General features: G+C 32.0%; 6 protein-coding genes and 1 long non-coding RNA gene across 9 annotated transcripts; 3 read left to right on the top strand and 4 right to left on the bottom strand.

Moving 5' to 3' along the window:
- Positions 1-56,205: 56,205 nt before the first annotated feature.
- Positions 56,206-68,333, bottom strand: LOC134714301 (uncharacterized). 2 transcript variants are annotated; one of them, XR_010106536.1, is made up of 3 exons: positions 68,243-68,333; positions 61,822-61,908; positions 56,206-56,610 (listed from the first exon to the last, which is right to left on the bottom strand). It is a non-coding gene; the product is annotated as an uncharacterized LOC134714301 (long non-coding RNA). The 2 variants fall into 2 exon arrangements; XR_010106537.1 differs by having other exon boundaries at positions 56,214-56,310.
- Positions 68,334-76,082: 7,749 nt separating this feature from the next.
- Positions 76,083-87,791, bottom strand: LOC134716299 (sorting nexin-24-like). The gene is made up of 6 exons (XM_063579196.1): positions 87,644-87,791; positions 84,806-84,895; positions 83,715-83,825; positions 82,065-82,144; positions 80,491-80,579; positions 76,083-78,787 (listed from the first exon to the last, which is right to left on the bottom strand). The coding sequence occupies exons 1-6, from the start codon at positions 87,701-87,703 to the stop codon at positions 78,708-78,710; spliced, it is 510 nt and encodes a 169-aa protein (XP_063435266.1). The 5' UTR covers positions 87,704-87,791; the 3' UTR covers positions 76,083-78,707.
- Positions 87,772-96,882, top strand: LOC134716298 (uncharacterized). Its single transcript, XM_063579195.1, has 2 exons — positions 87,772-88,051; positions 90,669-96,882. Exons 1-2 carry the CDS (start codon positions 87,901-87,903, stop codon positions 93,287-93,289), a joined length of 2,772 nt encoding a protein of 923 aa, XP_063435265.1. The 5' UTR covers positions 87,772-87,900; the 3' UTR covers positions 93,290-96,882.
- Positions 96,883-104,245: 7,363 nt separating this feature from the next.
- On the bottom strand, positions 104,246-108,548 carry LOC134716297 (uncharacterized). The gene is made up of 3 exons (XM_063579194.1): positions 108,447-108,548; positions 106,912-106,985; positions 104,246-104,775 (listed from the first exon to the last, which is right to left on the bottom strand). Exons 1-3 carry the CDS (start codon positions 108,460-108,462, stop codon positions 104,440-104,442), a joined length of 426 nt encoding a protein of 141 aa, XP_063435264.1. The 5' UTR covers positions 108,463-108,548; the 3' UTR covers positions 104,246-104,439.
- Positions 108,549-108,596: 48 nt separating this feature from the next.
- Positions 108,597-116,786, top strand: LOC134716296 (uncharacterized). Its single transcript, XM_063579193.1, has 2 exons — positions 108,597-108,845; positions 112,393-116,786. Exons 1-2 carry the CDS (start codon positions 108,710-108,712, stop codon positions 114,648-114,650), a joined length of 2,394 nt encoding a protein of 797 aa, XP_063435263.1. The 5' UTR covers positions 108,597-108,709; the 3' UTR covers positions 114,651-116,786.
- Positions 116,787-122,527: 5,741 nt separating this feature from the next.
- LOC134716295 (zinc finger protein 236-like) lies at positions 122,528-131,025 on the bottom strand. 2 transcript variants are annotated; one of them, XM_063579190.1, is made up of 4 exons: positions 130,970-131,025; positions 126,813-126,989; positions 125,992-126,159; positions 122,528-125,000 (listed from the first exon to the last, which is right to left on the bottom strand). In XM_063579190.1, exons 2-4 carry the CDS (start codon positions 126,976-126,978, stop codon positions 122,809-122,811), a joined length of 2,526 nt encoding a protein of 841 aa, XP_063435260.1. In that variant the 5' UTR covers positions 126,979-126,989; positions 130,970-131,025; the 3' UTR covers positions 122,528-122,808. The 2 variants fall into 2 exon arrangements, with proteins under 2 accessions (XP_063435260.1, XP_063435261.1); XM_063579191.1 differs by lacking the exon at positions 130,970-131,025 and adding an exon at positions 130,840-130,944.
- A 230-nt stretch (positions 131,026-131,255) lies between these two features.
- LOC134716294 (frataxin, mitochondrial-like) lies at positions 131,256-141,655 on the top strand. The gene is made up of 5 exons (XM_063579189.1): positions 131,256-131,369; positions 132,834-132,964; positions 135,809-135,941; positions 138,572-138,669; positions 141,385-141,655. The coding sequence occupies exons 1-5, from the start codon at positions 131,301-131,303 to the stop codon at positions 141,527-141,529; spliced, it is 576 nt and encodes a 191-aa protein (XP_063435259.1). The 5' UTR covers positions 131,256-131,300; the 3' UTR covers positions 141,530-141,655.
- The last annotated feature ends 2,524 nt before the right edge of the window (positions 141,656-144,179 follow it).

Genomic DNA, 144,179 nt, shown 5'->3' with positions numbered 1-144,179 from the left:
CATCTGAAGTCAGTATGCGAATATCATATTTGTTCTTTTGTAGTCGTGTGGATAAATTAGACTGTCAGTATTTTGTTTGAATTTGTTTATGTTTTGTTTTGTATGGGCCTTATTTCATTTAGTTTAAATAATTATGACGTCTGGCAAGGATATTTTAATTTTTTTCTGGGACACCTTCCTAGCATCGAAGATAAAAGTTAAAATAGCCTTTCCAGACGTCATAATTACTTGGACTAGGCCTTATTTTAGTATAATAGCTTGGTACAAGTTATGGTTTTGTTTTTTGTTAGGACCAATGGTCACTAATATTTACCTCATTTGGTCACTGGTTGATAGGCAAGTCTCATTGCAATCTGGCAGTAACATATTGTCTTACTTTAGTCAAAATAATTATGGCCGCTCTAATAAAATATATTTTGTGGGACACCCAGACAGTATTAATTAAAATACATATACATATAACCTTGCAAGACCTGGTTCCTTTACACATATCATATTTGGTATTATGTGCTACTGGAATAGGTATATATATTCTGCACCAAAAATCTTTCTGACTACTAGTTTGAAGTAAAAATTGAGAATTGAAATTAGGAATATTACAAAGAAACACCAACCCGACCATAGAACAGACAACAGCAGAAGGTCACCAATAGCCTTATAGGTCTTCAATACAGTGAGAATCCCCTGTAGCACCCAGAGGCATCCTTCAGCTGACCCTTAAACATATATATAATATGTATATACTGCAGTGTAGTTCAGTGATAACAAAAAGGCCTGTTTTCCGTCATTTTATTTATATGTTTTAAGTAAAGATTTTTAAAACTTGCTGGTTCAATTTTTTATTTACAGCTGTACTTGTCAAGTTTATCATACTAGTGCCTAGCAGTCATTGAAAAAGTCTTTTATTCAAATTCCAGCTTGAGAATATGTCAAAATATTGGAAAGCTATCAAAAATATAAATTAAATAAGGTCATTAAAGTTCCAATATAGGCTTTTATCGCACAGCGGGTAAACTACATGTATCACATTGTGATTGGTTTAAAGCCGCCACGTGGTGACCCCCTATGAGACCATAATGGGGGTTCATGGCACGTTAATGGTGACATCATCTATTAATGTTGTGTTTAATTGTTTATTTTTATCAAAACGCAGCAGAAAAAGTCTAGCATGCAATAAATTCATTATACAGTTAACTAAGGAACCCCTATGGATCCATAGATGGTGAATAAAATTCATAAGGGTTTCCCCCCCCCCCCTTTTTGAGGGAAAAAAAATTCTGTGCGAAATTGGTCTCTTGTGGACAGTTGTCTCATATGTAATCATACCACATTTTCTTATTTATATTATATGTGATATGGCCATGGGAGGGTTCATGATCCCGAAATTCGGGGCTTAAAAACACAAAATCCTGAGGTCCCGAATTTGAATAAAATAAAAATCCCAGATTCTGTAATTCGGAAAAAAGAAATCCTGCATCCCGGAGTCCTGGGTAAATCTGGAGCTTAAAAACACCTGATCCTGGAGTCCTGGTAAAGGTCCTATTCCCCCTTTTGGGTTTGTCTCGAGTTTGAAGGCCATACTGTGACATTTAGTTAAACTGTGAACTTCTCTTTGATTTTTTCCCGATAATATAAGCCCTCTTACTACGTACATAGTATGGTTTCAGCTCATTATTAAAGGTTGTATATTTACCTATAATTGATTAAATCAAGGTCATTTGGATTCTTTTGGATAGTTTTTCTCATTGGCAATTATACCAAATCTCCTGAATTTTATTTTGAATTATTTTCATAATATTATTACAAGCATGAAAAGTAAAGGTTGTTTCTGTACACACATGCATTGGATATCTGAAATTTTAGTGCCTTAGAGTTTTCATGAAGTGAAATTTCAAAAGAATTACAAAATTATAATATGCTGTGGATTCATCTCTTTTGTGGTTTCTTGCATTTGTAGTTTGTTTAAAGCTTGCGTGCTAGCCTAAGGAGGATTTGTATTTTATTGAACATTTTTTATTAGGTTGACCAATGAAATCTTTGAAATTGACTTCCAACACATACAAAACTGAATCAACATATTCAAGCATCACAGATCGATCAAATCATAAAATAAATATGTTAGATATATGTTTCAGTTTATTTTCAAAGCAAATTTATATATTAAAGTAAACTATAATGAAGATGATAGACAAAATCTTCTTTTTATTTACAAATTTATAATATATTCTGAAAAATAAAGCTCAACTTCTTATGGTGGTTCACTCTGCATTCAGAAGGTTACTTCCATAACCATCGAAGCTACCTTCCTTCCAGGCTTGTGACTGGCAAGATTTTAAATATCTTGGCTGCATTCCCCACCCACCACCACATTGCAAAATTCAGTCCAAGAGAATTTTTTTTTATACTTTTAACTTTTATCAAAATGGCTGTGTAAAAATTAGTTAAATTTTCTATTTACATGTATGTATTAAACTTTCCCATGTTTGAAGCCAACCTTTATTATTTTAGTCTGAAGAAACAATACTGATTTCAATTACAAAATGTACTTGTTATTTTTACGTTTTTTTAAACAAATTAAATGCAGTTTTTATGCTTGCCATCATTTGAAGAATAAGGTTACATGTAGACATTATTGATATTTTTTAAACATTGACCTATATTTGAATTAAGAAAGAATATGACTTACTCTCATATTTATCATTTACTCTATTTATAAAACTTTTTATATCCAGGAAGAGAAAAATATCAGTTTGAATTAATATTCAAAGTTCCTGATGGTGCTTGACTTGGACTGATGAAATATTGCAAAACAAAATATGGCATGAAATGAAGCATTGAGAATTTTTACACAGCAAGTAAACCCTTAAATGCCATTCACATCTTCTCTGAAACCACTGTTTTCATTACTTCTTCTTTGAAACCACTGTTTTTATTGCACCTTCAGGTTTGTTTGAAACACAAAGACTAAATAATTTGCAATTTAAAAAAAAATTATATAAGTCATTTATGCCAGTCATTCTGATTTTCTTGTTGGGCCTTATTTTTTTAATACCTTGTCCTGTGAATTATTTTATTATTTTTTCGATCGTTATTTATTAATATTTTAAATTTAACTCTTCAAAAGGAGAAATTTTTAATGCACACAAGAACTGTGTACAAAACATTAACATCTTTAAACTGAAATCCTAGATGAGAAGTTAAATCACTTGTCTTACATTATTGAGTCAAGTCATATTCATTAATTGTTGTCGAATCAAGAGAAAAGTCATATCCGGTAAACTATGTTGTCGTATCCCAGGGGTGTCTGCTGGTACTTAAAGTCTAATACACCATCCAGTCTGCTTATGCTTTCATCTAGCAAGTCTGTACAGGGGTCTCTGTCTAAATTCAAGATACATGGTTGATTAGGTGTTTCATGATCTTTGAGTCTCTTCCAAAATTTCCTTCTGAGCAAAGAATTTGAATAAGGGTATAGCGTAGAAAAACCCACACTGACCCAAAATACTTTCAGAATCCTATCAATAACCTAGCTTTTCCTATTATGGTATAGCGCGGAATCCCACACTGACCGATAGTATACTAGTCATATCTGATAGTTAAAGGAAGGACTCTTAAATTCAGATGTTGTCTTATAACTTCTTTAAAAATACTTGTCCTGTTACATAAATGTGTCCTATGGGTTGAATTGAGAATTTCTGCACCCCTGGGATTATTGAGTAAATCATTGTCATATCCTGACAGCGGTATCATCCTGATGTTATTGGAAGCTTGGTATAGGAATCTCTGGTTGTACTCATGGCGGTAACTTAAGTACAGGCAATGAGGCTGATGCTGTATTCACGGTTTTAAAAAAAGAATTTAGGAAAAAGCTTCCAACCATGCTTATTATTAAACCAAACTTGAATTAATATTCTCATTATACACCTAAAATATTTGAAAATTGTATTTGAATGAAACTATTTTGGAATCAAACATGTAAATGACTTCAGTTTCCTATTTTTTTCCACTTATAAGTCTCAATATTATATTCTTGATAGGTTGTTCTTCAGATTAACATATACCGGTATGCAGTCTTCTGGACTTAATTACAAAATATATTAATTTCAAAAAGTTAATACTAAAGATGAATACAGTATCAGCCATGTCTGTCTATTGAAGACTTCCCTCTCATAAATCCTTTCATATTAACCACAAGGTCTATTTAAAACTACTGGGGCAGGCTTTGAAAATGAATATACCGGTAGTTGCAACAAGGTTTAAGTAAATGCACCTATCGAAGGTCAGTTTGTGATTAAGGTTCACATAGAAGAGCAGCCATTAAAATTACCATTTGTTTTGTACAAGTCAGGCAATATATTTACTGGTTTGAATTGAATCTTGCTTCCTGGTATAGGTTTTGCTCATTGTTAAAGGCCCTCCCAAACAATAATCTACAATTATATTCTATTCTGTTTTTATGACTATACATACATGTATTATGAACAATAATTGTGTCATTTGCAATCCTATCACATTACCTTATTATTATCATGCTTATATTAATGGGAAATAACATTCTAGTCGATCTACCAAGAATAGTTGTGTCATTTGCAATTATATCACATTTCCTTATTCCTTGCCTCCTATTACATAATGTATAAATTTTCCTGCCCTTATCGTGATACATCATGTACATCTGCAGTAGAAATTATTCTGAGGATTCAACACACATATTTTAGTAGTTTGTTATAATTCCCTGTTTCAAAGTGTAACCAGGGTATGTTCTTAACAACCTGCCCCCGTCCCCTTATATATATGTTGCCTTTATGAAAATAGCCTTATGATCCAAGCCATTAAGGGTGCACATACAAAACATATCCAGTGCACCATTTAACATATTAAAGTACTAATTATATAATTGTATGATTGATCAATTCACTATTAAATGTGCATTGATGTAGTGGTTATCGAGTATGAATTAAAGCATAAAACATAAATATGTTCTAGTCCTAATATGCATGTGATATTTGCCACTTGCAGTTAAACAACTGCCAAGAGGCTAAAAAATATGGAATTTATCTGAACTTAAACACATTACAAGTATTTGCCCCTGTTCTAAGTCAGGAACCTGATGTTAAGTTGTAGTCGTTTGTTGATGTGGATTTTAAGTTTTTCTTGTTATTTTAAGACTGTTGGTTTTACAATTAAAATTAGTTTACAAATGTCAAATTTTTGGACCCTTCATAGCTTGCAGTTTGGTGTGAGCAAAGGCTCTGTGTTGAAGACATCACTGACCTATAAATACCTTAACAAATTGTGACTTGGATGAGAGAGTTGTCTCCTTGGCACTCAAACCACATAGATCTACTTATATCTATTAAAAATGCTATGATACATAACTTGCACCTACATTAGATGTTTTTAAGAAATAACAATAGTCAAATGCTATAAAGGTAGTATTTGATAAAGTAGAATTGAGAAAATTGTTTTTTCTTGAATTTCTTGTGCTTCATGGTGACCAATAGCTGCTTTAAACTACATGCATGTCCTTTTAGACAATTTGAGCTAAACTTTTCATTGGCAAATATACTACATCTCTTTATTTTATAACTTAAGTAGGTATGGCATTTAGTAAAATTATTTTATATGCAACATTTAAACATTTTAAGAATTATTATGTAGTGCACTGGACATTAAAAGTAGTACACTCCCCAGTGATCAAGCAGCTTTTGAGCAATCTCCTTGTCGGCTAACAGATTCTCCCTGTTCTCCTTTCCATCATCTTTTGCTGTTTTATCTTTCAGGGCAAAATACCTTTTGCTGACCTCGATCTGTAGCTTAGAGAAAGATTGATCAAAAGCTGATATGAAGGATTTATGACCGGGGTGTTTTAGCTTCAATTCCCTGTACTTAATGCAGTCATCCACATCTGAAGATGGGCCGAGTAGTTGGACAACCAGATCGAATGTTGTCTTCTTTCTACGTGGTGCTGAAGCATAAAAAGGTAAATACTATCATAGTAAAATTATACTGAATTTTTACGTACATCCCTTTTCACAAGTATTCTTTATTTATTTTTTTAATTTAGTTAAATTACAAAAATAGCTACATGAAAATGTATGTTTTATCCCTAAAATATGAGATGCTGCATACCTATCATTCTTATCATAATCTTTAATTAAGCACACAACTGGTAAAAATATTAATTATCGACATGCATTATATTAATCAGTGATTAATTTTTGTATTTATAGTTACAAATTTGATTAAGAAATAGCTCTTCAGAAATGGTATTTTACTTCTTATTTTGCTCTAATTAACTTATCATTAAAGTTTAGGTAATACTATTAATACTTTACTACTTACCAAATTCTTGGTTGGAAATTTCAGAGTCAAATAATTTCCTTTTGCATGATATTGGCTTCTTAGCTGAAATCAAAGGTTTTGTTTTGAAAAAGGTGTGATTAACAGCAATCTAACATTATAAAGCAATTATGAGCTTCAATATATGATTACAGCTAATTTCCTAAAGCATGCAGAGCAAGACTTAAGTTAGCTTGCTTGCTTTGTTTTTATATTGTAGAATCATTAGGATAACACCCAATTAAATTCAAATATTATATATACAGGTTAAACTTTGACTATATATATTGTTTAAAGATGTCAATCTTGTTTACAAAGCTTGTCTAAACAAATACAAACAAAGCAAGCAAGCCAACCAAAGTTTTGCTTTACATGCATTAGGAAATTAGCTGTAATATCTGATAAGTATTAGAAAATGATGATTGTGTAACCTACCTGGTATTTTTTTTAGGTTTGACCATCGGATTTTCATGAGCATCAGTGCTGTAAGGTTGTTCAACCCATCTCAAAACTGAAATTAAAACATATTTTATATATATGTCCTGTATATCTGAATGATGTGCAGTTATATAAATAGAAAGAAGTGTTATGATTGCCAATGAGATATCTCTACACTAGAGACCAAATCAACCCAGAAAAAAAAACTACAGGTTACTATACTTCATTCAACATAATTTGGTCAACAAATCTCGAAATGTTATTTTTTCTATGACAAAACAAAGTAGAAAAGTATTTGCATGCATGTAATATTGGTTTATTTATATATACATATAAAATTATATGTCATTAACAGCTGCTTATTGTTTATATATTTGTACAAGAATATAAAAAAAAATGTTTATTAAAGGCATCATGTAGGAACAATGTATGTATGTTAATGATGCAGGAATAAATCCATCATGTCCATCAATTAAAAAAAAAAAGTGCAGAAGAATTTTAGAAGTCTTTTTTGTATGCTATGCCAACACTGTTATTAGGTAGGCATGTTCCTGGTATGGGTGTCTGTATGAATCTGGGTTTTTTTTTGTGGTAAAATACAATTTTGTTCTAGGTTACTTAATGGTAACATCAATTTGAATCTCTACTTGATTTGAAGTATTTAATTACCTTTCATATGTGATTTGTACAAATGTTTAATGTTGTTGTTCTCAAGCAGTCTCCTCTCTGTTTCCTCTCTGGTCTCCTCTCTGGTCTCAAGTTCATTTTCTATGTCTGGAATTTGATCTGGATCTATGATAAATGTTCAGATGAAATAAATTTATGTAGATTACTGAAATAAAATTTATGCAGATTACATTACATAACATTTTCTGAAAGGAATGTTAACTAAAGTGTCAACAAAAAGGGCAAACTATGATTAGGATATTAACCTGTAGGCTGTACCTTTCTTACCTGAATAATTTCGGTATTTATAATCCTGTGTTTTTAATATGCTAAATGAACTTTATTGGTGATTGAATTTATATTCAATAAACAATCAATGAAGTTAACACACACCTTTTAAGAATATAAATATTATATTAATACATTATTTCCTTTGTAGTAATATACCTTGTTCTAAATTCTTTTCCGGCGAAGTTGATGGTTGATCCTCGTTGGCAGGTTCTATGGTGCCACTACTGCCTTGAAATTCTATGGAAAAAAGAAAAAAAAAATGCAGGTAAGGAATTACAATTTATGATGCTTAATCATTCTAAACAGAAACAGCTTTTCTGTCCAAAATTGATTTTGTTGATCTTGCTAAAGGCGATAGACATAATTATATATATATATGCTATACAATTGACATGAAAGACAGTACACAAATTGGTCAATAGATATAGGAAGATGTGGTGCGAGTGCCAATGAGACAACTCTCCATCCAAATACAAATAACAATTTTAAAAAGTAAATGATTACAGGTTAATGTATGGCCTTCAACACAGAGCCTTGGCTCACACTGAACAACAAGCTATAAAGGGCCCTAAAATTACTAGTGTTAAACCATTCAAACAGGAAAACCAACGATCAAGTTTATTTTTTCCAGATCATAATAAGAAGATAAAAAGACACATTTATAACTTATAATACAAAGAACTATTTTTGTGTTTGTTTTTCCAGATTCTGATTTCATAAAAATTGTCCGTAAAAAAAAACAATAAAAAGAATGATCACTGGGCTTATTTTCACGCTACATGGTGTTCAAAATTGACAGATTTTGTAAAGAGTATGCACGGAAAACCCAATTTTCTGCAATAAATCATAATCTACGCCATAGAATTTTGAAATAACCTATGAGAATATAACTTTAATAGTAGGCTTTTAGTTAAGAAAAAGAAAAAAATGTGGTCACCAGACCCGTTTTCTTGCTACTTAATAAAACAGGTAAATTCCTAAAACATTCCATGGTTAAAGTACCTTAATCTGAATTATCTGCCCTTGCATTTGAGTTGCCTCCCCTTATTTTGCAAAATTAGTAAAAAAAATAATTTAACAAAAGTTGACTGTTTTTTGTAAAATACAACCACAAATATGATACAACATGTCATTTTCTATATTGAAATAAAAGTACTTACACATGAATTACCAACTACTCTCAAAATTTGCACATTCTATTAAAGATATAGACCTTGTTTTCTGGTATTCCGAAATCAAAGATGGAAGAAGACACCCTATCTACCTTAAGATTAATCACTGATATTAGCATGATTGTTTTAGTATTGAGAAACATTTAAATCTATCATTTACCTTGTACAGGTATGTTGTGCTGGTAGTTGTCTGTTGACTCAGATGGCAAGTCTACAAAAAACATCAGTAGTTTCTGGTAAGTTTATACAGTATTAAGATGCAATTTTAAGGAATTAAATAATAACATCTAAAAAGAATTTTAAGTTATTTTTCACTTAACATTTATTACTTTAGGCATAACTTTCATAACTTGAAATATTGTCAAACAAGTAAGAATTAAAATGTATCAAATACCAGATTTTCACCAAAAAAATCATGAAATTATTATTCGAAAAAATACCTAGATTTCCAAATATATGTATGATGATGAATATATAATATAAGGTCTTTAAAACTTCTAGCAGCAAAATATTTGCAAATTCAAATTGAGAACATGCAAATCAATATTCTACATTGCTTTGTACACGATTGTTATACTGAGCTGGATTTTAAACATGCTTGTAAACAAGGAACACAATTAATTCCAAACATGAACAAGCACGTCTTTTCTTTATATCCTTAATCATAAAGTTATTTTTGATTGATTAGTAGAGATGCAGCCATAAAACAAAAGTTTATCAGTTAAGAAAGGTATATATAACAAAAATATTCGAATTTTTGCAAGAGTATTCAGTTATGTCTGGACCCGATTTATCAAAAAATATTATAATCTAAATTATGTTGTTGCTTGGGAAATTTTCATTGCATTTCTCATGAATAGTCTTGAAATATCATCAATAATATAATATTTTGGAGTTGACATTGGTTTAAACAGTTTATACATACCTGTCTCAGTTGGTGTTATATACACGACTTTGCCATCTTTGTCAAACGTCTTAATTCTTTGAAGTGGTAATGTGATGATGTTTCTTTTATAATTTTCTATAACCTTTTCCCAGATGTCTTTCAGTTGTTGATGTTCTTCTTTATAGGAGGATGACCGGAAGTGGTGCATATCTGGACCTTCGATGTGAAAAGGTTCATCATCAGGACCATCATGGAAGATCATGTTACCATCTTCCATATGCCACCAAACTCCTTCGCCAGGTAAGATGTAATCACTTATCCTCTCCAGATGGCTTTGTAATAAAATAGGTCTTGTATTAAGAATGATTGAAGGAATTAAAGTTCTGGGTTTGGCCTGAATTTGTTTCGCGAGCTTTTGAATGATAGATTCTTGAATGTAAATACTGTCCTGCTTGCTGGATTGTTGACAAGTGAATCGAAGAACTGCGTTGTCGCATACGGTTTTTGGTTGACGGTTACTGGTGTTTTCTGAAATTCTTCGTAGATCTCCAAAACATCTTTCTTCTTGTTCTGTTACGAGGGACCTTAAATTAAATATTCTTTGAACTTCTGCAAGATGGATGGATACACTGTGGAAATGACTACCAAAAAATTTCCTTGATGTCATTTTAGACGGGACTCCGACAACGTTTCTGCAATTTATCGCGAGAAGAAAGCTTTGATTATATAGCCTTAGTATCTGTTTTGGAGATCTGGTGTTGTACTTAGAATACGAAATGTTGGTTATTTCAAGAAGCGAGTCAATCATCTGTCTTATGCTTGGATCAGTCTGTTGTGAAGAAGCTAAAAAATGGGATAATTTTACTAAGTATAGCCGCGCATCGGATCCCTTTATTTGATTTTTATCTCCGATGGTGTGTTTTGAAAATTCCTCTAATTCTTTTTGAAGTTTTTTGTCGCTTATATGGGATGGTAATTCAGTTATAATGTTCTGTATAAAATTGGAAAGATCATGTAATGGTTCCATGCCAAATATTTCATAGTTGTTTAAGTTCAGATGATGGGTTGAAAGAGTAGGATTTGTTGTCATTAGAGCTGGTGGTCTGCAAATTCCATGAAGTAGGGCGGATAGATTTTCTTGTAGTTCAGGACGTAACATGTTGTGAATATCAATATCTCTGCTCTCTAGTTCTTCTATGAGGTCGTCTTTCTTTAAATTTTGGAATGGATTTAAATTTCCCTTTTTCAGTTCTTCGAAACATCGTGTGGATTTTATTAAACCGACTCGTTCATCTAGTGTAAGAGGTGAAATGCCATAACAAAGAACAAAATTTCCATGAGCATTCGCGTGAACTCCACATACACAGGGATAATTTCCACCTCTCTGCTGTCCGATTTCAAATTGTCTTGCAGGACCGTCGCCGCTGAATACACGCATCACATCAAAAATTTTAATATTACCATTGTCTGCTGTGATAGGTTCCGATAAAATTTGGAGGTCTTCAATTCTAACTGCAGTGTAACTGGATTGTTCTACGTCGCTGCTACCTGATTGGCCGAAAATATATAACTTTGGTTTTTCTACTATACCTTGAACATTAATTGGCTTACGGTCTTTATACTTCTCTTGGTACTCTATGTCAGTAAAATAGTTGGCAGGATCATATAGCCATGAGATGGTGAAACATACATAGGAATGGTTTAAGATGCAGCTGTGGTCGTGCCATAGTTTAATTTTTCTTGTTCTTTCAGTGAGTTTTAGATGTTCTATTTTATCTGAAAGAGTTCCTGCTGGTGGTTTTTGTCCGATCCTGATATAACGAGATGTAAGTTGGTCCATGGTTAAGCTGTCATATTCCTGGTCACTAAAATATCGTAATACTCCACTGCTTACCTGTTCCTGCAAAGCTATTCTTCTCAGTCTAACGAGGGGGAATTTTCTACCATGTATAACTGTTGTTTTCTGCTGCAATTTTCCATCTGTTATTGTAGTTGAAATGATGTCCTTTGGTGCTATTTCTTCCCCTAAATACAAGTCTCCGGAAGCTATCTTTACCTTTATATCTTTCTTCAAGTGGGATGACTGCCTTGGAGTAGGGAGGGAAATCTTTGTTCTGCTGACGATAACCACTTTTTTTGCCCTCCTTACCCTTCTAAAATATGCCCTTTGGTTTTTATAAACTTTTGATTTGAATTTGATGGTGTTAATTCCTTTGCTTCTAGCATATTCCTGTATAATTTGCCCCCCGTTTGCAGGAAATTTGTCGTTGCAGGTCATTTGATATTTACGGGCTAGAGCTGTCCAGTTGATCGTGTCCCCTTCATTTTTGGATTTAATCTCGGCTAAAAATTCTGTTCTGTCAAATCTGTAAGAGTCAAATTGTCCATGGTGGTTTTTGTGTTTCCTCTTACCAGTTTTCTCTTTCTCTAGACTCTTATTTACTCTCTGTTGGGCGTTGTCTTTGGTTTCAAAAAAATTGCCGAGGCGGATCCTGTCATGCTCACGGAAGGAAATTGATGAAGAAAGGAAATTGTTAACGTCATTTCCTCCGTCGGTGAAAGATTCATTGATTTTTTTCCTGCTTTCTTGCATAACTTTAATTTTTGTTGATTGCAATTCCTTTGGTGTTACTGGTGGGGACAGCATGATGGAATCTGAAATGGGTCTTGGAAATTTCATATCTAAACGTTGCTCTACTATGGGTTGGATGATGTTGACGATTGATTTTATTACTTTCATTCCCTTGGTAGTGGTATTGCTGTTTGGTGATGTTATCTTTAATATGTTTTCTGTCCCTTGTTCGTAAAGCTGGTGTGCATTTTCAAAATTAGGTGCTATGGATTTATGAAGAGTTGAAAAGTTGAAATGAACAGTTGAACAAGGTCTACAGTCGACTAGCTGGTGTTGAAGCCTTTCATTGGAGCTAAGTGAAAGCCAATTTTTAAGAGAAAAATGGCCAAGAAAAGAATGCTGCTGTCCAGATTTGTTAAGATTTTGCCAATATTTCTTGTCTGAGAGATATGATTGTAGTTTTGTGGTTTTGCTTCTAAATTGATCAAAATTCAAATACATTTTTGGGTACTTTTCCATAAAAATTGAATAGTTGTAGTATCTATCTTTCATGTTGATATTATTTGTCAGTCTCTCCTTCTTATTTTCTTTATCTTTTTGGGTATTCCACCAGTTTATTGTCTCTATATCTTTGGTGGATCTGCTGATGATCACTTTTGCAAAGTTACAGTAGTTCATCCTAAAATTAATTTAATTCATTTTGTAAGTATATATTTTAGGGGGAAGGTCTTGAAGGTTAAGGGTTAATATGCAATGTTAGATACATGTGATAGCTTATGGAATTTTTATGATAAAAGTACACAAGTTGTTATATATACTAATAAAAAAAATGGGAAGAAGCAAATATTGGCAACTGTTTGCCCTTCAACAATGAGAAAAACACATACCATATTGTGGGTGGGCTTTTAAAGGTCAAGAAAGTAATGTTTGTCTACCATACATATATATACACTGTTCAGTCCTATCTTTCTCATGAACTATGTATAAATCACTTAATGAAATTTGGTATATTTTTAATTCATATGAATAACATTGCTATACTGTGTGATTTGTTTAGATTCATCGGTTGGTAATTATCTGTGAATCAAGGCTTCTATTCAACTTGATGCTTTTAATAATTTCATTTGTTATTAATGTCATATATTTTTGTAATTTGTCAATGTATCCCTTTCTACATCATGACATCAATTGTATGAAAAAAAAATAATCAACGTGTGGTTCAATTTATTTCAGTTCTTCATTGGTTAAAATCCATTCTAATGCAATTAGTTTGTAACGATACTTTTATTTGACGTTGACAAATATTTTGAGGTGTTAGATTCCACGTTCTACCAGTCTGTAACTATGAAAGCCACCATTTTGAATTCCAATAATTTAATTTTTTGGGGTATGCAATTTCTCAACAAAAAAAATAAACAAGATAGTCACATTCTGAGCCTCAAAATATTCTCTTTGTCTATATTGAAACCACTCTGAAGCGTACTAAAAGTAAAAATACTTTAAGTATTCATGTTTGGTATCCAGAGTATACATATAAAGTCACATTGTTAAGATGCCAATGACGATGTGACAGTTTCAAGAACTTTTTCATTTATAGCATTTTTTAGCCAAATATTTTAGACTGCTATACTTTGTATATTATGTATTATACAGTATAGCTTGAGGTATTATGTTATTCACTCAATTCTGTAATTATTTTATTTCTAATTTCAGACTTTCTCTTAACCAGAGTGTAGTATTTATGTGTTGCAGCCAACAGAGAAAAGTAACAAAAGGACCAAAAACTACCACTACAACTGAATTGTTTAAATCCGACATCCAAGTTTGCATTTGATGTACATGAATATTGCTTTATAGCTTTGTGTTACTAATTTGGTAATACAATTTCAGCGAAATGGGAAATAATTTTGATACATGTAATACAATTTTAGTGAAATATAAAATGAATTTGGTATTAATACAATTTTAGTGAACTTGTGATATAAAAATATGAATAAAAAATTGTATCTCAAAGGTTGAATTTTTCACAATTGCTATAATATTATGTAATCAAATGACGGAGAAAAACAGTGTTTGTTTGTTTTCTTTAGAAAAATTAAGACCAAATTGAGGGACAGGTCCTGATATTGCAATCTCAGACTAAAGTTGTTTTGAAAAAAAAATAAGTTGTATGGCATTTATAAAAAAAAAAAAATGATATAAATGCCTATGAACATGATGAAACAACTTTTATGTCTGTTCTATGTTCGGTTCCGTGTCTCTTTGACACATTCACCATTTCCATTCTCAATTTTAAATTCATTTATATGACACAGAAATTAGCTACTTAAGGTATGGCCTTCAAAAATGAGAAAAAAACAAAACCGCATAGTCTGCTATGCGTAAAAAGCCAAGAAATGACAAATAATGCATGAAAAACAAATATGATGTACAGCAACAAAAGACAACTGCTAAAGTACAGGCTCCTGACTGAGAACAGTCACACAGAATTGGCAGGGTCAAACCTTCAACTCCCTTTATTTAAGGAATGACTGTTATTTATTTTTTTTGTCTATGAAGAAATAACATTAAAAAATGTGGTGCACACCAAATAACACGTGTAATTTAAAGTGTGAAATGTCATTTAGAAAAGGCAGAAAATAATATTAGTCATTTCCTATAATTTAATTTGTCATTCAATTTTTAACAAGAGTAAATCATGAAAAGACGTTGATGATGATCAGTCGCATGACATAACTATGTCTGCCAAATGGAAGTTTTTAAATACCTTGACTGGCTAAAAGGCCCTTGCATGGTCGGTAAATTATTTCTATGGGCTGATTAACAGAACGACATCAGCCAATCAGAAGACATGTTACATCCAAAATTAAATAATACAGAAATACAGTTGAAAATTTACGGCCACTTCTTTTTGGAGAAATCTTTTTTCAGAAGATACTATGTCATCCCGAGGGAAGAATAATAATTAATTGGTGTTTTTTATTTTTTAAATGCGAACAGAGTATTCTTCTAATTTATTATTTTTTCTGTGGGCGGTGGGGGTGTAAAATTAGTGTGGTCCTTGGTTGGGACATAGTATTTTCTGAAGCACCCCTTAATGGGAATTAAAAATCAAATCGTGTTTGTATTCTGTGATTCTGGAACAGGCACAACCCTGTTTTCCAAACAAAAATTTCCCGTGTTCTTATACCTGAATATTTTATGAACTATTCCACACTTTATACTGTAGAGTGGATTGTTAGTTGAAGATTTTTTTCATTTGAAAAATGCAGAACATTACCTTTCCGTTGGTGATGCAGGTAAACTTGATGTTCAGGAATATATGAAGGTATGGCTGGAATAAGGTAGGTGTTTCTCCACAAATGATGGAAAACTAAGTCAAATATAAATATTTTTGTGAAATTAAGTCGATCAATTAAACTTTAAACACTGAAATTTAAACAAAATATGCTGGTGGAAAATTTCAAGGTGTCCTCTTCAAAAATGAATCTGGAAATAATATTCTACTCTACAAGGGGGGGCCGAAGGTAGCAAGGGCCATATGTAGGAAAGTTTTAAAAGGGCAGTGAGAAATGAGGGACAATAGAATTTGTACATCTGAATATTCATTCTAAAATTTATCAACTTGATGCATCTTATATCACAAAATCGGGTATATTTTACAAAGTATTAAAAGATAGCACCCCTAAAAGCGTACTTGGACTTGACAAAAAAAATATCTGATCACAAAAATATTTATTTTTTCTATTCTGGCAGTAGTAAAAGTTTAATACATCAAATGAATAACTAAAATAATATATAAACAATAAAAATAAATACAAATAACACATTGTATTAAAGGCGCAAAACTGTCCATCAGTTCAAGTTTTCGCGGTATTTACACTTCTCCGGAAAATTGGATCTGTCCGCAAATGTTCAAGGTGTTCTCATACAACGTCATTCAAGCGATTGATAATGGCCCTGAAACGATACACAATAAAACTCGATTAATAATATTAAAAAGTCCAGCGTGTTCCCGGAGACAGAATGACTGGATTGTAACCATTCTGAAACGAGAAATGTCTCTTTTAACAGATAATTGCTATCCAAACACGTAAATATCTTGATATTAATGAAAACGAGTGGTGTAAACGGGACAAATCGTAAAAATATCCCTTTTTTCATCAGATTTACACCAGTTTTTACCTTTTGTCAGTATAGCTTAAACTTTGGATAGCATTTTTCAGAAAATATACATTCAGACGATTTCATTGATGCTTTATTTTATGTTGAAAGGTTCCAGCAACACGCTGGACTTTTGAGTTGAAAATGAAATAAACACCTTCAGTAGCTGCTCGGGTCACGTGACTACTTTCACTTTTGATATAAACAAACCGTGAAAAATTAAATTTAGATTCTAATGATTAACACTATTACTGCTGATAAGAAATTCTTTTCTGGCAATATTAAGTTAAAATTGTTTAAAATTAATATGTGTTTTAACGTATTTTTCTCGTAAAGTGCCTTAATATCACTGCGTACTAGATACTGTATCTGTAACAAAAACTATCAATTAATATCACCTTTAAATAGAGGATATTTGCTGTTTCAATTTTTCAGAATTTAATCTTTTAATTAGCATGTCAACATTACATTAAAAACTTAAGTTTGCTTTTTGCAGAGATCTGCTTTTAACATTTTGTCATTGTAGCCATAACTAATGGGTCTTTTCTAGACGAAACACACGTCTGGTGTCAGGTATCTATGATGAGTTTATTTACAAGTCCCATATTAACATGAAGCATCTTTTTGTCAAATTGTTCAGAAACAAACTAATTGTATTGCCTATCAAATATAAACATAAACTTAAGCAAACTGTAATGAACATACATGTGGCCAGTCCTATACTGATGGGTTTTCTTCATCTGTCGAGGAGGGCAACATATACTAGATGCTGTATCTGTAACAAAAACTATCAATTAATATCCCCTTTAAATAGAGGCTATGTGCTGTCTCAATTTTTCAGAATGTAATCTTTTAATTAGCATGTCAACATTACATTAAAAGCTTAAGTTTGCTTTTTGCAGAGATCTGCTTTTAACATTTTGTCATTGTAGCATAACTAATGGGTCTTTTCTAGACGAAACACACGTCTGGTGTCAGGTATCTATGATGAGTTTATTTACAAGTCCCATATTAACATGAAGCATCTTTTTGTCAAATTGTTCAGAAACAAACTAATTGTATTGCCTATCAAATATAAACATAAACATAAGCAAACTAATGAACATACATGTGGCCAGTCCTATACTGATGGGTTTTCTTCATCTGTCGAGGAGGGCAACATATACTAGATGCTGTATCTGTAACAAAAACTATCAATTAATATCACCTTTAAATAGAGGCTATTTGCTGTTTCAATTTTTCAGTATTTAATCTTTTAATTAGCATGTCAACATTACATTAAAAGCATAAGTTTGCTTTTTGCAGAGATCTGCTTTTAACATTTTGTCGTTGTAGCATAACTAGTGTGTCTTTTCTAGACGAAACACACGTCTGGCATCAGTATAAATTTTAAACCAGGTATCTATGATGAGTTTATTTACAAGTCCCATATTAACATGAAGCATCTTTTTGTCAAATTGTTCAGAAACAAACTTATTGTATTGCCTATCAAATATAAACATAAACTTAAGCAAACTGTAATGAACATACATGTGGCCAGTCCTATACTGATGGGTTTTCTTCATCTGTCGAGGAGGGCAACATATACTAGATACTGTATCTGTAACAAAAACTATCAATTAATATCACCTTTAAATAGAGGATATTTGCTGTTTCAATTTTTCAGAATTTAATCTTTTAATTAGCATGTCAACATTACATTAAAAGCTTAAGTTTGCTTTTTGCAGAGATCTGCTTTTAACATTTTGTCATTGTAGCCATAACTAATGGGTCTTTTCTAGACGAAACACACGTCTGGTGTCAGGTATCTATGATGAGTTTATTTACAAGTCCCATATTAACATGAAGCATCTTTTTGTCAAATTGTTCAGAAACAAACTAATTGTATTGCCTATCAAATATAAACATAAACATAAGCAAACTGTAATGAACATACATGTGGCCAGTCCTATACTGATGGGTTTTCTTCATCTGTCGAGGAGGGCAACATATACTAGATGCTGTATCTGTAACAAAAACTATTAATTAATATCACCTTTAAATAGAGGCTATTTGCTGTCTCAATTTTTCAGAATGTAATCTTTTAATTAGCATGTCAACATTACATTAAAAGCTTAAGTTTGCTTTTTGCAGAGATCTGCTTTTAACATTTTGTCATTGTAGCATAACTAATGGGTCTTTTCTAGACGAAACACACGTCTGGTGTCAGGTATCTATGATGAGTTTATTTACAAGTCCCATATTAACATGAAGCATCTTTTTGTCAAATTGTTCAGAAACAAACTAATTGTATTGCCTATCAAATATAAACATAAACATAAGCAAACTAATGAACATACATGTGGCCAGTCCTATACTGATGGATTTTCTTCATCTGTCGAGGAGGGCAACATATACTAGATGCTGTATCTGTAACAAAAACTATCAATTAATATCACCTTTAAATAGAGGCTATTTGCTGTTTCAATTTTTCAGTATTTAATCTTTTAATTAGCATGTCAACATTACATTAAAAGCATAAGTTTGCTTTTTGCAGAGATCTGCTTTTAACATTTTGTCGTTGTAGCATAACTAGTGTGTCTTTTCTAGACGAAACACACGTCTGGCATCAGTATAAATTTTAAACCAGGTATCTATGATGAGTTTATTTACAAGTCCCATATTAACATGAAGCATCTTTTTGTCAAATTGTTCAGAAACAAACTAATTGTATTGCCTATCAAATATAAACATAAACTTAAGCAAACTGTAATGAACATACATGTGGCCAGTCCTATACTGATGGGTTTTCTTCATCTGTCGAGGAGGGCAACATATATTAGATGCTGTATCTGTAACAAAAACTATCAATTAATATCACCTTTAAATAGAGGCTATGTGCTGTCTCAATTTTTCAGAATGTAATCTTTTAATTAGCATGTCAACATTACATTAAAAGCTTAAGTTTGCTTTTGCAGAGATCTGCTTTTAACATTTTGTCATTGTAGCATAACTAGTGTGTCTTTTCTAGACGAAACACACGTCTGGCATCAGTATAAATTTTAAACCAGGTATCTATGATGAGTTTATTTACAAGTCCCATATTAACATGAAGCATCTTTTTGTCAAATTGTTCAGAAACAAACTAATTGTATTGCCTATCAAATATAAACATAAACATAAGCAAACTGTAATGAACATACATGTGGCCAGTCCTATACTGATGGGTTTTCTTCATCTGTCGAGGAGGGCAACATATACTAGATGCTGTATCTGTAACAAAAACTATCAATTAATATCACCTTTAAATAGAGGCTATTTGCTGTTTCAATTTTTCAGTATTTAATCTTTTAATTAGCATGTCAACATTACATTAAAAGCTTAAGTTTGCTTTTTGTAGAGATCTGCTTTTACCATTTGGTCATTGTAGCATAACTAGTGTGTCTTTTCTAGACGAAACACACGTCTGGCATCAGTATAAATTTTAAACCAGGTATCTATGATGAGTTTATTTACAAGTCCCATATTAACATGAAGCATCTTTTTGTCAAATTGTTCAGAAACAAACTTATTGTATTGCCTATCAAATATAAACATAAACTTAAGCAAACTGTAATGAACATACATGTGGCCAGTCCTATACTGATGGGTTTTCTTCATCTGTCGAGGAGGGCAACATATACTAGATGCTGTATCTGTAACAAAAACTATCAATTAATATCACCTTTAAATAGAGGCTATGTGCTGCCTCAATTTTTCAGAATGTAATCTTTTAATTAGCATGTCAACATTACATTAAAAGCTTTAGTTTGCTTTTTGCAGAGATCTGCTTTTAACACTTTGTCATTTTTGTCAAATTGTTCAGAAACAAACTAATTGTATTGCCTATCAAATATAAACATAAACTTAAGCAAACTGTAATGAACATACATGTGGCCAGTCCTAAACTGATGGGTTTTCTTCATCTGTCGAGGAGGGCAACATATACTAGATGCTGTATCTGTAACAAAAACTATCAATTAATATCACCTTTAAATAGAGGCTATTTGCTGTTTCAATTTTTCAGAATTTAATCTTTTAATTAGCATGTCAACATTACATTAAAAGCTTAAGTTTGCTTTTTGCAGAGATCTGCTTTTAACATTTTGTCATTGTAGCATAACTAATGGGTCTTTTCTAGAAAAAAAACACACGTCTGGTGTCAGGTATCTATGATGAGTTTATTTACAAGTCCCATATTAACATGAAGCATCTTTTTGTCAAATTGTTCAGAAACAAACTAATTGTATTGCCTATCAAATATAAACATAAACATAAGCAAACTGTAATGAACATACATGTGGCCAGTCCTATACTGATGGGTTTTCTTCATCTGTCGAGGAGGGCAACAAATACTAGATGCTGTATCTGTAACAAAAACTATCAATTAATATCACCTTTAAATAGAGGCTATTTGCGGTTTCAATTTTTCAGAATTTAATCTTTTAATTAGCATGTCAACATTACATTGAAAGCTTAAGTTTGCTTTTTGCAGAGATCTGCTTTTAACATTTTGTCATTGTAGCATAACTAATGGGTCTTTTCTAGACGAAACACACGTCTGGTGTCAGGTATCTATGATGAGTTTATTTACAAGTCCCATATTAAGATGAAGCATCTTTTTGTCAAATTGTTCAGAAACAAACTAATTGTATTGCCTATCAAATATAAACATAAACATAAGCAAACTAATGAACATACATGTGGCCAGTCCTATACTGATGGGTTTTCTTCATCTGTCGAGGAGGGCAACATATACTAGATGCTGTATCTGTAACAAAAACTATCAATTAATATCACCTTTAAATAGAGGCTATTTGCTGTTTCAATTTTTCAGAATTTAATCTTTTAATTAGCATGTCAACATTACATTAAAAGCTTAAGTTTGCTTTTTGCAGAGATCTGCTTTTAACATTTTGTCATTGTAGCATAACTAATGGGTCTTTTCTAGACGAAACACACGTCTGGTGTCAGGTATCTATGATGAGTTTATTTACAAGTCCCATATTAACATGAAGCATCTTTTTGTCAAATTGTTCAGAAACAAACTAATTGTATTGCCTATCAAATATAAACATAAACTTAAGCAAACTAATGAACATACATGTGGCCAGTCCTATACTGATGGGTTTTCTTCATCTGTCGAGGAGGGCAACATATACTAGATGCTGTATCTGTAACAAAAACTATCAATTAATATCACCTTTAAATAGAGGCTATTTGCTGTTTCAATTTTTCAGTATTTAATCTTTTAATTAGCATGTCAACATTACATTAAAAGCATAAGTTTGCTTTTTGCAGAGATCTGCTTTTAACATTTTGTCGTTGTAGCATAACTAGTGTGTCTTTTCTAGACGAAACACACGTCTGGCATCAGTATAAATTTTAAACCAGGTATCTATGATGAGTTTATTTACAAGTCCCATATTAACATGAAGCATCTTTTTGTCAAATTGTTCAGAAACAAACTTATTGTATTGCCTATCAAATATAAACATAAACTTAAGCAAACTGTAATGAACATACATGTGGCCAGTCCTATACTGATGGGTTTTCTTCATCTGTCGAGGAGGGCAACATATACTAGATACTGTATCTGTAACAAAAACTATCAATTAATATCACCTTTAAATAGAGGATATTTGCTGTTTCAATTTTTCAGAATTTAATCTTTTAATTAGCATGTCAACATTACATTAAAAGCTTAAGTTTGCTTTTTGCAGAGATCTGCTTTTAACATTTTGTCATTGTAGCCATAACTAATGGGTCTTTTCTAGACGAAACACACGTCTGGTGTCAGGTATCTATGATGAGTTTATTTACAAGTCCCATATTAACATGAAGCATCTTTTTGTCAAATTGTTCAGAAACAAACTAATTGTATTGCCTATCAAATATAAACATAAACATAAGCAAACTGTAATGAACATACATGTGGCCAGTCCTATACTGATGGGTTTTCTTCATCTGTCGAGGAGGGCAACATATACTAGATGCTGTATCTGTAACAAAAACTATTAATTAATATCACCTTTAAATAGAGGCTATTTGCTGTCTCAATTTTTCAGAATGTAATCTTTTAATTAGCATGTCAACATTACATTAAAAGCTTAAGTTTGCTTTTTGCAGAGATCTGCTTTTAACATTTTGTCATTGTAGCATAACTAATGGGTCTTTTCTAGACGAAACACACGTCTGGTGTCAGGTATCTATGATGAGTTTATTTACAAGTCCCATATTAACATGAAGCATCTTTTTGTCAAATTGTTCAGAAACAAACTAATTGTATTGCCTATCAAATATAAACATAAACATAAGCAAACTAATGAACATACATGTGGCCAGTCCTATACTGATGGATTTTCTTCATCTGTCGAGGAGGGCAACATATACTAGATGCTGTATCTGTAACAAAAACTATCAATTAATATCACCTTTAAATAGAGGCTATTTGCTGTTTCAATTTTTCAGTATTTAATCTTTTAATTAGCATGTCAACATTACATTAAAAGCATAAGTTTGCTTTTTGCAGAGATCTGCTTTTAACATTTTGTCGTTGTAGCATAACTAGTGTGTCTTTTCTAGACGAAACACACGTCTGGCATCAGTATAAATTTTAAACCAGGTATCTATGATGAGTTTATTTACAAGTCCCATATTAACATGAAGCATCTTTTTGTCAAATTGTTCAGAAACAAACTAATTGTATTGCCTATCAAATATAAACATAAACTTAAGCAAACTGTAATGAACATACATGTGGCCAGTCCTATACTGATGGGTTTTCTTCATCTGTCGAGGAGGGCAACATATATTAGATGCTGTATCTGTAACAAAAACTATCAATTAATATCACCTTTAAATAGAGGCTATGTGCTGTCTCAATTTTTCAGAATGTAATCTTTTAATTAGCATGTCAACATTACATTAAAAGCTTAAGTTTGCTTTTTGCAGAGATCTGCTTTTAACATTTTGTCATTGTAGCATAACTAGTGTGTCTTTTCTAGACGAAACACACGTCTGGCATCAGTATAAATTTTAAACCAGGTATCTATGATGAGTTTATTTACAAGTCCCATATTAACATGAAGCATCTTTTTGTCAAATTGTTCAGAAACAAACTAATTGTATTGCCTATCAAATATAAACATAAACATAAGCAAACTGTAATGAACATACATGTGGCCAGTCCTATACTGATGGGTTTTCTTCATCTGTCGAGGAGGGCAACATATACTAGATGCTGTATCTGTAACAAAAACTATCAATTAATATCACCTTTAAATAGAGGCTATTTGCTGTTTCAATTTTTCAGTATTTAATCTTTTAATTAGCATGTCAACATTACATTAAAAGCTTAAGTTTGCTTTTTGTAGAGATCTGCTTTTACCATTTGGTCATTGTAGCATAACTAGTGTGTCTTTTCTAGACGAAACACACGTCTGGCATCAGTATAAATTTTAAACCAGGTATCTATGATGAGTTTATTTACAAGTCCCATATTAACATGAAGCATCTTTTTGTCAAATTGTTCAGAAACAAACTTATTGTATTGCCTATCAAATATAAACATAAACTTAAGCAAACTGTAATGAACATACATGTGGCCAGTCCTATACTGATGGGTTTTCTTCATCTGTCGAGGAGGGCAACATATACTAGATGCTGTATCTGTAACAAAAACTATCAATTAATATCACCTTTAAATAGAGGCTATGTGCTGCCTCAATTTTTCAGAATGTAATCTTTTAATTAGCATGTCAACATTACATTAAAAGCTTTAGTTTGCTTTTTGCAGAGATCTGCTTTTAACACTTTGTCATTTTTGTCAAATTGTTCAGAAACAAACTAATTGTATTGCCTATCAAATATAAACATAAACTTAAGCAAACTGTAATGAACATACATGTGGCCAGTCCTAAACTGATGGGTTTTCTTCATCTGTCGAGGAGGGCAACATATACTAGATGCTGTATCTGTAACAAAAACTATCAATTAATATCACCTTTAAATAGAGGCTATTTGCTGTCTCAATTTTTCAGAATTTAATCTTTTAATTAGCATGTCAACATTACATTAAAAGCTTAAGTTTGCTTTTTGCAGAGATCTGCTTTTAACATTTTGTCATTGTAGCATAACTAATGGGTCTTTTCTAGAAAAAAAACACACGTCTGGTGTCAGGTATCTATGATGAGTTTATTTACAAGTCCCATATTAACATGAAGCATCTTTTTGTCAAATTGTTCAGAAACAAACTAATTGTATTGCCTATCAAATATAAACATAAACTTAAGCAAACTAATGAACATACATGTGGCCAGTCCTATACTGATGGATTTTCTTCATCTGTCGAGGAGGGCAACATATACTAGATGCTGTATCTGTAACAAAAACTATCAATTAATATCACCTTTAAATAGAGGCTATTTGCTGTTTCAATTTTTCAGTATTTAATCTTTTAATTAGCATGTCAACATTACATTAAAAGCATAAGTTTGCTTTTTGCAGAGATCTGCTTTTAACATTTTGTCGTTGTAGCATAACTAGTGTGTCTTTTCTAGACGAAACACACGTCTGGCATCAGTATAAATTTTAAACCAGGTATCTATGATGAGTTTATTTACAAGTCCCATATTAACATGAAGCATCTTTTTGTCAAATTGTTCAGAAACAAACTAATTGTATTGCCTATCAAATATAAACATAAACTTAAGCAAACTGTAATGAACATACATGTGGCCAGTCCTATACTGATGGGTTTTCTTCATCTGTCGAGGAGGGCAACATATATTAGATGCTGTATCTGTAACAAAAACTATCAATTAATATCACCTTTAAATAGAGGCTATGTGCTGTCTCAATTTTTCAGAATGTAATCTTTTAATTAGCATGTCAACATTACATTAAAAGCTTAAGTTTGCTTTTTGCAGAGATCTGCTTTTAACATTTTGTCATTGTAGCATAACTAGTGTGTCTTTTCTAGACGAAACACACGTCTGGCATCAGTATAAATTTTAAACCAGGTATCTATGATGAGTTTATTTACAAGTCCCATATTAACATGAAGCATCTTTTTGTCAAATTGTTCAGAAACAAACTAATTGTATTGCCTATCAAATATAAACATAAACATAAGCAAACTGTAATGAACATACATGTGGCCAGTCCTATACTGATGGGTTTTCTTCATCTGTCGAGGAGGGCAACATATACTAGATGCTGTATCTGTAACAAAAACTATCAATTAATATCACCTTTAAATAGAGGCTATTTGCTGTTTCAATTTTTCAGTATTTAATCTTTTAATTAGCATGTCAACATTACATTAAAAGCTTAAGTTTGCTTTTTGTAGAGATCTGCTTTTACCATTTGGTCATTGTAGCATAACTAGTGTGTCTTTTCTAGACGAAACACACGTCTGGCATCAGTATAAATTTTAAACCAGGTATCTATGATGAGTTTATTTACAAGTCCCATATTAACATGAAGCATCTTTTTGTCAAATTGTTCAGAAACAAACTTATTGTATTGCCTATCAAATATAAACATAAACTTAAGCAAACTGTAATGAACATACATGTGGCCAGTCCTATACTGATGGGTTTTCTTCATCTGTCGAGGAGGGCAACATATACTAGATGCTGTATCTGTAACAAAAACTATCAATTAATATCACCTTTAAATAGAGGCTATGTGCTGCCTCAATTTTTCAGAATGTAATCTTTTAATTAGCATGTCAACATTACATTAAAAGCTTTAGTTTGCTTTTTGCAGAGATCTGCTTTTAACACTTTGTCATTTTTGTCAAATTGTTCAGAAACAAACTAATTGTATTGCCTATCAAATATAAACATAAACTTAAGCAAACTGTAATGAACATACATGTGGCCAGTCCTAAACTGATGGGTTTTCTTCATCTGTCGAGGAGGGCAACATATACTAGATGCTGTATCTGTAACAAAAACTATCAATTAATATCACCTTTAAATAGAGGCTATTTGCTGTTTCAATTTTTCAGAATTTAATCTTTTAATTAGCATGTCAACATTACATTAAAAGCTTAAGTTTGCTTTTTGCAGAGATCTGCTTTTAACATTTTGTCATTGTAGCATAACTAATGGGTCTTTTCTAGAAAAAAAACACACGTCTGGTGTCAGGTATCTATGATGAGTTTATTTACAAGTCCCATATTAACATGAAGCATCTTTTTGTCAAATTGTTCAGAAACAAACTAATTGTATTGCCTATCAAATATAAACATAAACATAAGCAAACTGTAATGAACATACATGTGGCCAGTCCTATACTGATGGGTTTTCTTCATCTGTCGAGGAGGGCAACAAATACTAGATGCTGTATCTGTAACAAAAACTATCAATTAATATCACCTTTAAATAGAGGCTATTTGCGGTTTCAATTTTTCAGAATTTAATCTTTTAATTAGCATGTCAACATTACATTGAAAGCTTAAGTTTGCTTTTTGCAGAGATCTGCTTTTAACATTTTGTCATTGTAGCATAACTAATGGGTCTTTTCTAGACGAAACACACGTCTGGTGTCAGGTATCTATGATGAGTTTATTTACAAGTCCCATATTAACATGAAGCATCTTTTTGTCAAATTGTTCAGAAACAAACTTATTGTATTGCCCATCAAATATAAACATAAACTTAAGCAAACTGTAATGAACATACATGTGGCCAGTCCTATACTGATGGGTTTTCTTCATCTGTCGAGGAGGGCAACATATACTAGATACTGTATCTGTAACAAAAACTATCAATTAATATCACCTTTAAATAGAGGCTATTTGCTGTTTCAATTTTTCAGTATTTAATCTTTTAATTAGCATGTCAACATTACATTAAAAGCTTAAGTTTGCTTTTTGCAGAGATCTGCTTTTAACATTTTGTCATTGTAGCATAACTAGTGTGTCTTTTCTAGACGAAACACACGTCTGGCATCAGTATAAATTTTAAACCAGGTATCTATGATGAGTTTATTTACAAGTCCCATATTAACATGAAGCATCTTTTTGTCAAATTGTTTAGAAACAAACTAATTGTATTGCCTATCAAATATAAACATAAACTTAAGCAAACTGTAATGAACATACATGTGGCCAGTCCTATACTGATGGGTTTTCTTCATCTGTCGAGGAGGGCAACATATACTAGATACTGTATCTGTAACAAAAACTATTAATTAATATCACCTTTAAATAGAGGCTATATGCTGTTTCAATTTTTCAGAATTTAATCTTTTAATTAGCATGTCAACATTACATTAAAAGCTTAAGTTTGCTTTTTGCAGAGATCTGCTTTTAACATTTTGTCATTGTAGCATAACTAATGGGTCTTTTCTAGAAAAAAAACACACGTCTGGTGTCAGGTATCTATGATGAGTTTATTTACAAGTCCCATATTAACATGAAGCATCTTTTTGTCAAATTGTTCAGAAACAAACTAATTGTATTGCCTATCAAATATAAACATAAACATAAGCAAACTGTAATGAACATACATGTGGCCAGTCCTATACTGATGGGTTTTCTTCATCTGTCGAGGAGGGCAACAAATACTAGATGCTGTATCTGTAACAAAAACTATCAATTAATATCACCTTTAAATAGAGGCTATTTGCGGTTTCAATTTTTCAGAATTTAATCTTTTAATTAGCATGTCAACATTACATTGAAAGCTTAAGTTTGCTTTTTGCAGAGATCTGCTTTTAACATTTTGTCATTGTAGCATAACTAATGGGTCTTTTCTAGACGAAACACACGTCTGGTGTCAGGTATCTATGATGAGTTTATATACAAGTCCCATATTAACACGAAGCATCTTTTTGTCAAATTGTTCAGAAACAAACTAATTGTATTGCCTATCAAATATAAACATAAACTTAAGCAAACTGTAATGAACATACATGTGGCCAGTCCTATACTGATGGGTTTTCTTCATCTGTCGAGGAGGGCAACATATACTAGATGCTGTATCTGTAACAAAAACTATCAATTAATATCACCTTTAAATAGAGGCTATTTGCTGTTTCAATTTTTCAGTATTTAATCTTTTAATTAGCATGTCAACATTACATTAAAAGCTTAAGTTTGCTTTTTGCAGAGATCTGCTTTTACCATTTGGTCATTGTAGCATAACTAGTGTGTCTTTTCTAGACGAAACACACGTCTGGCATCAGTATAAATTTTAAACCAGGTATCTATGATGAGTTTATTTACAAGTCCCATATTAACATGAAGCATCTTTTTGTCAAATTGTTCAGAAACAAACTTATTGTATTGCCTATCAAATATAAACATAAACTTAAGCAAACTGTAATGAACATACATGTGGCCAGTCCTATACTGATGGGTTTTCTTCATCTGTCGAGGAGGGCAACATATACTAGATGCTGTATCTGTAACAAAAACTATCAATTAATATCACCTTTAAATAGAGGCTATTTGCTGTTTCAATTTTTCAGAATTTAATCTTTTAATTAGCATGTCAACATTACATTAAAAGCTTTAGTTTGCTTTTTGCAGAGATCTGCTTTTAACATTTTGTCATTGTAGCATAACTAATGGGTCTTTTCTAGACGAAACACACGTCTGGTGTCAGGTATCTATGATGAGTTTATTTACAAGTCCCATATTAACATGAAGCATCTTTTTGTCAAATTGTTCAGAAACAAACTAATTGTATTGCCTATCAAATATAAACATAAACATAAGCAAACTAATGAACATACATGTGGCCAGTCCTATACTGATGGGTTTTCTTCATCTGTCGAGGAGGGCAACAAATACTAGATGCTGTATCTGTAACAAAAACTATCAATTAATATCACCTTTAAATAGAGGCTATTTGCGGTTTCAATTTTTCAGAATTTAATCTTTTAATTAGCATGTCAACATTACATTGAAAGCTTAAGTTTGCTTTTTGCAGAGATCTGCTTTTAACATTTTGTCATTGTAGCATAACTAATGGGTCTTTTCTAGACGAAACACACATCTGGTGTCAGGTATCTATGATGAGTTTATTTACAAGTCCCATATTAACATGAAGCATCTTTTTGTCAAATTGTTCAGAAACAAACTAATTGTATTGCCTATCAAATATAAACATAAACATAAGCAAACTAATGAACATACATGTGGCCAGTCCTATACTGATGGGTTTTCTTCATCTGTCGAGGAGGGCAACATATACTAGATGCTGTATCTGTAACAAAAACTATCAATTAATATCACCTTTAAATAGAGGCTATTTGCTGTTTCAATTTTTCAGAATTTAATCTTTTAATTAGCATGTCAACATTACATTAAAAGCTTAAGTTTGCTTTTTGCAGAGATCTGCTTTTAACATTTTGTCATTGTAGCATAACTAATGGGTCTTTTCTAGACGAAACACACGTCTGGTGTCAGGTATCTATGATGAGTTTATTTACAAGTCCCATATTAACATGAAGCATCTTTTTGTCAAATTGTTCATAAACAAACTAATTGTATTGCCTATCAAATATAAACATAAACTTAAGCAAACTGTAATGAACATACATGTGGCCAGTCCTATACTGATGGGTTTTCTTCATCTGTCGAGGAGGGCAACATATACTAGATGCTGTATCTGTAACAAAAACTATCAATTAATATCCCCTTTAAATAGAGGCTATTTGCTGTTTCAATTTTTCAGTATTTAATCTTTTAATTAGCATGTCAACATTACATTAAAAGCTTAAGTTTGCTTTTTGCAGAGATCTGCTTTTACCATTTGGTCATTGTAGCATAACTAGTGTGTCTTTTCTAGACGAAACACACGTCTGGCATCAGTATAAACTTAAAACCAGGTATCTATGATGAGTTTATTTACAAGTCCCATATTAACATGAAGCATCTTTTTGTCAAATTGTTCAGAAACAAACTTATTGTATTGCCTATCAAATATAAACATAAACTTAAGCAAACTGTAATGAACATACATGTGGCCAGTCCTATACTGATGGGTTTTCTTCATCTGTCGAGGAGGGCAACATATACTAGATGCTGTATCTGTAACAAAAACTATCAATTAATATCACCTTTAAATAGAGGCTATGTGCTGCCTCAATTTTTCAGAATGTAATCTTTTAATTAGCATGTCAACATTACATTAAAAGCTTTAGTTTGCTTTTTGCAGAGATCTGCTTTTAACATTTTGTCATTGTAGCATAACTAATGGGTCTTTTCTAGACGAAACACACGTCTGGTGTCAGGTATCTATGATGAGTTTATTTACAAGTCCCATATTAACATGAAGCATCTTTTTGTCAAATTGTTCAGAAACAAACTAATTGTATTGCCTATCAAATATAAACATAAACATAAGCAAACTAATGAACATACATGTGGCCAGTCCTATACTGATGGGTTTTCTTCATCTGTCGAGGAGGGCAACAAATACTAGATGCTGTATCTGTAACAAAAACTATCAATTAATATCACCTTTAAATAGAGGCTATTTGCGGTTTCATTTTTTCAGAATTTAATCTTTTAATTAGCATGTCAACATTACATTGAAAGCTTAAGTTTGCTTTTTGCAGAGATCTGCTTTTAACATTTTGTCATTGTAGCATAACTAATGGGTCTTTTCTAGACGAAACACACGTCTGGTGTCAGGTATCTATGATGAGTTTATTTACAAGTCCCATATTAACATGAAGCATCTTTTTGTCAAATTGTTCAGAAACAAACTAATTGTATTGCCTATCAAATATAAACATAAACATAAGCAAACTAATGAACATACATGTGGCCAGTCCTATACTGATGGGTTTTCTTCATCTGTCGAGGAGGGCAACATATACTAGATGCTGTATCTGTAACAAAAACTATCAATTAATATCACCTTTAAATAGAGGCTATTTGCTGTTTCAATTTTTCAGTATTTAATCTTTTAATTAGCATGTCAACATTACATTAAAAGCTTAAGTTTGCTTTTTGCAGAGATCTGCTTTTAACATTTTGTCATTGTAGCATAACTAATGGGTCTTTTCTAGAAAAAAAACACACGTCTGGTGTCAGGTATCTATGATGAGTTTATTTACAAGTCCCATATTAACATGAAGCATCTTTTTGTCAAATTGTTCAGAAACAAACGAATTGTATTGCCTATCAAATATAAACATAAACATAAGCAAACTAATGAACATACATGTGGCCAGTCCTATACTGATGGGTTTTCTTCATCTGTCCAGGAGGGCAACATATACTAGATGCTGTATCTGTAACAAAAACTATCAATTACTATCACCTTTAAATAGAGGCTATTTGCTGTTTCAATTTTTCAGTATTTAATCTTTTAATTAGCATGTTAACATTACATTAAAAGCTTAAGTTTGCTTTTTGCAGAGATCTGCTTTTAACATTTTGTCATTGTAGCATAACTAGTGTGTCTTTTCTAGACGAAACACACGTCTGGCATCAGTATAAATTTTAAACCAGGTATCTATGATGAGTTTATTTACAAGTCCCATATTAACATGAAGCATCTTTTTGTCAAATTGTTTAGAAACAAACTAATTGTATTGCCTATCAAATATAAACATAAACTTAAGCAAACTGTAATGAACATACATGTGGCCAGTCCTATACTGATGGGTTTTCTTCATCTGTCGAGGAGGGCAACATATACTAGATGCTGTATCTGTAACAAAAACTATCAATTAATATCACCTTTAAATAGAGGCTATTTGCTGTTTCAATTTTTCAGAATTTAATCTTTTAATTAGCATGTCAACATTACATTAAAAGCTTAAGTTTGCTTTTTGCAGAGATCTGCTTTTAACATTTTGTCATTGTAGCATAACTAATGGGTCTTTTCTAGACGAAACACACGTCTGGTGTCAGGTATCTATGATGAGTTTATTTACAAGTCCCATATTAACATGAAGCATCTTTTTGTCAAATTGTTCAGAAACAAACTAATTGTATTGCCTATCAAATATAAACATAAACATAAGCAAACTAATGAACATACATGTGGCCAGTCCTATACTGATGGGGTTTCTTCATCTGTCGAGGAGGGCAACATGTACTAGATGCTGTATCTGTAACAAAAACTATCAATTAATATCACCTTTAAATAGAGGCTATTTGCTGTTTCAATTTTTCAGAATTTAATCTTTTAATTAGCATGTCAACATTACATTAAAAGCTTAAGTTTGCTTTTTGCAGAGATCTGCTTTTAACATTTTGTCATTGTAGCATAACTAATGGGTCTTTTCTAGAAAAAAAACACACGTCTGGTGTCAGGTATCTATGATGAGTTTATTTACAAGTCCAATATTAACACGAAGCATCTTTTTGTCAAATTGTTCAGAAACAAACTTATTGTATTGCCTATCAAATATAAACATAAACTTAAGCAAACTGTAATGAACATACATGTGGCCAGTCCTATACTGATGGGTTTTCTTCATCTGTCCAGGAGGGCAACATATACTAGATGCTGTATCTGTAACAAAAACTATCAATTAATATCACCTTTAAATAGAGGCTATTTGCTGTTTCAATTTTTCAGTATTTAATCTTTTAATTAGCATGTCAACATTACATTAAAAGCTTAAGTTTGCTTTTTGCAGAGATCTGCTTTTACCATTTGGTCATTGTAGCATAACTAGTGTGTCTTTTCTAGACGAAACACACGTCTGGCATCAGTATAAATTTTAAACCAGGTATCTATGATGAGTTTATTTACAAGTCCCATATTAACACGAAGCATCTTTTTGTCAAATTGTTCAGAAACAAACTAATTGTATTGCCTATCAAATATAAACATAAACTTAAGCAAACTGTAATGAACATACATGTGGCCAGTCCTATACTGATGGGTTTTCTTCATCTGTCGAGGAGGGCAACATATACTAGATGCTGTATCTGTAACAAAAACTATCAATTAATATCACCTTTAAATAGAGGCTATTTGCTGTTTCAATTTTTCAGAATTTAATCTTTTAATTAGCATGTCAACATTACATTAAAAGCTTAAGTTTGCATTTTGCAGAGATCTGCTTTTAACATTTTGTCATTGTAGCATAACTAATGGGTCTTTTCTAGACGAAACACACGTCTGGCATCAGTATAAATTTTAAACCAGGTATCTATGATGAGTTTATTTACAAGTCCCATATTAACATGAAGCATCTTTTTGTCAAATTGTTCAGAAACAAACTTATTGTATTGCCCATCAAATATAAACATAAACTTAAGCAAACTGTAATGAACATACATGTGGCCAGTCCTATACTGATGGGTTTTCTTCATCTGTCGAGGAGGGCAACATATACTAGATACTGTATCTGTAACAAAAACTATCAATTAATATCACCTTTAAATAGAGGCTATTTGCTGTTTCAATTTTTCAGTATTTAATCTTTTAATTAGCATGTCAACATTACATTAAAAGCTTAAGTTTGCTTTTTGCAGAGATCTGCTTTTAACATTTTGTCATTGTAGCATAACTAGTGTGTCTTTTCTAGACGAAACACACGTCTGGCATCAGTATAAATTTTAAACCAGGTATCTATGATGAGTTTATTTACAAGTCCCATATTAACATGAAGCATCTTTTTGTCAAATTGTTTAGAAACAAACTAATTGTATTGCCTATCAAATATAAACATAAACTTAAGCAAACTGTAATGAACATACATGTGGCCAGTCCTATACTGATGGGTTTTCTTCATCTGTCGAGGAGGGCAACATATACTAGATACTGTATCTGTAACAAAAACTATCAATTAATATCACCTTTAAATAGAGGCTATTTGCTGTTTCAATTTTTCAGAATTTAATCTTTTAATTAGCATGTCAACATTACATTAAAAGCTTAAGTTTGCTTTTTGCAGAGATCTGCTTTTAACATTTTGTCATTGTAGCATAACTAATGGGTCTTTTCTAGAAAAAAAACACACGTCTGGTGTCAGGTATCTATGATGAGTTTATTTACAAGTCCCATATTAACATGAAGCATCTTTTTGTCAAATTGTTCAGAAACAAACTAATTGTATTGCCTATCAAATATAAACATAAACATAAGCAAACTAATGAACATACATGTGGCCAGTCCTATACTGATGGGTTTTCTTCATCTGTCGAGGAGGGCAACAAATACTAGATGCTGTATCTGTAACAAAAACTATCAATTAATATCACCTTTAAATAGAGGCTATTTGCGGTTTCAATTTTTCAGAATTTAATCTTTTAATTAGCATGTCAACATTACATTGAAAGCTTAAGTTTGCTTTTTGCAGAGATCTGCTTTTAACATTTTGTCATTGTAGCATAACTAATGGGTCTTTTCTAGACGAAACACACATCTGGTGTCAGGTATCTATGATGAGTTTATTTACAAGTCCCATATTAACATGAAGCATCTTTTTGTCAAATTGTTCAGAAACAAACTAATTGTATTGCCTATCAAATATAAACATAAACATAAGCAAACTAATGAACATACATGTGGCCAGTCCTATACTGATGGGTTTTCTTCATCTGTCGAGGAGGGCAACATATACTAGATGCTGTATCTGTAACAAAAACTATCAATTAATATCACCTTTAAATAGAGGCTATTTGCTGTTTCAATTTTTCAGAATTTAATCTTTTAATTAGCATGTCAACATTACATTAAAAGCTTAAGTTTGCTTTTTGCAGAGATCTGCTTTTAACATTTTGTCATTGTAGCATAACTAATGGGTCTTTTCTAGACGAAACACACGTCTGGTGTCAGGTATCTATGATGAGTTTATTTACAAGTCCCATATTAACATGAAGCATCTTTTTGTCAAATTGTTCATAAACAAACTAATTGTATTGCCTATCAAATATACACATAAACTTAAGCAAACTGTAATGAACATACATGTGGCCAGTCCTATACTGATGGGTTTTCTTCATCTGTCGAGGAGGGCAACATATACTAGATGCTGTATCTGTAACAAAAACTATCAATTAATATCCCCTTTAAATAGAGGCTATTTGCTGTTTCAATTTTTCAGTATTTAATCTTTTAATTAGCATGTCAACATTACATTAAAAGCTTAAGTTTGCTTTTTGCAGAGATCTGCTTTTACCATTTGGTCATTGTAGCATAACTAGTGTGTCTTTTCTAGACGAAACACACGTCTGGCATCAGTATAAACTTAAAACCAGGTATCTATGATGAGTTTATTTACAAGTCCCATATTAACATGAAGCATCTTTTTGTCAAATTGTTCAGAAACAAACTTATTGTATTGCCTATCAAATATAAACATAAACTTAAGCAAACTGTAATGAACATACATGTGGCCAGTCCTATACTGATGGGTTTTCTTCATCTGTCGAGGAGGGCAACATATACTAGATGCTGTATCTGTAACAAAAACTATCAATTAATATCACCTTTAAATAGAGGCTATGTGCTGCCTCAATTTTTCAGAATGTAATCTTTTAATTAGCATGTCAACATTACATTAAAAGCTTTAGTTTGCTTTTTGCAGAGATCTGCTTTTAACATTTTGTCATTGTAGCATAACTAATGGGTCTTTTCTAGACGAAACACACGTCTGGTGTCAGGTATCTATGATGAGTTTATTTACAAGTCCCATATTAACATGAAGCATCTTTTTGTCAAATTGTTCAGAAACAAACTAATTGTATTGCCTATCAAATATAAACATAAACATAAGCAAACTAATGAACATACATGTGGCCAGTCCTATACTGATGGGTTTTCTTCATCTGTCGAGGAGGGCAACAAATACTAGATGCTGTATCTGTAACAAAAACTATCAATTAATATCACCTTTAAATAGAGGCTATTTGCGGTTTCATTTTTTCAGAATTTAATCTTTTAATTAGCATGTCAACATTACATTGAAAGCTTAAGTTTGCTTTTTGCAGAGATCTGCTTTTAACATTTTGTCATTGTAGCATAACTAATGGGTCTTTTCTAGACGAAACACACGTCTGGTGTCAGGTATCTATGATGAGTTTATTTACAAGTCCCATATTAACATGAAGCATCTTTTTGTCAAATTGTTCAGAAACAAACTAATTGTATTGCCTATCAAATATAAACATAAACATAAGCAAACTAATGAACATACATGTGGCCAGTCCTATACTGATGGGTTTTCTTCATCTGTCGAGGAGGGCAACATATACTAGATGCTGTATCTGTAACAAAAACTATCAATTAATATCACCTTTAAATAGAGGCTATTTGCTGTTTCAATTTTTCAGTATTTAATCTTTTAATTAGCATGTCAACATTACATTAAAAGCTTAAGTTTGCTTTTTGCAGAGATCTGCTTTTAACATTTTGTCATTGTAGCATAACTAATGGGTCTTTTCTAGAAAAAAAACACACGTCTGGTGTCAGGTATCTATGATGAGTTTATTTACAAGTCCCATATTAACATGAAGCATCTTTTTGTCAAATTGTTCAGAAACAAACTAATTGTATTGCCTATCAAATATAAACATAAACATAAGCAAACTAATGAACATACATGTGGCCAGTCCTATACTGATGGGTTTTCTTCATCTGTCCAGGAGGGCAACATATACTAGATGCTGTATCTGTAACAAAAACTATCAATTACTATCACCTTTAAATAGAGGCTATTTGCTGTTTCAATTTTTCAGTATTTAATCTTTTAATTAGCATGTTAACATTACATTAAAAGCTTAAGTTTGCTTTTTGCAGAGATCTGCTTTTAACATTTTGTCATTGTAGCATAACTAGTGTGTCTTTTCTAGACGAAACACACGTCTGGCATCAGTATAAATTTTAAACCAGGTATCTATGATGAGTTTATTTACAAGTCCCATATTAACATGAAGCATCTTTTTGTCAAATTGTTTAGAAACAAACTAATTGTATTGCCTATCAAATATAAACATAAACTTAAGCAAACTGTAATGAACATACATGTGGCCAGTCCTATACTGATGGGTTTTCTTCATCTGTCGAGGAGGGCAACATATACTAGATGCTGTATCTGTAACAAAAACTATCAATTAATATCACCTTTAAATAGAGGCTATTTGCTGTTTCAATTTTTCAGAATTTAATCTTTTAATTAGCATGTCAACATTACATTAAAAGCTTAAGTTTGCTTTTTGCAGAGATCTGCTTTTAACATTTTGTCATTGTAGCATAACTAATGGGTCTTTTCTAGACGAAACACACGTCTGGTGTCAGGTATCTATGATGAGTTTATTTACAAGTCCCATATTAACATGAAGCATCTTTTTGTCAAATTGTTCAGAAACAAACTAATTGTATTGCCTATCAAATATAAACATAAACATAAGCAAACTAATGAACATACATGTGGCCAGTCCTATACTGATGGGGTTTCTTCATCTGTCGAGGAGGGCAACATGTACTAGATGCTGTATCTGTAACAAAAACTATCAATTAATATCACCTTTAAATAGAGGCTATTTGCTGTTTCAATTTTTCAGAATTTAATCTTTTAATTAGCATGTCAACATTACATTAAAAGCTTAAGTTTGCTTTTTGCAGAGATCTGCTTTTAACATTTTGTCATTGTAGCATAACTAATGGGTCTTTTCTAGAAAAAAAACACACGTCTGGTGTCAGGTATCTATGATGAGTTTATTTACAAGTCCAATATTAACACGAAGCATCTTTTTGTCAAATTGTTCAGAAACAAACTTATTGTATTGCCTATCAAATATAAACATAAACTTAAGCAAACTGTAATGAACATACATGTGGCCAGTCCTATACTGATGGGTTTTCTTCATCTGTCCAGGAGGGCAACATATACTAGATGCTGTATCTGTAACAAAAACTATCAATTAATATCACCTTTAAATAGAGGCTATTTGCTGTTTCAATTTTTCAGTATTTAATCTTTTAATTAGCATGTCAACATTACATTAAAAGCTTAAGTTTGCTTTTTGCAGAGATCTGCTTTTACCATTTGGTCATTGTAGCATAACTAGTGTGTCTTTTCTAGACGAAACACACGTCTGGCATCAGTATAAATTTTAAACCAGGTATCTATGATGAGTTTATTTACAAGTCCCATATTAACATGAACCATCTTTTTGTCAAATTGTTCAGAAACAAACTTATTGTATTGCCTATCAAATATAAACATAAACTTAAGCAAACTGTAATGAACATACATGTGGCCAGTCCTATACTGATGGGTTTTCTTCATCTGTCGAGGAGGGCAACATATACTAGATGCTGTATCTGTAACAAAAACTATCAATTAATATCACCTTTAAATAGAGGCTATGTGCTGCCTCAATTTTTCAGAATGTAATCTTTTAATTAGCATGTCAACATTACATTAAAAGCTTTAGTTTGCTTTTTGCAGAGATCTGCTTTTAACATTTTGTCATTGTAGCATAACTAATGGGTCTTTTCTAGACGAAACACACGTCTGGTGTCAGGTATCTATGATGAGTTTATTTACAAGTCCCATATTAACATGAAGCATCTTTTTGTCAAATTGTTCAGAAACAAACTAATTGTATTGCCTATCAAATATAAACATAAACATAAGCAAACTAATGAACATACATGTGGCCAGTCCTATACTGATGGGTTTTCTTCATCTGTCGAGGAGGGCAACAAATACTAGATGCTGTATCTGTAACAAAAACTATCAATTAATATCACCTTTAAATAGAGGCTATTTGCGGTTTCAATTTTTCAGAATTTAATCTTTTAATTAGCATGTCAACATTACATTGAAAGCTTAAGTTTGCTTTTTGCAGAGATCTGCTTTTAACATTTTGTCATTGTAGCATAACTAATGGGTCTTTTCTAGACGAAACACACGTCTGGCATCAGTATAAATTTTAAACCAGGTATCTATGATGAGTTTATTTACAAGTCCCATATTAACATGAAGCATCTTTTTGTCAAATTGTTCAGAAACAAACTTATTGTATTGCCCATCAAATATAAACATAAACTTAAGCAAACTGTAATGAACATACATGTGGCCAGTCCTATACTGATGGGTTTTCTTCATCTGTCGAGGAGGGCAACATATACTAGATACTGTATCTGTAACAAAAACTATCCATTAATATCACCTTTAAATAGAGGCTATTTGCTGTTTCAATTTTTCAGTATTTAATCTTTTAATTAGCATGTCAACATTACATTAAAAGCTTAAGTTTGCTTTTTGCAGAGATCTGCTTTTAACATTTTGTCATTGTAGCATAACTAGTGTGTCTTTTCTAGACGAAACACACGTCTGGCATCAGTATAAATTTTAAACCAGGTATCTATGATGAGTTTATTTACAAGTCCCATATTAACATGAAGCATCTTTTTGTCAAATTGTTTAGAAACAAACTAATTGTATTGCCTATCAAATATAAACATAAACTTAAGCAAACTGTAATGAACATACATGTGGCCAGTCCTATACTGATGGGTTTTCTTCATCTGTCGAGGAGGGCAACATATACTAGATACTGTATCTGTAACAAAAACTATCAATTAATATCACCTTTAAATAGAGGCTATTTGCTGTTTCAATTTTTCAGAATTTAATCTTTTAATTAGCATGTCAACATTACATTAAAAGCTTAAGTTTGCTTTTTGCAGAGATCTGCTTTTAACATTTTGTCATTGTAGCATAACTAATGGGTCTTTTCTAGAAAAAAAACACACGTCTGGTGTCAGGTATCTATGATGAGTTTATTTACAAGTCCCATATTAACATGAAGCATCTTTTTGTCAAATTGTTCAGAAACAAACTAATTGTATTGCCTATCAAATATAAACATAAACATAAGCAAACTGTAATGAACATACATGTGGCCAGTCCTATACTGATGGGTTTTCTTCATCTGTCGAGGAGGGCAACAAATACTAGATGCTGTATCTGTAACAAAAACTATCAATTAATATCACCTTTAAATAGAGGCTATTTGCGGTTTCAATTTTTCAGAATTTAATCTTTTAATTAGCATGTCAACATTACATTGAAAGCTTAAGTTTGCTTTTTGCAGAGATCTGCTTTTAACATTTTGTCATTGTAGCATAACTAATGGGTCTTTTCTAGACGAAACACACGTCTGGTGTCAGGTATCTATGATGAGTTTATATACAAGTCCCATATTAACACGAAGCATCTTTTTGTCAAATTGTTCAGAAACAAACTAATTGTATTGCCTATCAAATATAAACATAAACTTAAGCAAACTGTAATGAACATACATGTGGCCAGTCCTATACTGATGGGTTTTCTTCATCTGTCGAGGAGGGCAACATATACTAGATGCTGTATCTGTAACAAAAACTATCAATTAATATCACCTTTAAATAGAGGCTATTTGCTGTTTCAATTTTTCAGTATTTAATCTTTTAATTAGCATGTCAACATTACATTAAAAGCTTAAGTTTGCTTTTTGCAGAGATCTGCTTTTACCATTTGGTCATTGTAGCATAACTAGTGTGTCTTTTCTAGACGAAACACACGTCTGGCATCAGTATAAATTTTAAACCAGGTATCTATGATGAGTTTATTTACAAGTCCCATATTAACATGAAGCATCTTTTTGTCAAATTGTTCAGAAACAAACTTATTGTATTGCCTATCAAATATAAACATAAACTTAAGCAAACTGTAATGAACATACATGTGGCCAGTCCTATACTGATGGGTTTTCTTCATCTGTCGAGGAGGGCAACATATACTAGATGCTGTATCTGTAACAAAAACTATCAATTAATATCACCTTTAAATAGAGGCTATTTGCTGTTTCAATTTTTCAGAATTTAATCTTTTAATTAGCATGTCAACATTACATTAAAAGCTTTAGTTTGCTTTTTGCAGAGATCTGCTTTTAACATTTTGTCATTGTAGCATAACTAATGGGTCTTTTCTAGACGAAACACACGTCTGGTGTCAGGTATCTATGATGAGTTTATTTACAAGTCCCATATTAACATGAAGCATCTTTTTGTCAAATTGTTCAGAAACAAACTAATTGTATTGCCTATCAAATATAAACATAAACATAAGCAAACTAATGAACATACATGTGGCCAGTCCTATACTGATGGGTTTTCTTCATCTGTCGAGGAGGGCAACAAATACTAGATGCTGTATCTGTAACAAAAACTATCAATTAATATCACCTTTAAATAGAGGCTATTTGCGGTTTCAATTTTTCAGAATTTAATCTTTTAATTAGCATGTCAACATTACATTGAAAGCTTAAGTTTGCTTTTTGCAGAGATCTGCTTTTAACATTTTGTCATTGTAGCATAACTAATGGGTCTTTTCTAGACGAAACACACATCTGGTGTCAGGTATCTATGATGAGTTTATTTACAAGTCCCATATTAACATGAAGCATCTTTTTGTCAAATTGTTCAGAAACAAACTAATTGTATTGCCTATCAAATATAAACATAAACATAAGCAAACTAATGAACATACATGTGGCCAGTCCTATACTGATGGGTTTTCTTCATCTGTCGAGGAGGGCAACATATACTAGATGCTGTATCTGTAACAAAAACTATCAATCAATATCACCTTTAAATAGAGGCTATTTGCTGTTTCAATTTTTCAGAATTTAATCTTTTAATTAGCATGTCAACATTACATTAAAAGCTTAAGTTTGCTTTTTGCAGAGATCTGCTTTTAACATTTTGTCATTGTAGCATAACTAATGGGTCTTTTCTAGACGAAACACACGTCTGGTGTCAGGTATCTATGATGAGTTTATTTACAAGTCCCATATTAACATGAAGCATCTTTTTGTCAAATTGTTCATAAACAAACTAATTGTATTGCCTATCAAATATAAACATAAACTTAAGCAAACTGTAATGAACATACATGTGGCCAGTCCTATACTGATGGGTTTTCTTCATCTGTCGAGGAGGGCAACATATACTAGATGCTGTATCTGTAACAAAAACTATCAATTAATATCCCCTTTAAATAGAGGCTATTTGCTGTTTCAATTTTTCAGTATTTAATCTTTTAATTAGCATTTCAACATTACATTAAAAGCTTAAGTTTGCTTTTTGCAGAGATCTGCTTTTACCATTTGGTCATTGTAGCATAACTAGTGTGTCTTTTCTAGACGAAACACACGTCTGGCATCAGTATAAACTTAAAACCAGGTATCTATGATGAGTTTATTTACAAGTCCCATATTAACATGAAGCATCTTTTTGTCAAATTGTTCAGAAACAAACTTATTGTATTGCCTATCAAATATAAACATAAACTTAAGCAAACTGTAATGAACATACATGTGGCCAGTCCTATACTGATGGGTTTTCTTCATCTGTCGAGGAGGGCAACATATACTAGATGCTGTATCTGTAACAAAAACTATCAATTAATATCACCTTTAAATAGAGGCTATGTGCTGCCTCAATTTTTCAGAATGTAATCTTTTAATTAGCATGTCAACATTACATTAAAAGCTTTAGTTTGCTTTTTGCAGAGATCTGCTTTTAACATTTTGTCATTGTAGCATAACTAATGGGTCTTTTCTAGACGAAACACACGTCTGGTGTCAGGTATCTATGATGAGTTTATTTACAAGTCCCATATTAACATGAAGCATCTTTTTGTCAAATTGTTCAGAAACAAACTAATTGTATTGCCTATCAAATATAAACATAAACATAAGCAAACTAATGAACATACATGTGGCCAGTCCTATACTGATGGGTTTTCTTCATCTGTCGAGGAGGGCAACAAATACTAGATGCTGTATCTGTAACAAAAACTATCAATTAATATCACCTTTAAATAGAGGCTATTTGCGGTTTCAATTTTTCAGAATTTAATCTTTTAATTAGCATGTCAACATTACATTGAAAGCTTAAGTTTGCTTTTTGCAGAGATCTGCTTTTAACATTTTGTCATTGTAGCATAACTAATGGGTCTTTTCTAGACGAAACACACGTCTGGTGTCAGGTATCTATGATGAGTTTATTTACAAGTCCCATATTAACATGAAGCATCTTTTTGTCAAATTGTTCAGAAACAAACTAATTGTATTGCCTATCAAATATAAACATAAACTTAAGCAAACTGTAATGAACATACATGTGGCCAGTCCTATACTGATGGGTTTTCTTCATCTGTCGAGGAGGGCAACATATACTAGATGCTGTATCTGTAACAAAAACTATCAATTAATATCACCTTTAAATAGAGTCTATGTGCTGCCTCAATTTTTCAGAATGTAATCTTTTAATTAGCATGTCAACATTACATTAAAAGCTTTAGTTTGCTTTTTGCAGAGATCTGCTTTTAACATTTTGTCATTGTAGCATAACTAATGGGTCTTTTCTAGACGAAACACACGTCTGGTGTCAGGTATCTATGATGAGTTTATTTACAAGTCCCATATTAACATGAAGCATCTTTTTGTCAAATTGTTCAGAAACAAACTAATTGTATTGCCTATCAAATATAAACATAAACATAAGCAAACTAATGAACATACATGTGGCCAGTCCTATACTGATGGGTTTTCTTCATCTGTCGAGGAGGGCAACATATACTAGATGCTGTATCTGTAACAAAAACTATCAATTAATATCACCTTTAAATAGAGGCTATTTGCTGTTTCAATTTTTCAGAATTTAATCTTTTAATTAGCATGTCAACATTACATTAAAAGCTTAAGTTTGCTTTTTGCAGAGATCTGCTTTTAACATTTTGTCATTGTAGCATAACTAATGGGTCTTTTCTAGACGAAACACACGTCTGGTGTCAGGTATCTATGATGAGTTTATTTACAAGTCCCATATTAACATGAAGCATCTTTTTGTCAAATTGTTCAGAAACAAACTAATTGTATTGCCTATCAAATATAACATAAACTTAAGCAAACTAATGAACATACATGTGGCCAGTCCTATACTGATGGGTTTTCTTCATCTGTCGAGGAGGGCAACATATACTTGATGCTGTATCTGTAACAAAAACTATCAATTAATATCACCTTTAAATAGAGGCTATTTGCTGTTTCAATTTTTCAGTATTTAATCTTTTAATTAGCATGTCAACATTACATTAAAAGCTTAAGTTTGCTTTTTGCAGAGATCTGCTTTTAACATTTTGTCATTGTAGCATAACTAGTGTGTCTTTTCTAGACGAAACACACGTCTGGCATCAGTATAAATTTTAAACCAGGTATCTATGATGAGTTTATTTACAAGTCCCATATTAACACGAAGCATCTTTTTGTCAAATTGTTCAGAAACAAACTAATTGTATTGCCTATCAAATATAAACATAAACTTAAGCAAACTGTAATGAACATACATGTGGCCAGTCCTATACTGATGGGTTTTCTTCATCTGTCGAGGAGGGCAACATATACTAGATGCTGTATCTGTAACAAAAACTATCAATTAATATCACCTTTAAATAGAGGCTATTTGCTGTTTCAATTTTTCAGAATTTAATCTTTTAATTAGCATGTCAACATTACATTAAAAGCTTAAGTTTGCTTTTTGCAGAGATCTGCTTTTAACATTTTGTCATTGTAGCATAACTAATGGGTCTTTTCTAGACGAAACACACGTCTGGTGTCAGGTATCTATGATGAGTTTATTTACAAGTCCCATATTAACATGAAGCATCTTTTTGTCAAATTGTTCAGAAACAAACTTATTGTATTGCCTATCAAATATAAACATAAACTTAAGCAAACTGTAATGAACATACATGTGGCCAGTCCTATACTGATGGGTTTTCTTCATCTGTCGAGGAGTGCAACATATACTAGATGCTGTATCTGTAACAAAAACTATCAATTAATATCACCTTTAAATAGAGGCTATGTGCTGCCTCAATTTTTCAGAATGTAATCTTTTAATTAGCATGTCAACATTACATTAAAAGCTTTAGTTTGCTTTTTGCAGAGATCTGCTTTTAACATTTTGTCATTGTAGCATAACTAATGGGTCTTTTCTAGACGAAACACACGTCTGGTGTCAGGTATCTATGATGAGTTTATTTACAAGTCCCATATTAACATGAAGCATCTTTTTGTCAAATTGTTCAGAAACAAACTAATTGTATTGCCTATCAAATATAAACATAAACTTAAGCAAACTGTAATGAACATACATGTGGCCAGTCCTATACTGATGGGTTTTCTTCATCTGTCGAGGAGGGCAACATATACTAGATGCTGTATCTGTAACAAAAACTATCAATTAATATCACCTTTAAATAGAGGCTATGTGCTGCCTCAATTTTTCAGAATGTAATCTTTTAATTAGCATGTCAACATTACATTAAAAGCTTTAGTTTGCTTTTTGCAGAGATCTGCTTTTAACATTTTGTCATTGTAGCATAACTAATGGGTCTTTTCTAGACAAAACACACGTCTGGTGTCAGGTATCTATGATGAGTTTATTTACAAGTCCCATATTAACATGAAGCATCTTTTTGTCAAATTGTTCAGAAACAAACTAATTGTATTGCCTATCAAATATAAACATAAACATAAGCAAACTAATGAACATACATGTGGCCAGTCCTATACTGATGGGTTTTCTTCATCTGTCGAGGAGGGCAACAAATACTAGATGCTGTATCTGTAACAAAAACTATCAATTAATATCACCTTTAAATAGAGGCTATTTGCGGTTTCATTTTTTCAGAATTTAATCTTTTAATTAGCATGTCAACATTACATTGAAAGCTTAAGTTTGCTTTTTGCAGAGATCTGCTTTTAACATTTTGTCATTGTAGCATAACTAATGGGTCTTTTCTAGACGAAACACACGTCTGGTGTCAGGTATCTATGATGAGTTTATTTACAAGTCCCATATTAACATGAAGCATCTTTTTGTCAAATTGTTCAGAAACAAACTAATTGTATTGCCTATCAAATATAAACATAAACATAAGCAAACTAATGAACATACATGTGGCCAGTCCTATACTGATGGGTTTTCTTCATCTGTCGAGGAGGGCAACATATACTAGATGCTGTATCTGTAACAAAAACTATCAATTAATATCACCTTTAAATAGAGGCTATTTGCTGTTTCAATTTTTCAGTATTTAATCTTTTAATTAGCATGTCAACATTACATTAAAAGCTTAAGTTTGCTTTTTGCAGAGATCTGCTTTTAACATTTTGTCATTGTAGCATAACTAATGGGTCTTTTCTAGAAAAAAAACACACGTCTGGTGTCAGGTATCTATGATGAGTTTATTTACAAGTCCCATATTAACATGAAGCATCTTTTTGTCAAATTGTTCAGAAACAAACTAATTGTATTGCCTATCAAATATAAACATAAACATAAGCAAACTAATGAACATACATGTGGCCAGTCCTATACTGATGGGTTTTCTTCATCTGTCCAGGAGGGCAACATATACTAGATGCTGTATCTGTAACAAAAACTATCAATTACTATCACCTTTAAATAGAGGCTATTTGCTGTTTCAATTTTTCAGTATTTAATCTTTTAATTAGCATGTTAACATTACATTAAAAGCTTAAGTTTGCTTTTTGCAGAGATCTGCTTTTAACATTTTGTCATTGTAGCATAACTAGTGTGTCTTTTCTAGACGAAACACACGTCTGGCATCAGTATAAATTTTAAACCAGGTATCTATGATGAGTTTATTTACAAGTCCCATATTAACATGAAGCATCTTTTTGTCAAATTGTTTAGAAACAAACTAATTGTATTGCCTATCAAATATAAACATAAACTTAAGCAAACTGTAATGAACATACATGTGGCCAGTCCTATACTGATGGGTTTTCTTCATCTGTCGAGGAGGGCAACATATACTAGATGCTGTATCTGTAACAAAAACTATCAATTAATATCACCTTTAAATAGAGGCTATTTGCTGTTTCAATTTTTCAGAATTTAATCTTTTAATTAGCATGTCAACATTACATTAAAACCTTAAGTTTGCTTTTTGCAGAGATCTGCTTTTAACATTTTGTCATTGTAGCATAACTAATGGGTCTTTTCTAGAAAAAAAACACACGTCTGGTGTCAGGTATCTATGATGAGTTTATTTACAAGTCCAATATTAACACGAAGCATCTTTTTGTCAAATTGTTCAGAAACAAACTTATTGTATTGCCTATCAAATATAAACATAAACTTAAGCAAACTGTAATGAACATACATGTGGCCAGTCCTATACTGATGGGTTTTCTTCATCTGTCGAGGAGGGCAACATATACTAGATGCTGTATCTGTAACAAAAACTATCAATTAATATCACCTTTAAATAGAGGCTATTTGCTGTTTCAATTTTTCAGTATTTAATCTTTTAATTAGCATGTCAACATTACATTAAAAGCTTAAGTTTGCTTTTTGCAGAGATCTGCTTTTAACATTTTGTCATTGTAGCATAACTAGTGTCTTTTCTAGACGAAACACACGTCTGGCATCAGTATAAATTTTAAACCAGGTATCTATGATGAGTTTATTTACAAGTCCCATATTAACACGAAGCATCTTTTTGTCAAATTGTTCAGAAACAAACTAATTGTATTGCCTATCAAATATAAACATAAACTTAAGCAAAGTGTAATGAACATACATGTGGCCAGTCCTATACTGATGGGTTTTCTTCATCTGTCGAGGAGGGCAACATATACTAGATGCTGTATCTGTAACAAAAACTATCAATTGATATCACCTTTAAATAGAGGCTATTTGCTGTTTCAATTTTTCAGAATTTAATCTTTTAATTAGCATGTCAACATTACATTAAAAGCTTAAGTTTGCTTTTTGCAGAGATCTGCTTTTAACATTTTGTCATTGTAGCATAACTAATGGGTCTTTTCTAGACAAAACACACGTCTGGTGTCAGGTATCTATGATGAGTTTATTTACAAGTCCCATATTAACATGAAGCATCTTTTTGTCAAATTGTTCAGAAACAAACTAATTGTATTGCCTATCAAATATAAACATAAACTTAAGCAAACTGTAATGAACATACATGTGGCCAGTCCTATACTGATGGGTTTTCTTCATCTGTCGAGGAGGGCAACAAATACTAGATGCTGTATCTGTAACAAAAACTATCAATTAATATCACCTTTAAATAGAGGCTATTTGCTGTTTCAATTTTTCAGAATTTAATCTTTTAATTAGCATGTCAACATTACATTAAAAGCTTAAGTTTGCTTTTTGCAGGGATCTGCTTTTAACGTTTTGTCATTGTAGCATAAGTAATGGGTCTTTTCTAGATGAAACACACGTCTGGTGTCAGGTATCTATGATGAGTTTATTTACAAGTCCCATATTAACATGAAGCATCTTTTTGTCAAATTGTTCAGAAACAAACTAATTGTATTGCCTATTAAATATAAACATAAACATAAGCAAACTAATGAACATACATGTGGCCAGTCCTATACTGATGGGTTTTCTTCATCTGTCCAGGAGGGCAACATATACTAGATGCTGTATCTGTAACAAAAACTATCAATTAATATCACCTTTAAATAGAGGCTATTTGCTGTTTCAATTTTTCAGTATTTAATCTTTTAATTAGCATGTCAACATTACATTAAAAGCTTAAGTTTGCTTTTTGCAGAGATCTGCTTTTAACATTTTGTCATTGTAGCATAACTAGTGTGTCTTTTCTAGACGAAACACACGTCTGGCATCCGTATAAATTTTAAACCAGGTATCTATGATGAGTTTATTTACAAGTCCAATATTAACACGAAGCATCTTTTTGTCAAATTGTTCAGAAACAAACTAATTGTATTGCCTATCAAATATAAACATAAACTTAAGCAAACTGTAATGAACATACATGTGGCCAGTCCTATACTGATGGGTTTTCTTCATCTGTCGAGGAGGGCAACATATACTAGATGCTGTATCTGTAACAAAAACTATCAATTAATATCACCTTTAAATAGAGGCTATTTGCTGTTTCAATTTTTCAGAATTTAATCTTTTAATTAGCATGTCAACATTACATTAAAACCTTAAGTTTGCTTTTTGCAGAGATCTGCTTTTAACATTTTGTCATTGTAGCATAACTAATGGGTCTTTTCTAGACGAAACACACGTCTGGTGTCAGGTATCTATGATGAGTTTATTTACAAGTCCCATATTAACATGAAGCATCTTTTTGTCAAATTTTTCAGAAACAAACTAATTGTATTGCCTATCAAATATAAACATAAACATAAGCAAACTAATGAACATACATGTGGCCAGTCCTATACTGATGGGTTTTCTTCATCTGTTGAGGAGGGCAACATATACTAGATGCTGTATCTGTAACAAAAACTATCAATTAATATCACCTTTAAATAGAGGCTATTTGCTGTTTCAATTTTTCAGTATTTAATCTTTTAATTAGCATGTCAACATTACATTAAAAGCTTAAGTTTGCTTTTTGCAGAGATCTGCTTTTAACATTTTGTCATTGTAGCATAACTAGTGTCTTTTCTAGACGAAACACACGTCTGGCATCAGTATAAATTTTAAACCAGGTATCTATGATGAGTTTATTTACAAGTCCAATATTAACATGAAGCATCTTTTTGTCAAATTGTTCAGAAACAAACTAATTGTATTGCCTATCAAATATAAACATATACTTAAGCAAACTGTAATGAACATACATGTGGCCAGTCCTATACTGATGGGTTTTCTTCATCTGTCGAGGAGGGCAACATATACTAGATGCTGTATCTGTAACAAAAACTATCAATTGATATCACTTTTAAATAGAGGCTATTTGCTGTTTCAATTTTTCAGAATTTAATCTTTTAATTAGCATGTCAACATTACATTAAAAGCTTAAGTTTGCTTTTTGCAGAGATCTGCTTTTAACATTTTGTCATTGTAGCATAACTAATGGGTCTTTTCTAGACAAAACACACGTCTGGTGTCGGGTATCTATGATGAGTTTATTTACAAGTCCCATATTAACATGAAGCATCTTTTTGTCAAATTGTTCAGAAACAAACTAATTGTATTGCCTATCAAATATAAACATAAACTTAAGCAAACTGTAATGAACATACATGTGGCCAGTCCTATACTGATGGGTTTTCTTCATCTGTCGCGGAGGGCAACAAATACTAGATGCTGTATCTGTAACAAAAACTATCAATTAATATCACCTTAAAATAGAGGCTATTTGCTGTTTCAATTTTTCAGAATTTAATCTTTTAATTAGCATGTCAACATTACATTAAAAGCTTAAGTTTGCTTTTTGCAGGGATCTGCTTTTAACGTTTTGTCATTGTAGCATAAGTAATGGGTCTTTTCTAGATGAAACACACGTCTGGTGTCAGGTATCTATGATGAGTTTATTTACAAGTCCCATATTAACATGAAGCATCTTTTTGTCAAATTGTTCAGAAACAAACTAATTGTATTGCCTATCAAATATAAACATAAACATAAGCAAACTAATGAACATACATGTGGCCAGTCCTATACTGATGGGTTTTCTTCATCTGTCGAGGAGGGCAACATATACTAGATGCTGTATCTGTAACAAAAACTATCAATTAATATCACCTTTAAATAGAGGCTATTTGCTGTTTCAATTTTTCAGTATTTAATCTTTTAATTAGCATGTCAACATTACATTAAAAGCTTAAGTTTGCTTTTTGCAGAGATCTGCTTTTAACATTTTGTCATTGTAGCATAACTAGTGTGTCTTTTCTAGACGAAACGCACGTCTGGCATCAGTATAAATTTTAAACCAGGTATCTATGATGAGTTTATTTACAAGTCCAATATTAACATGAAGCATCTTTTTGTCAAATTGTTCAGAAACAAACTAATTGTATTGCCTATCAAATATAAACATAAACTTAAGCAAACTGTAATGAACATACATGTGGCCAGTCCTAAACTGATGGGTTTTCTTCATCTGTCGAGGAGGGCAACATATACTAGATGCTGTATCTGTAACAAAAACTATCAATTAATATCACCTTTAAATAGAGGCTATTTGCTGTTTCAATTTTTCAGAATTTAATCTTTTAATAAGCATGTCAACATTACATTAAAAGCTTAAGTTTGCTTTTTGCAGAGATCTGCTTTTAACATTTTGTCATTGTAGCATAACTAGTGTGTCTTTTCTAGACGAAACACACGTCTGGCATCAGTATAATTTTTAAACCAGGTATCTATGATGAGTTTATTTACAAGTCCAATATTAACACGAAGCATCTTTTTGTCAAATTGTTCAGAAACAAACTAATTGTATTGCCTATCAAATATAAACATAAACTTAAGCAAACTGTAATGAACATACATGTGGCCAGTCCTATACTGATGGGTTTTCTTCATCTGTCGAGGAGGGCAACATATACTAGATGCTGTATCTGTAACAAAAACTATCAATTAATATCACCTTTAAATAGGGGCTATTTGCTGTTTCAATTTTTCAGAATTTAATCTTTTAATTAGCATGTCAACATTACATTAAAAGCTTAAGTTTGCTTTTTGCAGAGATCTGCTTTTAACATTTTGTCATTGTAGCATAACTAATGGGTCTTTTCTAGAAAAAAAACACACGTCTGGTGTCAGGTATCTATGATGAGTTTATTTACAAGTCCCATATTAACATGAAGCATCTTTTTGTCAAATTGTTCAGAAACAAACTAATTGTATTGCCTATCAAATATAAACATAAACATAAGCAAACTAATGAACATACATGTGGCCAGTCCTATACTGATGGGTTTTCTTCATCTGTCGAGGAGGGCAACATATACTAGATGCTGTATCTGTAACAAAAACTATCAATTAATATCACCTTTAAATAGAGGCTATTTGCTGTTTCAATTTTTCAGTATTTAATCTTTTAATTAGCATGTCAACATTACATTAAAAGCTTAAGTTTGCTTTTTGCAGAGATCTGCTTTTAACATTTTGTCATTATAGCATAACTAGTGTCTTTTCTAGACGAAACACACGTCTGGCATCAGTATAAATTTTAAACCAGGTATCTATGATGAGTTTATTTACAAGTCCCATATTAACACGAAGCATCTTTTTGTCAAATTGTTCAGAAACAAACTAATTGTATTGCCTATCAAATATAAACATAAACTTAAGCAAACTGTAATGAACATACATGTGGCCAGTCCTATACTGATGGGTTTTCTTCATCTGTCGAGGAGGGCAACATATACTAGATGCTGTATCTGTAACAAAAACTATCAATTAATATCACCTTTAAATAGAGGCTATTTGCTGTTTCAATTTTTCAGAATTTAATCTTTTAATTAGCATGTCAACATTACATTAAAAGCTTAAGTTTGCTTTTTGCAGAGATCTGCTTTTAACATTTGGTCATTGTAGCATAACTAATGGGTCTTTTCTAGACAAAACACACGTCTGGTGTCAGGTATCTATGATGAGTTTATTTACAAGTCCCATATTAACATGAAGCATCTTTTTGTCAAATTGTTCAGAAACAAACTAATTGTATTGCCTATCAAATATAAACATAAACATAAGCAAACTAATGAACATACATGTGGCCAGTCCTATACTGATGAGTTTTCTTCATCTGTCGATGAGGGCAACATATACTAGATGCTGTATCTGTAACAAAAACTATCAATTAATATAACCTTTAAATAGAGGCTATTTGCTGTTTCAATTTTTCAGTATTTAATCTTTTAATTAGCATGTCAACATTACATTAAAAGCTTAAGTTTGCTTTTTGCAGAGATCTGCTTTTAACATTTTGTCATTGTAGCATAAATAATTAGTCTTTTCTAGACAAAACACACGTCTGGTGTCAGTTATCTATGATGAGTTTATTTACAAGTCCCATATTATTGCGAAGCCTATGATAGTTTTCCATAGATTCACCTGCAAGTTACCTGTCGATTTAAACTTTTGTGAGTTCTATTGTCCCATCTAACAAATACAACAGGTATTGTTCTCTGTGTAGTTTATTTGATGGGACCTTTACATTTCTTCCAAGAGAAATATATCACTCATTGATTAATTTACCTGACCAAAAAATTGAACTGTCAATGATGAAAAAATATGTATACCAATACTAAGTAAGGACCCACAAAACTGCATGTGGTGTTGTATTTATTCAATACCAATAACTCATTTTTAATGTGTTCAACATTAATACTGATTCAAAATTTAAAAGTTGATTTCTGATCAAATATTCAAAATTTTTGTGTGTTTGATAATTCATTGGAAAATACTGAAAAATGTGTCTGAAATAAACTTTTTATTATTAAACCAGATTTTATATTGAACAGATTGAAAATATATTAATGATATATTGAATAAATACAATATTGCATACAGTTTATGTGAGTTTATAGAAGTATTCCAATAAAAAAAGAAGATAATTTTTTGGTCAGGTAAATTAATCAGTGAGTGATAGATTTCTCTTGCATGAAATTTAAAGGTCCCAGTGAATAAACTACACAGAGAACAATACCTGTTGTATTTGTTAGATGGGACAATAGAACTCACAAAAGTTTAAATCGACAGGTAACTTGCAGGTGAATCTATGGAAAACTATCATAGGCTTCGCAATAACATGAAGCATCTTTTTGTCAAATTGTTCATGTGAAAAAAAACTAATTTTAATTGCCTATCAAATATAAACATAAACTTAAGCAAACTCTAATGAACATACATGTGGCCAGTCCTATACTGATGGGTCTTCATCTGTTGAGGAGGGAAACATATACTAGATGCTGTATCTGTAACAAAAACTATCAATTAATATCACCTTTAAATAGAGGCTATTTGCTGTTTCAATTTTTTCAGAATTTAATCTTTTAATTAGCATGTCAACATAACATTAAAATCTTAATAAGTTTGCTTTTTGCAGAAATCTGCTTTTAACATTTTGTCATTGTAGCATAACTAATGGGTCTTTTCTAGACGAAACACACATCTGGCGTCAGGTTTCTATGATGAGTTTATTTACAAGTCCCATATAAACATTGGGCATCTTTATGTCAAATTGTGCAGGAAAAAAACTAATTTGTTTGCCTATCAAATATAAACATAAACAAAAACTATCAATTTTTCAGATTTTAATCTTTTAATTAGCATGTCAACGTGAAATCAAAACCTTAAGTTTGCTCTTTGCAGAGATCTGCTTTTAACATTTTTGTATTGTACAGTATCAACACTTATGAGTCTTTTGTAGACGAAACGTGCATCTGACACAAGTATTTAATTTTAATCCTTGTATCAATGATGAGTTTATTTACAAGTCCTATTTTAACATGAAGCATCTTTTTGTCAAATTGTTCGGGAAATTAATTGTTTTGCCTATCAAATGGCAACGTTACATCAAAACCTAAAGTTTGCTCTTTGCAGAGATCTGCTTTTATCATTTTTGATTTGAGCTTCACTGAAGAGTCTTTTGTAGACGAAACTTGTGTCTGGCGAGAATTTTAAATTTTAATCAAGGTATCTACATAGATGCCAACCCCCTTTTGACACAATCAGTAACAAACTATCAAATTTTCCGTATTTACCAATACAAATTACTGACAAGTGGTTGCATAGTGATGTGCACGAAATTTGTCGTTTAACATGTTGTCTGTAGTATGTATTCCATTCATTTATTGTTCAGATGTTCTCGACTAGTAAATTTTCGTTTTGTCAAGGAGAAGTAGAGAAAGGGGGAAAGTTACTTCATAAATGCAAGTTTGCCTCTTCGGAAGTCAGTTAGTTACTCAACAATAGGTTGATAACTCCCGAGAAACCGGAAGCATTACATTGGCGTTTTCTAAATACCGGACCAGGACGGAAAAGTAATGATAAAAATCCGTGTTTTAAAAAATTGAACGGCGATGATTGGAAATCCGTAACTGTTCGACTTTGATCGTAATAGCGTAGTTTTTATCGCAAAATCGGAAAAACTACGCAAAAATCGTAATGGTTGGCATCTATGTATCTATCATGAGTTTATTTACAAGTCCCATTTAAACATGAAGCATTCACTGAATGCATCAATGATATATCAAAATCTTAAGTTTGCTCTCTGCTGAGATATGCTTTTAGATTTTAACATGAGGCATCTTTTTGTTAAACTGTTCAGATAAAACTGATTGTATTGCCTAACAAACATGAACATAGTTTTCAGATGAACTGTAATGAACAAATACATACTTGTTGACTCTTTCCATCTGCCATGAATCCATCGTCTTTGGTTGAGGAGGACAACATATATTAAAGAAAAGGATTTTTTTTAACAAAAGCTATAAATCAATATCAGCTTTAAAAAGACACTGTTGCAATTTTTCAATTTCTTTTTGATTTTTTAAATTTTGGAAAAAGAGCCAATTATGAAAATCTATTTTGGTGCATCAGTCATTATAGCCTTGCTATCAAATGTAAAGAAATTGGTAAATATCAAAATTAAATTGTCTATACCCTTTATTGAGCAAACTCATTTATACTCTGGAGAAACTATAAGTCTTGAGTCAAAGTCAATCCAATGTTATAATGCATGAACATTATTCAATGCTACAATGTATTATCAAAAACATGATTTCATCATAACACATCAATAAAGAGGTCAATAATGAATATGTTTTTTAAAGGAGCTAGTTTCAATGGTCCCTAGTCCCATTCAACTTGGATATTTTGTCTAAAGTCTTCAGTCTAGGTGCAGTGTTTGGGTCTTCAGTCCAGTTGTTTTCTAGTCCAGTTGTGTCTCCAGTCCAGGTGCAGTTTTTGTGCAATATATAGTATCTACAGAGTAGAAATGAGTAAAACTATTTTCAATCAAAATTTTCTTCACAAGTTAGTTAATTATATTTCATTTTAAGATATGGTAAATGACCTAGGATACTCTTAAAAGTTAGTGTGATTATAGGGAGGGATCCATGCTGTTACAATGTTTTGTTAAAGAAATGGTACCCAACATCATAACCAGTTTTTGAAAATGAAAAAGTTATCTTTTATTGATGTATTTTAAAGCATGGCTATAGTAAACGTTATTTTGAAAAAGTTTTTAATTTCTTTAATTGATGTTATCATTTCAAAGAAATGCTGAAAAAGAAAATGGTCATCATAATTTTGTACGAAGGAACAAGATTAAGAGAAGGCATACACATAAACTAGCTCATTGAAATAAATATCTTAAATACCTAAATAAATATAATTAAGAATAATTCTAACTAGTTTTTAAATGCTTTATAATAGACATCTACTTTAAAACAACATAATTAACCTAATTCTAATCTATCTAAGGCAATTTTGTAATTTTATGCAAAACCAAATCATGAAAATTGAAGTTGGCTGACTTTGAACTACCATTCAAATTTTAAACAAGAGTGCACATGCTGAAATGTCTTGCCATCTTTACTAATCATTGATATTATGTTGATAGTCCTAAGTATAAAGCTTTATTAAAAACTGTCACATAAACTAAACATTTACCAAGATAACTAAACAAAGACCAATGAACCATAAAAATGACGTCAAGGTCAGATGAACCATGCCAGGCAGACATGTACAGCTAACAATGCTTCCATACAACAAATAAAGTTGACCTATGACTTATAGTTTAAGAAAATAGACCAAAACACAAAAACTTAATAATGAGCAATGAACCGTGAAAATGAGGTCGAGGTCAAATAAAACCTGTGCAACAGACTTAAAAATCATAAAGATCATAAAATAATTCCATACACCAAAATATAGTTGACCTATGGCATATAGTATTAGATAATCAAAGAGCTGAAAGCTCTGAAGAAAAATGACGCCACTGTCTCTAATATTGGGATAGTTTTTATGCAAGTCTTGATTTTCACATACCGTAATTTGTTTAACAATGCAACATATCTCGTAATCATATAATTGATATTCGTATATGTGTGTGTGTGAAGTGAAGGTGCCAACTGGCTGGTTTTTTTTTTAAGACAAATGAATAGGTCAAGACTACCTGAATTGTACAAATAAATCCCGTGGAAAGGCTTCTATATTTCTCACTGGTACATAGGCTGAATCCGGGTCCAATCGCGCCCATTCACGTTTGCGCCAACTCATGTTCGCCCCCTTTCACTTTCACACCCTACATGTTCGCAACTAATCTTAATTGGTTTTGTGTTTAATAACTCTGTAAGCAAGTGTTTTCTTATAAGTATAATTGTTGTCATTGTCTCAAAATAAAGTGAGACAGCATTTTTTTTTTGTGTTGAATAAATCTTAATCATGTTTTGGATAGCGTATTGTTAAAGATAATAATAATCCTTTCTAAATAAAGTGGTATTTTGTCAACGTTTTATTTAGCGTTGAATAACTCTTAATCATGTTTTTGGTTAGTGTATTGCTATACTTTGTTTCATTGACCTCTTTCATAATGAAGTGAGATTCTGACTAATTTTTTTTCTGTGTGTTGAATAAATTTTATCATGTTTTGGTTATAATAGTGGATTGCTATATTTTGGTTCCTATATTTTATTGTTTCGTTGTTTCAGATCAAAGGGCTTAAAAACAATTATCTTATGTGTTTTTCCTTTAAAATCTTCAATGTTTTACTCATACCAAGCTATAAATACATTCAGTATTTACACCAAAGCAATTTAAAACAACAATCATGATTTTCCAATTATTCAACTTGAATTTGAATTAAAATTGGGCGCGAATGAGTAGAGTGCGAACGAACCTTGGGTGTGAACGTGCGAGGTGCGAAAGTGTATTGGGCGCAAACAGACCTGATACCACATAGTCTGAACCACCTTCTCCCACAAAATATGAAGTAAATTAAAAACAAATTGTTCAGAGAACAATTGAAGTCTTTCCACTAGAAAAGATCTATTTTTATATTGAAATATGAAAAATCAGTTTAAAATGTTAGTTCCTATGGCTTTATGACGTCCTATTAACCTATGACCTTGACCTCAATTTCAAGGTCACAAACCATGGACCTTGAATCAAAATATCCTAGGTCTTTAATATGTTTGGTTAATGAGTACTACCACTTGACGCGTAATTTTAAATGTAAGATGGACAAAAACTCCCTTTTATTGTATGCGCAGCCTTTCAACCAAAATATACAAGTAAGGACATGTCGCAACTAATAATTTATGAAAAATTATTTGTCAAAATGTCATACAGTATTTGAAAAGAAGTGAAAATAAGCCAAAATCAAAATTTATAATATGACCTTGACCTTTGACATTTTCATTTTTACTTTTTAGTACCAATGACCTCATGAAGACCTTAGGTCTCTATCAGTTATGGTTTACCAGTTGAAAATGCATATCGCTTGAATCAAATGAAAAAGGGGGAATAACTCTCATATGGAGTCCCCATAGAGCTATGGTTCAAACGGATATTCTTATCCTAAATATGTAACGAGCAATTTGGTAAAATAAAATCTTTTACGGTTACGAAGGAGAGGTGGCCACAAGAAAAACAGTGTTTGGGGAGATACTCTTACAACATAATGTATGTTGTTATAATTACATTTGATATATGTTTCATTATAATACTTTATTCTGATTGGCTAACTGCACATCACATGTTATTTCTCAAGCAATTGCATCACTCAATAAAACTTTTTATTCATGATAACACGTGGTCCCACAATAAAGTGCACAGATGAATTGAATAAAAAAGTTATAAAATTCGTGTTTTCATGATCCTAGCTAAAAAAAGTAATTATAAGTATTGAATATTTCTTTTTGTAACCTCATAGTGTTGCAAAAGCGTTGACCGTGTGCACATTTTTAGAATGAAGCGCTTACGCTTACGCGCTTCATACAAAAAGTACTTCGGTCAACGCTTTTACACCTCAATGAATTTACAAAAAAAAAGCATTCAATACTTAAATGCAGTTGTAAATTTTTAAAGCAAAAAGAGTTAATACTAACTTTCACTTTTTTTGGATGTTCATGTACATTTTGTATGTATTTATTTTTCTCAACTACATGAATTTTTTGGTGTATTTTTTATGATATATATGAGTAGTCCAAATAATTATTACGTCTGGCAAGGCTTCTTAAATTTTATTCTGGGACACCTTCCTATGACCACAAGGCTATGTTAATTTTTTTCTGGGACGCCTTCTTAGGAAGCCTTCCTACGAACGTCTTAGGAAGGCGTCCCAGAAAAAAATAAAATAGCCTTGTCAGACAGACGTCATTATTATTTGGACTAATACATGAGATATTGGATATTTTTATGCATTATTTAACCAGTTGAGTCTTTTACAGGATTGTTTGTTTAATGCTGTTTAAACATTACTGAAAAAAAAAACACCTTAAATTTGCTAATTATTTGGCATGAAAGTTTGATTTATTGAAAGGGACTCATAGTTTTCCATTTAATTTTAATAATTGTCTAATGGTTAAAACAATAGCTTCGTTGTTTACTTTTATACACAACAACATATTCACTTTGGTTTCGTTGTTAACCTAATATTCACTATGTACTTGGTAACAGTTATTAATTAATTGAATAGAAAATATTATAATAAATATTATTGGAAGCCGAATTGACGTCAAATAGGTGCCGATTTGACTAGATGCCAATTTAACCAGGGCAGGTGCCGACTTGACTTGTACGTTTCAATTCCTCTGCGATCGTTTGCGGTATTTTCTTGAGAAAACCTATTTTCCATCATCAAAGAGAAGAAGAAACTGCTTGAAATGATTCCCGAACGCTTCGTGATTGTTAAAATAAGTTTAATTCACTCAAAAAACAATTTTAAAACTTGCGATGTTTAAACAGGAAGTTTCAAAAGCACGTGTAAAAGAAGAAATTAACCGGTGAGAGTGGAAATCTGTACATAACATATATCACTATAGTACGACTTTTAAAGCAAAACAGTTTCATCCTTTTGTAAAACAGTCTTAAATATGCCTATCACATTAATGTTTGAAGGGTCTTAAGCTTATTCAAACCATATAAGTCGGTATGAAACACCAAAACGGAATGATAATAACCGATTACGTTTTGTAGTTTACAAAATTCTGGACTGGTTCCTGTCAAACTACAACACTTTGTTCGACTGTAGTGGAATACAAACAGAAACCAGTTAGTTTGTAAACTGGTTCCTGGCTGATTACTACACAATGCTCATGTATAATGATAACACAAGCACATTCCAGTTTGTATTGAAATTAGTAAATACGAAACCAAGCGCGGTAGGCAGAGAAATCAGGTCGGCAGTTATGGAACAATGACTGCGTCATTTTCCAAAAAAGACCAAAACTCAAAAACTTACACTTTGACCACTCAACCATGAAAAGAGGTCAAGGTCAGATGACATCTGTCCGCTAGACATGTACACCTTACAATCATTCCATACAATCAATATAGTAGATCTATTGCATAAAGTATGAGAAAAACATCCCAAAACACAACTTAACTATAACCACTGAACCATGAAAATGAGGTCAAGGTCAGATGACACCTGCCAGTTGGACAAGTTACACCTTAGTCATTCGATACACCGAATATACTAGCCCTATTGCTTATAGTATCTAAGATATGGACTCGACCACCAAAACTTAACCTTGTTCAATGATCCATGAAATGAGGTCAAGGTCAAGTGAAAACTGTCTGACAGGCATGAGGACCTTGCAAGGTATGCAAATACTAAATATAATTATCCTATTACTTATAATAAGAGAGAATTCAACATTACAAAAAATCTGATTTTTTTTTGAAGTGGTCACTGAACCATGAAAATGAGGTCAAGGACATTTGACATGTTACTGATGGAGACTTCATAACATGAGGCATCTATATACAAAGTTTGAAGCATCCAAGTCTTCCACCTCCTAAAATATAAAGCTTAAAAAAAGTGAGCTAACGCCACTGCCGCTGGATCACTATCCCTATGCGGAGCTTTCTGCAACAAAAGTTGCAGGCTCGACAAAAATACTGAAGGCTTTTTCTTCAGATAATACCATTATTTAAGTATCTTGTGATAATTGAAGTCATCTTTACTTTCTGAATTATAACCATGTTAGCTCACAGATATACCAAACAAAATAACTTCTCCGGATTAGGTCTAACTGATTATAGAATCTCAATTTAGCAAGCTCACATACCAATGTCCCCCAATTGCAGAACAGTAGCTTATGGCATAGTCTAATCTGTTTTTTATTGAAAACCCGAATTAAAGATTAGGGGTCAGCACAAGGAAAAGATAAATGACTAACTAATTGGTTAAACCCTACTTAGCGTTGGGTTTAAAATTAATACGATTTTTCTAAGTATTTATCATAAATAAAAAACAGACTATACCTAAGGGCAACCATAGCCTGGCTCTTCACAATCCATCTCAATTCCAAGTAAGGTGACTGCAGGTCAAGTTCATATTGTATTCAAGAACTAAAATGAGATGAACAACATAAGTCAAAGTAGTAAAACATGCAAGTTTAACTTATCTAATCCAATGACCTAATTCAGGATGAACGACATGACTTAACCGCTTACTGCATTTCAATGTAAACATGCATTTAGTGAAGGTTGCTCGACCTCCAAATTAGTTTTCTTGTTTGAATTGTTTTACATTGTCTTATCGGGGCCTTTTATAGCTGACTATGCGGTATGGGCTTTGCTCATTGTTGAAAGCCGTACGGTGACCTATACTTGTTAATGTTTGTGTCATTTTGGTCTTTTTGTGGGTAGTTGTCTCATTGGCAATCATACCACATCTTTTTTATAAGGTCTTATTCTCACATAAAAATTTCAAAACCTGCAGATTTATTATTTCCATAATTTTCATAACTGATATCACAGAGATATGTCTCACCTTTTTGTAATTTTGATTATGCAAATGTTGAAATCAAAGTAACAATTCTTTAACATCTTACACAAGTTATGCAAATATTCAAAGTCAATGAACTATGACGAAGTTATATTGCTAAACAATCTCCATGTAAATGAGATGTACCAATGCTAATACAACTGCATACCAAATACCATTTACTTTATTATTATAAGTGGTTCCCAAACCTAAATACAAACATTAACTTGTAAACTATGTAAAAAGTTTCAAAGTAAATTAACCATGAAGAGGGGGATGGAGCTAAATAATCTCCATGGAAACAATACTTCCAAATGCCAATACATTTGCATACAAAATATCATTGACTTAACATTATCAATTATCTTAAAGTGATCTAATCACAAACTAATACATGTAAAATAAGCAAAATTTTGAAGTCCTTAGACCATGACTGAGGGGACAGGGTCAAATAATCTACATTGAAATGAGATTAGCCAATGGCTTATACAAATGAATACCAATTGACATTGGCCTTCCACTAATGGTCCCCCTTGAACTGACTTAATCATAAACTAATACATCTTTAAATATAAAATGTAGAGAGTCTTATAACAACAACACATTAGGGACTGCTGCAGAAATTCATTGATAGACACCTTCATCAGGATAAAAACAATACATAAAATCATGTTGAAGTACAAAATTGGGTTGTTAAAATTCAAACATCACAAATTGTTACAATGGTAAGTAACGTTATTAAAATATGAATTTTTTGTGTTATTAAAATTTGCTGTAACAAAATGATAGAAATTATCATAAATTAAAGAACCTTTGTGAGCACGCTCACATACCCCTTCATATTGTCACTGGAGAAACAAAATCTCACTTCGCAAGTACAATGAACACAATCAAATGCTTACCTTCACACATTTATCCTAATTTGAATGGCAGCATGTTAATTATTATCTGAAAAGGTTTCGTGAAATTCTGTTGTGTGGTTTGAGAGGAGTTGCAATGACAAACTGTTGCAGTAGTACATTAAAGTAAATAAGTTCAAAGGGGCGTAACTCCTAGAAAAAAAATTGAATCGCAATTTCCCGTCGATATGCACAACTACATAGTATGTTCTTATTATCTGAAAAGGTTTCGTGAAATTCTGTGGTGTGGTTTGAGAGGAGTTGCGATGACAAACTGTTGCAGTAGAACATTAAAGTAAATAAGTTCAAAGGGGCGTAACTCCTAGAAAAAAAATTGAATCACAATTTCCCGTCAATATGCACAACTGCATAGTATGTCCTTATTATCTCTACATAGTATGTCCTTATTATCTGAAAAGGTTTCGTGAAATTCTGTTGTGTGGTTTGAGAGGAGTTGCGATGACAAACTGTTGCAGTAGTACATCAAAGTAAATAAGTTCAAAGGGTCGTTACTCCTAGAAAAAAAATTGAATCACAATATCCAGTTGATATGCACAACTACATAGTATGTCCTTATTATCTGAAAAGGTTTCGTGAAATTCTGTTGTGTGGTTTGAGAGGAGTTGCGATGACAATCTGTTGCAGTAGTACATTAAAGTAAATAAGTTCAAAGGGGCTTAACTCCTAGAAAAAAATTGAATTGCAATTTCCAGTCGATATGCACAACTACGTAGTATGTCCTTATTATCTCTACATTTTTATGTCCTTAATTATCTGAAAAGGTTTCGTGAAATTCTGGTGTGTGGTTTCAGAGGAGTTGCGATGACAAACTGTTGCAGTAGTACATTAAAGTAAATAAGTTCAAAGGGACGTAACTCCTAGAAAAAAAATTGAATCGCAATTTCCTGTTGATATGCACAACTGCATAGTATGTCCTTATTATCTGAAAAGGTTTCGTGAAATTCTGTGGTGTGGTTTGAGAGGAGTTGCGATGACAAACTGTTGCAGTTGTACATTAAAGTAAATAAGTTCAAAGGGGCGTTACTCCTAGAAAAAAAATTGAATCCCAATTTCCCGTCGATATGCACAACTACATAGTTCGTCCTTATTATCTGAAAAGGTTTTGTGAAATTCTGTTGTGTGGTTTGAGAGGAGTTGGGATGACAAGAAACAGGACTGACGGACGGACTGACAGGTCAAAAACATTATACCCGTTGCAACCCATTGCGTGGGGTATAATTAAGGAATCTCCCTCATGCAAAGCTCTGATTCCTTTCACAGATTTGGCTATACTTTTTGGACCTTTTGGATTAAAGCTCTTCATCTTTTATATAAGCTTTTGATTTCAAATATTTTTGCCCTGAGCATCACTGAAGAGACATGTATTGTTGAAATGTGCATCTGGTGCAAGAAAATTGGTACCAATTGTTTTATTAATAGGAAAGTACTGAAAGTGAAAGTTCATTGTAAGTATGTAAATAAACTATTAAAATAAATTAAAATAAAATAAAATGTTTTTGTTGTGAAAATGTTTGTTAAAAACAAAGTATCAATATCATTATAGTCTATGTTGAATTTTAACTGTGTTCGTTCATCAAACTATCGGGAATGGCCAGTAATCTGTAACTAGAGGCTCTAAAGAGCCTGTGTCACTCACCTTGATAAAGGGAAATAACTCCTAAAGGGGATTCATTTGAACATTTGAACATTTCAGGGCAGATAGATTTTTACCTAATAAACAATTTAACCCCCATGTCAGATTTGCTCTAAATGCTTTGGTTTTTGAGTTATAAGCCAAAAAACGCATTTTACCCCTATGTTCTATTTTTAGCCATGGTGGCCATCTTGGTTGGTTGACCGGGTCACCGGACACATTTTTTAAACTAGATACCCCAATGATGATTGTGGCCAAGTTTGGTAAAATTGGTAGTTTGGTCCTGGTTTAGTTCTGGTAGTTTCAGGAGAAGATTTTTGTAAAAGTTAACGACGACGGACAACGAACGCTAAGTGATGGGAAAAGCTCACTTGGCCCTTTGAGCCAGGAGAGCTAAAAATGGTTGTATCTCGAGGGTTTGTATTTGATCTTTAAATATATATAAATATAAATCTGAGTAAAAACTCTTACTTCAAAATACTGAATTATTTTGTCACATTTAAACATTCAGAAATGGTAACTCCATAATTATGGTATCATAACAATATTCATAGATTCGATAAGGCATAAACAGGGCTTAACTTAACTAACACAGGATCCAGGGGCTTTTAATAATCTAATTCAATTTGCCTGGGCAACAGAAAAACCTATTATTATATAAAAATTAAAATTAGTCCAGCAAGAGAAATCAACAAGTAATTGAGCCATGTGTAGTTTCATATTGAGGAATATGTCTAAAACAAATATCTCATTGTCAAACTAGAACTTCAAATATATGCAATTTCAAAAACTAAAGATACAGAGTGGCTTTATAAGGTTTAAAAACTAGAGGCTCTAAAGAGCCTGTCACTCGCCTTGGTCTATGTGACTATTCAACAAAGGACACAGATGGATTCATGACAAAATTGTGTTTTGGTGATGGTGATGTGTTTGTAGATCTTACTTTACTGAACATTTTTGCTGCTTACAATTATCTCTATCTATAATAATTGGCCCAGTAGTTGCAGAGGAAAATAATTACATTAGATGTATGTTTCATTATTAATACGTTATTCTGATTGGCTAACAGCACATCACATGTTATTCCGTAAACAGTTGCATGAGACAATAACATGTATCATGCATGATGACACAAGGTCCCACAATAAAGTGCACAGGTGAATTAAATAAAACTGGATACAAATCGTGTTTTCATGATCATAGCTAAAAAAATGTAATTATAAGTATTGAATGCTTCTTCTTGTAACTTTATAGGGTTGTAAAAGCGTTGACCTTGCGTACATTTTTAGAATGAAGCGCTTCCGCTCTTCATACAAAATGTACTTCGGTCAACGCTTTTACACCCTAATAAATTTACAAAAAGAAGCATTTAATTCTTAAATGTTAGTGAAAATTTACAAATTTTATGAAAGTAGACTATAAAGGGCAATAAATCCGTAGGGGGTCAATTGACCATTTCGGTCATGTTGACTTATTTGTAAATCTTACTTTTCTGAACATTATTGCTGTTTACAGTTTATCATTATCTATAATAATATTCAAGATAATAACCTAACACCGCAAAATTTCCTTAAAATTACCAATTCTGGGGCAGCAACCTAACAGGTTATCCGATTCATCTAAAAATTTCAGGGCAAATAGATCTTGACCTGATCAACAACTCTACTCTATGTCAGATTTGCTCTAAATGCTTTGGTTTTTGAGTTATAAGCCAACATTTTAACCCTATAATCTATGTTTTGCAATGGCAGCCATCTTGGTTGGTTGGCAGGATCACTGGACACATTTTTTAAACTAAATACACCAATAATGAAGTTTGGTTTAATTGGGCCCAGTAGTTTCAGAGGAGAAGATTTTTGTAAAAGATAACAAGATTAACGAAAAAAATGTTAAAAATTGACTATATAGGGCAATAACTCCTAAAGCGGTCAACTGACCATTTTGGTCATGTTGACTTATCCTAGTTTGCTGATCACTATTGCTGTTTGCAGTTTACCTCAATCCGTAATTTAATATTCAAGATAATAACCAAAGACAGCAAAATTTCCTTAAAATTACGAATTCAGACCTGTGCAGCAACCCAACAAAGGGTTGTTTGATTCATTTGAACATTTCAGGGCAGATAGATTTTTACCTAATAAACAATTTTACCCCAAACAGATTTGCTCTTAATGCTTTAGTTTTTGAGGTATAAGCCAAAAACTGCATTTTACACCTGTGTTCTATTTTTAGCCATGGCGTCCATCTTGGTTGGTTGGGTCACCAGACAAATTTTTTAAACTAGATACCCTAATTTTGATTGTGGCATTAAGTTTGATTTAATTTGGCCCAGTAGTTTCAGAGCAGAAGATTTTTGTAAAAGTTAATGACGGACAACAGACGCAGGACGACAACGGACAGACGCAGGACGCAAAGTGATGGGAAAAGTTCACTTAGCCCTTTCAGCCAGGTGAGCTAAAAAGAAGATGTGGTATGATTGCCAATGAGACAATACATATATCCACAAGAGTTCAAAATGACAGACATTAACAACTATAGGTCACTGTATGGCCTTCAACAATGAGAAAAGCCTATACCACTTAGTCAGCTATAAAATGCTCTGATACAATTATGTATAACAATGTAAACATGTTAGCAGGATCCCAACCCTCCCGGCCAACCTGGGACAGTCCTATAACAGTACAACATAAGAACGAACTATAAAAATCAGTTAAAAAGGCTCAACTCATCAGATGGACAAAAATACAAGTTGACGTGGCGGGGTTCTTGTACATCCATATAGTTCTATTTCCCAGTCACTGTTTTATGACTTTGTCAGCCATATCAAACTGACAATTTAGACAACAAAAATTACTATTTCATAGGATAAAACTCATTCAACTTAAATCAACACTCTTATAATTTATATAAAACAATTCTCTTTTCAATGACTCACACGTACGTGCTAGTCCAAATAATTATGACGTCTTGAAAGGCTATTATAAAATAAGAAAAAAAATATAATAGCCTTTCAAGACGTCATAATTATTTGGACTAACGTACGTGCATACTGACGGTCTACTCGAACAAGAAATCCACAGAATTCAGACAATTGTTTGGTTAAAACAGAGACTAGTATATACAATAAACATTATGCATATTGAATAATGACATTTTCTCGTCTTATCTTTATTCACAAATGTATTTTTTTATAAATGAAAACAAAAAGTTTTCGACAGTTACTCCTGAGAGTCACTCACCAAACTAGAATTAATTGACATTCCGATATTGTGTAATATTTAAAACTTGATATTTTATAATTATAATGGGTAACAATACTATGCCATATCTTATCTATAAATTTAAAGAAAGAATGAAACCTACCTTTTAGACGAAACTTTCAAAACAAATGCATGACCAGTCCTTCAGTTCAAAATGGATACGCCGGGAAGAGTTGAAAACTGTTACTTATAAATAGATAATCCCGCCAATAGTAGCCAACAAAAAAACAGAATGCACGTGGTGCCATGAACCGTGAAAAACGGGGGTTTCCCGAATATAATATCTTAATCATTTAATCCAATTAATTGGCAAAAATAATAAAGAAGAGAGAATATGAGGAGTGCTTAAATATAAACTAAATTGGAAATATGAGAAAATTAAATAATTGGAAAATTTGGGAAAATTAAAGCCGGAATTGGATAAAAGTATACATTTTGTACACTGGCGCTTGGGTGTATGATACATTTTTTCTTTCTATCTAAATATTAAACTTTGTATATCTATAATGCATATCTATCACGTCTTCTGTGCATGTCTCGCCTAATTTCGAGTGATTTAAACGACTTAGTGAAAATACCAAATTTTACTATCCATACAAGGGGGGGGGGGGGGCAGTGATACAACTTAAGGACGCATTCCTCTGACGGTTCAGTCTCTTTGAAATCTATTTCGTAATTTTTTTCATGTAATACAAGTGGAATTAAAATATCAATCAATAATTTATCATAGTTTTTATATCATTGACATTTAATTAAAAAAGAAACACGATAAATTGTATGAAATTTAGCCTTGTCATGGTTCGTGTGTCCAGCTTCAAAATGCAAGCCTAAATTGTTTGCACCAGAATTAGGCGCGGAGATAATTTGCATCAAAACGCTGCGGTGTATGCACATTCATTTTGGAGCTTAAAAACTATAGTTTTAATAAATTACTTTGAATCATTATTTATGTATGTTAACGTTTGTTTTTGTTTCACTTCTGTTTTTGTGATATTCCGTTGCTTTCCATATGTAGTTGATGTGTTTCCTTCGGTTTTGCTTTGTAACCCGGATTTGTTTTATCTTAATCGATTTATGATTTTTGAAAAGGTATACAACTGGTGCCTTTTTTTCATTAGCCCTACTGATTACCATTTACGGGTTGATACAGCTACTACAGAAATATTCTTTAATGGTAGATCATAGGTATATATTTCTTGAGATAGACTTTTCTTATACTTGAAGATTTGACTATACGACCTTCAACAATGAGCAAAGGCCATACTGCATAGTCAGCTACAAAAAGGACCCGAAATGACGAATGAAAAACAATTCAAACGAGAAAACTAACTGCCTAATTTATGTACAAAAAATAAACGAAAACAAATATGCAACACATCAACAAAAGACAACCACTGAATTACAGGCTTCTGACAGGCACACAAATATAGAATGAGGCGAAGTTATATGAACATGTCCCTTTTCAGGAGCCTGTATTTCAGTCGTCGCTAGTTGTGTTGTATATCATAGATATAAGAAGATGTGGTGTGAGTGCCAATGAGACAACTCTCCATCCAAATAACTATTTATAAAAGTAAACCATTATAGATCAATGTACGGCCTTCAACACGGAGCCTTGTCTCACACCGAACAACAAGCTATGTTGAAGGCCGTACAGTGACCTATAGTTGTTAATGTCTGTGTCATTTTGGTCTCATGTAGACAATTGTCTCATTGGCAATCATACCACATCTTTTTTTTTTTATAAGGGCCCCAAAATTACTAGTGTTAAACCATACAAACGGGAAAACAATCTAATTAAAAACCGATCTCTCATCGCTCCCGTTTTCTGATATGTCTCATCGCTCCCGTTTTTTATATGTCGCGGGGCTCCCGTTTTCTGATATGTCGCCCGTGACATATCAAAAACGGGAGCGATGAGAGATCGGTTTTTAATTAGATTGCTTAAAAACATACAAGACTAACAAACGCAAGATGCTCCTGAATTATAACAGACGCAAAATTGCAGCGGGGTTAAACTTTTTTTTTTTAAATATCAATCCCCCCTATATACCTCAAATCAACGTAGAATAACAAAATACATAGCAATATCCTTATTATTAAAAATAAGTGGACCCTCTTTTAGAAAAGTTGTTCGAAAGATATTGAATCCAAGTACCTCCCTTATAAGTTAAAAAGCAAAGTGTTTCTCTTTTCCTTTCGACAACAGCAAGATGACCCTTTGTCTGAGAGAAAGTCCTTCAATGGCGATACTCCTAACCTATCAACTGTTTCATTACATGTAATAAAAACAATTTGAATTGATGGAAATAAAGCCGGCTAAAAACTCAAAGACATGGTTACAGATTTTCGTTACACAATTTTTAACATAATGATAGTTTTCTCTTTTGAATTGTTTTTTTTGTCATTTCGTGACCTGTTATAGCTGACTATGTGGCGTGGGCTTTGCTCATTGTTGAAAGTCCTACTGTGACCTTAGTTGTTCATTTCTGTGTCATTTTGGTCTCTTGTGAAGAGTTGTCTCATTGGTAATCATACCACATCTTGTTTGACTGTAGATCACTCACTTGTTGACCAATAACGTGCTAGCCTTAAAAGTTTGCAAAAATAGCATAAACGACCTGTATAATCCAAAGATAAAGTCGAGCGCACTCTAAAAGGTGTAATTCAATAAGTGCTTTTTACAGCTTTTACATTAATTTTAGCAAGACAAATCTTTGTTTAGCTTGCTAGCTTTGCTTGTATCAATGTTTGCTCAAGCATGGCAATTAAGATAGGCGGGGCTTCAGCTTAATTGTATACATCATACTTAAATTTTATTGGACGTTACGTTTGAGGTTAAGGACACTAAATTTTAGGTATTTCATTTGACCATTATATTTCAGCTTCTAGTACTGTGATATTTTTATGTTATAAAGGCAACCTGTAGCTTTGCTATATAAAATGATAGAATCTGAAGCGAGATGATGTATCAAATATTCTTGCTTTGTACGTTTTCAAGACAAAATATTCATCTCAATCACACCCTAATATAAGAAGGTGCACTCGATTTTCTAATAAAAGGGATAATTAAGTAGGGGGGAAATGAATCACAAAATCAGAGTAGGTGTGTTCGAATAGCTATTTTGTTTTACTAAAAGTACTTGACGATAGTCTTTAAAGTTGGATGATGAAAATGCATATCTACGAAAAAACAATACACTTTTTGGCTTCCATTTCTACGCGATTGCGCTTTATATTTGACATCCTGTGATGTTATAAAATTTAGTGTCCATAACCTCAAACATAACGCCCAGTAAAATTAAGTATGATGTATAGAAGCTGAAGCCCCGCCTATCTTAATTGTCATGCTTGAGCAAACATTGATACAAACAAAGCAAGCAAGCCAAACAAAGATTTGTCTTGCTAGCATTAATGTAAAAGCTGTAATACTTTTTTTTTAATATCTTTAATTGATTTGTTAAAGGGGAACGGCAGCAGCATGTTTTTTATATAAAATTCCCATATGTTTAGCCAGATGTCTAGCAGGAAACATATATCACGTATTATATATCTCTGGTTTAGCATTGAACTATAAAAAGGACACATCATATTGATGACTGCTTACAGAGGCGGATCCAGCCATTTCTAAAAGGGGTTCCAACTATATGATCCATTCAAATGCATTGATCGTTAAAAAAGGGTGGATTTCCAACGAAAAGGTGTCCCATTATTCCAATTTTATCTACTACAATTACTCAAATATATGTCTTCGGTGGCATTGTAGACGTGTTTCCCATTTATGCCACACAATATCACATTGAAATCAACCCTTATGTCCTAAAGAAACCTAAGGAATATAGATCTATCAAGCTAAAATAAAAAAATAAAAATGTGTACTATAACTTCACCTTACAGAGTCTGTTGCAAATTTAATTCTGGCTTTTGAAGACAAATTTGGAAATGTACTACACAATTAGGATTATATTGATTTGAATTTACCATAGACATTATATAAGGGTATTGATGGGGGTTTATATAATTACGAATAATGGGCAAAAAATATAAAGTAAAGGGAAAAATTAACCCCAAAATAAAGAAAAAAGGATTATGATTTGCGAAGATATTTAGTAAAGAGAAAAACGGACAAAAGTATAAAGAATAAAGAAAATGGCCTATAAATTTAAGAAATTTACAGAATTGAAGGACCTCCCACACAGACCTTCTTGAAGGCCATATTTTGACCAATATTCGTTTACTTTTTATTAAGTGTGACTTTGATGGAGAGTGGCCCATAGTTGTCTCATGATTGGCATTCATATCACATCTGTTTATATCTAGTCAATTATGTATTTAGAAAATTCACCTGAATCAATGATTGATTAACTTATTGGCTCTTACCTAATGTCCAGTGGCAAATATTTCTATATATTTAATGCTAATAAATGGGTCTAAAAACTAAACCTTCGACATTGAAATGACACCAAGAATTGGTTGCCTCTTGTTGATTGGTATAAGAGAAACGTATCAGAGTACGAAATCCTGAAGTATTAGAAAAAGCCAATGTCAACCAAGACCTGGCAGATGAACAATATGCACCTCACAAATAGTTAATTGACCATATACAGTGGCGGATCTAGGACTTTTTACAAGGGGGAACTGACTCTCCTAAAAAGGGGGTCTCCTGTCATGCTTCAGTGAACCCCTTTCTGATCAACCAAATTTTTCCCACAAAAGGGAGAGGGGGGTTTCGGATCCGCCTATGATATATAGTTGTACTAAAACACACAATTTTATAAATATGCAAATAAGATGATCAGATCATTTTTTATATGTTTCCTATACTTTATTTTACAATCAGTATGAAATGCAAAGCTGACAGAAACACATCTGATGCCTAAAATTGAGGGGGAAAAATGCTTCACTGAGTGCAGCCTGATACAGCCACAGAGGTTGATCCCTGAACAATTAGGGCAAAGGAGAAGGTTCACGAAGGATTTCGTATTGCATCTTGTTAAAATATGAATCTTTAATTTGTTTATTTGCTGTATCCTTGCAGATCTTTCTAAAATTCAAGCATGTTTTTGAGTTATTAATAAACGTGTGAAACAAGCAATATTTGCATTTTTACTCAGTATTTATCCAATGCTCAAAATTCTCACAAAAGCAAGTTCATGAGTTATAGTCTCATGAAATTCTGTTACTTTTTTTCCGCAGATAAAGACAACAGGAAGTGTTCAAGGAGCAGTTGCATAAATAGAATCATGAAAGACACAATGATTTTTTTGTCCTAATTTTCACTTTTCTACAATTATCTCTAATAGAGCATGTGGTGAGATGTTAATTTAAAAACTTTCTACCATTTTTCTAAAACATGTCAGATTATTGCCATTGAGTCAATACGTTACTATAGAACCTGTGACAAGATTGATCATTATTAAACTTTCCACATGTGCCATCCAGAGGCGGATTTAGGGGGGCAGGGGGCCAGGCCCCCTTTTTGAGAAAAAAATTTGGTTGCTTGCATAGGGAATCACTGAAGCGTGACGGAAGTGGGCCCCCTCTTACGGCAGTCAGTGGGCCCCCACTTAAGAAAATTTCTGGATCCGCGTCTGCCATCACATGTGGCAAAATGGCCAGTGAGACAACTATCTAATATAGAATAAGATGGATATTTGCCAATGGGTCAACACTCTATTGTGGAACCTGCAGCAATATTGCTCTACCACAAGAAAGTGCACCATTAATTCATGGTCCCATTGCTTTCTATGTTAAATTCCTGCGTTTCAAGTAGGCACACCTCTTTTGTTTTAAGTTCAAATAAAGTGGCAATCATTGCATTTCAAAGCAACACTTTATGGTGTCTTGTACTAAAAAAAATAACTTACCTTTAATGGCATATAAGAAAGAACTGGTTCCCAGAAATTTGGATTTACCAAAACAGGTACTTCCAATCTGACAAACAGACAAAATGTACCCTTTTTTAAAAATTTGGTGCATTTTTTTTAATATTCAAAATCAAAAGTCCAAAAGTGTTCTACAATGATCACAAGTCCTTCAGCTTTCATTTGATACCAAAAATACCTAAATATTCTACATATTTTGAAAGTAACACTCATGCATAGGAACTATATTGTGTAAAATAGGTACTTCTTTCTGGTATGTGCTTTCTGGCAGGGGCTGAATTAGTGGCGTTACACCCCAACATGTGGCATAATTACCAGTGAGTCAACAATCTACTATAGATCCTGCAACAAGACTGCTTATTATTGAACTGCCTTTCATAACGTATGGAATAGACAACTATCTAACATAACATATGGCATGGTTGCCAATGTGACAAAAATCCACAAGAGACCAAATGACATAGAAATTAACAACTACAGACAGCCTATAGGTCAATGTTTGGCCTTCAACAATGGGTAATGTTCAACACTACCAAAGAACATGTTGCAAGATTGGTGACATAGTTCATCTTAAGGCACGCAACATATAAATAAGCATAACATTTAACTTATAGCTGTTTGACATCTATCAATATATATATAGTATAGACAGAGATCAATTTCATGGATTCACTAAATAAAATAACTAGGAGAAAAATTAACCAATAAAGAATATGGAATTCAAAGCAGAAATATATAATAGTTTTGCTAAAGGAAAGTCTTCTAGAGAATCTTTGATAAGCTGCAAAATGGCAAGTTTGCTTTTGGATTCATTGATGATTGAAGTGTTTAAAGACATTCACTGGCTTAACAGCCCTCGCATGGTCAGTCCTGTGCTCAAAGGCCTTTGGTGAGCATTCAAATATATTCTACAATCGGTCAGGAATAGGTGGCAGACGCCATTTTGATGGGCAGCCATCTTGGTTTTGGTGAGTAGTTTTTGGTAAGTTGTTTTGGTTTGGTTTATTCATTATTTTGTTGTTTTCTTGGATTCATTCAACTCTGTTACTAGTTTTCATAATTTGTATAAAATAACACAGACATGTCAGACATGAAATATTCAAAGTAAGATACCAAATGTGGAGGATGATGGAACCAAAATATTATAAATAATTTGTTGAGGCAAACTTAAATTTAAAGACAAAAGTAGAAATATTTATTGCATTAAAAAATCATTGACAACAGAATAAATTAACACATTCACATTAACACATTTAATGGTTTTATTAAATTACAGGTTGCACATGTAAGCAATAATCATGTAAGAAAGTATAAATATTTTGCATCCTATTTGTAAATCGTAAAACACAGGTTATTGTAGCAAGCATAAATTAAAAAACATTGGTCCTTTTGATTGCATGTGACACCTTTAAGGCACAACAATTACTGATATTTTCATACTTACAAATGATTCTAGAATAGACATAAAACATACAATGTTCTGTATTTATGTAAGAAATTAAAAAACATTTCAGAAGAATTATGTATGAAGTGTATTTTTTAAGAAATGACTCTTACAAAATAATACTAGTGCTAATAATAGTTTTAGTACCTGTATGTGCTATATTTATACTTTGATGGGCATTTTTTTTGTTCCTACCAAAAATACATTGAAGGCCTTGTTTGACCTAATTGTTCCATGAAATTAAGACTTTCAATTTGATATTTCTATTCTTGTTTTAACTTAAAGTTGGAAAATTCTAAAAAAAAACTATCACAGTAAATTTGGACATGATATAATTTTCAGTGACAATTTATAGATAGAGGTTGTGTTTCAAATGGTTTTGATATGTTGAAAATGCATAATTCATATGTTTTTGTCTTCATGAACAACTCACTGATGCAAATTTACATGGTTTTTGCATTCATGAGTATTCTAGAAATTTTACATCACATTTGCATAAATTTTAAAACAAAAAAAGCATTACAGATATGGAGTTTATGTTGATTGAATACAGTATAATATATAAAATGGTTTAAAAAAAACACATTGCTTCATCGAAACAAAGTTCCTGCAAAGCATATAGAAAGTTTGTAATTTGTTGAACATATGAACTTGTGGTTCACCTGTACCCACGAAAGCCACGAAAAATTTGTATGCAACCAATAATAATGAATCCACAGTATTGAAATCAAAAGATAATCTAATATAAGTCCACACATTATACTGCTGGCCCTCGTAATCGTTGTTCTTTTTGAGTAGTAGCTGTTATGTGTAAATATGAGAGTCTAGATGGGAGGGGTTATCATATTTATGTCCTTTTATTGATAAGCCGTTTTTTTCTGTATTCTTTATATCTTTTGCAAATTATTTTAATATATTCTTTGTATTCTTTATTTCATTGGCCCATTTTTATTCATTTTTTTTATTTAAACCCCATCCAGACTTTAAAATATGAGTATCTTTTGAAAATATGTGATTAACATTTTTGTTCTTTAACGTAATTTATTAAGACAAACACACAACATAAATGATATTGATATGCTTTGAACACAAAAAAGATGAATATTGGTCAGTAGTAGTTAGTTAAATACTACAATATCACAAATGAAAGCAATCCAATTATTGATACTAAAAGCATGCTAGTAATATAACAGGTACAACCTTTCAAATAAATAATACACTATAAATTGTCTCCCTTTAAATTTTCACATATTTTAGAGATAAATAAATAAACATTTTAACAGTATACATGGTAAACAGATTGAACTTGTTTTTACATTACTAAAGTAATAATTTACAAAAAATCCAATGCATATTTTTGAAGAGAACATAGATTATTCTCCATATGATATCATCAGATTAACAAAAAATAAAAATAAATATGGAATTCTGCTTATTTTTTATCATTTACTATTTGTTGAATGATCAGTATCTTTCAAAGGATTTATTTCATATGGGATTGATGTTTGATTGCCATTTAATAAACACATAAAAACAAATAAGAAAACAAGAAGTTGATGACTTTAAGTAAAAATATAAACATGATTTTAAACAGTATATTATTTGAAATAAATTATAACTGACTAGAACTACACTTAATTTATAAGGAATGCAAATAAAAGCATGAAATTGCATAGCTTTTGCATAAATATCCAAATGTGAATATTAAGAACAATATGATTTGCATGATTTTATTTATGTACCTGAGACATGTTAAGTGATGTACACTATTAAACATGAAAGGTATATGAAAATACACTTGTTTAGAACCATGGAATTCTCAAGCAAAGAGAATTGTGATGAGGCATAACGCCATACTTCCATTTGGCACATACTTTTTAACCATTTGATAATTATAAACTATTGACACACAGACATTTCTTGTCTTTTAAGTCATTTTGATCATACATATTAATTTGTATAGGTCAGACAATAAAATTTCTTTGTTCCATGTCTTTACTGAATTCTTAAATAAAAAATTAAGGACTCTATTTAATAAAAAAATAATAATTATTTAATGCATTTTGAATATCAATAACACAATGTTATAGTCCAAATTAACATCTTCATAACCCTTTCAGATTGTCTACAATAACTTGGTCTAAACATAGAACATCTACTCAAAAGTGATTCACTTAACACTATGGCTATGGCCATTTTTTGGAGTGTCTGATGTACTTGACTGATGGCCAAGCTTACTTGATAAATTTGCTTATATGATACAAATGCTTGAGTTAAACAAATATGGTTTTGTTATGAAGTCATGATAATACTTTTTTACTTGAATCCTTATTTTTTTCAGAGTTCTATTGTCATAAAATAATAAAAGCTGCACATCATAATGCAGTTAATATACATATAGCAAAAAATATGGCACATTGATACAATTTGCATTTAATAAGTATAACATTTATACCAATTTTACTTTTCATTTGATATCACAAATTTGCTTACATCGTTTGTTATGGGGTTTTTGTTCAATTTTGCATAACAATACTTATATATCTTTTTAATTTAAACATAGCTTAAATCTCTATCAAAAATCTAGAAATAAATACTATTTTCTTTATATGAAGATATGATTTTGAGAATCATACTTTAGATTTAAAATAAACACAAATCCTCAATGAGCCTGACTATCTTGAGATTGCATAAGTACTTTCAATCTTAGATTGATACAGACATCTGGATTTTACATAAAATTCCAGAATTTATATGGTTTATCCTCATCTTCTAACAAAAGTCATCTAGCAATGCACAAGATATTGATAATTGTCAGTGTAAGAGTACTGAGTACAAGATATCGATTGATACAATTCATAAATTGCCATTTTTTACACTAAAAAATAAATAATAATGTTTATGATGAATGATTATTAAGAAGTTTTTATCAGTAAAATGCATTGAATTAGTATTATTAAATTTAAATAATTGTAGCTTGCCTCTTAAAGCCTTATTACAAATGGGAGATAACTCTTGTAAACAAAGAACTATCATTATCAGATTGGAAGAGATAATTAATACAAAACTATAAAATTCATGGAATACAGAAAGTAATTTGATTTCAAGTTATTAAACTGAGACTTATCATGAGATCTTCGATTAAAAACAGACAATAATGGAATGATATTTGATAAATAACAATATCACAGCACCTTTTAAGTTTCGGAAGTGTAAAATGATATCTGTTAACTTGCTCATCATCCCAATAAATAATCATCTCTGTTAGTTGCATATAGACCCATATGAACACCTTGCACTATTATATCTGGTAAACTACCTACAATGAATACAAAATGATTTAGATCTAAAAGAACAACATTTCAATGTTCCGCATTGATGCACAATTTCATCAGTCCAAGGTCAATAACCAGAAATAATTTTTTGAGGGGTTCTTTAAATAGTCTTTAAAAATTAGGCAGCACTCTTCCATAACTTCACTGACATAACCGTTGATATAAATTTATATATTTCATAAAAATCGGATAATAATTGTCGGTGTAAGAGTATAACAAATTCATAAATTCAGAATATAAATCATTCATATCAATTTCAGAGCATTTCCATTGCAATTTTCCATATACACGTCAAATTTTTTTCCAAGGGGCATCACTCATGTAACTCCTTTAAAAATAGGTGTTTGACACAGATTTTTCAACTTGTCCAAGATATTGTAGAAATAAAATTTCAATGAAAATTTGATTACTTGATAAAAAAAATTTTTATGATACTGCACAACGAAAAAGATTCATAAAAACATTATAGAATTACTGCTTTAAATAATCCTTTGTATTTTTCTCTTATACTAAATTGAGTTCAACTTAATATATAAAGATTTGATAACTGTTGTTTTAAGAATCTTTATAATTTAAGCATTTAAGAATCACTACAGATAATTCTAATGAGGTTAATAATTCAGGGGAGATAATACTTGTTTTTTCCCTCTAAAGAATTGTTTTATATTTGGTCATCCAGTGGCCTTTAAAGCCAACTGTACAAAACAGGTATTGCAAAATTATGAAGGATGTATGGTGTCCTGTAATTGTTCACATCTTTGTCTTTAATGAATAGATATTTTATTGGCAATCATAACACATCTCATGTTTGTTTTCATATAGAATAAAAAAATATTTCAAAGCTATTTTATATTCCAAAATTCAATATGGAGTTGACATATCCAAGTAACTATAACTGTGGATTCATTTACCTTCGTGGGAATTAATTTCGCTGGATTGAGAAAAGGAGTAGGTTCAGTAAGACCCCTTTTTGGCCCCAAAATATAGCAGTTTTACAAAATTGTTAAAATTTATACTTTTAGTTATTTATTGGACAGTAGAATGCTTCTGCTACACAAATATGGGCTGTTTTTGACAATACGATGTACATTTATTGAGTATTAGCACCATTAAGTCATGCTAAATTACTGAAATCTTCACAATTCTAGCATTTTGGTTAAATTTTAGACGGTTTCCGTGTGAAACGAAAGTGGCCGCATTCGTGTTCATCCAAAATATTTAAATGTAAGTTGTATTTGATGATTATACATAACATATATAAAGGTTGAGGATGAACACGGATGCGTCCACTTTCATTTTTGACAAAAACCATCTTAAAAGTGACATTTTCCAGCATATTTGGTAGGTTTTGCACATTTGAGCTTGAATCGGAGCGTTTTTAATGAATAAATTAGATTAAATCTTTCACATAAATTAATAGAATCAAATAAAATAGACACTTGAGTGTTTAAAAAGTGGTCAACATCTTTCGTCAGATGAACCTGAAATTTGGGGCCAAAATCGGTCCTTACCCGACCTACTCCTTTGCATTTTCTTGGACATTTGATTTCACGGTTTTGCAAAGTCTGCATACAAGCTTTAAGAAAACTTGTTATTGATTAAACATTTAAATTCCTAGTTCAACAGTTACTGTACCAAATTTGGTATTCCACGAATATTAATGAATCCACAGTATTAGACCACTTACTTCTGTTATTCTCCTGTAAAAAGGCATCAGCTGTAAAACTTAATAAAGGATGATGGGAAGGTATGTTCTCAATGTTCTGTTCAAATGATCTACAAATATCATAAACAGGAATAAGATATAAAGAACAAAACAATTGGTTGGGAATTGATGGAGATACTTGACACATCAATAATATAGCAAGTATAAACAAGAATGTGTCCAAAGTACACGAATGCCCCACTCGCACTATCATTTTCCATGTTCAATGGACCATGAAATTGGATAAAAAATATAATAAGGCATTAAAATTAGAAAGATAACATCATAAGGAACATGTGTTTTAAGTTTCAAGTTGATTGGACTTCAACTTCATCAAAAACTACCTTGACCAAAAACTTTAACCTGAAACATGCACTTTCATTTTCTATGTTCAGTGGACCGTGAAATTGGGGTCAAAAGTTTAATTTGGTTAAAAAATTAGAAAGATCATATCATAAGGAACATGTGTACTAAGTTTCAAGTTGATTGGACTTCAACTTCATCAAAAACTACCTTGACCAAAAACTTAAACCTGAAGCGGGACAGACGGACGAATGGACGGACAAACAAACAGACAGACAAACGAACGGACGCACAGACCAGAAAACATAATGCCCCTCTATTATTGTAGGTGGGGCATAAAAAAACATATGGAGAATGTGTTCATAGGAAACAGATGATTTCCCTGCTTGCATATAACTTTAGAAAGGGACATAACTCTAGAAAGTTAAAAGTGATGCCACCAAAATTTGCACTTAATCTGTTTTTTGTGGTAATGAGCATTTTGTATGAGTTTCATAACAATTGGTAGAGGCAAAAGTAAGTCACAGAACAGACACGAAAAAAATCAACAATCTTTCCATTTGTAAAGGAGCATATTTCTAGAACATTAAAAGTATAGCCACCAAAAAGGACTTTATAGGGATGAAATAGTGTGGATTGACACAACAATACATTAAACATTTTTTTTTAAATTGTTTCAAAATTTCTATTTGGGAGCCTTCATGGGGGAAATCCCCTGAAAAAAGTGACAGTTGGCAGGTATGCAATGATTTAGAATTTATTTTGACTGAGAGTTGACCAGTTAAAAGGCTTTACAGTCAGAAGTTCTACCATAGATTTTTAAAAGTTAACTTTTTAATTGAATTTCAGATATTATTCACACTCTTAAAGTTATGTTGTGTTGTAATTAGAAACAACTCTAACAGACTCATGCTAAGTAATCTTTAAATCCAGAATAACTTCTATCACTTCATACACATAATAGGGTCATGTTGTTTTGTTTTTTAGAATCTAACAACATAGACAAAGAGCAAAACAAAATAAAGAATAGAGAAAACCCTCATGTGTTTCTTACTTACTCTTCATTTTGACAAAACCCTCATGTGTTTCTCACTTAATCTTCACTTTGACAAAACCCTCATGTGTTTCTTACTTACTCTTCACTTTGAAAAAACCCTCATGTGTTTCTTACTTACTCTTCACTTTGACAAAACCCTCATGTGTTTCTTACTTACTCTTCACTTTGACAAAACCCTCATGTGTTTCTTACTTACTCTTCACTTTGACAATCTGGTAATGATATCTCCAAAAAGTTTAACATCGACTTTGATAACCTGTCACCCTGCAAAACTCCCTGTAAGACAAAAATATTTTTTTCTAAGTTCTTAGAGAAGATTCTTGGCATTTATGTAATAACATAGAATCAAAATAAATGATAAACCTATCTTATAGTATATTTTCCAAATAAATAAATTTTTATAGGTCGTTCTTATGTTGTACTGTTATACCACTGTCCAAGGTTAGGGGGAGGGTTGGGATCCCACTAACATGTTTAGGTAGCAATAAACAGTTAGGAAAAAATATCAAAATGTGCCCTCATAAATTTTACCATCCCCTTTTCATTGCTGTCTTGCAATATCAAGCTTATTGTTTGTGTCATATATGTGCATATGTATGGAATCAGAATCTTCCATAGATTTTATATTCAGTATATAAAATGGTAAAATATAGTTTCTCTTGGGTGTGTCCATGGCAACAAACTACATTCATTTGCAATGAAATATTGCAAAAAGGGGGGAAAAGATGTCACATATTTCCCCAAAATTTGGCTCAAAGTAGAATTTCAATCGCCTGAAGTAATAACTTTTCTGAAGCTGTTTACATATATCTTTCAGTTAATCCAATGAAAATCATATGTCTTTCGTCTCATCCTTTTGTAAAATTGCGTCAAAAACTTCGTGTAGAAAAAAAGTGTTTGTAAACAATACATTAATTTCTGGACCAATGACGGCTGTAGCTATTAAATTCAAAGAGTCAAACAGAAAACAGCCCATAAAACATGTTAAAAATAATTTTGAGGTTCTTATAAACCATCTTTGAAGGCTAAATTAGTGCTCAGCTGTCTAAAAATTAATTTTATTACACAATAACTTTCATATTTGAAAAATCCACCGGGGCCAAAATGCGAAACTTAACTCCTTACTGTGTATTGCTACCTTAACCCCGCCACATTATTTATGTATGTACCTGTCCCAAGTCAGGAGCCTGTAATTCAGTGGTTGTTGTTTGTTAATGTGTTACATATTTGTTTTTCATTCATTTTTTATGTAAATAAGGCCGTTAGTTTTCTCGTTTGAATTGTTTTACATTGTCATATCTGGGCCTTTTATAGCTGACTATGCGGTATGGGTTTTGCTCATTGATGAAGGCCGTACGGTGACCTATAGTTGTTTATGTCTGTGTCATTTTGGTCTCTTGTGGACAGTTGTGTCATTGGCAATCATACCACATCTTCTTTTTTATAAATGATGTATAAAAAGTTTGTTTTTTTTGTAAATGGAGGTATCTTTTGTATTGAGCATAGTTAAAATAAATGAGTATTTCATATTTAAACTATATATTGCTCAGTCTTGAAATAAGTTTAATTTTGCATACAATGAATGAAGTAAAATGTACACCATTGATGTGAAATGTGGTTACTAAGCATGACTTCCAAAACTGTCATATATTCCAAACTTTTTAAAAATGTCTGGATATTGTCCGTTTGGGAAAGGCATGAAATGAACATCTACTTTTTGTTTTCAAGGCTTTGTTATTAAGGTATACTGTATAGTGTAATAGATTTTATATATTAAAAAATTAGGTTAAACACCTGTATGGTTAATTTTTTCATGGCTGTATTGAGTGAATATAAACAGTAATACCTGTACATAAGTTTGTAAACCAAGTCTCCTTTGTTCCAACACCTTAGAATTCCATTTCATGACCTTTTTAGGAGGAAACTCTGGTATTCTCATTCCTGGTATCTTTTTCACCTGAAATTAAATACAAATATATATATATACATTTCCTAATTTTGGGCTATTGGTGAGCTTTTATAATTTTATGATTTTTTTTAAGTATAGTATGAATTGTAATAAAAACTTTTAAACTTTGACAGTCTTAGAGATTCTAAATCTTCCTTACCAATATCTTAAAGTTATATGAGTCAGTCAATATTTTTCCAATGGTTACATATATGTTAATAAATTAGTTGTTTCATAATTTTTCATTTATTATATTGGGGCTGCCTGGGTCATGTCAGTCTAGATTTCAAGGTTGAACAATTTCAACATTAAACACTGCTTGAATCAATTAATATCTTTTATTATAAATGACAGTGTCTGCTATCAAACTCTGATGCACAATCAGTGATTTTGTTTTTGTTCTCAAATTGTGCCTGTGTTGTTTTTAGTTATCTCCCTTATGTCATTAAAATTGACTTCATAGTTCATAAATTGGTTTTTTTCTCTTCCTTTCTATAATTCTAATCCAAGTTTATAATCATGTTAAAGTCTAAACAAACACCTTATCTAGCTAGTCTAGTACAATTTGGGTAAAACATGTAAATTATTTACCATAACAAATTATTTCATGTCAATATCAGCCTAAAACTAAACTAGACAAGTGACTATGCGGTATGGGCTTTGCTTATTGTTGAAGGATGTACTGTGACCTATAGTTGTTAATTTCTGTGCCATTTTGATCTCTACTAAAGAGTTGTCTCAATGGCAATCATACCACATGTTCTTTTTTATACTGACTGGATGAGTTTCAAGGCTTTAACATGTTAACATGATTTTTGTTGCTTTTATTTCAATTCTGTGTTTTAAATGCCTTGAAGAAATCTATTCCATCAATTTTCAATCATCATAAGTACTTCTATTGCATGTTTGAAGACGGGTAATCTTAATTTGACCTCCTTCCTTAATTTGTGTCACACAATCTAGTGGATTACAAACTTATTCAATCATACCTGTTTATGCACTGCTTCAAATTCAGAATAACGCTTTTCAATATGTGTCATCTTTCCAGAACTGCAGTCCAATACTTCAAGACAGAAAACCTATACAGATAAAATTGATAAATAAGTACAATTAGATTTTAACGAGAGAAATTTATGTATTACTGAAAAATTATTACACCAGGGTTTTCGATATCACAAACTAGTCAAAACATTTACTAAATTTTATCATCGGTATAAAGACATCATACGTAAATATAGCTCAACATGCAGACTTTTTATACGTTCAGGTATTTCACATCCAATTTTTTATGGAAATATTCTTTATAAAGCACAAAGGTGTCAGTATTCACCTCAGAAACTTACAAAACCTTTAAATAGACTGATTAAGAAGGGATATAATTACGATACTGTTGTCAAGTCATTAAAGATTGCATATTTTGGCGTTAATATTGAGTCACTGATAAGGTCTTTGCGTCGGAACTAAAGACATTTATTCTAAAAACAGTTGTTGGCATGACACAGGTTATGTTCTTCTCGTATATGTTATGATGGCATGATACTAAACCCCTAACAGGAAGGATTGTGCCTGATGTTCATATGATGAAATCATAATCTTTCAGTCAGTTTAATTGAAGTCTAGAGCTGGCATGTCAGTTAACTGCTAGTAGTCTGTTGTTATTTATGTATTATTGTCATTTTGTTTATTTTCTTTGGTTACATCTTCTGACATCAGACTCAGACTTCTCTTGAACTGAATTTTAATGTGCGTATTGTTATGCGTTTATTTTTCTACATTGGTTAGAGGTATAGGGGAGGGTTGAGATTTCACAAACATGTTTAACCCCGCCGCATTTTTGCGCCTGTCCCAAGTCAGGAGCCTCTGGCCTTTGTTAGTCTTGTATTAATTTTAGTTTCTTGTGTACAATTTGGATATTAGTATGGCGTTCATTATCACTTAACTAGTATATATTTGTTTAGGGGCCAACTGAAGGACGCCTCTGGGTGCAGGAATTTCTCGCTACATTGAAGACCTGTTGGTGACCTTCTGCTGTCGGTTTTTTTATTTGGTCGGGTTGTTGTCTCTTTGACCCATTCCCCATTTCCATTCTCAATTTTACAATAACATTATCATAATACAAATATTCCAAGGAGACAGATTATTAATATCATCACTTGCTACTTATTTTTTTTATTCCTATTTGTCATTACTTGAATTTATATTAAGTAATTATAAGATGTTCTTAATACATAATAAAATATTACATTTGAAAGCTGTTATAACCATGATTACTGCTTTAACATTGTGTGTTTTTATCATATAACAGCCTTGCCTATTAAGGGATTAATTTACCAGACGTTGGTTCCCTGTTGTTAGTAATACAGACATATTGTTTTTACACTAAATGTTTCTGATATCTATATAATAAAGTTATCATCATTATCATGTATTTTTTACCTTAGACTTGCTGAATTTTGTGAATATAGTGAATGTGTTAAATATGAAACAAAATATACCAGATGCAATTATTGCATCTGGTATATTTTGTTTCATATTTATCCTTTATTAAATTCATGTTTGATTTTTGTTATGTATGTGAATTATTATTTCACTTGCACATGTACCAGTGTACCATGCTTACATGTGTTAATGACAGAATATTCAGAAAAAGACAATGAAACATGTCTGAAAGACAGCAACACAGTCTAACTAAAATCAGCCCCAACTTTTGATCTTCTAACAGTGCATGCCTTTTAGTCAGAAATGCACTGATAGACATGCATCTTTATTGAATATATCATTGTCTATCATATATATATAGTTGTAGGTTGTGATATTTACAGATATATATACAGTACACCCAGCACAAGTTGTTTTTAAAAAAAAGAATGAGTTATGTATACATGTACTTGTTGGCCTAATTGAATCATCTACAAATATTTGGCCTATCCATCTGCCTTCAAATAGTAATTTTTAGCTAATCGTGTTTCGTCAAGATCAATAGACCACGTTCGAGTTCATCCATCACTGGAAAAAACTTTTCAATTATGAGCGCCATAGTGACGTCATTTCCCAGATAGAAAAGGTCGCCTGTATCCCTGCACTATAACCATTCATCAAGCGTCTTAGTGATCGTCATTGTGCAGAATAAACTATTAATAATAGGTGTTTTGTAGGTACTTAATCACAATTCCCCAATGATATCAGTGCTAATTGTCAATTATGAGAATTCAATTTGCCACATAATTCGTACAATATAGATCTATACTTGTCCAACCACTCGCTGAACATTGGAACGGAATTGACGACGCACCTTAATGCATGAATGATGTTCACTAAAACCAAAGTTTTTGACGGAAATTCATCGAACTCAAATGATGTCTATTGATTTTTTTTAACGTCTCAAAGAATGTGAATGTTTATCATCATCCACCAAAATTACTGTTTACATCATTTGGCAAGACTTTTAACTGTTATTCATTGTGAAGGTACCCCCATTAATACCTTCTTCCATGCAATGACCGATGTAGGGGACTAGGGGTTGTAAGATATTACTAACGAAGACGACTAATGCACGGGTTATAAAATACCACTAACGAAGACAACAAAATCAGGATCAGGACTTCTATACATAAATCAGTTTAAATGCTATGACATACAAGGGACTTTCTTCACTTACTTTGTATAGAATGTCCCTGGTCATACATGAACATGATGTGTCATATTTTTCAATTATGGGCCAATCCCCTAAAAAAATGGCTAGTTTCAGTTTGCCTACTTGTTTAAGTTGTTATTTATAGAATATAAATGACATGAAATGATATAAATTGTAAGAGAAAGTTAAAGACCGTGTAAGTGTTCTGTCCATCTTCTACTTTTTTGTGATTGGGTATTGCAACTCGAATCATTTTGTGCAACTGCAAAACATACTGCAATCCACCCAGATAAATGACTGTTTTTAACGTGTCCGGACTTTACAATCGCCTTAAACCGGAAGTGCTTGTTTCTGAAACTTTCCAAAAAATATTTATCTAATCGTCCAAAAATGTAAATACAGGAAGGGAAATCCACCTTTTAAATGAACTTTTCAATTAAGAAGTAAATAATGGAAGTCCAGAATATGGCTAAGGCTGATTACAATATTGAAAGAGACGAAGTCACAATTCTGAGTAAACATAGCTTCTGTGGTACAGGAAAGAGGATTGTTGGTGCTATTTCAGTATTGTTTATACAGTCAGACAACAACTATTCTGCTGGTAAACAACAATATGATAACTTACAAACTTTCTTCTGAAAAGAACACAAAATTATATAGATATATATAAGAAGATGGGGTATTAGGGGGTCTCATTGGGGGTTTCTGATCCCGGATCCTGCTTACACTATGTAAGTAAGCAATTCTCATTTGTTTTGTCATTTTCCAGGTTCAGCTAGACCTCATTTCCCGTGTTCACAACACAATATGACTTTCCCGTGTCACTCTTACCAAAAATCGGCAATCCGGCGTCACGCTTAGACCCCAATGAGACAACTCTCCATCCAAGTAACAATTTATAAAACTATACTATTATAGGTCAAGGTATGCCCTTCAACACCGAGCTTTGGCTCACATCAAACAGCAAGCTATGAATGACCCCAAAAATTACATAGTGTAAAACCATTCAAACAGGAAAACCAGTTGACACTGCCACCAGTCTAATCTATAGAGTGGGATGCTCATTTTCGCCATATCTTTCCATGTTTTCTTCAGTTTATGTTCAGGTCTTTATGTTTTTGAAGTATACTGATATTTCTATATGAAGATAACTTCAAATGCAAAATATTCTTAGCTTGAAAACGTGTTTGTTTTGAGTAAAATCATCTGAAAAATTGGCTTAAAGGGTGTTTGAAATTTCCTAATTTTTTGTCAATGGGGGACACATATTCGCCGTTTTTACATATCTATTTAAAACCAAAAACTGAAGCTTTAAACAATATTTATCAAATAAATTTCATTATAGAGGAACAGCAGACATTTGAAAGGTGTAAAAAACTAAAATTTAGGGCAATCAGTCAAAGAATTACTAAGGAATGCTGCTTTGAAATCGTTTTTGTCATTCAGGAAATTGGCTGAAAATCGTTGTGCATTTTTCGGTCCTTTGCCGTAAGAGCCGAAATTTAGTCTCATTTTCTAAAATAATCATATTTGTTTTAAAAATATAATGTAACGGCATATTTCTTCCAATATAACCATCCTTCATTTGTCCTTTGAAGTTTTTACACCTCAAAATCATAAAACAGCAAAATTATGTCCACGGCGAAAATGAGCGCCCCACTCTACATTTTTGTATAAACACCAAAAAATTAGAAACACTTATGAACCACATAAACAGACGACAACCACTGAACATCATATTCCTGACTTAGGACAGGTGCAAACAATTTCAGCAAGATTAAACATTTTAATGGTACCAAACCTTCTCCCAATTCTGAAAAAAATAGTATAAAATCACAGCATACATGTAGTAAATAACAAAGGTAATAAAAAAAAGAAATGATAAAAGTAAAAGTATAAAACCACTGTGAAATGTTGAACAATTTTAGAAAAACATCAACTAGAATCCTTGTAAAAATGTAGTTTACACCCCGATTCCTATTGATGATTGAATTTGAGACCTGTTTATTTTTGCCCTGCAGATTTTTTAAGTTTAAGTCTTAAGTTTAATATATAGTGCCTAGAAAATCAACCTAATGATATGAGGGTAGATTTGATTCATATACAAATGTGTTTATATAAATCAACATAACATCAAAATTGCAAAATGAATAACAGAATTAAAATGTATATTATTTCTATGATTCAATCATTTTAATAAATGTAGGTTAGGGTTGTCATGGTAATCTTCTTGGAATATGTTGTATATAAATATGCATACATTTTAAGGGAGCAAATAAGATGGTAAATTATAACCTTATACTTTTGTAAAAAAAAAAATCTGTATTGTGTTATTGTATATATATATCATAAAATTGAGAATGGAAATGGGGAATGTGTCAAAGAGACAACAACCCGACCAAAATAAAAAAACACAACAGCAGAAGGTCACCAATGTATATGATATATAATATTGAAATAATGAATCAAATGAAGAGACAAAAACATATATAGTTTTATACATGTACAATTTAAAAACACTGTACCGTCTGGTTTGTCTTTTTCTAAAATTAACTGAAATAAATTCTTACAAACAATTTCTTTGTGATAATTAATATACGTTAGATTGTCTACTTTCGGACTTTTAAAACCTGTTAAATGTTTTTTTTCATTTCTGATTATTTGCTTGTCATGTATATGAATGGTAATCTTTACAGAATCATCATCTGATGTAATAAGAAGCAATTTACCATGTTTACTACTGAAAGAAATTTGATCAATTAAAATTGAAAATGAAAATGGGGAATGTGTCAAAGAGACAACAACCCGACCATAGAAAAAACAACAGCAGTAGGTCAGGAACAGGTCTTCAATGTAGGGAGAAATTCCCTCACCCAGAGGCGTCCTTCAGCTGGCACCTAAACAAATATATACTAGTTCAGTGATAATGAACACTATACTAATTTCCAAATTGTACACAAGAATCTTAAATTAAAATAATACAAGACTAAGTTACTAAAAAAGGCCAGAGACTCCTGACTTTGGACAGGCGCAAAAATGCGACAGGGTTAAACATATTTACTAGATCTCAACCCTCCCCTATACCTCTAGCCAATGTAGAAAAGTAAACACATAACAATACCCACATTAAAATTCAGTTCAAGTTTTAATTCGATTCTGAATCAATGTTTTATTTAAGTCTTATCCTTCATTCTTCAAGTTTTTATCTTTATTTTCAGTTGAAACCTATAACAGTGATGAAGCACCAGAAAACAAATTTCAACTTGAGATTCCTGCCTCCTTATCCATAATCAACCTACCTCATTTTAATGACTCTGTTTTACATAGATCTCACCTAACAGATAAATCCATCGGAAATATTGTCACAAAGAAGTTTATAAGCAATTTAAATTCTTCAGCTGAAGAAAAAGCTGAGGAAGAAAAACATAGTGACACTGAATCTGCATCAGACAAAAATTTAACAGATAAACAATGTGAAGATGTGTCTAGTGTTTCTGTGCTGTTACAGTCACAAAATCTAGATGAAAAAGAAAATGAAAAGACTAATAGGCATTTGGAGGAAAAAACAAACAGTCCTAAAACAGAATGTACAAAAGTTTTAATTGATGCATCAACAAACACTGATATACCAATTGAAAATGGTTTACCCCAAGAAGATAAAGATTTAAAGATGTCTGTTGATACATCAACAAATGAATCAATTGACGCATCAACAAACACTGATTTACCAGTTGAAAGTGCTTTACACCAGGAGGATAAAGAATTGAAAACATTTGTGGATGCAGCTACAAATGTATCACTTGATGTAGAAATGGACAGTGGTATACAAATGGAAAGTGCTTTACACCAGGAGGCTAAAGAATTAAAGACATTTGTGGATGCAGCTACAAATGTATCACTTGATGTAGAAATGGACAGTGGTATACCATTGAAACGGAAGAGGACAGCAAGCAGTGAATCAAAAGAAACCATTGATCTTAGTGAACCTGAAAGTGCCAGTATGTTTATTATAACTGAAAATAAATCTTCTAGTGAGGAAGATTCTGAGTCGCAGGATTCAGTTGAACTTGAAAAAACTAATTCTGATACCTTAAAAGATAAATCAAATACAGAATTATCTGAACAAAGAGAAACGGAAGTAACTCAAGTCTCCCCAATAAGTGAAGATGTAATTGCTGTTCACGAGACCAGCAGCATGGATACCAATTGTACAAGCAAAGATATTGACTTAGATAATGAAGAATTTAAGAACTCTACAAATGTGAGTGTTGTTGATTTATCCAATATTCCTGTGTCTTACGCTAACTTACCATCAGAGCAAGTGATTGGTAGTAATAATATTCCTGTGTCTTACGCTAACTTACCATCAGAACAAGTGATTGGTAGTAATAACGAACATGGGGAATCAGTTCATAGAGCTAGTGCTAATACTTTCAGCCCTGAAAATTTCACTGGAAAAACCAATGAAGTGCAAAGATTGCCTCAGTCATCAATTTTAGGAAACCAACGTCCCAAATTTATGAGATCGTCATCACTGTCAAAGGGATCAAACAGAGCTACGATTGAAAAATGTAAAATATGTAAGAGATCGGTTTCATCATTAGCTGACATGTTTCATCATAGTAAGATACACAATATTGGTATAAAATGTTGTGTATGTGGAATGAAGGCTTTCGACTGGGGTGTGATGAAACACCACTATACTTGGCATCTTCAGAGGAACGCGTTTAGATGTCCTCAGTGTCCAACTACATTTGGTAATAGAGAATTGCTTGCCGCACACATCAAAACACATAGTACAGCAAAAAGTTTGGTACATATGAAAAAACCCAAACTTCACCCTCCAGCTTCAAAATTTGTTCTTCCTAAGTCTGAACATAGCAATTTACCAAACCTAAGTGCAATAAATAGACAAGATTCAAAGCCAAACATCTCACCGTTCAGTAACAATAAAGGTGGAAGTTCTCATGGAAGACGGAAATTTACTCCTTTTAGACAGCAAACTCCAGAACATATCTTTCAGACTGATCAGAATCAAAGATGTTCACCAAGTAATCAGCTTGCTGGGTCACAAAGTGGTACAAACATGATAAATGTAAATCATATATTGAATTATTCTTGTGGTTGTTGTGAAGAGAAGTTTGTCAATGTTGAGAAATTAAAAAGACATGTGCTAATGTATCACTCTGAACAAACCATGTCTGATTCAAGTTATACACAAGACTCACAATCAAGTAGCTCTTTTAATATCAGCAGAGCATCTACCTCAAATATAAACTTTGCTAATAATGAAAATTCTTCATCGGCCATACCATATCCACCGGAAAATTCTGGAATGCTGCAAATTAAAGTAGAAGAGCCTGAAATAATTGACATAGAGCAACTAGGCAAGTTCACAGAAAACTTGGAAAATTCTAGATCTAATACAGGCTCGGATCACTTTACTCAATTCGATAATCAAACAGCAGAACAACTGCAACAAGAGGTAATGCAGTCCTTTATAGAGATATCTAACCTGGATCAGTCTCAAACACCGGGACGTCAAAGAAAATCTGCATGTCGTCTTGCAAATGTTGTACCAGTTTGCCGTATTTGTGGCATTTATTTGAATTCTTGGAATGAAATTTTGGAACATAGATTTGCTCACCCAGATGAAGTAGGTCAGCAGCTGGCATGTACAGTATGCTCATCTGTGCTAAGTACTCGAGACAGTCTTAAACGTCATGCTATAAACCATATGGGTATCCGACATCAATGCCAATTTTGTAATAATGAATATAGCAGAAAAGACAGTCTATTAAACCACATGAGAAGTGCTCATGGTTATTCTAATAATTGAAAATGAATGCTTTTACAAAATTTCAAATCATGTTTTATGCATGTACTTTATGTACTGGTCATTTATTTTTCATTTTTTAAGCAGAACCAAAAAATAGAAGAGGCCACTGCCCTTTATTCTCATTGCAATGTAATTTATTGTTAAATGTCAAGTTTGTGTGATATGTAATATCTTATTTAGCATGTTTAGTTGATTTAAGAGTGTACTAAAAAATAGAGATCCTTTTTCATCATGTTCATCATTATATTTTGTGTTGTCACATTTTTATCTATCCTAATTTTTTCTAGGTAACGGGTAGTAGGAGGGTATGTCATCCCAAATTCATGAAAAGAAACTCTGAATTCCAAAATTTGAGAAAAAAAGACCTTCTTTACTGTGTCTTGAAATAAGTAATTAATTCTACAGTCCCAATTCCTGTAAATCCTGATTCCCACACGAATGAAGGCCTAATCCTGACATTCTGGACCTCTTTTTCATGGTTTATTATGGTTAAGCACTTTGATCTTGATCAAACATTTTTTTTTAAATTTGATCCACCTTTGAAATTTCAAACTCCTACACCAATTAACAGATCTAATCTAACTTTCAAATGCATATGGCTGTTCGTTCACAGAAAATTATATTATATATAAACCCTTGGAGAACCTCCTCTTTTAATGGAATTTACTCTCATTTTTAGTGTTTCCCTGATTTAATGGCATCATGTCTTTCATTCATAATCTATTTGTTAACACTGGATAGAATATTGGAATTCCCATTAAAAAAAAAGGAATTTAATAACTCCAAAAATGATAGAATGACAGGCAATATATATATATTCAATAAAAGAGTCTTTAAATATTTATATTTCCATTGTTTTACACATAAACATGATAAAAGCTTGTCAGACAGTGTTTTTAGATTTTGTACTGTTATGTCACAATTACATTTATAATCAGTTGCATCCAAGTTTTTTTTGGACTTTTTTAACCTTGTAACATGAAAATGACATGTATATCTAAATTAAAAGGGTGCATATATGCATCTTGTATTTAGAGTTCAAAAGTATGCACTTACATCTTACAGTAACTTACAAAGTAATGAAAATCAAAAGATCTAGACTTTACTTAATTCATGAGTTTTAATATTTTATTAGCAGTTGACATATATGTACATTTTACTTTGAACATGTTGAACAGGCATGTTGCTTTTTTTATTTTTGATATTATTTTGAAGCTTTGATCTAAACTCAACTGCTCATATTTTGTATTTAAACAGCACTGTTAGCTTTATTTGTTTGTTTATTACATGTAACAGTCTGCGTATTTGAGTTTTAAAATGAACAAAATCATTAAAACAGGTTTGAATATTTAACAGGCTTTTAAAACTGTTACTAAAAAATAAAATAAATGATCAGATAATACCAAAATAAAATGTATGATCTAATTTGTATAAATACCAAACATGAAAATTAGTTTTAGAAATGATACATTGGTTAAAGTGTGTAGCCTCTGATTTTATGCGAGTGTTGTACAATTGAAAGGTTTAGCTAGCTACAAAACCAAGTTTCAATAATCCACCATTTTCTACATAAGGAAAAATGTATGTGTTTGAGCGTTTGCTTTTGCTACTTGATGAGCGACTTTTCCTTGCAACTCTGATCCATCTAAATGTTTTGGTAAAAATCAGCACAAATTCCACAGACTTTTTGGCAAGTTAAGTTTTTCAAAACCTTTTATTTGATATACAAGTATAGACTTTTGTGATTCCTCACAGTCAAGTTGTAATTTATTTAGTAGTTTAATTTTTGTAAAGCCTTAGCTTCTCTTTAACCATACAGAATTAAACGCTTTCACAAACCATTGTCAGATTCTATGGTGGAAGCTAGGTTAAGATTTTGTTGGTTATAACACCCTCTCCTTTATCTTTGGGATTTGTATTTTAAAAAAAAAAAAATTTAATAAAAAGCTCAAATTAGGCTGTAACCTTCCTTTTGTCCTTTTGTTTCAAGTGGAATCCCTTAATTAGTAACCCCCCCCCCCCCCCCCCAAATAAAAAAAGTTTGTACCCACATATTTTTGTATATCAAGATAGCTTCTTATTTCAAGGGTAGTTTATATAAGAAAATTCATATTTTGATCAGATGGACAGCAAAATTTTCTCATGTCGAATGATAATTGTGATTTTGTTTTTGCTGAACTATATTAATTAGGAAGATTTCAAGTTGTTTTATTAAAATGAAGTGCTGGCATTGCATTAAATGTTATAATCTGAATACAAACTTTTTTGTGTATCAATTCTATTCATATATTATTTATATATATGAGGTTGTTCTCTTATTTAAAATCTATTTATAATATAAAAGTTGTATATTTAGAATTAAGCATGTATTTATAGTGTGTGCAAGTTAGTTATTTATCTTCAGATGCAATGTAAACTTATGTTTAGAGTTGTGAACCCTATTCAATATTTCTAAGTTTTTGAAGATATTTTTTTGTATGGTTGTGTTTGCATCCTGTATAACATGTGTTTTTCCTTCCAGTCCATCAAAGGTAAAAATGGTATTAATTTCATATCTCAAAAACAAAACCCATAGGTCATTGTCCAGATTTCCAACTAAAATCACTGTCTTAATAAGAGTATTTGCAAAATGATGTTTTACATTTTGGTATTAAGCTCACTATTATGGTATATATTTTGCTCAGTTCAAGGTCGTATAATTAGTTTTTATGTCTTTTTACTTTGGCCTTTGGTGAATAGTTGTCTTATTAGCAACCATATCAATTTTTTTTATGCAATTTTTTGGACCCAAGTGAAGCTAAAGTTTTGTGAATAAGTCTTAAATTGACCTCCTTTTAAAAATGTACAGAGGCGGATTTAGGGGGGGGGGGCAGGGGGCCCGGCCCCCCCTTTTTTGGAAAAAATTTGGTTGCTTATATAGGGAATCACTGAAGTGTTACTGGAGCAGGCCCCCTCTTAGGTTAGTCACTAATCCCCCACTAATGAAAATTTCTGGATCCGCCACGTATGTAAGACTTGCTCTCTTGACTCTTCTAGATAATAGATATCTTCAAGGAAAGAAAGGTGTTTTATATTTTTATAGTCTTGTTTAATATGGTGTGGATAATTGCAGTAAAATGTAGATTCTGTACTTTTGCAACTTACTTGGATGGTTTTATCATTTTATATGATATCAATTTGTCAAACTGAATGAAAATTATTAGGATTCACATCTTTTCAGATTTGTAAAACAATTAAAATGCCCTATTAAGCTGGTGGAATTGTTGAGTTTAACATTATTAAAAAATAAGCTGAAAGGACTTTGGGAGCTACGATTTGTTTTTAAGGGGGGTCCTGGGACTAGGATGAAATTTGAAAAAAAAATGGCATGACAGGAGCTTTGAGTGTAAAAAAGGCAGGATGAGACACTTTGCCCCCCCCCCCCCCCAAAAAAAAGAAAGGCAGAATGACAATTTATGTAAAAAATAAAATTAATAAAAAAAAGACAGGAATGCATAGAGTGAAAAATTTAAAGGCAGGACAGCAGAGTAAACAGCTAAAAAAAAAAGGCAGAACAAAATTTTTCATCCTAGAACCCCCCCCCCCCCCCCCCCCCCCCACGCTCCCAAAAAAAAATCACATGGTAGCTCACTTGTGTGAATTTACTGTATTGAAAGAGATGATACACCAATATTTTGAAAAAAATAGGTTTTTTATCCAAAAAGAACTTGAGATCCGGGACTCTTTTGTATTTTGATTTCTATATGTATGGCATCCATCACATTATATTTTTTAAAGTATAAATGTTTAGAATAGTAAATTTCATTTGTAAATCATGTTTGTATGATGAAAGTAAGTTATCATTATATTTTATAGAATGAATCAAATCCATGAAGAAAGCTTTTACAATTGTAGAATCATAACTGCAGGTCAGAAGGTGCCAAATGTATCCTTTCTTGTTTTTTAAAGTATAAACATTATATGTACTATATGCTGTGTTTAGTTTAATGTTTCTGCCAAAATTTCCAGTAAGTTTGATTAAGCCTTGTTTCGCTAATCATTTGCAAAGATATAAGGAAAAATATCAACAAAAAGATGCAGACCAAGTGTTGTTACTTTGTTGCCGATCCATCATCCAAGATGGCCACCAGAGGTGGACTTATAGTTTAACATAGTACCCTATGGGAAATACATACACATGTCTTTTTTTAGAGTACCACTGATTGAAATGAAACAAAACCTAGCATGAATGTTCCTTATGAGATGATGACCAAGTGATGATACTTTGTTGCCAATCCTTCATCCAAGATGGCCGCCAGCAGGGGACTCTGTTTAACACAGTACCCCATGGGAAATACATACAAATGTCTTTTTTTATAGAACCACTGATTGGAATGAAACTAAAAAAAGGCATGAATGATCCTTATGAGTTGCTGACCTAGTGTTGTTACTTTGTAGCTGATCCATTATCCAAGATGGCCACCAGAGGGGGACTTAGTTTAACATGGGACCCTACGGGAAATACATACAAATGTCTCCTTTTAGAGAAGCACTGAATGGAATGAAATCAAACATGGCATGAATGTTCCTTATGAGGTGCTGACCAAGTGTTGTTACTTTGTAATCCTTCCATTATCCAAGATGGCCGCCAGCTGGGAACTTAGTTTAACAGAGGACCTATGGGAAAAACATACATGTCTTCTTTTAAAGAAGAAATTAAGTCTGAATGTAATGTAATCAAACATGGCATGAATGTTGCTTATGTGTTGCTGTTACTTTGTAGCCCTTCCACTTTCCAAGATGGCCACCAGCTGGGGACTTAGTTTAACATGGGACCTTATGGGAAAACAGAGGTGGATTTAAGGGGGCCCCAGCCCCCCCCCCCTTTTTTTGGGGAAAAATTTGATCCGAAATACATACAAATGTCTTCTTTAGGCAGCAACCATTTGATTTTCTGGAGGGGTTATGGATTTTTTTTTGGACAAACTTTTTTTTCACCTTTGGCGAAAAAAAAATCTATTTTTTTGGCAACAAGTCGAAAACATTTTTTTTCTTTCAGTTTTAGCATTACATTTAGTGGCAGCTAAGGGTGAAACAAACAATTTTTTTTTTCAGGGTCAAAAACAAATTATTTTTTTCTCCAAAAACTGGAAACAAACTTTTTTTTCCAAAAAAATCCATTGTTTCTTGAGAGCCTGTTGTAAGTATTACCTAGGACTGCTGTGGTGTTCCTATTAGGCCACTTATGGGTCTTCAACACAGTGAAAAAAATGACGCAATCGTAGGTGCACTTCTGATGTTCCTTAGTAAAATAATCTTATGTAGTTGATATAGACATGCCATTATAACTAACATTGAAATGACACAAAGATGTGACTTTAGTTCAACAGAGTTGTGACAGTTTGAAATAAGACGGATATGTGGCTACACAACTGCAAAAGGACACATGTTGTACTGTTTAAGACAAAAAGAACCAAATTGGCTGAAAAAACGAGATGTCATTATCAAATGATAGTGATAAGTTGGTTAAATTGAAAGAAACATTACAGTAATCCAAGCCAGACCATCAATTGTTCGTGTTAAAACAAAATAAAACAGTACTGAAGTTTGTCTTGCCCAAATATAAGCCATTACGTCTTTTTATACTGGAGTTGATGCATATTGTTTTATTCTTTTTTGCGACAAATCAGGCCATAACAAATGCATAAAAATTAAATATTTATATTTCTTTCATCATTTACGCTTAATGTTTAGCGGTCAAGTACAACCTTGGTAATTTCTTTATTTCTAAATAGTTTAACTGGATAAGTAATGATGTATGGTCATTTGTGCATGCATGAGGCTATTGTTGCATTGTTTAAGTGCTGTTTGATAAACGCCCAGCATCAATAGAAAATCGTCCATGATATCCAATCGTCACAACTCGACCAATTCCAGTGGATGACCTTTACTTTCACGAGATAATTTCTTCAATGTACTCTACGCTTTTGAAAACCTAAACTTGTCAAAGTTAAAGCTACGAAAAGTCAAGAGAGAATATTTTCCCGCCAAAATTTTAATAGCTAATATTTCGAAAACAAGCACGGTGACCTATATATTTTTTTTGCTCTTTGGATTCCTATATTAATTTCCTATCAATATAAACTAGTGTTTTGAAAAGTTAATTACTTTGAAACTGAGAAGCGAGCTCCATTAACTTTTGACGTCCTCCAAAATGACACTAAACTTTCTATAAAAAATTATTTACAACCAATGGTTCCAAAATTGTGCTAAAGATTTATATACAGGTGCAGGTTAAAAACATTTTCTACTAGTATCGATTGTCTGTGTTGCTAGCCACTACAGAGGAGCTTGGTGAGTTTGGTCTTGAATTCCTCACTGCTCTCGATCTCTAATACCGGTAGTTCATCTGGTAGTTTATTCCAATCTCTGATGGTCCTAGGGAAAAAAGCTGTATTTGTAGATATCTTTGTTTGGCCTGATTTGTACGTATCTTTTAGTGTTCGGTTGATGGAGTCTCGACGTTCTTCTTGGTTTTTATACGACCGCAAAATTTGAAAAAAAAATCGTCGTATATTGCTATCACGTTGGCGTCGTCGTCTGCGTCGTCGTCGTCGTCGTCGTCGTCGTCGTCGTCGTCCGAATACTTTTAGTTTTCGCACTCTAACTTTAGTAAAAGTGAATAGAAATCTATGAAATTTTAACACAAGGTTTATGACCACAAAAGAAAGGCTGGTATTGATTTTGGGAGTTTTTGGTCCCAACATTTTAGGAATAATGGGCCAAAAAGGGCCCAAATAAGCATTTTCTTGGCAATGGGTTTTGCACTATAACTGTAGTTTAAGTTAATAGAAATCTATGAAATTTTGACACAAGGTTTATGACCACAAAAGGAAGGTTGGTATTGATTTTGGGAGTTTAGGTCCCAACAGTTTAGGAATTAGGGGCCAAAAAGGGACCCATAAAAGCATTTTTCTTTGTTTTCGCACCATAACGTTAGTATAAGTAAGTAGAAATCTATGAAATTTAAACACAAGGTTTATGACCATAAAAGGCAGGTTGGTATTGATTTTCGGAGTTTTGGTCCCAACAGTTTAGGAATAAGGGGCCCAAAGGGTCCAACATTAAACTTTGTTTGATTTCATCAAAATTGAATAATTGGGGTTCTTTGATATGCGGAATCTAACTGTGTATGTAGATTCTTAACTTTTGGTCCCGTTTTCAAATTGGTCTACATTAAAGTCCAAAGGGTCCAAAATTAAACTTAGTTTGATTTTGACAAAAAATGAATCGGTTGGGTTCTTTGATATGCTGAATCTAAAAATGTACTTAGATTCTTGATTATTGGCCCAGTTTTCAAGTTGGTCCAAATCGGGGTCCAAAATTAAACTTTGTTTGATTTCATCAAAAATTGAATAAATGGGGTTCTTTGATATGCCAAATCTAAATGTGTATGTAGATTCTTCATTTTTGGTCTTGTTTTCAAATTGGTCTACATTAAAGTCTAAAGGGTCCAAAATTAAACTTAGTTTGATTTTAACAAAAATTGAAATCTTGGGGTTCTTTGATATGCTGAATCCAAACATGTACTTAGATTTTTTATTATGGGCCCAGTTTTCAAGTTGGTCCAAATTAGGATCTAAAATTATTATATTTAGTTTTGTGCAATAGCAAGTCTTTTCAATTGCACAGTATTGCGCAATGGCAAGAAATATCTAATTACACAATATTGTGAAATAGCTTTTTTTTTTTAATTAGAGTATCTTTCTTTGTCCAGAATCAACTTAAATCTTTGTTATATACAATATACAATGTAGTACGCCGCTAGATTAAAACTGACGAGGAAAGGTAACATATGCCCACCGAAAGCTCTTTTTTTGAGAGCCCAGGTGGTCGTGTGGTCTAGCGGGACGGCTGCAGTGCAGGCGATTTGGTGTCACGATATCACAGTAGCATGGGTTCGAATCCCGGCGAGGGAAGAACCAAAAATTTGCGAAAGCAAATTTACAGATGTAACATTGTTGGGTTGATGTTTAGACGAGTTGTATATACATTATGTACACAGCCATGTATCACCATCAGTGATGGCGATCCGATGGACACATCTGTTGTAGGGTTGTCACTGACTCAGACGTACTTATGAATATAATTATTTTCTGTGACTGTATCTTACATTAATTTGTAGGATCCTTTACTATAGATAATTAGCTGATCTGTAACAATAACATCTTCATGCCTTATATATCATGTACTGTAGTACGCCGCTAGATTAAAACTGACGAGGAAAGGTAACATATGCCCACCGAAAGCTCTTTTTTTGAGAGCCCAGGTGGTCGTGTGGTCTAGCGGGACGGCTGCAGTGCAGGCGATTTGGTGTCACGATATCACAGTAGCATGGGTTCGAATCCCGGCGAGGGAAGAACCAAAAATTTGCGAAAGCAAATTTACAGATCTAACATTGTTGGGTTGATGTTTAGACGAGTTCAATATACAATGTATATTCACTTTTAACTACCAACTGATAAATTAAAATAATCTTTACCATTCAGTGATAACAAGCAGTTTTTTTTTACATCTTAATATTATATGATGTATTTAAATGAGTAGTTATTGTTGCAAAATCCATTAGAAATTTTAATTGAGATTAGTTTTGGAATAAGGGAAAGGGGGATGTGATTAAAAAAATTGGGTTCAATTTTCTCATTTGAAATTTCATAAATAAAAAAAAAAATTCTTCAAACATTTTTTTGAGAGGATTAATATTCAACAGCATAGTGAATTGCTGTAAGAGAAAACATAAATTTTAAGTTCATTACTACACTAATTAGAACACATTCATTCTGTGTCAGAAACCTATGCTGTGTCAACTATTTAATCACAATCCAAATTTAGAGCTGAATCCAGCTTGAATGTTGTGTCCATACTTGCCCCAACCGTTCAGGGTTCAACCTCTGCGGTCGTATAAAGCTACGCCCTGCGGAGCATCTGGTATAATGTGCGTTGCAATAGGTGTAGCAACTCTTTCATGGATGGCTTTATGAAAGAGCGTTATACGTGCTATTTTTCTTCTTATTTCTAGTGGTGTTAGATTTAATTCTTCTAGAAGAGTTGTTACTGTTCCAGGCTCTCTTGAGTAATTGCTTTTGATAAAGCGTGCTGCACGGCGTTGGACCATCTCAATCTGATAAATATGTTTTTGTAGGTGAGTGTCCCATGCGCTGCAAGCGTATTCAAGGTGCGGTCGGACAAGGGCAAGATAGGCTTGTTTATACTTCGTATAAGATAGGTTTTTCAGTATGATAAGGATATAGATAGTAAAAGAGAGGCCATATGATATACCAACGGGACATTCAAAATCATTATATAAAAAGAAGATGTGGTATGATTGCCAATGAGACAACTATCCACAAAACGGTATAAAATGACATAGACATTAACAACTATAGGTCACCGTATGGCCTTCAACAATGAGCAAAGCCCATACCGCATAGTCAGCTATAAAAGGCCCCGATAAGAAAACGTAAAACAATTCAAACGAGAAAACTAACGGCCTTATTTATGTACAAAAAATAACGAAAAACAAATATGTAACACATAAACAAACGACAACCACTGAATTTACAGGCTCCTGACTTGGGACAGGCACATACATAAATAATGTGGCGGGGTTAAACATATTAGCGGGATCCCAACCCTCCCCCTAACCTGTGACAGTGGTATAACAGTACAACATAAGAACGAACTATAAAAATCATTAGTCGAAATTAAACTGACAACATCATGGCGGTTGGAAGGAAGACCAAAAGACAAACAATAGCATAGAAAACTATAGAGTAGACTGAGCCAAACACAAACCAAATCAAATCCGAGATTGATCCGAGGCTCAGATGCTCCCAGATTGTAATCAGATCCTGCTACCTATATGTGGCATCTTTCGTATTGCTCATGTAATACAAACCCAGCCTCATAATAAGTGTATTTCGGTTGGAAAGAAAAGGCGGGATTGTGGTTACGACGATTGGAAAATATTCGTCATCATCTGTGAAACATATCAAATATTCCATAACGGTCAACCAACTTGTGGCGGTGTCGGTTACATTTTCGGAAGAAGAGTCAACATGCACTTGGAACAGCAGCAACCCTTTATAAAGGAAATCGTGATATGATACGCTAGAATCAATAAGAGATATTTTCTCCCTATGCAGGCGCTGGAATAAAAAGTTCACAATTGTGCAACTGAAATCATGTCTTTTGACATAAAGTTTTGTTCTCAAGCTACCATCATTTATAAATTTCTTTGTCTAGATATAAGGGAGACTAGCTTAAATGTTTAAAAATAGTAGGCCATGAACAATAATAGCGTGGAAAAAAAAAATTATTCTAATTGCCCTATATGCTGGACATACCAATATAAAATGGAATTCATTCTCAACACATTGCATATTACAACACACACAAAGACGCATTTTTCTTGGTATATCAGAGAAGCGACCAACTTCAACATTAAGTTTCAATGTACCACTTCGTAGTTTTGAAAGAATGTTAATATTATTAATGTAGCTAAAAGTGATTCGCAAGACAAAAATCAAACTTTATACTTCTATACACACTTTTATAAAATTTCTCACAGTCACATATATCTGCTGACGATTTTTGTAAATATTGCGTGTCTTTATAACAAGGCTGAAGGTTAATGTAAGTATCTTCTTTTCGTTCTTCATTAGAAAAAATTTAGTCTGTGAAGTCAGCCTCATATGAATAAAGAATTAATTTTATGAAACAAAATGAAGCAGGACAAATTCTCTCAATTTATATCTTAGTTGATAATGGGGAATGTAAATTGTAGAAAAGAAAAATGATTTGATACTTTTGCAAGAGAATAGAGACTGCTTAGATTTGTATGTACTCATACGGAATACTCGTCTTCTTTTCTTTCCATACCAAGCTTGGAATAAATTGATTCAAAAGAAAAACAAATCATATTCACTTTTTTTAATCTTATTCTCATGTAACAAAATAGTATAGGTATAACAAACATTAACAATGTATAAAACTAGATATAAAATAAGATAAAATTTAACTTATCACAGATTCTCAATGTATTCATTGCACAACTTTTAAGTGCCAAAGTTCACGAACTGTGAACTATGCTGCAAAGAGTAAAAACTTTGTTAGAAGTCTTGACTTCCGTAGTATAGTTTGTAATAGAGGCTATTCTCGTTCATAGAAATAGAAGTATCGTGAGATATAATGGACATCCAGTCTGTAGACATCATTGAAGCATTATTTGAAACATTCAAGCTCGGACGAAATATATTATTGTATGGATATGGTACTCCATTTCTCTCTAAATATTCCCTCTTGTAATTCGAATTGACAGTTTGCAGTCGTCTCATATAGTATATGATACATGGTGTTGAGGCAGATTTTGATTTCAGGTAGTTGTACAGACGTGTTGCAGAAAGTCCTGGGTATATTTGACATGTCATTGGTCGAACTTCTTCACACTGAAAACCAAACAAGTGAATAAGTTAGCATAGTCAAAAATTAAAAAAAAAATGTTTCCTTTGTTCTGTTAATACAAAGAGACTGAAACAATTATTTGTGTTTTCATCATGTTTGCAATTTATTAACATACATTCCATGCAGTAGCCAACTGTACAGATTTGCATTGGGAAGAAGATAAAGAAGTAGGAGAAGAAGAGTTAATATCAAATATAGCTGGTTGGAATTACAATCTTAATAAGATTAAAAGAAGTATTTGATATTAAGGAAACAAAAAAGAATAAGAAGAAGAAGGCAAACAACGGGTTCCCCATCACAAGTGATAATCTGGTGATAAATCCCATTTGGTTATGCCATAATCATTGCGGGAGAGGACAAAACAACGGGAATATTGGAACGACAATTGGAACATGTCCGTTGTTATCTGTGACAGGATGTGATTCAGATTGCATAGCTTGCTGTTCGGTGTCGCTGTGAGCCATTGCTTCATGTTGAAGGCCGTACATTGACCTATAATTACATTAGATGTATATTTCATTATAATACGTAATTCTAATTGGCTAACTGCACATCACGTGTTATTCCTTAAGCAATTGCATTACTCGATATAACTTATTATTCATGATAACACGAGGTTCCACAATAAAGTGCACAGGTAAATTAAATAAAAAGACGATAACATTCGTGTTTTCATGATCCTATCTAAAAAATGTAATTATAAGTATTGAATGCTTCTTTTTGTAACTTCATAGGGTTGTAAAATCGTAGACCGTGCGCAAATTTTTAGAATGAAGCATATAAAATGTACTTCGGTCAACGCTTTTACACCCCAATGAAGTTATAAAAGAAGCATTCAATTCTTAAATAATGGTTTATTTTTATAAATTGTTACTTGGATGGAGAGTTGTCTCATTGGCACTCATGTTACATCTTCCTTTATCTATTCAAAGGGCACACAGAACTTTCGGCAAATTGATTCCAACTTAAGGTAGAGTCGATGTCTTTTTCTTAGTATTCGTTTTGGTTGTGTTCAAAAATACTTTTCTGGTTTGAAAATATGTTACAAAGATGAATTCAATGAAAACATCATTATCTCATTGAATTTTGATAAATTCTATCGTTAAATGTTTCATCAATAAGGAAAATTTAAGTTTCCCTTAATAACCAATACAAAATAACTAATTATTCCTTAATTTCATTTAAATTTTTAAAACAACGGGGGAAAAAGGTCCGTGATGTCTTTTTTACATTGAAATTTGGAAGAACAATTAACCAGCAGTTTTTTACCAAAATGTTAAAAAAATCTAGCATGGTTCACTGATAGGCTTTTTTGTGAGCAGTAACCGTCTACATTAGTAAATTGCGAGTCCTGCAACATCGTATACTAACTTGGAAATATATATTACAAATGTACGTGTAAATTCACTTGTTACTGGAATGTTCCTACATAGGGACTACATAGAAATGGAAAGTTCAAGATTAACAAAAAATAAAATCAGACGTCGTTAAAAAGATTTTCGGTAAATGATATTTCCACAGATCCGTAAGTTAATATAATACAACACAATACAATATTTTTTTATTTTCCAAATTAAAGGGCCCAGTGTTTTTTAAAGAAACATAAAATAATAGTTCAAATTTTAAGTAAGTTAAGATATGAAGCAGATAATAGTAGTATTGTATATTTTGAATACAAGATATTGAGAAAAAAAAGTGAAAAAATGAGTACCACTTACTCATTCGAACATATGGCATGGTCACTTTGAAAAGTCCCTCAGAGATTTCGAAATATGTTAAACTGTAAGAGCATATATATAATGTTGGAGAAACGTGGAAATATGAAGCATAAATACTAGTTATAATATATTCATAGCAACTAACATTATACAATCATCAGCTGCAAAAGATATAGTTTTAAGTAAATTGAGAATAAGAGAAGATAAGCAAGAAAATTATGTATTTAAAAGGTTTGACTGAGGTCTTGAAAGACATGGACTAGAAATAAGCAAAATTTAAGATCCCCTTCTCGTTTTCCCGCTTATCCAATATAGAGTCTGAATGAAAATCAATTCATATTTCCTTTTATTCACATGTTATTGGTATAAAGTCTAAGCACGCCTCAATGTATATAGTAATACCTGATCAGACTCATCTCGTGTGTGGAATTTGATATACTCATTGTCGCTTCCAGACTTAGTGGTATCGTCTTTACCTGAAACAAATTACAACAGTTTAAAAAAGATCTCGAGGTTAAAAAAAAAACAACCCCAAAAAACCCACAATATTTTATATCCAATTGTTTTTAGGGCTAAAAATGCGAACAAATCATTTTCACTTTAGTGGCATTTGATGTCTAGTGGAGAGTTGTCTCATTGTCAATCGCGCAATATCTTGCAATCGTACAATATCTTCTTATTTTCTTTAAAAAAAAAGGCTTCTACAATACTTCTCTCAGTGTGAAGCTGGAAACATGCGTAGCGTGTTTAGGCTTATATATATACCTAGACTGATATACTTGTAGCTTCGTTTCAACATGCAGAGGGGTACAACAAATAGGAAATTTGACGCTCACTTACTGTCATAATTATTAGCATACAAAAATAAATAACTGAAGTTGAATTTAAATATGAAAGAATCTTAAACATTTTGATATTCTAACTTATTTCTAAACTGAAATGTTTAATGTCATGACTTTGAAGCCTTTGAAATTAACATCGAAGGATAACCATAACCAAATTTTAATTTGTATCAGAAATGAAATGCATAACACCACTTCTGAAAGGAGATTGTTTTTGTTTTGAACAAACCTTTTAAATTTCTGTACACAAATTTAAGACAAAAGAGATGGGTTTTCTTATAGAGCATTGATGACTTTTTCCTTTCTCAGCTGTGTGTCAACCAACTCGTTCGGTGTGGCCTTGTCTGTAGTGATTATTTATTTGTTTACAAAGGAATTGAATCCCCCGTTTCTATCAACTGGCATCAACTTTGTTCGGAAAATATTTGTAACATACCAGAACTTTTGAGATTGCACGCCGGTAAATAAAATCGATAAAAGACAAGTGAGACCAGCAGTGACCAATAAACAAATAATCAGAGTAACAAAATATGACACAATATTATAATCTAAAAAAAAACCAACTTAATGTTACAGAAGGAATTTTTAACTTAATTAATATCATGACTTTGACAAATTCTAACTGAATAAAGAATTCAAATCCTAGACTATAGACTTCCTTAAATCATAAACATCTAAAACAGGATGAACATCATATAAATTAAAATTCTTTATTCCTAATCACAGGGTACTTTCGTGCATTATAAATTTGACACGATCATCCACACTTTCATGCCCCTCTCTCTCAATCATTTGTGTCATAAAAACATACACTCCAGAATAAAGAGAGATAACTCTCACTGTTATTGTACTGAGTGTTCTAAGATCTACGTAAAATGATAAGAAAAAAGAAAAAAGAAAACGGCAGTGCAAAATAAATATACAGTGATTGAAGCAAGCAACTCCCGTCATAAACTTCCCGAAATCAAAATGTCGTCCTCTCAAAATGGAAGAGGAGAAAAAACTTAACTTGACATTCCGACGGTCAATCCACTGAAAACCACACTTCTTTTTTGTTGTTGATATAAATTGCTAAACATTCAAATGAACACTCACCAAATATACAGGACATTTTCGAACTTCGTTTTTATGTGGATTACAACCAGAAACTACTATGACGTCATGTTATACGCAATTTTTATTTGACGTCATCTCAAGTTTTACGTTTGAGTACATTGCTCTTAAACATGTATTTTTCGTCTTTAGTTGGATCTTAACCGGAAGCAGTATTGTTTGGGATTACAGTTGTCTCCCTTGGAAAGTCCAAGAAGGAAGTTTTAGAAACTTTTCAATGTTTCTTCACTGCATTCTACTTAATAATGGTTATCCAGAACATTGCACATACAGAATATGACAATAATAATCAAGAATTGACTGTTTTAAGTCGTCATTCTTTTGACAAACATGGACTCAAAATAGTTGGGGCTGTTTCAGTTATTTTCGTTCAACCACTTGGTAAGAAATTATGTGAATAGCTCTTCCTTGACTGTGACATACAAAACAATCAGTTCCCCTTTCTAATTCGTAAAATTTTTGTATTTCTGAAAAACACACACAATTTTATATGAAAAGGATGACTCGCATAATTTCATTACAAGGCCAAAACTGGCAAAAGAAAAGTATTCCTGCGTGTTTATTTATCGTAGTCTGGTTTTATGAATTTATGTTTTCAACAGTCTTACGTTTTCGACCTTATTCTACATTCACTACCTGTATGCTGTGAATGCTCCTGTAATGTTATTTTCGGTTGCTATACTTAGTAACAATAGCAAATGATACCATACACATGCCACATGTGGTGAAGATTTTCTAAATAAAGTTATTATTCAAATGTTATTATTAAGTATTTACAGTTCTTTATTTTGATATCTCATTTTTGTACCATTTTTCTAATACCAGTTTAACTTTCCAAAAGAATTGATTTAAAATAAAAATAAAAAATCTAAAAATATGGCAGAGCCAGAGGTCTTTTTGCATGCAAGGTTAATTTCAAAGTCAATAAGGCCAGTGTTTCCGCTGGCGGTCGCATTTTGGCAATTTGCGGAAAAAATAATAATTGTGGCGATAAAAATTCATCTTTTGCAAAAGAATTTGGCAAAAGAAATATATATAACGATTTATTTTTCTCCATCTTGAATATTTTCTTTTTTTTGGAGTTTCTCACACTTTACCCGTTCAGACAATACTCGGAATTCACCTTGACTTCAATAAGATTTGGACAGAAAATCAATTCTCAGATTGATTAAACATACATGTATACCATGTATACTGTAAACAAATAAATCTGAGACATAATCATTAGTCTACATGTACTTCTCCCACAGTCTTCAAAGAATCGCTCGAACTTATATATCACTTGGTGGAGCTTATATTTATATATGCATGTATTTCTTGATTAAGAGTTGTGGTATATGATTGTCAATTTGACAACTATTCAACAGCATGAACAAAGTCCAAATACACATGTACTTCATGGATTCATTTATTTTCGTGGGCATACATGTACATGTACAAGTATCAATTGCAATTTTCATGGATATTTGATTTTGAGGAATTTTAAAGTCTTTATACCGGTACATCATTTTACATGTACACAAATGTATATATGTATTTGTATACAAGCCTATAGAATATACATGATATATGACTTTGATTGAACATTGATATTTGTAGTTCATCTATAGAGCAAATTCAATGAAATTTGATCCCTCAAATTATAGCTAATGCACAGTATTGTGGATTTAAAGAATTATAAAAATGTATATGACTGTACAGCTTCATCGTATCATATTGTCATCTGTAAACATTCACCATACCGACTCAAGCAAGAAAATCAATCTCGTTGAGATGATCAACAATAATCTATAAGTATAATAGTCCCAGGAAGTTTGAAAAAAGAATTATCATGTAGGATGTGAAGTTAATAGACCACTTTCGAGTTCATCCGTCACCGGAAAAAACTCGTCAATTATACGCGCCTTTATCATCGTCATTTGTGCGTTTAGGGGCGTCATCACTTCCTTCCAATGTTGAGCGAGTGGTTGGAAAACTATAATTCTATATTGTACGAATTATTCGGCAAATTGAATTCTCAAAATTGACAATCAACACTGCTGTCATTAGGGAAATGTCAGTAAGTACCTACAGAGCAACCATTATTTCTAGTTTATCCTGCACAAAGACGATCACTAAGACGCTTGATGAACGTAAATAGTGCAGGGATACAGGCGAGCCCCTCTGTCTGGTAAATGACGTCATAAAGGCGTGTATAATTGACGAGTTTTTGCCGGTGACGGATGAACTCAAAAGTGGTCTATTCATACTTTGTTTTCAAATATCAAAATAAAGGGCTGTGCAGCATATTTTCATATCATATACCTAGAACTTTTAAGAGTTTTAACTTACACTAGTATTCTGTACTAGGTACGGATGTACAGGTACCGTGTATGCATACCTTGACCTTAAGATTTTTCTGTAAGAGCTATCTTTGTCCTGGTAAAATATGTCCAGGCAGACATACATTTCTACATTACTAGTAGTAGTAGAAAAGTCTGTAGAGTGTTTAAATTTTCGTGTGTGCCTGTGTTTCCAATAAAAATGTTACAAGACTTGAAACTAAATCATTTAAATTGCCACATATTTAACATTGCATTTTTATAAATGATCTCTATGGGTAAACTTGACAATTTTAAGGCCAAATGTTCTCCACTAAAAAGTGACTTTACAGACCTTTGAATTGGTTCATGCCAGATATAAATAATATATCAATGCTGGTCGAAGGCATCATTAACATAATCATTAATATGATCTACAGATTACCAACATCCCTACATACATGTAGGATACAATGTCCATTTACAAAATATGTTGTACACACTTTTTTTCTGAATGAACCCTGCTCTTCAAGTGTAAAGACACAGAGTAAAGTTTGTCATATTATCAGTCAGGGGTGCTACTTAAACAAGTGATTTCATTATCACCTATTTCAGTGATTTTATTAATTCACTTATCACCTATTTAAGTGATTTTGGTGTTTCCTTTGATCTTCAAATGCTAATTTCATTGATTTTCCATATTTTCACAAACTTTTCTATAATTTTCCCACATAAATCAATTATCCCTTTTTCTATGGATATTAACTTCACCAGTGCGCTTGAGCAGTAAGTTAGTGCGCTAAAGCTTTGAAAAGTACCCTTGAGAATTGTTCTGTAATCAAATATTCATTAACTACTCTGACTATCAGACAAAGGTCAACAATATTAGGTAACCTGATTGGTTTTCTTCAGAGTTAGAATGATATACTTCAAGATTATGTCCTGATCTACAAATTATTCCAGAAAATGCATATTTTAAATAAATTGTAAAAACTGACAGGCTTATCAAGCAAAAGACAATTTCTAGATGTACATTGTTGTTTTTTCAATGGAATTCTAGTCTTTTTACCAATAAAAAAATCAAGCTTGTTAGAAAAATATCAAGAAAAAGTTATAAACACTTATTGAAGTGATCTTCTCAAATTACTTGTTTCAGTGATTTTAAAACGTCTGTGTCTATTTATAGATTTTTAAAAAATATTTCAATGTCAAAATCACTTGAAGAAGTGATTCTGAAATCACTTGTTTAAGTACCACCCCTGACTGATTATGATTTAAAGCTTTCAACATCAATTTCAAACAAATGGTTTGAAACTCTAAATGCAAGTGTTCATGTCAAACACTCACATGATACCAAATGGACTTAACCTTTTACAGGAAAGATAAAACCCAGGATTCTGGTAAAAAAGTTCTGAGCAGGAAATACAAACATAAGATTTTAAGTAGGATTGAAAAAATAAAATAAAATCTTGCTGGTAAATACAAATAAAAGATTTTTAGGCAGACCAAATTTATAGGGTCTGTTGGTAAAGGGAAAACAAACAATATTTAAGTTAAGCCTTATCAGATGCATCAGATTTCAAACTTGTGTATTAAAAACTTTCAAATATGAATCATTTTCATTGCAGATGGAAAGAATGAACAGTTCCAGTGGCAGAATGAAGATAAAGTGTCATCATCACTTTCCGTCATCACTTTGCCAGGATCTTTTACACAGACAGTTGATGGCAACAAGCAAAGAAACCTTGACCTTGATAATCCAAAAGGAATCAATCATAATGAATATAGATCAGACTTTGTATCTAAGGAAGGACTTCGTCATGAAAACAAAATCCCTGCAAGTTCATCAGGAAGTATTGGTGATGAATTTACAAACACTCATAATGTTAGTATTATTGATTTCTCCAAACAAAGACTTGAACCTTCATTGCATTCAACACCATTTTCAGAGAATTCTGTTAACCAAAATCAAAACAATTTCAAATCACAAACTAATATGGTGCCTAGTATTTCCCCAAAGAGACCTTTAAATCAATTAACCTCAGCTGCAGTTAGAAGTGTCCTTAACCCAAATGTATTAACCAGTATTCCCAAACCTGTTCCTATGTTGTCTCCAGTTCTTCAAGATAATACCCAGATTCCAAGAAAAATTCCTAAAACTGTTCAAATGATTGCAGGTGAACAGACATTGAATGCTGTAGAGGGTCAACATGTTCAGAGACATAGTTCTCCTAATATACCAAAAGTTGTTGACGCACCGCATGAGAGAAGGATGTTAAAGATGAAACCAAAGTTTATGAGAATTAAATCCCTGGTTGTCACTAGAGATAAGAAACAAGATGTTTATTGCAAACTTTGTCAACAGAAGTTGGATTCTTGCAATGATATTATGGTACATTCAGACCAACATAATCTACATCTTGCCTGTTGTGTTTGTGAGGCAAAATTTGGATCCTATTGCAACATGAGGCGTCATTGTATAGGCCATGTTCAGAGTATACTTTATAAGTGTTCTCTATGTCACTGTGCCTATAAACGGAAAGACAATCTAAATACTCACATAAAGAAACATTACACAAGTGGTGTTAGTAGTTGGAGGTGTCAAGTTAGAAATTCTTATCATCGTTCAATGTCACAATTATCCAAAACAAATACTGTTGCTAAGCCTAAAGTACCAAAACCACACATTCTGAATTCATCAAGAATGCAAACTCACACTGCATCAATAGCATCTTCTACTTCTTTATCTTCAGATCAATTTCCTTATCAGTTAAATACACCAGAGAAAAGTGGCTTTGAAGTCAGAAATACTCCGGATCCAGATTGTTCATTGTTAAACCTTTCAGAAAATCATATCGATTTAACCTCTGATGATGATCTTGTAGAAGTCGAAAATGTTCTAGCAGACAAGCTATCCTCTGGACTGGGAACTTCTGATCAAACCAATCCAGTGTTTACAACAGAACCATATACCCACACAGAGATAGAGGAAATGGAAAGTAATGCAAGTGAATTGACTACAGAAAACCAGTCTAACAAACCTAGCTCTAGCTCTTCCGATGCAGAAAATCTTCAAGAAAAGGGAATCGTGGAACCTCCTAAACAAATAATGAACTATACTTGTAGCTCATGTAGTTTGCACTTTGAACAAATCGACCATCTGAAGCGTCACATTGTGTCTTTTCATTCAGAAGAACTTAATCCTCGTAATGACACACAAAATAAGGGAGATAATTCAGTTATACTGGAATCTGACATAAAAACGGAAACTCACGATACCAGTCAAGACTCACAGATCATAGATATTGGAAAACTAGGGGAGTTTTCACACAATTTAGCAAAACAGTTAGTTGAAAATGTTCAGGACAATATCATGCATGTTGAACATTTAAATATAGGTCATTATACTACCAATGAAAATAGTCCAAAAAATTCTCAGAAGAACTCAATATATCATCCAAACTTGGGCAGTTACTCTGCAAATGAAAATAGTCCAAAAAGTTCACATAACAGTGCAATCAATCATTCTGAAGGCAATGCACAGATGAATAATAGACCAATGAAAAAGGGCCGATCAGGCACTAGTTTAGGTTCTGTGACACCAATATGTAGGGTGTGTGGCTTCATGTTTAATGACATACAGACAGCAGTCGACCACAAAATGAATCATCCTGCAGAGATACCGAGTATGTTTGGTTGTACAATATGTAACACAGACCTTAGTTCACGAGAATGTTTACGTAGGCACATTAGAAGTCACATGGGAGAAGAGCATCGTTGTTCCTATTGTCATTCTAAATATAGTCGACTGGATAATCTATACACTCATATGAAAAACGCTCATGGATGGGTAAAAAACAAATATGGCCAATTTGGAAATGGTTGATATTGTGCAAAATGATGTTTGTGATAATTATAGATTGCAGGATGCTTTATCATTATCTTATTGTTGATGTACACTGATTTAATTACAACATTTTTATAGATAGCTAGCTCATGATCAACTGGTCTGAACTGTCAGTGTAAGCAGTTGTGAACTTTTATATTTATCTTTTTTATTATCCCTACTGAAATAACAAATCAATTTAATTTAAAATAAAAGTGATAAAAATTTCAATATATACATGAAAGATAATATAGAGGAAACATGATAAGAGAAAGAATTTTCATCAGATTCCTAATTCCTGTTGATGCATTTTACATTTGTTAAGAAGGATTAATTGAAGTCTCCATTTAAAAAAAATGCCTATGCTCTAGTGTTGGTCCTAGTAGAACCAATAAGTACAAAATGAAGATCAATCTCGATCTTACCATACTTATTATTGACCTTCTTTGAATCTATATATTGGTCAATCAGTAGATATCAGGATATTAATAGAAGTTTTTATAAAAAGTCCTCACTTACTTTGATATAATGAAAAAATAAAACTTTCAGAATACTTTTTAAAGTTCCTTTGAAAAAAAATCTTTACACAATTTACAATAATGATATACTTAACAATACTTTTAATATAAACTTTTTTGCTCTATATGCTAATTTTTATGGTATTATTTTTTACACCAAAAGTTTTTAGATTTGAAAAGAACAATTCTTATACATTTAATAAGGCAGTTACTTTTTTAATACAAGTGTCCTTGAAGACTTTTTTTATCATATCTTTTGTTGATCAATTGAATGATTTAAAAAAAAATGCAGTTTCATTTGCATATATTTGTCAATAATACTGACAATGTTGGATGTAATTTTAATTTTAAAGCCAATTTATCTATTAAAATAAAACTTTGACAGCAGCAATGTTACAATGTAAATGTTTTATTACAATCAAATCTGCTAACTGATGAAAGATGTACATGTTTTGTAATTTTGAGAAATTAATATTTTTTTAACAAGAGTTACTTCCCATTGTATGGTAAATCTCGTTTCACTAGAATATGTTGTAAGGGTGACACAGTTGTCTCCCATGTGAGAAATATAAATATCCATAGTCTTCTGTAAAAAAGATTTTTTTATCATCTGAAAAATCTGCAGTTTTCATATGTATGGGGAGAATGAATATAGCAAGAAATGGAATAAAAGGGGAATGATGATTGATCAAAACATTTCATCAAAATTATTTAAATTGTATAAGGTTTCAAAAAAATCAAGACATTATTCTGTTTTGAAAATAGTTTAAGTTTAAATGCATATAGTATAGGGAAAAAACTCAAAAAGTAGACAAGCTACAGGAATACCCTGTAGTTAAAATATGAGAGTCAAATGCAAGCATTTTTCAATTTTATTGTTATTAGTTACAGTTACAAAATTAAGTTATTGTTTTTGTGGTTACTTTTGCATTTATAATGTGAAATTGTGTGCCTTTCACATAGAAATGAATGAATTGATGTCAAAATTTGTGCAAGATTTAATAGTTACAAAAACGATGAATACACTTTGCCTTTACAAAATAGATGAATGCAAATGAAATTAAAATAAAACAGAAAACCAAATCATATTAAAGTTTTGATATAACAAACAATTGTCAAATATATTTAACTGAGGACAAAAAGGTTAAAAAACATTTCTAAAATTACGGGAATAAAACTTTGTTCAAAATTTCAAAATCAGTGTTTTCTTTTAGATACTAGTATAAGATTGATTTACTATAGCTACAAATTCAGACTCCAATTCTACCATACATGTACAAATGTATTCTTACCTTACATTATTTTTGGAAAAAAAAGTTTTTAAATATATTGAGGTATAAATGTATGTGATGATTTAGCTTTTATATGTGTGTGCTATTGCACTTTTTTATGCATTGTTTTTCATAAATATTCATATATAAATGCTTGATGCATAATGATATCTAGAATATGTGTTGTTTTAAGTTAATTATATTTATGAATTATAGTCTAAATATAGTGGAAGTCTAAAAGTTCTACTTACAACATTTGAAGTACTTAGTATTGAGTAAGGTTAATGCTTACCAGTATGTAAAAAACTTAAACTTATTCAGGTTTATATTGAGGAATAAAAATTTAAATACATGTACCAGTATAAATGTTTTCAATGTTAATATTGATGTGAAGGAAATGTGAAAATCAGGTCAGGCCATCATGAGAGACACAACAACCTATACTAAAAGTCACCTGGTTGAATAATGCAAGCTTAGAGGTACATAAAAAAGAGAATTTGTTTTCCAAGTTGGAGTATATATATATATTGGTTTAATATAGACACCAAATAATGCTGGTCATTACCGGTATATATTGGTTTAGTATAGACACCAAATAATGCTGGTCATTACCGGTAACTGGCTTTTAAAAATCAACAATTTGAGGAAAGAGGAACCGCATATCAATATTTTGTTTTAAAGAAGAGGCAAAAAAAATCACGGATAAAATACTCAAAGAAAAAAAAGAAAACAAGACTTCTGCATGAAAGCTATGTATGAGTATTACACTTTTAAATATTGAAATACCGGTAGTGTATTCAGGTGACAGGCCACTGAAAAAAGAACAGATGCTTAATTTAATACATAGACAACACAGAAATGTAGGTAAAAAACTGAATCACAAAAAACAAGTTCAAGTAACCACTATTGTGTTTTTGCATCTGTGACAAAAGATAGAAGACCTGAATATAATTACCTTGTATGCAGATGCCTTAAGTTACAGAGCTAGGTCAGACATGACCATAGTCCTTGACCTCATTTTCTTGGTTCTAGGACTGCATGAAAAAATGTAGTTATAATCACTTATTATAAGTAACAGGATAGCTATACAAGCATTTGGTATATGCGATCCTTGCATGGTCCACATGTCTGTCAGTCAAGGTTCACATGCCCTTGACCTCTTTTCATGAATCAGTGATAATAATCAAGTTTAAATTTTTTGTTTCAAGTGTGTATCTTCACACTATAAGCAAGTCAACTATATTTTGTGTATAGAATGATTGTTATGTGTGTGGGTTGCCATGTAATCTGACCTTGACTTTTCATGGTTCATTGGTTAATGTTAATGTTTTTTTGGATGTGCACTCAGTGTTTTATTCCAGTTTGGTCTTTTTTTCTCAAATACTATAGCAATAGTTCTACCTTTTGTACTTTATTTGGTATATGGAATTATTGTCAGGTGCACATATCTGTTTGGTAGGATTCATCTAACCTTAACCTTCTTTTCATGGTTCATAGTCAATGTTAAGTTTTATTTTTTGGGGGTCTATTTAGCAGGTACTGTATTATATATAGTATATAGAATTATTGTAAAGTGTCCTTGTCTGACAGAGTTCATCAGACCTTGACCTCATTTTCCTGGTTTATTAGTCATTGTTGAGTTTTGTGAGTATATAATGGTTCACAGATACTATATGCAAATTGTCAACTATATTTGGTGTATGGAATGATTGCAAGGTATACATGATGTCTGGCAGGATTCATCTGACCATGACTTAATTTTTTATAGTTTACTGATTAATATTTAATTTGATACACCTGTCTTAGATCTGCATTACATTTCAGTGTTTGCACTCTTCTTTAAAAACATGTAATACTAGCCCATTTTGGTAATATAGATAAGATGTTGGCCATTGGTATCTGTACCTAATACCTATAGTTGCAAATTTTGAATTAAATTGACAGAACAGTCCAGAAAAAACAAGAACAAATGTTTTTATGCCCTAATGGCAAAATGTGGGGAGGCTTACTGTTTACCCAGTCAGTCCGTCTGTACAGGTACATGCTGTGTAAAGAACTTTAATAACTTGCAAGGTTTTAGTACATATATTATACTAAAGGTGTAGATATTTTCAGGATCTTGATTTTCTTTAAATTTTCCACATATAATAGGGAGCTGGAACTTGGTAATTTTTTTATGAACTTTATGCATGTGGGGTACAAGGTATGTTTGGATAACCCCTTTAGTTTTCATAGGAAGAACTTTCGTATTTTGTATGGTGTTATTCAATAATCAGAAGTTGAATCTACCGGTACTGTTAATTTTCCTCAAATGACAGGATCTTAAACTTTGTTGTTTTAGGTTAAGTTACATGTATGCATGCAGGGCATATATTTTGTCAAGACTGAACTCCTCCTAGCAGAAATTTTAAAAGCTACTATATCTATACTATTAAACAAGAAGACCTCATTTTGGGTGTCGCTTCTCTTCTTTCCACAATTAATTGATTAACATGCCTCTGTGTCCTATAGGTTCAGTGCATAGTGTCATTTGTCATCTATTCATATGATTATTCAGATTGAGTTATTTTTGGAGAAAAACGAGAAAAAAGTCCTCCGGATATTGTCCCGTCATTGGACGAAATTTAAGTCAGATAAGACTTCCGGTTTGCGTTTTTCTGTATACTTTGAATATACATATTACAAAGAACAAAGTGTATTTTTAGAATTCTATCTGCTATTTTTTCAAGTTTACTATCCACGGCAGTCCAGAGTTTATTAAATAGAGAGGGTCTGTATACTATATCAATGACCACTATGGCCCGATGAGTAAACTTAGAATTGAAAGTAAATACACCATATTTATATAGTAATGAATGTTCATAATATACAGATAAGTGCTAAAAATATTCATGTGAACTTTTGATACCTTTCTGAAATTCTCCAGTCATTAAATCTTTTACAAAATTCATTAATTACAAAAAAAGAAGATGTGGTATGATTGCCATGTTGAGACAAGTCACAGAGTTTATTAAATAGAGAGGGTCTGTATACTATATCAATGACCACTATGGCCCGATTAGTAAACTTAGAATTGAAAGTAAACACACCATATTTATATAGTAATGAATGTTCATAATATACAGATAAGCGCTAAAAAATATTCATGTGAACTTTTGATACCTTTTCTGAAATTCTCCAGTCATTAAATCTTTTACAAAATTCATTGATTACAAAAAAAGAAGATGTGGTATGATTGCCATGTTGAGACAACTCTCCACAAGAGACCAATATGACACAGATATTAACAATTAAAGGTTCCCGAACAACCTTAAACAACGAGCAAATCCCATACCGCATACTCAGCTTTAAAAGTCACCGAACTGACAATGTAAAACAATTCAAACCAGAAAACTAGCGGCCTTATTTATATACAAAAAATGAACTAAAACAAATATGTAACACATAAACAAACAACAACCACTGAATTACAGGCTCCTAACTTGAATGTTCATAACATACTAAATGTATGTTCATATTAAATTGATAGAAAACCAAAAAATGGGAAAATTGGAATTAAGGAGGAGGGATAAAAAATAAAAGCATTTTCCTGTCGCCAATAACATATGACTTATGATACTTTTGCTGAAATTCTCCAGTCATTCAATATTTTACAAAATTCTTCCAACAACACTTGACATACTTAAAACTATGCTCTGAATGCCCGCGATTTCGCGGGTGTGTTCTAGTATATTTTATGCAAGAAGATGTTAGCACAAATATAAAGGATTTGCATGTTTTCTTAATTATGCATTTTCTTTTGTACATAATTCTTGTTTGAATTTGTTTTTCATTTATCATGTCATGCCCTTTATAGATTACTTTTCGGTATGGATTTTTCTCATTGTAATAGACCTATGTTTGATAACTTCTACATCATGCAGTCTGTGGTGGTAAGTTGTCTCATTGACAATCATACTACATGACCTTATTTTTGCAAAATTTTACCAGAAATTTGAACATAAGCTATTGAAACTATCTACCATGAATGCACCACATACAAGTATATCATAAACCTTTCATGATATTATTGGTGAGGGGGGTTGGAGGGGTCCTAATCCTGAAATCCTGGACTTAAAAACATGAAATCCTGAGGTCCTTAATTTAAAGAAATTTAAATCCTGACATCCTGAAATTAGAAAAAAGAATTCCCAGATCCTGAGAGTATAAATCCCGAAATCCCAAGCTTATAAACACCTAAACCGAGTTCCAATTAAGGTCCATTTCCTCATTAGTTGCAAAAAAGACAGAAAAAAGAAAAAAGGAAATACAAATAACAACATATTTAATCTATATATATATAACAATACTAAATATAATTGTAAAAGTTCACAACATAAATATGAGAAATATACAAAAAAGATTATGGAATGTTTACAAATATAAATAACAAATGGAATCATTACAAAAAATCATCATGGAAAATCAAAGAAAAACATGGAAACATGTAAAATAATAAAAATACAATGGATTTTTTAAGATTTGTTGACCAAATAAATGAATCTATATATCACAAAATAATCTGCAGTGACTTTCATTTAATAAGTATGCAATACAATATTACTTTCATCAATCAAAGTACATATATAGGGAATATCAGATTCATTGACAATTGCTTGAAATCTTCCCTTTTTTTTTTAGACTTTCATAACTCTTTTTAGAGTGGCTCTTGTTTTATATATGCAAAATTGTAATATTAGTTAAATGTTTTTTGTAGTCCCCAAAATACTAAATAGTTGATATCTAATTGATTTTGCGACTTTTGATTTAGATTTTTTTCATAAAACATTTTGTGACAAATTTCTATTCTACACAGTGCTACTGGAAGCGAAACATGAAAGTCAAACAATAATAAGAATAAGTTTTGGAACTAAGTGTACCTTCACTTGACATGGCTTTGTTCCCTTACAATAATTTTAAGCAAAATAATTCTGACCTTCAATGGTCAAGGTCAAACTAATAAAGCTGACACAAACATATTTTCCACAAAATATCTGTTAAGAAGATTTGTCACCCACTTTACCAAAATCTTTGCACACAAACATTTATATATATATCAATTCATGTAAATCTATCCTTAACTGAACATATATTAATAGGTTTTTCCTCAAACTTCAATTAACACCACAAAAGGTCACAATATTGTTAAAGTTTAAAACAAAGAAGCTTAAATACATATATGTTTACCCACATCTTCTTATATTCATATCAAAAGAAAAGAAACACTGAATTGGTTGTGTGTGACCTATAGTATATGTAACCTATTTTCATAATTTCATATTCCTTAATTTTTGTCTGACATAATTTAAAATTTTTCAAGAAAAATTCTACAAAAGTCTGAAGAAGAAATTCATGTTAAATGCTATGTTTAATTAAAATATTTTTTTTTATATTCAAAAGAATAAAGATAAGCGGATTCATTGAAGTCAAACAACCTTTTAATCTCACAATCATTCTATCCTTTAGCTCTGAGATCATCAGTTTTTCCTTGTCCCCATTCCATTTACACACAAAAGTCATGTGACAGTCTTAAAAATGGATACAGTGTATCAATACAATGCATGAACACATAAACTAATAGGTGATGTCACCTTAAAGTAGGTTTTGAACAGAATGAGTGGCTCACACTATAAGAATGTGGTCCAAATTTTAAAGCATAAATATACCCAAATCATTCCATTTGCCATGTTTGCTAAATTCCGCTGTATAAATAACTAGGTGTATGCATAATAAAATGACAAATGATATCACTTTTTCAACATACAAACTGAAACAATAATTATCTTGGAATTCTCTTTTTTGTAGTTTATAATTTTTCTAATGAGCAATTTTGAGACTTATGAAAATAGAATAAGGGACACAACTCTAAATAAAATAAATCAAAAGTCTGTTTGTGTCAGAGAAACTTTCTTATAACATTCTAAGCTTCAAAGTAACTCAGTTTATATTTAACTTTACTTACTCAGGTTTCAACAAAACGTTTTTATTGAACAACTTGAGTAAACCCCTAGTACCCTAGTTGCAACCCTCACCAAGCCAGGGCCTAGTTGCAACCCTCACCAAGCCAGTGCCTAGTTGCAACCCTCACCAAGCCAGGGCTAAAGTCGAGAAACTCTTGAATGACGTCAAACCATTGAGAATATCTTATTTTTTATGCTTGGTCAGAGTTGTTCCGAATATCAACTCTAGTGTTTTTTAAAACGTAATAATCTATCAACTCGATTGTACACTTTCAAGTGAACTCTGCCTTAGTATCCTTACTATTGCAAACATATTTTTTTATTTAGAGTTGTCTCCCATGTCTATGGTTAATTCCCTCAACATACAAATCTAAACTGTATCATTAAGATTTCTTTGGTCAGGATGTGTATTCTTTATATGTCTTGTCAGATTATCTTTTCTTGTAAACTTAGATTTACAATACTGACATGAAAACATGACACCAAAATGCAACTGGCAATGGCGGTAAAGAGAGTCATACCCGCTGAGCTTTGTAAAGCAGACGACACATGTAGCTGGATCTATCTGACCAGGATGTTGTTGTGTTCCATGTTGGACAACTTGCGCCCCTGAGTCAAGATACATACCACATAATCGACATACAGTCAATTCACTATGTAGGGCAATCCTACGTTTCTTTGGTTTACTTTCTCTCTCTTTTTGCTTTGGCCTTTGAACAACATGATTGTGTTTGTTCTGAATACTCCCTGCAGGTTCATATAAATGTTTAGCAAATAAAGCATCTGTATCTGGCAAGATTAAAGCACTTGGCTGAGTCTGACTTTGGTATATCTCAGTACTGCAATTCCCAGTTTCTGGTTTAATTTCATTTTCTTCTTTCTCAGAACTGTCATATAGGGACTGACACTTGATCCAGCTTTCTAAATCTATTTCAGATTCCTGTTTGATTTGTGGATTCAACAGTAGTTCAGTATTTGATGACACCTGAACTTCAGATTGTTTATTTGAAGTTTCACTGTCATTTTTCATACTTTCAATAGCAAAAACATTAGAATTTAAAAATTCATCCACTTGTTGTCCTTCAAATGTTTGATTTTCTTGAATCACTATTTCAGGGCAGGCATTATAGTCACTTATACCTTCTTCTTTTGTATTCAAAGATTTACCCTGGTGATCTGTGTCATCAAAGTCATCAAGCTGGTCTTTAGAATCATCTTCAGATGATAATTGGTCATTAGCTATATCTTCCCCGTGGCTTCTTACTATATGAGCTTTCATCTCAGCGAGGGAATGGAAACCAATATTACATGCACTACACATGTAATTCACACCAGCATTTTTCTCAAAATTATCCTCTTCTAAGTCAATTTCTAAAATTTCAGCATTTGAAGGCTCAGCAATTTTAGGTTGTTCAGATATATGTGTTCCAATGGGTTCTTTTATATGTTTACTGGTCAATATGGATCTTAACACAGGCAATTTCTTCTTGCAATGAAGATTATCCACAATGGAGTTTAACTTAGAAGTTTTATCAATAAACTTTGTTGCTGTGGCAACACCTGAAACTTTTGTAGGTTGTTCAAATGTTGGAAATACAGGTGAAAAGTTAGATGGGTTATTATCTTCAAATACATCAGAAATTTCTTCTTGTTCAGTTAAATCTTTAGAACTGCTTTGAACCTTTTCTTCCAAATTTTGTGTATCTACTGGTTTCCAATCAGTAGTCTTGTGGGTAACGTTGAAGTGACGCTTTAAATTATCTTTCCGTGTAAAACAAGCATAGCAACATGGACATGGAAAACTGCGTTTCTGCATATGAGCAATGCTATGTCTGATAAAACTCCCTCTAGTGGTGAAAAACCTGTTACAAACAGGACATACACTGGATTTACCATGAACAGTATTATGGTTTATAAGTTCCTTGTATGTACCAAGCCGTACATTGCATGTCAAACACCTAGGAATATTTTTAGAATTTTGATGACTTCTTTGTTGGTTTCTAACCTTTGACACAAAATCATGTACTTTGTGTGGTGGTTCATAAATTTTCTCTGGAACTTTCTGCTCTAAAGACTTATTGTGTTGTTCTATAGCATATTCAGCCTCTAATTCTGACAAAAAACCTTGTGCAGGCACACCCTCCATTGCTGACTTGTTGGAATCTTGAACATCATAATCATTAACAGTACTTGGCAATGTTGAATCAAAACCATTATTTACAGGAGCTAACAAACTACTAAACTGATCGCTCCTAGAATCTTTCTCATTTACAGATGTATCTATTCGTGGTTCAAGTCTTATATATTTTTCAGTCTGATTTTTGTTTTCATGATGATTTTTTTGTGACAAATTTGAGATATGATTTGTATGATGTTTATCTGAAGATTCTGAAAATTTCAGATTTGTAAACTGGTAAGAGTAAGGGCTGGCAGTTGCTTCATTCGCAGAGCCAAAACCTTGTAGAGATGATCTTGATAATCCAGATGATATTTTGGGAACAGCAGCTGTCTCGGAATTGGTTCTCTGGTATGGTATACCAGATGATGAAGTATCCTGTATATCTGTACAGAAAAAAAAAGAAATTAAAGTTAACAATTAACATATATATATATGTAGAACTCTGAACCGTGATGGTCCTCCAAACCGTGATGGATACCTTGAGTTGCAATGGTTTGATGCTGAAGTGCGATGGTGGCATTGTGACCCTATCTACGCGCAAGTGTGATGGTGATAACGATGAAGTGCGATGGTATTCACAAACTACATTTTCAAAGCTTTTCATGTCTATGTATATGACAATTAATATGTTAGAAGCAGTTTTACGGGTTTTTAAGTTTATCAAGGGCTTGTTAACTTTTAAATTAGAAACTATATACGAGAACCTGCAATTTGATGAATAGGGGAAAGTAAACCTTCTGCAGCAAACTTTTTTTCTTTGGAAATCGTCAAACGGTTCCTTTTAACTTATGATGAGGCGTAACATTCTCTTACTACATACAAGTTCGCATACACACACTCTGTATACTTATATTATGGTAATCCAGGAACTCTTGAGAGGAACCAAGTAAAGATAAAATGTTAATGCAGAATTATGTTCACATCCAGGAAATCAAATGGACAATCTTTAGTATGTAACTGTTATTTAAAATGTCCTTCTCATAACAATTGCACATCTGAAGATTTTAAACAAGACATCGTGCATCAAATAGACCATTGCATATCAGTGAACAGACCATGGCACCTCCGAGTCCTACATATATACATAAATGAGGCCATAAATCACAGAAGCTCGTTCAACTGCTCAATCTGTACAATAGAATCTAAATATATACACTGCTATTCTTTTTCTTGCTTATAGGTATTGTAATTAATCAAAACAGGCTGTTTGGTGACAAATAATGGATTTTACTTTAGTCATATAAATTTTTGAGGAATGTTTTCTCATTGGCAATAATACAAAATCACCTTATTTTTATACATACAAGAAGATGCTTGCAAAATTTTGGTACAATAGGGCAAGTGTTGAAACTAAGAGTGTTTTTATTAACTTACCAGAAGAAATACTTGGCTTTAAATGTCCTCCAAATACAGATGGCATAGGAACAAGAGACAGTGAAGCTGGTATTGTAAACTTAGGATTATTTGACGATCCCGGTTCATCGTCTATACCACTTAAATCAATAACAGAGCCGCCAGCTCTTGTAAACTGTGGTATAACACCTACAAAAAGGCAAACAAAATATTCTCATTCCAGTTAAATCTATAACAGAGCCGCCAGTTCTTGTAAACTGGGGTATTACACCTACAAAAAGACAAACAAAATATTCTCATGTGAGTTAAATCTATAACAGAGCCGCCAGCTCTTGTAAACTGTGGTATAACACCTACAAAAAGGCAAACAAAATATTCTTATGTGAGTTAAATCTATAACAGAGCCGCCAGCTCTAGTAAACTGTGGTATTACACCTACAAAAAGGCAAACAAAATATTCTCATGTGAGTTAAATCTATAACAGAGCCGCCAGCTCTTGTAAACTGTGGTATTACACCTACAAAAGGCAAACAAAATATTCTCATGTGAGTTAAATCTATAACAGAGCCGCCAGCTCTTGTAAACTGTGGTATTACACCTACAAAAAGACAAACAAAATATTTTCATTTGAATTTTTTTTTATCTTTGTAGATAAAAATAATGCACTGTTCCAGTTTGATGTTTTTGTTTCTGTTCAAAGATCAGATTTTATGACTGAATTTTTTTATCATTTAGTAAGCTAACTAAACCCTGTTCTGGTTGGAACATATTTGACATGATATCTTCTTGTCACTGTGTGTATAAGCACATTTGTGCACGTTTCCCCATGGCAAAATACTAACCTGCTAAGGTTGGTTCTACGGTATCTCCATCTTGGATCAACAATATAGACACAACACCAACAATCTTTGGAATCTTTTTGTTTATTGTAAAAGGATGCCTGCTGTGTAATATCAGTTCTCCATCTTCTGTATTAAACACTGCTTCTGTAGAGTTCCAAACCACCATTGTAATAATGTCTGAAATAGAAAAATTAACTTTTGAATTTATGTACATACATGACATATATATATCTATATTCTCATAAACCAAAATCCATGGTACAGAGATAATATAAGCATTAATAATATAAAATATAGTCAAAATTAATACAAATGTATGATCTCCAACTAGTAAAAAAAGAAATTCCAGCTTATATAAAAACACATTACCGGAATGTACAAAATGTATGTATACACTATGAGATAAAAGATATTAAACAATGTTTCTCCTATAACTAAGAGTCCAGCTGTTTATTAATCAGTCTAACAAATTTGCACAAATTACATGGTTCAGCATACTGATGTCGAGACTGATGTTTTCTAGTATTCATCAAATCATGAAATTTTAATATGTTTAGTCTATTTAGATAATAAGGTCATTGAAGGTTTCAAAACATTTTCTCTTTCATAATTAAATTTCAAACATTTAAAAATATAGTGAAATTCATCCCCAATGTCTCATGAATTACAATATCAATTTTCTCTAAGTAAATGTTTCTTCCTTCCAGTTTCAATATGTAGTTAGTTATAAATATGACTGAGTATCCTGAATCTACAAAAAGTTATAATACTTTTATCATCTAAGATCTTAAAATTGTTTTCCCTAATTGTTTTCCCTTTTAGCATTATCTTTGAAAAGACTATAATTAATAGCTTTTGGCAATTATATTAAGATACATGTAGATAGAGTGCCAACTTTGTTTAAATAGACCACTTTCGAGTTCATCCGTCACCGGAAAAAACTCGTCAATTATACGCGCCTTTATCATCGTCATTTGTGCGTTTAGGGGCGTCGTCACTTTCTTCCAATGTTGAGCGAGTGGTTGGAAAACTATAATTCTATATTGTACGAATTATTCGGCAAATTGAATTCTCAAAATTGACAATCAACACTGCTGTCATTAGGGAAATGTCAGTAAGTACCTACAGAGCAACCATTATTTCTAGTTTATCCTGCACAAAGACGATCACTAAGACGCTTGATGAACGTAAATAGTGCAGGGATACAGGCGAGCCCCTCTGTCTGGTAAATGACGTCATAAAGGCGTATATAATTGACGAGTTTTTGCCGGTGACGGATGAACTCGAAAGTGGTCTATTGGTCTACAACACTAACTTTTACATTTTGATATACATGTAACCATGTTCATGAATAACAAACAAAGTACTGTGCATTCCAAACATATGACAATCCACAACTATCTAAAATAGGTTTTATATAATATTAGCCATGGAATACTTATTTTTATCCAATACTTTTTATATGCATATATAAAATAACAGGAATTTTTTCTTGCTTTCCTAAACATAAGTTCGACCAGTAATTTAAAATCCGCAATTTGAAATCAATTTCCACTATAGGATACATGAATCTTTCAAGTTCTTCAGGCCATAAATCATGAAATTTGGCATTAATTTCTTTACATTTAACAACATTTTACAGAATTTAAGGCAAATGTAAGGTGGACCCTTTCAATAAGAGAATTATAGCCAACTCCCTAAACTTCATTTCCATACATAAGAATTAACTTGAAATTTTTATCAAAAAGATGGAGTAGGCATCCTGGCATTCTACATGATGTACAAATTGAACCAAAGTTAGATTAGATTATCTAATTTTGACACTTGTCGTAATAACAAATCAGGCCAATAAACATATGTTATTTAAGTTTTCACACACAAGTCACTAAATACATTTAATTGAATTACCTTAAATATAATCAGTTGGCTTTGCAGAACATTATTGCTGTTTACAGTTTATCTCTATCTATAATAATATTCATGATAATAACCAAAAACAGCAAAATTTCCTTAAAATTACTAATTCAGGGGCAGCAACCTAACAAAGGAATGTATGATTCATCTGAAAATTTCAGGGGAGATAGATCTGACCTGATAAACAATTTTAGCCCATATCATATTTGCTCTAGATGCTTAGGTTTTTTTAGTTATAAGCCAAAAACTGCATTTTACCCCTATGTTCTATTTTTAGCTGTGGCGGCCATCTTAGTTTGTTGGCTAAGTTACCAGACACATTTTTTAAACTAGATACCCCAATGATGATTGTGGCTAAGTTTGGTTAAATTTGGCCCAGTAGTTTCAGAGGAGAAGATTTTTGTAAAAGTTAACGCAGGACGATGACGGACAACGACGGACGCCAAGTGATGGGAAAAGCTCACTTGGCCCTTCGGGCCAGGTGAGCTAAAAATAATTTGAGTAGACAAACAAGTTTTTTAATAATAATTTCTGATAGCTATAAACTAGGGGAAAAAAACTTTTTGTCAGCCATGTCAAAAAATTCTGGTGAATTTTGTCAGTTTACCTTTTTCTTTGAGATAAACATGCTAATTTATTATAATAATTGTTAAATAAAATATTTATAAGACCATAACAATCAAAACCAAGGAGTTTTTATATAAACAAAGACTCACAAAACCAAAGAACATTTATATCAACAGTTATAAATCTCACTGATTCCATAATTCCATGAACGAATATTGTAGAATAAAATGAGACATTAACGCTTTTTGTCTATCAAAAAAAGAATATTGACAACTGAAAAAACCTTCCGGACTAAATTGCTGTCATGGTCTACTTTTTATCATGTTTATGCTCAAAACTATTGTTTTTAATTTTAATATGAGTATAGTACATGTATCTCAAAGGTCCAAATATATAACAAAATCACCAAATAAATAATATTTTGATCATTTATATGATATCTCATCTGGACAAAATCTGGTCAATTGCTTGTCAATAGTGTAACACAAGTTATAGGATATGATTCAAAAATTTCTGAATCATCAGTTTTGCATTTTGTAAAGTAATTTGATTGTTCTGTGGTATATTTTAGTTATTTGATTGTTCTGTGGTATATTTTATTAATTTGATTGTTCTGTGGTATATTTTAGTAATTTGATTGTTCTGTGCACATGGTATATTTCAGGAATATGTTTATGATTTTGGTACGATATATATCATGTATATGTTTGTATGTTTTGTATTGTTTTGGTATCAATCCTGTAATTTTGGATTTCAAACCAATAAAAATTACTTACTTACTTACTTACTTCCCCCATTACAGTAGAAAAATCCATATAAAAAAAAATCCCAAAAAAATCAGGAAAAATTTCCATTTTTTTGGTCACTTTTTTCAATTCCCACATTTGTGTAGAACACAGAAATCTACTTCCTTCTTCCTATCTAGTTGTCATAAAAATTTGAGTAGTCTAGTAAAATATAGGAACTCAAGGAACATAATTTAATACAATATGTATCAATTTCATTTTTAATAATTCTTTTTTTTTTATATGAATAAATGGTACCTGATGATCGCATTTCTTTGTTTACATTGAACATGATGTCATAACTTAACTAATGTCACGCATAAAATCCCTAACAATAGAACCAAAATCAGAAACGCTAAGGTATTTCCGTTTCTTTTTTTAACAGATTATGAAATAGTATAATTCATACAGACTTCTTCCCCTTTCATAGTCCAAATAATTATGACGTCTTGAAAGGCTATTATAATTTTTTTCTTTGACATTATAATTTTTTTCTTTGACGCCTTACATCAACAGTAAGGCGTCAAAGAAAAAAATTATAATAGCCTTTCAAGACGTCATAATTATTTGGACTACCCCTTTCACAGACATGACAGGTACATGTACCTCATATTAAGACCAAATCTCTGACTCGGTAAAATAAACCCTTTCACTTTTACTTATCAAAAAAAATTAGAATATGTGTCAATCTATGGAAAATACAGGGGAGTACATATGAGTTGGGTATTTTTTTGTACAAATAATTTTATGATTTAATTTACCAGTTTACAAATGACTGAAAATGATGTCTGAAATCCTACATTATTTCGGGTTGGATGGGACAGGATATTAATTTGTGTCACTAGGAATTGTATTAATGACTGTAATAGTGATCTTGACAATAAATATTACCAGTATACAACTGTTGACTATGTCCTGTTTGTCAACATTGTCACCTGAACTGTTTACCGGAAGTAATAATTTTTTTTTTTGGGAGACTTAATTGTAATAGTCTTGATAATTCAACAAATTATTTCGTTAACAGTGATAAATCCAAAATGAAGAAAATTTAGGTTTAATATACAATATAATTTGTTTTAAACGTAAATCTATTTTGTTTACAGATTAAATTTATTATAAATTGTGTATTGATGTATCTGTAAAATAAAATCTATCCTTTGTTCAAAGATAAAGCAGACATCAACTTCCGGTTAGCAGGTGCTTGCAGATTTGTATACAAATAATGTCAAAGCTGTTGAAACTAGGGGTTTTAAAGTATTTTAAACCTCCCAGTGTTTTAAAAACTAATATAGTATGTTTATCAATTAATGTCTTTGAAAAAATACAGCTATCAAAATCGTAAATAGTGAATATACTGATAATATTTGGTGAAATCAAGGATTAGAATATTTTGCATACTCTACATGGATCTACATGTAGTTTAACTCTCTCTATATATATGTGAATGTGTGAGAGGATATGAATGCATTTTACCGTCAGTCGTCAAACAGATAATTTGGGGTAGACCCACCTTTACGCTAGCGTCCAATTGATTAAAATTATATATTTTTATTTGTTAAAAATTATATGCTTTATTATATTGACATACACCTTATCGCTATTATCCTACTCCCCCGGCCGGCCGGGCCGCTTGACCTTTTGATGCATACAACAATCACTTTTCCATTGTGGCGTCAGATGTTTTGTTTTATGACGTCAACATTTTACGGGAACCTGTGTGAAATCCAGTAATGGTGGACAAATAGCGATAAGGTGTATTCATCAGAGGTCTCAAATAATAATAATCTTACTGTTTAATATATTGGAAAAAAATTAACTTGATTCCTCCAAATTAGTTTATTTTTTTATCGTCTAAAAAAAAGTGTACATATTACAAAGTATTATCGTCTAGCACCAACATGACCAACAATTACCGTATTGTCATTTGGTAAGAATTGTTAAACCATTCAACTTTGTTACCATTGTACAGTAACATGAGTAAATAAAGACAAGATTGTATAGAGGTTTATGGTTCTGATTGATGACAAGATGAGCAAAATTTTTATTTTTTTTCAATGGAAGTCAAATTATAATAAAAGAACCAGCACTTTAAAAGTTCAACAAGTATTGCCCACTGACCCAGAGGAAATTTAATATTCAATGATTTAAAGGTGGGATTTCTCCTAGAATTTATGTAGGGAAATAGGTGATATTAAAGGAAGGAAATGAGATACATTTTTTCTCTATATAAATGTATAATGTATAATATATCAGTGATCTAACTTTGCCTGTGGATAGTAATCTTGAGATTGATAGAAAATAGCAAATACAAGTAGAAAAAAAATATGTTTATTTAGTGCAGTGAAATTAACAGAAAACAAAAAAAAGTAACGGATTTATGAAAAAAGGGGGAGAGCTAAAAAAAAATAATTGTCCTGTCCCCAAGTACCTACGTATACATGTATGATTAAAATTATCAGTAGTCATTCCTTTACATGTATATAACACATTTTAAATTTAAAAGTTTAATTGTATACATCAGAGACATAAAATATAAGATTCCAGTAGACATAATTTTAACTGCTGACAGAAGCAAGCAAATGGTTGATGCATTAGAACCTTGAGAGTATACAAAGCAATATGGCAGTTTCAATACATCTATAGCAAAAATGTTACTGGTCTGTGGTAGAAGTATCTGGTGTAATATATATGTACAATAATTCTTATGAGCCAGCTTTATTTTATAATTCTTTTGAATGTTTTTGTTATTTAACAGGCTAGAACTTCATCCACAGTCACAAGAGTCTGTTCATGCGGTTCATATGTACATAATATTAAAAGAAGACCGAAAGAACAACAGACATACAGACAACAAACTCAATTGTCTTGTTCAACAACATCAAACAGGTTAGATTAGACAATTATGTAGATGTAGATTGATTGATTGTTGATCGTGATTGCTTAATGTCCAATTGAACCAGATGTAGAGAATTCAAGTTCTCTCCCCCCCCCCCCCCCCCCCCCCCCAGAAAAAAATAAAAATTCACAAAAATAAATTGGTTTTAAGGGATAAAAAAACTAGATTTGTAATTGCTAGCAATAACGGATGGCACCCTTCCCCAATTGCCAGATGAGAGGCAGCCATATAAAAATTCCAAAGTCAAAGAGTGCATCTCCAGATGTCTATTAACATTCTTGTAAAGTTTCATCAATTTTGGAGCATTTAAATTTTTTTGAAATTTTAGTTATTTCCATGGTAATGGGTACAATTTTCAAAATTCCAAAAACAGTTGCCACTTTGGGACATGCCATGTAACATATCCATTCAGTTTTATAAGGTTTGATCTAATATTCTTGCAGAAAATTGAACTTTAATGTGTTTCCCATAGGCTCAATGATAAACTTTCGCCCTGTTTCCATGACAATGGCCGCCACTTTGGAACTTTCAAATATTGCATGAACATCAAAGGATACTAGAATGACTAGGCAACATTTCCATAAAGTTTCATCCAGTTTGGTCTTATAATGAAAGATTTAGAATTTGCATTTTTTTGTCGAGCCTTCGACTTTAGTCGAAAAAGCGAGACAAAGCGATCCTACATTCCGTCGGCGTCGTCGGCGGCGGCGTCCACAAATATTCACTCTGTGGTTAAAGTTTTTGAAATTTTAATAACTTTCTCAAACTATACTGGATTTCTACTAAACTTGGACAGAAGCTTGTTTATGATCATATGATAGTATCCAGAAGTAAATTTTGTAAAAAAAATAAATTCTTTTTTTTTCATATTTTACTTTTAAATGGACTTAGTTTTTCTGCGGGGAAACATTACATTCACTCTGTGGTTACAGTTTTTAGAATTTTAATAACTTTCTTAAACTATCCTGGGTTTGTACCAAACTTGGATAGAAGCTTGTTTATGATCATAAGATAGAATCCAGAAGTAAATTTTGTAAAAATAAAATTCCATTTTTTCCGTATTTTACTTATAAATGGACTTAGTTTTTTTTACGGGGAAACATAACATTCACTCTGTGGTTAAAGTTTTTAGAATTTTAATAACTTTCTTAAACTATCCTGGGTTTGTACCAAACTTGGACAGAAGCTTGTTTATGATCATAAGATAGTATCCTGAAGTGAATTTTGTAAAAAAATTAATTCTTTTTTTTCATATTTTACTTTTAAATGGACTTAGTTTGTCTGTGGGGAAACATTACATTCACTCTTTGGTTAAAGTTTTTAAAATTTTAATAACTTTCTTAAACTATCCTGGGTTTGTACCAAACTTTGACAGAAGCTTATTTATGTTCATAAGATAGTATTCAGAAGTAAATTTTGTAAAAAGATAACTCCATTTTTTCTGTATTTTACTTTTAAATGGATTTAGATTTTCTTCCAGTAAACATTACATACGGTCTGCAGTTAAATTTTTTAAAACATTTATTAAATTCATTAACTAGCCTTGATATTTACCAAACTTGGACAGAAGGTTCCTACAATTATAAGATAGTATCAAGAGGAATATTTTTATTGATTTTTGTCGAGCCTTCGACTTTAGTCGAAAAAGCGAGACTAAGCGATCCTACTTTCCGTCGGCGTCGGCGTCGTCGGCGGCGGCGTCCACAAATATTCACTCTGTGGTTAAAGTTTTTGAAATTTTAATAACTTTCTTAAACTATACTGGATTTCTACCAAACTTGGACAGAAGCTTGTTTATGATCATAAGATAGTATCCAGAAGTAAATTTTGTAAAAATAAAATTCCATTTTTTCCATATTTTACTTATAAATGGACTTAGTTTTTTCTGCGGAGAAACATTACATTCACTCTGTGGTTAAAGTTTTTAGAATTTTAATAACTTTCTTAAACTATCCTTGGTTTGAACCAAATTTTGACAGAAGCTTGTTTATGATCATAAGATAGTATCCAGAAGTAAATTTTGTAAAAAAATAAATCCATTTTTTCCGTATTTTACTTTTAAATGGACTTAGTTTTTCTGCGGGGAAACATAACATTCACTCTGTGGTTAAAGTTTTTAAAATTTTAATAACTTTCTTAAACTATCCTGGGTTTGTACCAAACTTGGACAGAAGCTTATTTATGACCATAAGATAGTATCCAGAAGTAAATATTGTAAAAAGATAACTCCATTTTTTCTGTATTTTACTTTTAAATGGACTTAGATTTTCTTCCAGTTAACATTATATACAGTCGGCAGATTAAGTTTTCAAAACATTAATTAGATTCATTAACTATCCTAGATTTTTACCAAACTTGGACAGAAGCTTCTTACAATCAAAAGATAGTATCAAGAGGAATTTTTTTATTGATTTTTTTCCTCATTTTTTGTTGAGCCTGAGTAGTACAACAAAAGTAGGCGAGACACTGGGTTCCGCAGAACCCTTACAAATTTTTTTCCTCATTGTTGTTTAGCCTGCGATTTACAGAAAAGTAGGCGAGACACTGGGTTCCGCGGAACCCTCACAAATTTTTTCGTATTTTATCAGTTTCCATGACAACGGCAGCCGATTGCAAATCTGCTGGTCAACATTATAGTGCAGTTCCATACCAATTGCTTGGACCGTTTCCAAGATATAAGCTGGACAAAAAAAGTGGAAGATAAATGAAAATAAGAAGAATAAAAGAAACGTAGAATAACAATATGTCACCCAAACTCCATTTAGGGTGCCATAATATAGAACATGGTTGCTCTTTTATTTAACTAGTAACATATAGATAAATTTTCTTTTCAGTGTGAACAACTCTGAATTATCAGTTAATAAGTATGAAGAAATATCAGAAGAAACATTACAGTCATTGTCTGACAAATTTGATTTATTAGCTGAAACTAAGGACTGTGATCCTGAATATGATGTAGCATATGCGGTTAGTACTTAAGTTAAAGGGTGTTTGACAAGGATTTGAAGTTTTTATCGTATACACTTATTATGAAATATTTTGCAGGGGCGTATCCAGCCATTTTAAAAAGGGAGTTCCCAACCCAAAGTAAAAGGGAAGGGGGGGGGGGGTGTTCCAGCTATATGCTCCCATTTAAATGCATTGATCGTCCAAATAAAAAGGGGGGTTTCAACCTCCGGAACCCCCCACCCCTTTGGATCCGCCAATGTTTTGCCTATGGCTAAAATTAACATATTATATAGACAAAATATTTCATTTTAAATATTTTTAAATTCAATACATGGATTTTGTATGAACTAATCATACTAGATAAGTAAAACTATACTTTAATTTGTTACCATGAATTGCGATACCTACATATATGCACAAGAGAGGACTGAGTGAGCATCATTTGCCATATGAGAAGAAATTGTGGACTGTAATTCAAATTATGATGTATAATATGGGCCTTTTTATGAGTATCGCATGTATTTTTATGTACAATTTACTGGGCATTATGTTTTATGATCTGTGCTTTTGTTCGACCGTCAGTCTGTCCGTCTGACTGTCTGTCCCGCTTCAGGTTAAAGTTTTTGGTTGAGGTAGTTTTCCAATCAACTTGAAACTTAGTATACATGTTCAATATGATATGATCTTTCTTATCTTAATACCAAATTAGAGTGCTGACCCCAATTTCATGGTTAACTGAACACGGAAAAAGATAGTGCGATTGGGGAATCCGTTAACTATGGGCACATTCTTGTTTCAAACATATACATGATATTGTAGCTATATAGATTAAGAGGAGACCAAAATGCTTTTAAAATATCAAGGTCACTGGGGTGTTGAAATCTTTTCATCTACATGTATGGCAATTATTAAACAGAAATATGGAAGCAAACTTTTTACATTTATATTTCCCACACAATATATTTTTTTTCAATTATATATACATTAAATTTTTGAAACCAAAAATGATAATTTTCCCATACCAGTATAAATCAAATTACAGGTCATTCGTCCCCTTGTAAATAACGATCATCAGAATCTATTTCCCTGAAACAACACATTATTATACGACCGCAAAATTTGAAAATGTTTTCATCGTATATTGCTATCACGTTGGCGTCGTCGTCGTCCGAATACTTTTAGTTTTCACACTCTAACTTTAGTAAAAGTGAATAGAAATCTATGAAATTTAAACACAAGGTTTATGACCATAAAAGGAAGGTTGGTATTGATTTTGGGAGTTTTGGTCCACCAACAGTTTAGGAATAAGGGGTCCAAAATTAAACTTTGTTTGATTTCATCAAAATTGAATAATTGGGGTTCTTCAATATGCTGAATCTAACTGTGTATGTAGATTCTTAACTTTTGGTCCCGTTTTCAAATTTGTCTACATTAAGGTCCAAAGGGTCCAAAATTAAACTTAGTTTGATTTTGACAAAAAATGAATCGGTTGGGTTCTTTGATATGCTGAATCTAAAAATGTACTTAGATTCTTGATTATTGGCCAAGTTTTCAAGTTGGTCCAAATCGGGGTCCAAAATTAAACTTTGTTTGATTTCATCAAAAATTGAATAAATGGGGTTCTTTGATATGCCAAATCTAACTGTGTATGTAGATTCGTCATTTTTGGTCATGTTTTCAAATTGGTCTACATTAAAGTCCAAAGGGTCCAAAATTAAACTAAGTTTGATTTTAACAAAAATTGAAATCTTGGGGTTCTTTGATATGCTGAATCCAAACATGTACTTAGATTTTTGATTATGAGCCCAGTTTTCAAGTTGGTCCAAATCAGGTTCAAAAATTATTATATTAAGTATTGTGCAATAGCAAGTCTTTTCAATTGCACAGTATTGCGCAATGACAAGAAATATCTAATAGCACAGTATTGTGAAATAGCAATTTTTTTTCAATTAGAGTTATCTTTCTTTGTCCAGAATAGTAAGCAAGAAATATCTAATTTCACAATATTGTGCAATAGCAAGATTTTTTTTTAATTGGAGTTATCTTTCTTTGTCCAGAATCAACTAAAATCTTTGTTATATACAATATACAATGTATATTCACTTTTTACTACCAACTGATAAATTAAAATAATCTTTACCATTCAGTGATAACAAGCAGTTATTTTACATCTTAATATTTTATGATGTATTTAAATGAGTAGTTTAAATATTGTTGCAAACTCCATTAGAAATTTTAATTGAGATTAGTTTTGGAATAAGGGAAAGGGGGATGTGATTAAAAAAATTGGGTTCAATTTTTCTCATTTGAAATTTCATAAATAAAAAGAAAATTTCTTCAAACATTTTTTTGAGAGGATTAATATTCAACAGCATAGTGAATTGCTCTAAGAGAAAACAAAGATTTAAAGTTCATTAGAACACATTCATTCTGTGTCAGAAACCTATGCTGTGTCAACTATTTAATCACAATCCAAATTTAGAGCTGAATCCAGCTTGAATGTTGTGTCCATACTTGCCCCAACCGTTCAGGGTTCAACCTCTGCAGTCGTATAAAGCTACGCCCTGCGGATCATCTGGTTTTTTACTGTAATACTGGAATTCCTTGCATTGCTGTATGATGTTTTTTTTTAATTCTTTTTTATACAGGATGGTGTGTTAACAATAAAGATCAGTGATAAATGGGGAACGTATGTGATCAACAAACAGTTACCTAATAAACAGATCTGGTTATCATCTCCTATTAGGTAATGAAACAATCTTCATTATTGAAGGAGGTACAGTGACCTATAGTTGTTAATTTCTGTGTCATTTTGGTCTCTTGTGGAGAGTTGTCTCATTGGCAATCATACCACATCTTCTTTTTAGTATATTTGTAAAAATAAAGGGATGCGATTTGATTGCCAATGAGATAAGTATCCACAAATTTCAAATGTAGTGAAAGTAAGCAATTATAGGCAACCCTACCGCCTACAACAATGTGAAAAACCCATAACCTATAGTTGGCTATAAAAGGCCATGACATTCAAATATTTAACAATTCAATTTATAAGACTAACAGTCTAACTAGAGGTTTGTCAATTTAAATACTTTTATGTTAATGTTTCTGGAGATTTAAAAAACACAACATTTGCTCCTGAGTTTAAGTCTATGTTGATTTTATCCTGAGTTTAAGGGCATACAATTGTTTTGAACCTGTATTTTCAAGTTGATGAAAATTTGCATATAGGCTATTTTTTTACCTGATTAAATCAAATATGTAATAAAAAATATACCTTCATGTGCTACTTTTTGAGTAAAATGAGGTCGAAATTTTGTATATTTGCTCAAAATTCAGATTTGTGTCCGTATTTTCTTTTTTAAAAGATAAACACAAATTGTTTTTTGGTTAAATAATCGGTAACTTCTGTATTTTATAAGTATCATTAAAAATTATGCAATTTTTATTCTGAAATAACTCTATATTTATCAAACATTCATGAATAGAGGAAAACACATCATTTTTTGCTGAATGTTTATCAAAATTAAAAAAATTGCGCTATTTACAGTTTTATAAAATTTGGGTCACATCATCTCCTTGCAAAATGAAACAAATTGCTGTTTTAAAAAATAGGGGTCCATGCAATCGTTTTCAAATTTAATCAGTTTGAATGATAAAAATCAGTCGAAAATGCATCTTTTCCCGAAATGTCATAGTTTGACAACGGGAAAATAACATTTTACATTAACAACGTCATTACCTTTCCTGTAACTGTATCGTATGCCCTTTTAAAGTCTATGTTGATTTGATCCTGAGTTTAAGTTGCATATTTAAATTCCTTGTTTCCTTCATTTCATTGGAACCTATAGCTAAAATAATTACAATCTAAATAAAATTAAATCTCTGCACTTTCTCATCACTTTGCTTCTGTCGTCCATTGTCATCGGATCCGTTAACTTTTACAAAAATCTTTTCATCTGAAACTACTGGGTCAAATTTAACCAAACTTGGCCAAAATCATCATTTTGGTATCTTGTTTAAAAAATGTGTCTGGTTACCTGGCCAACCAACCAAGATGGCCACCATGGCTAAAAAAAGAACATAGGGGGTAAAATGCAGTTTTTGGCTAATAACTCAAAAACCAAAGCATTTAGAGCAAATATGAAATGGTTAAATTGTTCATCAGGTCATGATCAATCTCCCCTGAAATTTTCAGATGAATCAAACAACCTGTTGTTGGGTTGCTGCCCCTGAATTGGTGATTTTAAGGAAATTTTGCTGTTTTGTGTTATTATCTTGAATATTATTATAGATACAGATAAACTGTAAACAGCAATAATGTTCAACAAAGTAAGATTTACAAATAAGTCAACATGACCGAAATAGTCAGTTGACCCCTAGGAGTTATTGCCCTTTATAGTCAATTTTTAACCATTTTTTGTAAATCTTAGTAATCTTTTACAAAAATCTTCTCCTCTGAAACTACTGGGCCAAATTAATCCAAACTTGGCCACAATCATCTTTGGGGTATCTAGTTTTAAAAATGTGTCCATTGTCCCGGCCATCAAACCAAGATGGACGATATGGCTATAAATAGAATATAGGGGTAAAGTGCAGTTTTTGGCTTATAACACTGTAAAAAAACAAAGCATTTAGAGCAAATCTGACATGGGAATTAAATTATTTATAAGGTCAAGATCTATCTGCCTTGAAATTTTCAGATGAATCGGACAACAATTGGGTTGCTGCCCCTGAATTGGTAATTTTAAGGAAATTTTGCTGTTTTGTGTTATTATCTTGAATATTATTATAGATACAGATAAACTGTTTACAGCTAAATGTTCAACAAAGTAAGATTTACAAATAAGTCAACATGACCGAAACGGTCAGTTGACCCCTTTAGGAGTAATTGCCATTTATAGTCAATTTTAAACCATTTTCATAAAATTTGTAAATTTTTACTGACATTTTCCACTGAAACTACTGTGCCTAGTTCATTATAGATAGAGACAATTGTAGGCAGCAAGAATGTTCAGTACAAACACATCATTATCATCAAAACACAATTTTGTCATGTTACCGTCTGCGCCCTTTGTTGTTTGATATTCACATAGACCAATAGTCGTAAATTTTTGTAAATTTTTACAAAATATTTGCCACTGTAATTACTGGGACGAATTCATTATAGATAGAGATAATTGTAGCAGCAAGAATGTTCAGTAAAGTAAGATCTACAAACACATCACCATCACCAAAACACAATTTTGTCATGAATCCATCTGCGTCCTTTTTTTTAATATTCGCATAGACCAAGGTGAGCGACACAGGCTCTTTTGAGCCTCTAGTTTATGCTTGGTCCCACGCAGTACTTTGCCAGTCATCATTGAGGTATCATACATAGTTTTCATCAGTAGGAGATATTTTTAGAAATTGAGATCGAAGTTTAAAAACTTGCTGATTTATATTTCTTCTCTATTCACAGTGGTCCAAAAAGATATGATTTTACAAATGGTACTTGGATTTATTCTCACAACGGAGGATCCTTACACCAACTGTTAACTGAGGAAATATCCCAAGCTCTTTCTGATGACATAGACTTCAGTGACTGTGAATACTCGAACCGTTAGTAGGTTGTGTAGATTGTTATGTTCTCATTTTTATGTGTTTTTTATTGCATGTTGGTGTGATATCATGTTATTTTGTTATTTAATTTTTTATATCTTGATGATATGACAATAAAATCTACTAAATAATGTTTATTTAGTCATAATGTTGCAAGTAAATTTTTAAAAGTGCCAATAAGAGCTTTTATAACTATCCAGCATTCCTTGTACAGAATACTTGTATCCATCAAGCAGCGTTCCTTGTACAGAAAACTGGTATCCATCAAGCAGCGTTCCTTGTACAGAATACTTGTATCCATCAAGCAGCATTCCTTGTACAGAATACTTGTATCCATCAAGCAGCGTTCCTTGTACAGAATACTTGTATCCATCAAAGCAGCGTTCCTTGTACAGAATACTTGTATCCATCAAGCAGCGTTCCTTGTACAGAATACTTGTATCCATCAAGCAGCGTTCCTTGTACAGAATACTTGTATCCATCAAGCAGCGTTCCTTGTACAGAATACTTGTATCTATCAAGCAACGTTCCTTGTACAGAATACTTGTATCCATCAAGCAACATTGCTAGAGTAACTAGAATTTTAACATTTCATCAGTTAATTATGTTAAAAGGTGTTTTCTTAGTTTGTAATTTTAGCTCACCTGGCCAACAGCCCATGTCAGCTTTTGCCAACATTTTGCTTCTGTATTTGGTAAACTTTTCTTTAAATTATATTATTTCTGCTATGAAGTTTATGATTTTTGTCCATGTAAATAAACCAACATTGCGGGAGTAGCAAGTTATAACAAGGTGTTCAGTCAAACTAGTTTTTGGTCATTATCTTGAAACCTAATGCAATTGGAGAAAAACAATTGAGGTGAAAAATGCCCAGCACAATAAACATTATCTACCATGAAAATGTAAGAATTTTGTTCAACCCTGCATCTGCCATGGTGATTATTAACTATTTTAAATATTTTGGCTTTTGAATGAACAACAAAATATGTAAGGTTTAAAGTATGAATCGCATGGCAAGTTCAATCTAACTGTAAAATCTGAAGAAGCCATATGGAGTTATTGCCCCTGAAATTTAAGTTAAACTAGAGTTTTAGGCTGTTATGATTAATATAAAAGCAAAGTGAAAAGTGAAAAATGCAAAACTGATCAACACATGTTACAATGTATATCTAACATGTAAATTGGAGAAAATGAAACTTTCAATCTTGGAGTAATATGCCCCTGAAATATCCTTTTTATTTCTAATTTTAACAGTTTGTGGCTGTTAACATAAAAACTAGCTAGATTTCAAGTTATTGTGTACAGGAGCAGTAAGACACTATCTTTCTAACCTGAAAATTTCAGAAAAATCTGTTAACCTGTTTTGGAGTTATTGCCCCTGAAATTTATATACGGATTTTAGTTGTTATCTTGAATCTATATTAGCAAGGTAAAAATTTAGAATAGCAAAATTATTAACTTGTTCTGTCGATAAAACGTCGTATTATATTAAAAACGATCGTAATTTAAACTGAGGAATTTGTACGGATCACTGACCCAAAGAAAATTAAATATTTAAAGAGTTAGGAATGTGGTTCCTCCTAGAATTAACGTAGGAGAATAGGTGACAAGATACGAAGTGAAATACCTTTTCTCACTCTGAGTCTCAGTGACTGCTGTGGAAAGTAAACTTGGAATTGATAGTACAAAAATAAAACACAATAGGTCTATTAAGTACATTGTTCATACACTTTTATCAGGGATTGGCTATTTTGTAAATATTCAGATTACATAAATTACATTTTACATGTGCAGTTGAATGGTACTTGGATTTATTCTCACAACGGAGGATCCTTACACCAACTGTTAACTGAGGAAATATCCCAAGCTCTTTCTGATGACATAGACTTCAGTGACTGTGAATACTCGAACCGTTAGAAGGTGGTGTAGATTGTTATGTTCTCATTTTTATGTGTTTTTTATTGCATGTTGGTGTGATATCATGTTATTTTGTTATTTAATTTTTTATATCTTGATGATATGACAATAAAATCTACTAAATAATGTTTATTTAGTCATAATGTTGCAAGTAAATTTTTAAAAGTGCCAATAAGAGCTTTTATAACTATCCAGCATTCCTTGTACAGAATACTTGTATCCATCAAGCAGCGTTCCTTGTACAGAAAACTGGTATCCATCAAGCAGCGTTCCTTGTACAGAATACTTGTATCCATCAAGCAGCATTCCTTGTACAGAATACTTGTATCCATCAAGCAGCGTTTCTTGTACAGAATACTTGTATCCATCAAAGCAGCGTTCCTTGTACAGAATACTTGTATCCATCAAGCAGCGTTCCTTGTACAGAATACTTGTATCCATCAAGCAGCGTTCCTTGTACAGAATACTTGTATCCATCAAGCAGCGTTCCTTGTACAGAATACTTGTATCTATCAAGCAACGTTCCTTGTACAGAATACTTGTATCCATCAAGCAACATTGCTAGAGTAACTAGAATTTTAACATTTCATCAGTTAATTATGTTAAAAGGTGTTTTCTTAGTTTGTAATTTTAGCTCACCTGGCCAACAGCCCATGTCAGCTTTTGCCAACATTTTGCTTCTGTATTTGGTAAACTATTCTTTAAATTATATTATTTCTGCTATGAAGTTTATGATTT

The sequence above is a fragment of the Mytilus trossulus genome, chromosome 4 (assembly GCF_036588685.1).
Source record: "Mytilus trossulus isolate FHL-02 chromosome 4, PNRI_Mtr1.1.1.hap1, whole genome shotgun sequence".
NCBI classification, from domain to species: Eukaryota; Metazoa; Mollusca; class Bivalvia; order Mytilida; family Mytilidae; genus Mytilus; species Mytilus trossulus.
Note: the sequence above shows the minus strand (reverse complement) of the source record. Positions and strands in the feature narration are given on the sequence as shown.

What these genes read in the sequence shown, in the direction of transcription:
- LOC134716296 (XM_063579193.1), top strand. Translation starts at nt 108,710, where the DNA reads ATGGTTATCCAGAACATTGCACATACAGAATATGACAATAATAATCAA. An exon ending in TATTTTCGTTCAACCACTTG is followed by an intron (nt 108,846 to 112,392) that starts GTAAGAAATTAT and finishes TTTTCATTGCAG; the next exon opens with ATGGAAAGAATGAACAGTTC.
- LOC134716298 (XM_063579195.1), top strand. Translation starts at nt 87,901, where the DNA reads ATGGAAGTCCAGAATATGGCTAAGGCTGATTACAATATTGAAAGAGAC. An exon ending in AGACAACAACTATTCTGCTG is followed by an intron (nt 88,052 to 90,668) that starts GTAAACAACAAT and finishes CTTTATTTTCAG; the next exon opens with TTGAAACCTATAACAGTGAT.
- LOC134716294 (XM_063579189.1), top strand. Translation starts at nt 131,301, where the DNA reads ATGTCAAAGCTGTTGAAACTAGGGGTTTTAAAGTATTTTAAACCTCCC. An exon ending in TGTTCAACAACATCAAACAG is followed by an intron (nt 132,965 to 135,808) that starts GTTAGATTAGAC and finishes TTTTCTTTTCAG; the next exon opens with TGTGAACAACTCTGAATTAT. An exon ending in AATATGATGTAGCATATGCG is followed by an intron (nt 135,942 to 138,571) that starts GTTAGTACTTAA and finishes TTTTTTATACAG; the next exon opens with GATGGTGTGTTAACAATAAA.
- LOC134716299 (XM_063579196.1), bottom strand. Translation starts at nt 87,703, where the DNA reads ATGATTCGAGTTGCAATACCCAATCACAAAAAAGTAGAAGATGGACAG. An exon ending in TTGAAGCAGTGCATAAACAG is followed by an intron (nt 83,826 to 84,805) that starts GTATGATTGAAT and finishes ATTTAATTTCAG; the next exon opens with GTGAAAAAGATACCAGGAAT. An exon ending in GTTTACAAACTTATGTACAG is followed by an intron (nt 82,145 to 83,714) that starts GTATTACTGTTT and finishes TTTGTCTTACAG; the next exon opens with GGAGTTTTGCAGGGTGACAG.
- LOC134716295 (XM_063579190.1), bottom strand. Translation starts at nt 126,978, where the DNA reads ATGGTGGTTTGGAACTCTACAGAAGCAGTGTTTAATACAGAAGATGGA. An exon ending in CGTAGAACCAACCTTAGCAG is followed by an intron (nt 126,160 to 126,812) that starts GTTAGTATTTTG and finishes GCCTTTTTGTAG; the next exon opens with GTGTTATACCACAGTTTACA. An exon ending in AAAGCCAAGTATTTCTTCTG is followed by an intron (nt 125,001 to 125,991) that starts GTAAGTTAATAA and finishes TTTTCTGTACAG; the next exon opens with ATATACAGGATACTTCATCA.
- LOC134716297 (XM_063579194.1), bottom strand. An exon ending in CACGAGATGAGTCTGATCAG is followed by an intron (nt 104,776 to 106,911) that starts GTATTACTATAT and finishes TTTGGTTTTCAG; the next exon opens with TGTGAAGAAGTTCGACCAAT.